Genomic DNA, 110,214 nt, shown 5'->3' on the forward strand with positions numbered 1-110,214 from the left:
TCCCTTAGGGATAATTTCCTCAATATATGAACACTCTTCCTAATATCTTGTTTGGGGAAATGTGAAAAAACAAACAAACCAAAACAAAATAAACCCACACCAAAAAACAGGATTTGGAGGGGTTGTTTGGTTTCATGAGTCTCCTAGCTCTCGTTGTGTTTTTATCTTGCTCAGCAGGACTGCCAGACCTTCCCCTTCATGTTCTGATACTTCTTCTTTGTGATCTGGATGCAAACAATAATTGCAGAAGCATTTGTATTTTTTAAAAACGTGTTACTGAACTTTTTCTTTTAGAATTGTCAGTAATGTCTGGGCTCAAATTTGAGAGCTGGCTGATGAATCTCATGCTTGAGTGAAATTATTCCTATTTTTTTGGCATCCAATACTTCTTCCTATTGCTTTCAACTATTTTCAGTCACGAAAATAAAATATTTGTGCTGATTCTGATAATCAGCTTGTTCTTGCACACTTTCTTAACTGTGATATTACTAAGATAATCTTGTTACCCTTTCAAACTCCACCAGAGGATGTCACAGTTAATGCCTTTGCAATAAATGGGGCAGTCTCTCCATGAGCCATGGAAGCATTCCCATATTGGCTTGCACTTAGTTTATGTTTTTCATGTTTTTTCTTCTGACAATCCTGATTGTTAACACTAGGAAAATGTGCTATGCAACAATCCAGGCTAATTACTATGTTTTAACACTCATTTTAAGTAAGACTAGTGCTGTTTAAAACCATGTCAGCAGGTCACACGCTGATGGGAATATAACTCACCTTTTTACCCTGTAATACTTGTATTACTGTCCACTTGAAGCCTTCTCTGTTGTGTCTTATATACCCCACCCTTGGTCCATCAACTGTTGTGACTGTAATAGTAAGAATGTTAATTATTTAGTGTGTTTTCCCTTGTCTTGTTTTCCCTTAACTTTGGGGTTCCTCTGCCACATCTTTCCAAATGTAAAACCTGAGAAAATAAATGGAATGTTTTTCTTTGTTTCAAAGCTTGTTTATTTTTGTTCTGCTGTAAGAGAGGGAAGTATATAATTCTGACACCTGAAAAGTCTGAGTTATTCACAGACCTGCAAGATAATACCTGCTATGGTTTTACTTTATGTGACCGAGGGAAAAAGTCTCTTCCTTCCAGCATATTCCCTGTATTTTTATAGGGGGCTCATTTTCTGAATGCAACTTCTGTTGGAATTCATGTCCCCAACAGTCATTTGCAGAGATGTGCCTGACCTCTCTGGCTCCTCAATTGCATTGAGGGGGTTGAGGTTGGTATATATGGAATGATCTTGGCCTCCTCAAGAACAATATAAGGATTACAACTGATTTTTTTTTTTTTTTTTTTCTTTCAGAAAGCCTTGGTGGTCCAAATTCAATTTTTGTCTTGAGATGAAACAGGCTAAGAAGACTCAGCCTCCATTTTCAAAGTGGGAAATGACTGGCATGAAGTATGTGGGCAAGAATCATGTGGCGATGGGCCTCACGCGATTCATGTCATGTCAATTCTTAAATTCTCATTGTCACTACATTAAAAAACAACCAACCTACCTTAATTAAACTTCAATGTTTTCCAAAACAGTGTGTTGCCATGTGAATCTGCTGTCCCAATGACAGTTACAGAGACCATCTATGTAACATGGCTGTGTGGAGACACCACAGTCCCTATGGACTGCCAGCCATGGAGCTAAAAATGGGATTAACCTGGGTGTGACATCTCATATACAGTGAAGTATATGTGGTTTGATGGAATGTTTGTGACCCCCCTTTATTTCTTACTACTCTGGATGTTTCACCTTCTGATACTGAGGTGTATCAGGGTATAAAAATAAGTCTCCTTTGTGCACTGGATATAAACAGAATCACTTTAAATATGCCATTTTGCTCTCACAGACCCAACAAAAAGTCCCTTAAGGTTTAAGTTTGACAAGTGTGTGAACTTTACTCAAGACCCATGGTGCTGACATCTCGGTATGATTAATAAACAAACATTCTCTTTACACATCAGCATGAGCCTCAAGAAGCAGAGTTTAGAAGATATGCCTTGAAATGTAGGCCAGATATTGAATATAATCATGAAAAGCATTTGATTTTCCCATAAAAGTAGCAGATACAAGGTCAGCAAGTGAAACACAAATATGCCTATTATTATCAGTGCTTCACTCAGGCTCCCAATACAAAGTTTTTGTTCAGAGGCTTATGACTCATCTATAAATATTTACCAAGGTGGCAAAACTAGCACCAGAGAGTTTCTACTAAAGAAGAGATTTTTCTAAACAAACATTTTATCAGAAAAATAGGTGTTCCATCTTGAAGTTTTGTGAAATGGTATAAGAAATTTCTGCTCTGCATTGGAGTATCCTAATGCAGAACATCCATAGAACTGCAAACAACAAATGAAGAAATGGACAGTTTTGCATTTATTTTTCTTTTATTTTTTTATTTCTTTTTTATTTTTTTATTTTCTTTTATTTTTTTAACCAAGCTTGGGTCAAAACAGACTTCAAAGAAGAAAATAACTAGCTTTCAAATACTTAAGAATAATTAAAGCATAATTCTACTGTATTTTCGGGAAAACTATACATGTTATAATAAATCTCAGAAGCTTTATTTCACTTGGAAATACATTTGAAAGAACTGCATGTTCTCAGAAGTGTAGTGACATTAGAAGTAGTTCATTAAAATGGTTCTAACTTTTTGAAGCCTGTTAGGTCAGCAGTATCTCTTCATGCGAGCTAAAATTGCAGACTGAAAAACTTGTAGATGTCTGATAGTAGAGAAGTTACTGTTGTTATAAGTCTTTTCTGATTATGATAGAGTGGAGAAGGTTGAGGCTGAAGCCAGTAACTATCTTTCCTCTCCATGTAATTTGAGAAAACATTAAAAGATGAGTGAGAAAAGGATTGTCTTAATTTTACAGCAGCTTCACAGCTCTCTGAGTTTAGCTTATTTATTTATTTATTTATCTTTAATAATCTGGTAAAATGTACTTCCATTGGTATAAAGCAGTGTGTAAAATACTGCCATTCAGAGGCAGCATACTCCTAGACTCAAGAAGTGGAATTTCCAAGGTGTGTCAGATGCTGTTTGGGACCATAATCCTGCCTCTCTGTGCTCTGCCTCCCATATGTCAGCTGCTCATGTTGTAGGACACTAATGAACACTAATAGATCTTAATGATAAGGAAGTTCTGCTCAAACCAAAGGTGTACACCGGGCAGCACCACTTCTCTCCACAGCAGGACAACAATCAGAATTTGATGTGCAAATGGCCACTGGCAGATGCTTGTTAAAGATAGATAATCTCTTTTCTCTTTTCTCTTTTTTTTTCTTTTTTCTTTTCTTTTATTTTCTTTTCTTTTCTTTTCTTTCTTTTCTTTTCTTTTCTTTTCTTTTCTTTTCTTTTCTTTTCTTTTCTTTTCTTTTCTTTTCTTTTCTTTTCTTTTCTTTTCTTTTCTTTTCTTTTTTTTCTTTTCTTTTCTTTTCTTTTCTTTCTTTTTTTCCTTTTCCTTTTCCTTTATTTTTTCTTTTTTTCTCTTTTTTCTCTTTTTTTTTCTTCTTTTTTTTTTTTTCCTTTTTTTCCTTTTAAGACCTTTTCTCGTGGTTTTTATTCCTTTAATTTTTTTCCACAGTCTTTGGTGGCTTTGTACTTTAGAAGACAAAATGTGAAAAGGAAATGAAGCTTTTAATTGCAGGGCTGCATGTCCACAATCCTCGCTTTTAAAGAACAGCACATGGCCAATGTCTCTGAATATCAAAACAATTTTATTTAGGTGTCTCTTTTTGGGAAGCTGTAAGAGCGTTAGCTGATTTACCATGATCTGTGAAATCGCTTCCAGGAGCTGCCTAAACTTTTAATTTATTTTTTTCTCCACCACTGTATATTTATTATTTAACTGCTGTGGAGCATTTGGTTGAATAGTAAAACTATTTTTGCATTCCAGCAGTGATATGTGGCCTCAGTCAGGGATCAAGGCCGGATGATATTTTTTGCAAGCTGTTTTGTTTTTGTTGAATTAATAGGAAAAAGATTATTCTGACCCAGCAAGTTTATAATCAAAGTCTACAACAGGATATAACAAGGGGCTGAGACAGATGAATAGGCAGTAAACATGTTTAGAGAAAGAGGAGGAGGAGGAAAAAAGCATATTTTCTCCATAAGAAATAGTAATTTCCACTCTTTACCTGTTTGGTCACTGTTTCTTCTGGGATATAGATTCCAGGAGAGATTATTTGCAAGTGAAGGAGTCCTCCATCCTTCAAACACCTGTACAGGTGACTAAATCCACACGTTTCCTTTAGAGGATTGAGGCTCCAGGGTTTTACAGCCTCCTGTTTGATTCTGTTTTTTTATTACCTTCTTGCCTAGTGTCATAGTGACAAAATGGCAATCAGACACTTTTGCTTTTATATTTACAGTAACTTTGAGTGATCATATGGGGACTCACACAGGAAAGCATAACTTACTTTGAACCTCCTACCCTTTCCTCGTGTATGGCTTAAAATAAGTATGCACAGTTATCAAAGTCTTGTCAGGACTTGTAACTTGTCTGCAATAACAAGGTTAACCAGCAATAGCAGTCTATGCTCTGTGGTTGCATGCCAGTAAAACACTGACAAATTGAAAACTGTAATGAGAATAAACACATTATGAATATACCAAGCACATTGACACTTTTACATTAGGAACTGCGGTCACGGTAAGTTGCCTTGTCCTAACCAACCCCTGCCTTTTGAAATAGGGCCCCATTTTAAACTTATCATGTGCTCTAAAACAGTGGCAATAAATGTGTCCCATGTGCCATAACCCTAGGTTTTCAAGACATGGTTTAAAATGATTTGCCTGCTTGGTGTATTCCTACTTCCCCCAGTAAACAAGATTGAAAGTTAATAACAAGAATGTTTTCATAAATGAAAACATAAATTGTCATGAAGCTGAATAGAGTTATAATTTATAGGCAATCAGAATTTTAAAGCAATAATTGTTCTACTATTTTTATTCTGCTTTATTTTAGTTGGTGGATTTAGTTTTGTTTTATTTTGTTGGGTTTTTGTTGTTGTTGTTTGGGGTGTGGGGTTTTTTTTTTTGGTGGTGGTGTTCATTTTGTTGTTGTTGTTGTTTTTCCCTGCAGATATGATTTGGCATGTGTTGATTAATAAAACATTCACTGAAAATCATTTTCCAGCAATGAATTCTCCTAAAATGAGCTCACTGTTGTTCTGCAAATCACGTAGAGGATTCTATGGACAGAAAAGTGCCACTTCCTGGTTTGGCATATAGCACGTACACATGCAATAAGGATGTGAAGGGGTGGGTTACTCCACCAGGACTGAGAACTACAGGTCTAGACTGAGAGCTGTGGGTCTAAATTTGGCCCTTTGCATATCAAAGTGGAGTGCAGGGGGTTGTTTGATTCCCCTCCGCCGCCGCGGCAGGCAGCCGGTGCGGTGGGCAGCCCTGGCAGGGAGCAGCGCAGCTTGCAGCAAGCAGGTGTGTCGCAGTCAGGAGCGAGCTGCGTTGGCAGTGCTGCACGGGGAAGTTCGTGCAGTGATTGCCAGCACTGGCTAGAGCAGTCATTATATTTCCGCTTTGCCTGAGCCTTCTCAACGTCTGTTTAATTTCCTCCTCCTTCCTACCCCTCCAACAGGTGAGGTTTGGCCAGTATCTGTAAGGGACATGTTGCACAGGAGAGGAATGGTAGGGTAGAAAGGATACTTTGGACCCTGGAGTAGTTCAGGTAGCCCAGGGCGATGTTGTCAGTGGTTAGAAACAAAAGTGAGTGCATTTGAGTCTCCCAAGCAGTTTGTGGAGGATCTGCTCTCAGCCAAGCCTTGGCATTCATGCAGGACCTGACAGGCTGCCTTGTGGGTGTCCTAGGCAGCCCAAGAAGTACAGCACTAGCCTTTGTTGTCACTCAGATTTGGGAAGTAGGATGTCAAAAATGCAAAGGCAGGGGGTGGGGCCATAGACCTATTATCCCTCCTTATCAGGCCATGGAGCAGCGCCAGTACCTGAGGGAACGGCTTGGAGTGTGATTGCTCACCTCCCATGAAGAGAGGGTGCATGCCTTGAGACTGTAGCTGGGTGGTTTTACTATCCTGCCAAAAATTCAGAAATTTCCCTCTTTGTATCAGGATGAAACAAGTGTTCTAAGGTGACTCTAGAGAAGCCAGCAACCTAGAGGTTATTAGGACACTCACCTGGAAGATAGAGACCCATGCTGCAAACCCTGATTTTGCTTCACTCAAATTGGACATTTGAGCCTGCCAGAGCTCATATACTACAGATATCCCCTTTCCATCATGCTAGTATTTTTTCAAGGGTGGGATTTTCCCCAATTCTCTTCACAAATCTCTCCTCCATCATGTGTGAATTGTTTAGGCATCAGAAGAAAGACCAAGCGGACGAGGTAAGAGACACCAGCCTGGATTAAGACAGTCTGAAGCTGCAGGCTCTTCATCAGGCAAAGTTTTGGCATCACCTCACTTCAGCAAAGTTTCCTCATGGGGAGCAACAGGTGACAGCAGAGGGAAAAGGACCACACCATTCCCCAAAAGTAGACCCAATCCCATGTTAGTCTTCATGGCAGGGATGATGGGTCACTTACGCTGAGAGTATGTGTATCTGCAAGGGTGAACAGGCAAGGCTGCCTGCCTCTATAAACTCCCTTTGAGGGCTGTAATCACATTGTCTAGTTTCAGCACCCTGCACTAGCTAATGCAGGTGCCTACATCCTCCTGTGAGCTATACAGAGAAATTAGGCTCTCAGATCAGTTGCCTGAACATAGGTGTGTAGCACTATTTGAGACAACCTCATGTCACCTAACTGGCAGCTGCTGCAGCAGAAGGGCACAGCTCTCCTGTACCACCTGTGTTATACCTGTCAGCCTTGGGCTAGTATCTTGCCTACCCTAAATTATTCCAAGCACTTGATGCTTAATTCTGAACAAAGTAATTGAATTTTGGACTCCTACTTTTAATTACCTTGAATTGCAACTGGTCTAGATGCCTGGAGTAAAACATGCTCGTAGAGGTGGTATGATGATCTACTCTTTCCCCGGAGTCTGAGCAGGTCAGCTGGGAGCAATAATCTTGCAATCTTGTCACCCTTGGGAAGAGCACAAACTTGGTTTGGAAAGCTTATGCAGTAGCTCCCATTATGTTGTACTCTGCTGGTGGAGGTCAGATGGCAGGACTTACATTTCCATCCAGTCTCTTCTCACTGTTCTGTTTTATTTTCTCATCTCTCCCTGGTGATAGATGACTAGGCTCATCTGTGATTCTGGGCTGAAGTTTATATTAATGCGATTTCAGATTTGGCTTCTTCAACGGAAAGAGGATATTTGCTCTTTGTCCAGTCAACAGCCTTAAATGCTTCCCATTTCAGTAATTTACAGATTCGGATGGCATTGAACTGGGTCTTGGAAAACACTGAGTAAAACAGATAAAAGTGTTGAAGTAACAGTATTAATTTATTCATTTTGCCTTCCCAAAGTGTCAAAGATAAAGACAACACTCCAGAATAATTTTCTTTTGAGTGAGCTGAGGTTTGAGCTCTTACCCCAGGAACAACTTTCTTAAGAAGACTGAATTAACAACCAATTCTGTCAGGTCATCTGCCATATTGATGTGTTTGGCACACATGTAATCTTTGTTGTAGCTAAATAAAACTTTTTCAGTGATTCTCTGCTTTTCTGCCCCGCTGCCTTTGGCTACTCCTAGTAGCCAAGCTCAGGGTAAACCTGTGCTGCAGATAGCAGCATCACATGGAGCCGTGCAATAATGCAGAGCTTCATGAAGTTTAATATACTCTGCCAAATAGACTTTGGCTGAACTATCCAATAGCCACCATCTCCTATTCAGTTTTATGTGATTTAGTCCAAAACCAACTGTCAGTCACAGTGGGGGTTGTGTTACTAAACTATCAGTGCACTGTCAAGCAAAAAATGTTTCAGGTGCGTGGCAAAGTGGTACCCACCCAGTGCTTTGCTATAATTACATGGATGTAACTAACGAGGGAAAAGGTGGTTTAAATCTTTTTCATCCAGTCTTTCACTACCCTCTTTCTCCAAACTGTAGTGCCGGTCACAAAAGGCCTGGAACACAGATTAAAATAATAGGTGTTAAAATTAAACATTTTAAAAGAATAAAGTCCAATAGTAAACTGAAATGAAAATTAAGCCCTTGTAAATGGTCCCTTTATTTGATATTTTCTTCCTAAAGTTTCAGATTATGTTAGCATTTTATAAAGATTTTTGGTAAGTATGGATGTGGGAAAGAAATACTGCCAAAGTTTATGCCACATACTGCTTCATAAAAATATGTGCGTATTCATGTCAGAAGGAGAAATATACTACCTGGCATTGAGGTAAAGAGTTTGCAGTAGATACAAGTGCTCTAATCTTGGTTCAAAATTTTTTTTTTATTTAAATATTGTTTTGTTCATGTTAGATTAGGTCTTAGAAGTTATGTCTGAGAACAAGACTGTAATGAATATGCAAAGAGTAAAACGACACTCTAAAGAAAAAGCTATTATTAGAACTCAGCAATAAATGATTTTCAAATGGCACTAACATTTTCAAAAGTTATATTTCTGTTCCAGAAAAGAATTAACAGCCATAATCTTAAACAGGGAAGCATCTTAGTTACTATATTGCATCATAGAAAAGTTCTCCATTCCTCTTTTGCTCTAAGCTGTGGTAGGCTTAGAAATGTCCTGCAATCTAGAAGGGTTCAGTAAATCTGGACTTATTTTCTGTCTTGAAAGATTTAAAGCATCTATCACTCTTCTAAAACCTCTCTAGAAAATGGTAGACCTCCTCCCACCACTAGTTTTCTGTAGCCAACAAAACCCCAGCTACCTACTGTGGTCCCAGCTACCTACCGTGTAGGAGGAGAAGCTCTAAAACATAAACAGGCTAGTACTACACCACGCCATCTGATAGCAATGAAGCCAAAAGAAAGAGATGGTTGGAACCGTGCTGGTAAAAAGTTGCTTCAACTCAAGCAGAGGAGAGAAAGTTGCCCAAGTAAGTGACATGGAGAAGCAGGTGAGAAAATGATGCTGAAGCTTCCTCAGCTGCAGGAATCAGAATGAGATTTCCTTGAATAAGTGTTTTGTAACTGCGCTCTCTAATCCAGGAAACTATGCTAGACTGAAAGCAGAAAGTTGCAACATTCAGGTTAAGGGCCAAAACCCCCTCTGAAACTACGCTTTCTCTCAGGGCACTGATAAGGGCAAACTGTTAATGATTTTTTCTGGTAACATCTGATTGCCTTGTGTTTTACAGACAACTGTTTAAGAAAGTATTTTAGCATTAAATGCATTTTGTGAAAGTAGCAGAACTACAATACAGCGCATTTTATGCAAATAACTTATCAACCAAAATGCCACTGCCATTTTACTGAAGGAGCTGTCCCTTGACCTTCCATTTCTTCTCTTTTGCATGACATTGAACACTGGCTTTTAAAGTTATCCCTGCAAAGAATTTAAACAGACATTGATTATGACCTAATCTGCTGATTCTCTTGTTCCCTGCTCCACTTGTATGAAATGCACACACTTTTTCATTTCTCTTATTTAGCAGTTTTTTTCAACAATCTGTTTAAACTAGGTAGAGACAATGTCAGCAAACAGCAGTGATATATAAGCAGGATAAATTCGTCTTCCAAAAATTTACACTTGGTCTTGTGTGTTCTCTCGTTATTAAGGTTAGCTCTCACTTTCTTTCTCTTTTTAAAATAAGCAGTATTGCATTTCTAGGTATCCTGACTATACAGTTGTAAGTTTAGGGTGTCAATTTTCACTTCTCACGCAAAATTTGATTGATTTATTCTCCATGAAGTCAAAATCATCTTCATAATGTTTAGTCCCTTCTGGCTGTGAAAAATCTATGAATTGAAAAAGTCATGACGCACTGCTCTATAATGCTTAACAGTAGCGTTTTCCTGATAAGACAATTAATAATTCTTGTCTTATTTATTTTAAATAAAATAAGCATTAAAATTGGTCTCCAAGAGCTACACAAGAGTAATACTTCTGTTGTAAGACATTCAGAAGGGTTATTTTTACTTGGATCATTTCAGGGTTCTGATTTATCTCACAGCCCAACATCTAGTTGTATCGGCACAACCAGGGGGAAGCAAACTGTGAAGTGGGGAGAGGGAAGAAGGTAACAGAAAGTTTCTTCACTGCCAACTCCTCTGTATCGTTTAATGACAACTTGCATTCCTCCCTAATATTTTTGCACCAAAACCCGTCTCCTCCAAAACAAGGGTCCTTTTTCATGAAATTACCATCTGGACTAACCAGGGTGGGTAGGTTAGAGCCTGGGCTCTACTTTCATTAAACTCTTTGCAGTCAGGACGCAGCCTCTACCGCAAGTGAAACGCGCTTTTTCACAGCTCTCCCCACACATCCACAGGGTCAGATAAAGTTTTCCTCTGGTTGCTGGGAATGAATCACGCGTTAACAAGCTCATCACAGTGTAATTCATTTTTTGTCTGTAACTTTTAGCCATAAGGACAAAGAGGAAAGAAAAGCCTTTGCTTTGCAATACAGTTCTCAGAGAAGCATAGTTTAATCTGAGTCGTCAGGTATTGGTCACCAAGACTAATTTTGATGTGGCCTCAGGGTTTCCACCTCTCAAAGGTACTGATTTAATCACTATTTGCCCTTCACAGACATTTGGAGGAGAAATTTTGCAGTAAAACTCGTAAGAATGGCTTAACCAACAACATGTATGACAACAGTGATGAGCATCAGAGAACAAGCCATCTGTGAAACAGTGGAAAATATCTGTTTCTGGATCCTGGGTTTTTTTGCACATAGTGGCACAAACAGCTGGCTGTTACACTGTCTTTTTTCCTGGTAGGCTGTTTCTTTTAAATTACACACATGACTTTGGGTACCTAAAGTACTTTTAGTACCACTGCTTATGGGAAGCACAGGAGAGATCTTTTCAGAAAAGAACAGCACAAAATTTATTCCCTGTAGAAGAAATAATAAAGTCGTTGGCATTTAGAGATCCTGTAGGATGACTTTAAATGAAGCTGCAAAACATTGGAGAAACTTTAATTTTATCAATTGCTGATGACACTTGAAACTACTTTCAGCAAACAGTGATTCACAGGAAGATGATGCTGTGTTTCTCCATGAAAATAATGTGTAAATATGTACACAGTTCATTATTTTTAAAATGCAGAGTATCAGTTAATTTTGACATTTAAATAGCTCCTCACAAATATGCAAAAATTCAAGCATTTGCTTAACTTCCTGCAAGTATTTCCAAGCCTACAGTTTTTCAGCATTTTAAAATCATCAGAGAGCCTAACAAATATTTTTTTTGAAAAACCAAGGACTTCCTTGTGTTGCACCACTACCACACTTTTCATTTAGAACCAAATAACAATTGAACTCAACTGTGAATATTTCTTTACTATTTGTATCACCCTCATTTTATTTGATTTCTTCCTTATGTAAGTGGAAATGAATGTTGGTAATGAAATGTTGCAATGGTATTACTGGCCACTGTAATGCTGAGAAATGCTGGTCTACCTCACCTAATCATTTTCCAAACCTAGTGGTTGTGATTCACCATGAAAATTATTCAAAGAGCATTTTCCCATAATAACTTTCACAAGCTAGCAATGTTATCACAGTAGCAACAAAACCAGCTCGATCTGTTCTGGTTCCTATTGCCATAGTATACACATATGATATATACAGATACACTGTCTGACATTTCCAGCATAGTGTGATATAAGTGGCTCAACCAGATTCATATTCTCCTGTGGCAGGTGAAGTACACTGTGCTAAATGATCTGCATTTACTACCAACTGACAACACCAGTGATGTGGGCATGGGGCATATAATGGAAAGAATATTATTCACTTCCTACATTCCCAAAAGACAGTGGAAAATACATATAAGGAACCTTAGTTCCTCAATGCATAGAGCAGGGATTTGGGAATGTGAGTTTAACACCAACAAAAATGTGTACAGCTGAAGTAATACAGAAGACTGGTTGAGATGAGAATACAGATGCAGTCTGGTCAAGGAAAAACCTGACTGTGACTGAGCTGTTACCAAGTTACATCACTATTCCTTACAAAACCAACAAGGTCTTCTCTGACATGTGCTGTTGCGAGCAGCTTTTTGATTCCTTCCAGACTAAGATTATGCCGTGTATCTTTTATAGTTGTTATAGTTCTTCAGCGGCCATGACTGAAGTTTGATGATCCTGAACACATATGTGTTTTGAATGATTTTGCAGCATGCATCTAAAAAAGCTTAACATGGTATATTAAAGTTACAGTACTAACGACCATTAATGTTTTTTCATTATCTTTTATTCTGGCATGCCTGAAACTACAGCTTGACCCATAGTCTACTGAGGTCAGGAAGGATCTTCCCTTGACATTAGAGGGCTTTGGATCAGTTGTGTCAGTTTCTCAAAACAAAGACCCTATCGTTTGAATTCATCAGCAGGTGGTTTCATCGGTAGCACTCAGGAAACTAGCTAAGTTTGCTGGGTCAGGGACAGCTTGTTACGAGTTCATAACTGTTCTTAACTGCACAGTGGAGACTTTGCTCAGATCATGGTTCTATGAATACAAAGAATAATAAGTGAAATTCAAACTCTGAAACTATGCAATTTATTTCCATTCCAGAGAACTAAAAGAATCCAGCAAGAATGGATTCTCAAGTACTGAGGTGACAAACGTTTCTAGAATACACTAGCATGCAAGCTTTTGCTGAGTAAACTACAAACTTCCATGCTATTGCAGAATGACTGTCAGTTCCTGCCTCACAAAATCTAAGTGTAACTTTTGTCAAAGTGTTAATCAAAGTACACCACCAAGAATAAGTCATTTCAAGAATACCATCAACGAACTCATTTGAACTCAGCCCAGCTGCTGCCTGCAGCTTCAAACAGATGCTACACTTATTCCAGGCACTCTCCGGTTCCTTGTTGTCCATCACACTTTTCTGGAAAATGGGGATAGCAACTGTTACAGCTACAGAGAAGTCTGCAGAAAGGTTGACATCAAAGATGTGTTTTTACTTTCTCAATGTGCTAATTTTCTTTTCACTTTCACAAACAGTGTCTGGTATATGTTTTGGCAGGCTTGTGCTTCTGGCTTGATTTACACCATTCATGCCAGTTAAGGAAATTTTTATCCCAAATTTTAGATCATCTGTGGTTAAGGGCCATGGACATTACAATGAAATAATGTTCTTGTTTTGTTTATTTACAAGATCTTATTTTCTATTGGACTTTTCTTAGTGAATGAAAATCTCTTTTCCCACAGATGAGCCATAGTAACTTCCAACAGGAAAGTAACTTTCTTCTAGTGGTTTTTAGTATGTCTTCACTTTAAAGAAATGTGTTATGAAAAAAGTTGCAAAACCTACTGTTGCTTGCAAATAAAAGATTGTTAAGTAAGTCTGAAGGTGGTATAAAATACTTTTGGGCTAAAGAAAGCATAAATCACACCAACTCACCGTAAAATTAGACTTTTTAAGGTACAGTACTGTGTAAATCCATAAAGCCAGCTACCACAGGCTCTCAGTTTTTTGAATGTTTAAATTAAGCGAATTCTGTCAAGGTATTTCTCACTATTAGGATAATATTGTATACAAAACAACTAGAGATGGGTAAACTCATTTTACCTCATTACAAACCCATTCAAAGACCATTTCTAATAATGAAATATTATTAGCTTCTTGCTCTTTTTAGGAGATGATCACATAGAATAATATCTAATGGTAAAATAAGGGAAGCAGAAGAGAAGAAAGCAGCATGGGAAAACAAATACAAACGTAGTGTGAATAATGGATTAAATGGTATGGACAGAAGATCTGAAAGGAATACTAGCAATACCTCTATCCACAGTCCAAAGAAATACCTGGCACATTAGGTAGCTGTGTGCTATTTCCTGGCTGCTAAGTTGTTGTACAGTCCTAATTCTTACTAAAAAAAGGTTTAAATTGCATCAAAGAAAAGTCTGCAAATTCGATTCAAGCTAGTTCTGCAAAACCTGTGGACCATAAGAATAATATAAAATGTTCACAGACATTAAGTTTGCTCAAGACTAATGATAATCCCTTGTGAAATGCAAACTGAAATTTGTTTGCCTACCAAACAAGGCCTTTTTCTTATCCCCCTTCCCATTCACAGATACAGGCATGTGTTGGCTTGTTATTGTAGTTTATGAATGTTGGCCTTTATTTCTGTGAAATTAGTGTTATCAACTTCATTTGACAAAACGTAAAATTACACGTAAAGCTGACAGACTTGGAAAAAGTAATAGAAATTAAAAGGAGATAAACATAGCTTTATGAAGCTGTGTTCTCTTAAATAGTTCTTTTACTGTGAAGGGCTACATAATTACACCAAGCCATATGTGCGTCTTTTTTTTCTTTAATATATATTCCTGGAACTGGACAAGTGCTAATAGCAATGCTCAGGAAAATGACATCTATCATCCAGAAAGTTCTCATCATAGCTTACTCTATCAGTTCAGTGATGAAAAGAAAAAAAAGCCATCTATAAATCAGTATCTCCAATTAATGTTTTAGCTGAACTTAAAATAATATTCTAAGGTCAGGTCATAAAAGTGTGGGATTAGGCAAAAGCCAATAAGGGTAGCTGTAACTTCTCCTTTACCTGGAGACTGACGTGATGAATTATACTGTTCATAGATAGCACAGGACAGGTGGAATTTGAAAAATACGTCCCATAACATAAATCATATGACCTAAACAAAACATTCCACAGGTTATGGGTTTTAGTATTCTGGAATCAAGATTTCTTATGCCAATTTGTAGATTTTTATGTTCTTCATTGGCCTTTTAATAACAATCAATTTGATCTTTCTATCTAATTGCTCTCATGTTAATAATTATGCAGGGTTAGGAAAGCTCTAATTCTTAACTATACATATGGGAGGATGTATGGTTATGACATCCCTTTAAAATCTTCGTGAGAAAGATGTGACCCAGGGCAGTGAGAAAACTCTCAGAAGAGCTGATGAGCTGCTCACAGTGCCAGGCTGAGGTAGCTGCCCTGTGCTAACTTGCTGTGCCATCCCTCAGAGCCAGAAACCCTCCCCAGAACCACTTGCCTGAGGTTGGCAGAGAAACTTCTAGCTCCTGTGCTTTTATGGGCTCCATTTTAACTATGTCAGCATGTGTCACAGTCTCTTGGTTACTTACTGTCTCAGTCAGGGAAGCTGCTTTTTGGAGGCTCTGTGGAGCTTGCAGGATTCCCTGAGAGTCACCAAGCAGGGTCTTGAAGCCCGCGTCTCTGTGTCACACATGAAATGAAAGGAGCATTTTTCCTATTAACTGTGACTCTGACAGTTCAACAATGGTGGAGACTAGCAAACATTTTATCTTGGGAAAGCTGGCTGAAGATCGCTGTCTTTCTGCTTATTCCAGCAGCTCTATGAGCCAGTACAATGGACACAAATGTTCTGTGGACAATCACTCTTTTTTTTTTTTTTTGGTTTTCAAAGCACTTCTTTAGACTCTGCTGTTTCAGTCACTGCTTTACTAAGCAGCCCCACAAACACTTGCACAAGCACGACGGGGGGGCAGAGACTGATACGGTCTTTAAATCATCTGCAGTATGAGAGAGGTAGGAACATGTCAGACTCGCTTTGTTTCTAGAGTCATATGTTGGAATAACAAGATCCTCTTGTTCTTGTTTAGCCACACTTGCATAGGGCAAGTTCAAAGTGGAGGGCGAAGGAGAAACTTTCTTCACCTTCTCCCTGCCTGCACGGGAAGCTGAAGTCCCTGGTAGGCAGCTTCTGCTCCCCCCTCACTCCCATGGCCAGTGGCACAGATGTACAGTGGGGAGACAGCAACTGCTTCAATTAAAATCTTGTCCACTGTGTAGATGACCATGTCCATTTTGGCTGACGATGGAAGGAAGGAGCTAAGGAGGAAGGAGGAACAAGAGGTCAAGCTTGACATAAATGTCAAAATAGTGGGTAATCACCTGCTTCAATCATTCTCCTGTTTGAAGACACAGGGTCTGGGGAACTGCTGTATCAGCTGTGCAGTGTATAGGGAACAATCTTTTACACCTCCAGTGCTGGAAAAGCAGATCTATTTTCAATTCGCCACATGAAGAATGGGGTTGCAAACATCCAGGTGTGCCTAGAAGTGGGTTGGTTTCTGTTTCCTTTCTGCACACTTCTCTTCCTGCCCTGTTCCTCTCAGCCCCTCCACACACCCGCCCCTCGTTACTAGTAACAAAAATAACAATAATAGTAATAAAAATTTCCCAAGTAAGCCATTTCAGCAGATTAAACTCCTTTTGACCAAGCCATTCTTGAGGTGTTATTTCCCCTTAGAGTTAATATTTGTCAGCATGGCTGCTACTAACTTACTATACAAATTACTCTACCTTCTTCGTACTCTTCTATTATTCAGCATAAAAAGTATTTCACTTAACAAATACCTTTTCTTTTCTCTGAATGGTCTTTTCTAAGCCAGGGCTAATTCTTCCCTTCTCCCCCCCCAGTGTCAGAAAGGCAAAGGGGAGCTTTCCCCTTGCTTGTGTAGTGTGGCTCCCACTCCCAGCATACCTGGGACAGCTGTAGGTGCTCACTCAATCCTGCGGCAGGTGGAACTGGTAGAGAGAACTTAAAATAAGGGATGGTGCAAGGATGGGGCTTGTGAGAACTCTGTCCTGCCTCTCCTCTCAGGCTGCTAGTGACAGTGCCATAATATGAGCCAAGTGCTTTACTTGAGGACAACTATTAGCTCTTCCCATCCAAGTAAGAGGGTTTTTTTTCTTTGCTACACTGCTGTTTTCCCCTCAGCCTTTCAGCTACAAAAGCTAACAACTTGCATCAACACTGCTGTTGCCTCTGGCTCTTGCCTAACTCACGGTGCACATCTGAGAGTGGGGTGCGCCGCGGGGGACGGCCAGCAACCAGCGGATACAGAGATAGGTGCGGGCGCAGGAAAGCCGAAACGGGGCAGGATGGTGACATCTCCTCGGGAAGGAGAGGAGCGGGAGCCGGAGGGGTCCCGCCGCTTGCCGTTCCCGGGGCGGACCACGAGATGGCTCCGTGCGGGCTGACCCGGCGCCCGCCGAAACCCCAGAGGGCAGCGCCGGGTGAGAAAACAAATCCGTGATTCTTGTTCTGTCACATTTTCAAGGCGCTTGCTCATCCCCGGGTCTGCTGTAGGACGGACACACCCCTCCAGCAGACCTGAACGCTGCGCTGGGGAAAAAGAAAGGCCGCCCAGGCTGGCCTGGGAAAATTTAGGCTTGAAATCAGACTGAACCACGCCTGGTACTCCGGGAGGTCATTAATGGACTCTGCGAGCCTCCCCTCGCCTCTGTGTTAGGCGCTGGAGCGGGCAGCTGGTTTTCCACTGCGAATGTGCTGGCAGCTCTGTTAGCAAAATCAATGGCTATTGGTGGGAAATGGGTGGGTCGACTAAGTAGGTAAAGGTGAGAGAGACATTGCAAAGACTTTCAGGGCTTTAAAAGTTGGAACAGAAGATTCTTTTTTTTTCCTTACTCCTTTGAGGCAGGCTATTTCCATGAAGAAAATTCTGCTCACATTACAAAAGGCGGATGTCAGGGGGGTTGACTGTCATTGAGGTTGAAATGAACTTTGTCACCCTGTTTAAATATTTAAGTCTCCTGATACAGGCAAATACATCACGAAGTGCTAAAAAATATATTTAAAAATACAGTTGCCTTTGAGATGAAGCATTCGTATTCCCACTGTATCAGTTCACTTTGCTCAAGCAACCCTAAAGTACAGAGTATGGCAAGAACCTGTGGACCAGAGAAGCAGCTCCACTATCACACTCTGCCTATTTGTGCATTTGAAGCAGTAATACTTCGTTTTAGACTAACAGTTTCAGTCACTCTGTTGATTAAAGTGATTTCCAAGAGGTTAAACATCATATTGATATGCATGTGTACCAGTTTTCTTTCTGCATCCAATCATACAAATGTCCTATTCTTTTAAATAGCTGTGTTTTTATTATAGTTTTGTACCATTTTGTATACTAGTGATATTTAGGTAATTTTTTTTTTTTACTTTCTTTTGGCAGTCTTACCTTTCAGTCTTTTCCAAATACAGGGTTTCCACTGTTACATTGCTACTTTGGTTGTATTGAAAGGACTAATTTATTAATAACTTAGAATTCATAAAATCGTCTTCAAAACTCACACATGAATGATCCTTGCTTTGGATGCAGCGTTAAGGAAGGTACTGTATGCACTTTAAAATAAATGGTCATTTTTTTAGATTGAGTTCAGCAAAATAATTGTTTGGAGAAACTGTAAAGTGGTTCAGGGCAGAAACCAGTTTTATGTCAGTGTATTTTGTCTGATGTGATCTCAAAGGGCAACAGCCTTCTGGACAACTGTGAGCATGGAAGTCTAAAGCTTGTGCAAGTGAGATCCCTCAGCCATAATTCAAAGTCTTATCTGAAGGACAATCTGTACACACCATATTGGCAGCAAAGACAGACTTTCCATTTAGGTTCATCCCTTCCCGTGAAGGTGGAAGGACTCATGATCATCACACTGTTTATATCTCTTGTAGGCCACACAAACGATTCTCTGAGTGGCTGAAACTGTGAGCTGGGGTGGAAAATGCTAGAAAGAGCTAATGGAGACCTCTCCTCATATACACTGGTGGAAATTATACCATGAAGATAATGCAGCCCAGTATGAACAGCAAACTTCCTTTTTGCTGATAGTTTCCAAACCTCCAACTCTGACACCATACTGGTTTGGTTGTGGTGGGTTTAACTGGTAACCCAAACATCTTCAATCCTCCAAATGCATGAAAGATGCTACAGAATCCCACAGCTGATGAGGAGCCAGTCATTTATACATCCTTACACATTGCTTTGTACATTTCTTGAAGGCAGAAAATATCTAAGACAGTTGGTTGATTCACAAACATTTTGAATAAATCCTTCCATATCTGAAGGAGGAGAGTGCTCAGGTGTTTCTGTCCTTACAGCAATAGGGCTATAGGGGCCTGATTCTGAAAAGTGTAGAGCATGTGTAGCACCTGATGAGATAAATGAGGGCTGAAGATTCTCTGGGGTATCGAAAAAATAATCACTCTGGTTTCCTTGTTACCATTCTTTTTTGAGCCTGTGACTCTATAAACCATACATAAAATACTGGCATTTATGTCCTTCAGCTGTATGACATCACTTGTCACTTAATGTAAATTTGTTCAGACTCTACAAAAGCCAAAGCAGAACCTGCGTCTGAAATCTGAGCTCCTACTTGTGAAAGAACATACTCTTACTGACTGACTCATATTTTTTTTGCTCTTATGTTCAAGCTAGTGAAAAATGAATATGAAACCAGGAATTAAGACACAAGTTAAAACCTGTGTAAGAGGTTTTAAGCAAAATTGTGTGAATCTATGTCCAGATCCCACCTGCTTTCAGTTACAGAAGCCGTCAATATATAAATAAGCACTTTCAATGTGCGCAGTGGGGTGGGGATTCATTCAGTGTCACACTGATGTGTTTGACCTGTGGTTGGCCTATAGACATGTGCACATGTGTGGGCAGTGTGGACACTACCTGCATGACAACGTGTATGCATGTCAACCATTTTAGGCCAGCAGTTTAAGCAGTCTAGCAATACGTTTGTGATATGTTTGCTAAAGCTTTATCCTTTGTGAATAAAGCAACTCATGTTTTTAGTCTGCCATTTACACTTGGAAAGATATTTGGACATCTATGTGTCCATACATTTTATGTCTGGCTTTGGTTTTGGGCTGTTTTATTGTGAAGTGTTGCTTTAGGCATACGCAGCGGGATGTGTGTTGTGGGGTATATGGTGGGATATACGTTGTGTTCGATGTGATGAGTCTGTGGTCCTCCTGTGCATACCGGACGTGAATTCCTTTCTAGCTATGTGCACCGGCTGCTGGCCAAGTTCTCTCCTGCCCTAACATGTTTGCACTGGAAGAGACACTTGGTTCACATCTGGAGAGTAGCTGATGCAAAGTGTCATGATCGCAAAGGACAAAACAATCCCATGCATAATTCAGACTAGTCATATATATGTATTGAAAAATGCAGGCTAAAATCTTGAATATGACCTTGTCTTCAAAAGGAAGCCAGTGGAGGAAATTAAGTGATGGTATGATGTCTTTTCAGCACAGAGGCTGCTCTGATCTAAATCAGCTTTCTTGAGATTAGCTGCCTCAAGCCTGGATACTTGAATAATACTTGTGAATTTTGGCCATCAAATATGTATGGATTACTATAACTAGAAATCGATCCCCTATTCACAGAGTGAAGAAAGCATTTCTGAAAACAAGGATGAGTTGAATGCAAGGATAGATGTTCAAAGGAAACCTGAGACTGGGCCCATCTGTAGTAATCTGAGAGGAAACATTCTGGGAAAGGGAGACATTGTTGTGTGGGTGATGGTGATGTCTTCAAAATATTTCCTCTTCTCATCAGTCTGATGAGGAATGTGGTATGTCTCTGCATGGATGATCTGATTAAAAGCATGGGAAACATTTGGGAGGGGATAGATGTGAGGAGCTCAGTAAAGAGGAAAAAGGGAAAAGAACTAGGAAAATATTATAGAAGGTCTTCAAATAGGAAAAGATGAAAGATATAAGTAAAAGTTAGACCAAATTATTTTGAGTTATGAATGGTTTGTTTGTTTTCCTGTATTTATTGGAACAAAAAGAAACTGAAATAGTGTGAATCCCATGTTGAGCTCAGGAATCCTTATATATAAGACAGCTGAAAACTGGGAAGGTATTTTCAAGTCCCAGCTTTGCAACATCAGTGTGAGACAGGCACAGGCAATATGAAAAATGGTTTTATTTTCAGCTTTGGTCACTGGTGTAGATAAGAATGACTGTATGTGCACATCTTTGTGTTTGTGTGGTGTGTATATAAGCAGAAAAGCACATAGTGAATTTACTGAATAGTGAAGTTTTCATAAAAGTTGCATCACCTGGCTTTGCACAGCAAATGCACATGTAAATAGGCAAACATAACAGAAAAATATTAAGTCCATTTAATATCTTGACTGAGAGTTAAAAGTGCAAAACCCCCCCTCAATTTGTTTTGCTTCGTTGTTGTTTAAATGTATCTACCAAAACAGTATACAGCATTATGCATTAAACATTGGATATCTAGGGGGGATTTATGACAAGTCTTGCTGTAGTTCAGTCGCAGAAACCACGACTATGGATTTCCCAACTTCTGTCTGTGAGTCTTGGTTAAAAGACTAATTTATTAGTTAAAACAATTCACACTGTCATAATATTTTATATTTAATTTTGATTTTAAAAAGGAAAAGGGGAAAGATTTGACAATTCAATCTGAAGAATGTATTTGTGTTAAGTTAAAGACCTAAAGTATTTAAACCAATGTTTGCACACTACTGAGAATACATTGCCTCCTTTTAGATAACAGTAATTCTGTCCTCAAAGACAAATAATAGAAGTGGGACCTGGGTACCGTCCAGTATAGTCATATGGAATCGACTATAAGACAAAATACCCCCTCCTGATTTGATCCTGAGATGGGGGAAATGCAGTCAGTTCATTTAGTCAGGGACCAGATGGATGTGGTGAGATTTTTTTGGAGATAAACAAGGTGAGCAGACATGCACATCTGTATCCATTTGACATACAAAGTGCTGGAACAAGTATAAAAAGTCCAAGACACCGTTCTTATTGTGAAAAAGAAAACCCAGAAGCAATGGAATTTGGTGTCAGGAAATCTCACTAAACAGTGTAGAACTGGCTTTGTCCACAAATTTGAGTTAGGGGTTTATCAGTGGAAGAGTCTGGTGGAGGGGGGAAAGCGTTTCACATCATGGACAGAGGAGATCCTGCACTGCTACATGACCTTGGCACCTTGGTGGCTTCACTTGGTCCTGTGAGCCCTGCCTGGTTAGCAATTTTGCCTTCTACCGGTAGAAGACCAGTTGCCATAACTGTGTTCCTCTCCTTAGGAAAACTGATTGTGGGCTTTATTTAACACTGTAGGTATACTGATAGCCAGAACACCTCATAGCACTTTATACAGAAGTGTAAGAAAGTGATGGAAATATTCCTTTTGACTTTGGCTACGTGATGTTTTATTTTTAAGAATAACATCGTGTTTTACCAACAAAATCAAAAAAGAAAAAGATACCAGGTTTTCACAAAATTAAGCTTCTTATGTTTGGGCAAGGAAAGATAGAAAATTTGATCCAGTCAAAGTTACTTCAAGCATAGATGAGATGTGTGTTTCAGTACTGACTGCAGTCAGTGCATGCAAATCCTGTGTCACAGGGAATAAGATGAGAATTAAGTAGGTCCATAGACCTCGTATGAAGGAGGTCACATCCCAGTTCAGCACAGTCCAGTCTTGACATCTCCAGGAAAGGTTCCCACTAAGGAGAACTAGGGGGCCTCCTCTAAGATCAGGATTTCTGCTGGATTTCTGGGTGCTGGGTGATCAGATGGTCTGTGTCCTGGCCCACATTCTTTCTTTCTTCTTTGATAAAGCATGGCAGCACCTCCATCTCTGCAACCTCCTTCTCCACCCATTCTGGCTGTGAGCTCTTAGAGGTGTTGCTGCTTGTCTTCCTCCCTCCCTCAAAGATGACAGCAAGTTTTAGGGTTTGTGTACAGGCAGGGGTTGTGCCTCCTCTTCTCACCCTCCTTCCTTATTTCCTTGCAATAATGCAGTCACTGGGTGATCCCAGTCAGCTGTGCCTTTCTACCCTCAAAGCTGCACCCATTCTATCTGTGGAAAAGTCAGGCTGCCAAAGGAGAGTTGCGTACCTCTTCTAGATCACCTCTTGGTCAGTCTGGTCTAAACATGTGCACGTGATACTTAATAAGCATGTGAGAGACATGAATTTGACAGGAATGCACAGTGAGGATAGATACATGCTCACATCTCAGCATGAGAGTATTTCCCTAGGCTCTGTAAGATTGTCCCTTTTCTGAAAGGTAAATAGATGCTTCTGAGCAGGGACCAGTCTTTAGCTGTTGCCTTCATTGCAGCCTCAGATTTTGTGAAAATTCAAATGCGAGAGATGTGTCATCTGTAGCAATAAGAGGGGAAGGTGGTTTTGGTGAGAATAGGGTTTCTCTTTATATTGACTATACCTGTTGAATCCAGATTTATGGTCGTTTGTCACTCTATGCTGTCTGCTTCTCTTGGCCAGGCTTTTTGCTTTGTTCACAAAACTTAAAAAATTGAAAAATATTAATTAAATGATATATTCACTCTCCAAGGAGATAAGATACAGTCTTTTTTACTTTGTTGGGAGCTTTACCTAAATAAAAGAACATCAAAGGGCATATTGGTTCTTTTGTTTATTTAGTTTTGTTATATGCTTTATAGCCTTTTCTGGTATTCAAAGACCTAAGCAACTTTACTGAAATCAATAAGAAACACTGATCCATCCCTCAGCCTTCCCCAGACATCTCCCTCATGGCAGCTCCAGAGCTTTAGCACTCCAGGTGGAGTGTGTCTGGCTCCAGGTAGAGTCTGTCAATATTTTTCATCTGATACAGTGTATGTATTTTTCATGTACACAAAAAGGCAGGTTCAGAATTACCAAACAACTCTGAGAATTTAATTTCATTTTATCAAGTTACTTGTCAAAAACAACAGAACAAAAGGTAACTTTCCTTAAACCCCTAAAAAGCCATTGGAAAACATGTTTTTCTTGTTGTTGTTCGTTTGTTTGTTTTTTAATTGCAATACTTTAAAATAAATAGTATCATTGTTTGGTTTGAAAATACTGTACATATTCAATTTCCTTTGAAATGTATTTTAAAGAATTAAAGAAACTCTCAAAATCACAATGAAATTTTTGTTTCAGGTTACACCAAGTATTTCATGCTGTTTAAAAAGTTGTTAAAAAGCCTTAGATTTGCTCAACATTTTTCATTTTATCTGAATGTCCTGTGAATGGAAGCATCAATAATCACACAGCTGTTTTTCTGTCACTTATAAGTTTGGATCTTACAGCCAATATTATTACTAGTTTTCCAGGAATTTAAGCATCCAGGCACATCTTTCTAAAAGACTCATAGCAGATTAAGTATATAGAAGGCAGAATGCAGATACCACACAAATCAAGCTTCCTTCAGTTTAGACAAGTCAAAAGAGAGAGAGTAATTCAATTAGAGGAATTCCTACTGCTATTCCCTTTCTTAGAATCATAGTATCATACAGTATTCAAGTTGGAAGGGACCCATAAGGAATATTGAATCCAACTCCCTGCTCTGTACAGGACTACCTAAAACTAAACAATATGACTAAGAGAATCGTCCAGATGCTCCTTGCACTCTGGGACTGACCACCCTCTCAGTGAAGAAGACTGCTTCTACACTTGTGGGTATTCTTTGGAGTATTCTTTGGGATGCAGATAGACTTTCGTGTGTGTGTGTGTGGACACCGCTTTTTATTCTGATCCTCCTACAATTTCCAGCACCATCTAGCTTTGGACTCTCCTGATCAATGCTAGATCAGGGTTGCCTCATTACTCTGCAATCTAGACTGAAAAAAGAAGCTTATTGTTCCACCATTTGGATGTCCACACTGACCTTACCTGTAAGGGACAGATACTCAGGATCGTTCTTTTTCAAATTAGCCTGGGAAAGAGATGCAAGCTGTATCATGAAGCCACGTCTAGATCATAGTGTCTGAAAAATCAATCTAGAATTTTCCAATGGTGTGATGGGTTAATCTTGGCTAGCAGCCAAATGCCCACTCATCTGTACTCCCCCTCCTCAGCAGGATGGGGTGGGGGAAATAAGAAAAAAAACAAGAATGAGAAAGTTTGTGGATTGATGTAAGGACTGGGAGATCACATGCCAATTACCATCACTGGAAAAACAGACTCAACTTGGGAAAATTGATTTAATTTATTGCCAGTTTAAATAGAGTTGGGTAGTGAGAAACAATAATACATACATAAAACAACATCTCCTCTTCCCAGGCTCAACTTCAGACCTCCACTCCGGACTCCTCTCATCGCCCTCCTGAGTGTCGCAGGGAGGATGGTAACTGTGGTTTACAGTCAATACACAGCAGTTTCTTTCTGCTGCTCCTTCCTCCGCACACTTTCCCCCTTCTCAAGTGTGGGTCCTCTCCAAAAGCTGTCATCCTTCGGGAAATAAAAAATCTGTTTGAATGTGGTCTTTCCATTGGCTGCAGTTATTTCATGAATATCCATCTGCTCTGGTGTGGTCCTCTCCTTGGGCTGCTGGGGAGTATCTGCTCTGGTACCTGAAAAACCTCTTCTTCTTCTTCTTCATCCTCTGACCTTGGTGTTTCCTCTGTTGTTTCTCACTCTTCCCCCCCCCCCCCCCCCCCACTTCTTTTCTGCCTGACCAGTATGTTTTGCCCTATTCCAAGAATGTTGTCACAGAGGCACCTCTGATGGGGCAGCCCCCAGCTTCTTCTCATAAAGATCACCCCTACAGCCCTCCTGCCACCAAAACCTTGCCAAATACAACCAACACAGTGGTACATATGTGGGTTCACCACCTCATTGCTTGCTGTTCCTTTCTTTTTTTCCCAGGAAGCTGTAGGGACACTGCAATGAAGACTGGTAGAGCTTGTGATGACTCCAGCAACATAGGGAGGGAGAATCAATGAGAGAGGCATTTGTTGTATGTGCCTGAGGCTTAAAAGGCAGCTCCCCAGATGTAGGAAAGTTATAAGATACCAAAATTAGCTCATACTGAAAAATGCTATTTCACTAATGGCAATAACAACTGTGCCACGTGTTCACTACAGAGATGCCCAAGGACACTCACCTGTAGTGTATTAAAAAGGAAGAGACCACAAATGTATTAGTGCTGGATAGATAAAATATTTAAAATGTTATAGCTAGATGGACTACAGAGATAGTAATCTGAGATGTATGCATACACTGTACATTTTTATACTAGAGTTGCAGCATAAATGACCCCATTAAATCCTGTTATTTTCCTAATCCATTAAATGCTTAATCTCATTGCAAGTGTTGGAAATAATTATACATTTATACACTTGTTTTTGCCACACATTTAATGTCAACAAGGAGTGTGCCTTTGACTAATCAGTTAAAACAGCTGGCAGAGAAAGTAGTAAATGAGCATCAAGAATGTGCTTTTCCTAGGAAGGGGACTGTCGGTGGTTTTTCTTTGGTCTGAGTTATCACTGATTCTACAAAGAAATGTTATATTATACACATAGAAAAGCTTTTGTAGGACAGACTCTACTCTGCATTAACAACCAGGACAAGGGCAAACAGTAAAAGTTTTTGTGGTTCTCAAGTTGCCTCAGGCTGCTGCTTTACTTGCCCTAACTGATTGCATTTTGCAGCTGTGAGTAGGTGGAAGGACTCTTCTCTTTTTCAATACTCTTCATCACTCTTACCCCTCAAATGTCTGCTGTACCAAGATGGGTAAAGAAAGCTATATAAAAGTCAGATGTGTGAATTTTGCTGGCTGACAATTATATCCCAGAAGAGGAAACTCTCATGAAGACCACTGCAAGGTGAATCTTGTCCTTTTGTGCTCCTGCATGAGCTGTAGCAGATAGAGTGAGTCTATTTAGGTCACCAAGTTTTTGTTTGATGGACAAATATTTTTAAGTTTATTGAGCTCAATTCTGTCATGCTCTTGTTCATCCTCCTTGGGAAACAACTCACTCCCCTCTTTAGAATCAGTTCATTTGCATGCTGGGACTTATGTTGGGCTTACTATTGCACCCAGCAGTGTTGCAGGACACTGGGGTGAAGTGGGTGCCCAGGAGAAGGGTGAGTCTCCCCCTCCCTGCCCCCAGCTGGGGGTATTACTGCTGCAGACCAGCACAGTGCCACTTGCAGGAGGGGGTCATGGAAGTTACACCTTAGGTGAGGACAGACACAAAATGAATAGATGTTGCACTGAGGGTATTTTCATCCCAACTTGCCACACTTCTGTGTGTGTTTACTACAGGTGTAGATGCAATTATTTGTCACTGAAGAGAAGTACTATACTTTGTCAGAAGAAAAGGAAAAAAAAGATGATGCTTTTGCTGTCACAGCTGTGGTCTGGACATAATGCAAGTATTAAAGCATCAGGTAAGAAAGGAAACATTTTAAAGGTTAAGGAATACTTCAGAATGGATAAGCTTGAAGTTATTTTTAACACAGGTGTTTCTGTAATGATGCTATACTGTATGAGGAAAATTCACAGTTCTCCAAGACATTCATGCTAGGTGTTACACCTTTGCAGAATGATGGCTTAGTAACTTTGGCTGTAAAGTAATAGGATTAGGAACACTTTCAAAATCTACTCCTACCAAAGATATTTCCCCTTTCACAGTCTGTGCTTTTTGCACAGGTGTTTATTTCTGTATTTACAGCCTTTCTTAAAAAGGGATGAACTATATTTGAAATTTTGGGAGGCTACGTGCCACTTCTCAAGTAACTCCACTGAAAATATTGAGTGAGAAATCAAGAGGATATACCTGTTGAAAATAATGTGTCCCAAGGTATGTTCATTAAGACAAAATAGATGCAAGACTTTAGTCCATCAGTTCCATCATATATAATGAAAACACAAAGAAAGATCCAAACCTTATCTAATGCCTAGAAATACTACAGTAATGGCCACATTAGTAATGCTGTTGACAAACACTGTCTTAGCTTTCAGGCTCAATATTGACAGTAGAATAGGAATAATAATGAGAAAAGTTGATGAGATTTTCCAGAAATATCAGTGGTGTTCTTATACCTTTGAGTAGGAAAGTTGTTCTCATTGAGAGAGCCTTTAGATAATCCCATCACATTTAGATTATGTTTCTAGAATACTGGGCAATATTTCAGATTTTCTTCCAGTAGCCCTTATCCTTCTGCCTATTTAAGTGGTGCATCTGAAAAGGGAAAAATCACATGAGTGACCCTTTCTAGAATTTATAACTTGTTGCAGACATTTTTCTTAAGGATCAGTGGTATGACAGTGTCACAGCTGGTGGGTACATAATCAAGGGTGTAATTCCATCAAAAGCTAATTGCACTGAAATCTAGAAAAATAGTTTGCTGAGTCACATTTGCTCCATGTGCACAAGTATCCATTGCCAGAACACAATAATGTAATAGAAGAATATGGAAGTGACACTGAAAATTTTTGAAAGACCCTGCTCAGGCCTTAATATTGTGAAATGCTTGAAAAACTTATTTGTATTCTTTGTACATGTAACTGTCTGATATTCAGCCAGAATACGCAAATAGAGGACTACTTTTGGATCTTGGGTCAATTAAATAATTCCTCCAAGCCTCCTGGCAAATTTAGCTGAATTACAATATATTATTCATAAAGTGGTCTGTGAAGGTTTTCTCCTATTTTAGGATATTTAAATGACAATTTAAAATAAGATAGAGTTTTAGAGACTTATGAGCAACTATCATGTATCATCTGGCATCATTTTAGGTCATATTTCTGAAGGGTATTTTTCCTGTGTATGCATATTTAGATCTGGAAAGGTGGAAGGCTTGTTTTTGAAACTTAAAATCTGTTATCAGTGCAAATCTAGAGATTGCATCAATCAGGACTTGTCAGCCTAAGTTACACAATTTTAAAAATTAGATCTGTGTATCCTTGTGCAAGTATAAGAGTCTGCAAACAAATTATGAAAGCCTAAATTGCATATGTGGGTAAAAAGCCCTTGACATCAGCCTATTCAAAGTGATTCCTCTCAGAAGCTTAACCAAGGCTATTAGAGGGACTAGGTGTCAGACCCAGTATTAAAATGGAAAATGGAAAAAGTATTTGATTGATTGGTTAATCTACTGAACAACACTGACTTGTGTTAATAAGGATAATATCCTACATGTGGCCTTAGAAAACCAAGTTTGTATCTCCAGCTCTGCCCTTCACCTACTGGATGACCTTGAACATTGAGCATTGCCCAGTGCTTGAGTTTTCCCATTAAAAATAAAAATAATATTTCTTCACCTTTATAAAACTCCATGAAAGCAGTTAATGAAAAGCATTTCGGAGGAGTCAGGTATTATTCTTACTACTGATCTGTTGTTGTGGCAATTCTTCTAGGTTATGAGAGAAGAAATTTCCTCTGCCAGCATGCAGCCAGGAGGAAACTTGCAGCTGCTGTAGCTACAGATAATCTGTAGCTACAGAATGGTTTGAGGTCAGATCAGCAATAGCTATAGATTTTCACAAGTCTTAAAAGCTGCCTCTGGATGACAGTAGTGGGAAAGACCATGAATATCCCAAGGAAAAGAAAAATGGTGACAAACTTTCCTTGTAATTGGTTTGCATCAGTCAGAATATCTATGACACACAAAGGTCAAGCAACTTATTTTAAAAAACCCTATGTGAATCTAAGATTAGCTTTGACATTTTCAAAACGTCAGAAAATTAGGGGAAGGCCTGCAGCCCTGAGGATTGCGGTCTCTTAGGCTGACTGAAGGAGAGACTATATTAAACATTTTGAGATCTGAATGATCCATTCTGTATTAGAGAAGATTTACAAGATCCTCAGAGTACACTTGAAACATCTGACTAAGAGAGAGTCTGTGGACTTTCTGCCTTCTTGGTAGGGATTCTCAAGGGCACTATTAAGGAATCAACTATTGTGATTGATGGAAAAATAAAGAAATTGAAGAAGAAATGAAGACAAACTATAATGTGGACTTTTTCCTGCAGTCCCATGATATCTTCAACATTAAGTGATTTTGGCAGATAATTTCTACTATGAAGCATGTGGATAGCCAGAAGGCTATTAAGAGAGAATGATGCTATAATATAAGCATGGAGGATTCTTATAAAGTGTATCTTTCTCTCATTCAAAGTACATGATGAAAAATGATGTGTCCAGAGTGCTAACAAATTATAACAAAGTATAAATTCTCCCTATATATACATAATACTAAACTGCCTTTATTATCATAAGCCACCATTCCCCCGCCCCCCCCCCCCCCCCCCCCGCAATGCATTTCCTATTTATAAAAATAATTTCAACTATATCTTTTAGCTAATCGTGGCTAGCTCCATACGCAAGCTGACAATATGCCTGAGGTGATAATATGTCTGGTCAGTTAGACCAGTGTGTGGTAGATGTAAAATGCTTAAATGGGAATGCAGAATTCTGATGGAGTAAGACCCCATGTTCTCTTTGTGCAGATGAAAATGATCTCATCATGTGCAAGATCATAGGGGATAAGACTCCTCCTTTCTTCTTGGTACAAATTAAATCTGATTGATGTAATGAATATACACATGCAGCTAGATGAAGTCACTCTCTCTCACCCGTGTATATAGCTTATAGAATTGTCTTATTAGTTTGTCTTTCCCTTTTCTACGAATTATCTGTGAATAGACTTATTTATTTATTTATTTATTTATTTATTTATTTATTTTTCTTAAGTAAAAATTGTGTGTGATTCATTAAGTCTTTCTGAAGAATGACTGTGAGCTTTCAGATTCCTACAGGGATGTGCTCAATGTGGTGTCACTGGTCACCTCAGCAGTATGGTGTTTCTCCCAGGCTCTGCCTGAACGATTGCAAGTATAATGTAAATATAAATCTTCTATTTCTATCTTAAGAGAGGTTCTTGTGCCTAAAACATCTGTTTTTTTCCATGCTACCATAGGTTTAATAGAAGGCTTTCCTTTTCCCTCTTAACTGTGTCGACTTTCTATGCTCTGACTATGATCATTATGAGAATATATCATACCCAAGAGCCTGTTCATTTTCCACTTTTTCATTTTGCCTAGGGAAAGACTGCAAGAGCAGTTTGCAGAGCTAGATGATGCGGACTGGCATTCTAAATGCCATTTTGCTAGTGCTTATTTTAAACCTTGTTCTTTCTGGGCCAAATCGGCCAGACTTCAGTCTGTAACCAGTTCCTTTCAAGGTGTATCTACTTGCATCTGTGCCAGTACCCTGAGCAGGAAGATTATGTGGTACTAGCTGCAGTAATGTCAATACTGTTGCCAATATTTTTATCTGCATTAATGCCAATGCTTTGGCCTTGTATCTAAAAAGCAAAAACCAAAACCCATTCCTTCCTTATGGCGGAGATGATGGCAGGCACAGTACAGAAATATTTTGAGTGCCATTTGATGAGTATGTTGGTACACATTTTTTTTCTGTCATCATTACAGGACATGTACTGAAGAAATACATGCATCAAAATTAATGAACAAATACCTAATTTGTGCTTGTTTGGAATTATATAGGGATAGTTCTGGATAGTAAATAAAGGCATGTCTAAGATCCTGTAGTTGCAGGTGAAGGAGGTATCTGGCTGAAGCCGAGTGACTGTTTCAGTGCTCCCTTTGTTTAAATCGACCTTGCCTGCTCTGTTCTGTGTATCTAGATTCCCAGTCAACTTCACACACAATGTTCAGAAGTACAAATCTCAGGGAGAAATGGAAAAGATTTATTCTATTTGCTTTCACAGAAGGAAGATATTAGCTTATGCAGAGTTGGGACAGGTTCCTATCGTGACAGAACAAAACTGGCTTTTCAGCTAGTGCCTTACCATGGCAATCTGCTTCAAAGGAACAACTGTCATTTTTGATAAGGATAGTGAGAATTACTGTCGTCTGGAGAGATCACTATGCCTCTGGGTTGTATAGTATATTACAACAGAAGGATTTATTCTTTAAGAGATGAATAATTATTCCACTACAGCATTTTGTCATTGCTGGTTTAGGAAAGATGTAGTTTGTACCCATCATGATTATAATGTAGGTCTTTAGCTAGCTCTTTCCAAATATAAACTGGTGAGATATATACATATATATATATATATATATATATATATATATATATATATTTATGTTTTTAAATAGCACAGAGTCAGGCTGGAAAAAGTAGCCAGTTAGTGGAAACCTTCATAAGGCAGGTGGATTTGGAGAATGTGTGTGCATGCCACATGCCTCCCCGCAGCCAGGATGCAAAGCAGAAGCTCACAATCTAGCAGAAGCTGCACGACCAAGCAAGTTATTATGGAGAGTTTCTCTGTGGCTGAGCCAGTACAAGCTGGGTGCTAAACTTGTTTCCGCTTGAAGTTGCTCTTTGCATACTTGTTAAGGCAGAATGTTCTACCTTTTCACCTCTGCAATACTGGGTGTGAAACATAGGCCTCTAGGTGTTTCCTGGCTGGCAAGAATTCAATGGTAATAAAATTACTAGTAGAATAAATGTTTCAGAGGCAGTTATCCTCTCTCACCTGTTTGTAATTTTTTATTAATTATTACAAATGTGTTTAAGTACACTACCTGATTTTAATCTGCTGTATTCCCAGGATTTACATATAAAGGTCTTTTTCCCACAGAATCATGAATAATCGCATATGTTAGGGTGTGGTGTAAAAATACTGAAGGTTGGTGATACACCTACTAGCAATCGTTCACTTTGTAGAAGGCTGATTCTCTAAGTAGTTTGCTTTTTATGGCCCTGATCCAAAATTCTGTTGAAATCAGACTCTTATTGAGTTAAAAAGCTACGAATCTGGTCCCAAATGTTCTTTTATGGGAAGTGTTTGTAGTGCCATTGTTAACAATATATGCAACACTGGGTGTGTGAACTGTATAAGTAGAAATTTTACTTTTCCCAAAGCTCTTGCTCACTTTTATGCATTCTTTGCTCAAGGAAACAGCAGGTGGCTTACAGGAATACTGGGGTTAATGAGTCTACTTAAGTGAGCAACTCTTTATCAGAGCAAGAGTGAAAAAATAATCACAAACTGGTCCTCAATATCAAAAAGTTCAGGACTTGCCAGATAGCACAGAGAACTATAAAGGATTAATATTATTGTATATTGAAAGAAAAGCTGACTGGCGTAGTGGTGGTGGGGGGGCGGGGGAGGAGGGGTTGTTGTTTCAAGTGCAGCAGAGCTAATGAGATCTAATGCTTTGTTTCTTAATCCCTGAACTGAATTAATCTCTTTCCCTTCCCATGTGACATCATCCCCAAGGGGCAGGAAGGCCGCAGGGCAAGGTGCAAGCTGCCCGGATGGCCAAATGGAGGGTGAGGGAGACAAACTGTGCCTCCCCTTAGCAGAGAGACTGAGCCTGTCTCTGCTCTCCTTCCACTTTCGATTCTCCCGAGTTATACAGAGGCATAGTTGTTATCTTCAGCATTTCAGGTTGGATTGAAATAGGCAAATGAATTCAGAAGTTATTTGAGAGAAGGATTGGAGGTCAGTATCCAGTGGAGTGCCTCAAGGGCCAATACTGGGGCCGGTATTATTCAATATATTAATCAATGATTTGGACAAGGGAATAGAGTGTACTATCAGCAAGTTTGCTGATGACACCAAGCTGGGAGGAGTGGCTGACGTGCCAGAAGGCTGTGCTGCCATCCAGCGAGACCTGGACAGGCTGGAGAGTTGGGTGGGGAAAAATTTAATGAAATAAAACAAGGGCAAGTGTAGAGTGTGCATCTGGGTAGGAACAACCCCAGGTTCCAGCATAAATTGGGGAAAGACCTATTAGAGAGCAGTGTAGGGGAAAGGAACCTAGGGGTCGTGGTGGACAGTGGGATGACCATGAGTCAGCACTGTGCCCCCGTGGCCAAGAAGGCCAATGGCATCCTGGGGTGGATTAGAAGGGAGGGTGTTAGTAGGTCAAGAGAGGTTCTCCTCCCCCTCTACTCTGCCCTGGTGAGACCACATCTGTAATATTGTGTCCAGTTCTGGGCCCCTCAGTTCCGGAAGGACAGGGAACTGCTGGAGAGAGTCCAGCGCAGGGCAACAAAGATGATGAAGGGAGTGGAGCACCTCCCTGATGAGGAAAGGCTGAGGGAGCTAGGTCTCTTTAGCTTGGAGAAGAGGGGACTGAGGGGTGACATTATTAATGTTTACAAATGTATAAAGGGTGAGTGTCCTGAGGATGGAGCCAGGCTCTTCTCGGTGACAACCAATGGTAGGACAAGGGACAATGGGTTTGAACTGGAACATGAGAGGTTCCACTTAAATTTGAGAAGAAACTTCTTCCCAGTGTGGGTAACAGAACACTGGAACAGGCTCCCCAGGGGGATTGTGGAGTCTCCTACTCTGGAGACATTCAAAACCCGCCTGGACACCTTCCTGTGTAGCCTCATCTAGGTGTTCCTGTTCCGGCAGGGGGATTGGATTAGATGATCTTTTGAGGTCACTTCCAGTCCCTAACATTCTGTGATTCTGTGAAAGATAATACAGAAGTGTAGACTCCCTTTCCTGACAACAACAACAACAAAATGCACCCTGAACTCCCCTTGAAGAGAGCTAAACTTGCAGTTCCCCATTCAGATTCCATAACACTCTGGCCCTCATGAGTTTTTGCACACTTTAATTTCAGAATAATTTAGCTCAGAAATAGTAAGTTTTAATAAGATGATAAACCATTTGTATTAGGAAGTGGATCACATGTGATTTGTCATTGCACCATCTTTGTGCCAATTAGCATGTTCCCTTTGCTGCCAAACTAAGAGGATCAAACTGGAGCATTTTATATTGTTTTATGTTTTGTTCTGCATTTTACTTTTTCTCTTCTATTTCTACATTACTTATTTGACAAAACACAAACAACAAAAATTGCAAGAAGTAAATTTTACACTGACTCTATAGTATTTGTGAAGGAAGTAATTTGTAACTAACCGAAGTCTTGACAGACTTTGAAAAGACTGAATTTTAAAGGCTGATGGATCTCAAGCTGCAGCTACACAGCTGGCCATCAGTGTTACCCGGAGAAATGTCAGGTAGAATTTCACAGCATAATGGCTACTCAAAAAACACCTAACACTCTTGTCTACAAGACAGATTTATAAATATGAACAGTTAGTGTTTGAAAGTTAAGGAAGTCACAAAGACTCAGGAACAAAGCAATCCAACAGAGGAATCTACTTCCCACTTTCAGACTCAAAAAAGTGATTTCTCTGAAGAAAAAGTCACATCAAATGCTTTTTTAGATAAAACATACTACAAATAAGAAAGATCCTACAGGAGAGGTTTTAAAGTGTCTTTCAAAATTAGCAAGCACAAAAAGCCCATAGGTCAAGAATCAAGTCATCTCCTATAATCCGTATTCACTCAGGTAGCATTTCAAACTCGAGCACCTTGAACTGACCTTCAAAAAGTCATTTCTTCACAAAATGTGTGTTAAGCTATTGTCACTATTCATCCACCTCTAAACACCTGGCATCAAGCAAAGTTCAAAGGAATCAAACAATGATCCCTTGAGGAAAAAAAAGTAACGGCAGCACCAGGGCCAGTCTGAATACTAGGAAATGGACAGTGAAGGCTCCCATGAAGCAAAGAGTATTGTGTGGTCAGCAATCCTGATAATTACTGAGTTTGAAATAAATTGTGTTATAAAAATTAATACACTTATTGTGCATATAGCATCTATAAATACAAGCATTTTCTTGCTGAGGAGACTTGCAGGGTGCTTGGAATTAACTAATATAAGAATTAGTAGAAATAGTATCCATAACAGTACCCCCTCCAATTTTATGCTTGAAAACAATTTCAATGATTTATGAAGTGGAAATGTACAATAAAGGTAACTTGTAAAAATTACTGACTCATAGAAGTGAACAGAGACCAATAATGATTTCTGAATTTTATTTCTTGTATCCTTGTCATGTGAATTGCTCTTTCTTCTTACTGAAGGCCATCTTGAAGAACAACAATATAAACCTCAAGTGACCTGAGTCTGGGGAAGCCTGACAGAATTAACTGAAAATCCCACAGGCTTTCTACTTTCTGCATATAATACAATGATGACAGTCCTGACCTTTCCCACAACATCCCATTTAAGTGTGGAGTGGTTATTACTAAAAACTTGATGGGATTCTAGTCACAGTAGTTGTCATGTAAGTAAAGTTTGAAAGCTTTGGGTTAATATGGAACAAGATGTTGAAGGTTGGGAGAGAAAATGAAAACAAAGAAAATTCACCATAGGTGCAATTTTATTTTCTCTGCAACTAAAAATCATCATACAGCTACTGAGAAATCAGATTCATGAACACATAAAGAATCCCAGATGATCTGTAGGGCAGAAATTAGTCTTTACTTGCTACGAGGTTGAGATAATTCTGACCTCCTGACTGGGCGGGCTCTGGAGGGTTTAGCCTTAAGGAGATAAATCAGTCAAAACCGGAACAATGTGTGGTATGCGCAGCTCTTGAAATGGGCATGAAGATTGCAATTTATCTTATTGACTTCCAAGCTACAGTAACTCGTGAGGGCTCAGGAATCTCACTTTACTACCATCGCAGCCATGAATTATGTTGCATTTAGAAGATGTTTGTGACACTTGTGGGCCTGTCTACCTGTGGACTTATGATCTATTGTAGAAGAAAGGGTCCTGTCTTGAGTAAGGGCCCTTTTATGCCCTACCACCACAAGAGAACTGACTTCTCTAGTGGAGATTTACTTGTTAGCACAAAGCTGGTGGAAGCCCTCTATTTCCCAACAGAAAGGGTGCACTGGGGATAATAGAGTTGTGTTAGGATGGTGGAACATAGTCAACATAGCTTATTGGGATGCTATGGCAGAGCAGAGCTTTGCTGGCAAACACCTTCATAAGCATCTGTGCCAAGAGTCAAATTAAAACAGCTAGTTGGCTGCTCTCAGTCTAGACCATTTTGGGGTCAATGGGTCTAAAGACCAGAGGCTCAAATGTTCTCACAGCCTCACTCTTAACAAGAAGATCTTGAGCTACAGAAGTCAGAATGTTAGAATGTTAAAACATGTTGCTCTTTGGCAGATCTGTCTTCCTCTAATGATACAGGACATGTTCTGGACAAGAACATCTAGGAGCCTCTGGAGACAAGTCCTCTAAAATCATCAGGAATTAACTTTAATTTTGCTTTTTATTCTCTCTGAAAAGTTGTTCACACCCTGTGGGAATTTGATGAGGTTTGTGCGCATAACCCTGGTTTGTTAATAGGATGGGCACTTCTAAGTTTTCATGGAAATCTGGTGCTTAGTTATATTTCTCAAGAGGGATTTAAAGGATAAATTTTTTCAGTGATACAAATGGTATTTTGATGCCTATATTCCCTGCTGAGTAATACATCTGGATTCCCTATCATTTATTGAGAAATTAATGGCTCTAAAGTATCAGAGTAGTAAATGTCAAAATAGATAAAGCTAAATGGAGACTAATCACTTTTATGGACATCAAATATCTTCAGATATAGAATATGCAGTAATGTAATCCCACAAAGTGTGGACTAGGTGATTTAGCTCAAACTGATCTGTGAAAAATTAAAAGCAATGTGTACAGAAAAAAGTAGCTAGGACTGGATTTTTGCATCGAGGTTTAAATGCAGAGTAAAGCTGCTGCATTCGACTAAGTTGCTGAAGACTTATTTGGGTGTAAGTGGAATCAGAGTCTGGCTCTAAGAGTGACTTAACCGTGACTCAACATGCTGAATTGTTGCTCCAAATAGTAGCTATCAAAGGCATCTTGCCTTTGCGTAAATGACTAATATAATTAGCTTATAACATCACCATAGGCATTGGCAAAAGTAATCATCATTACTATCCATTGTGTTCACAACATCTGAACCATTCATTTGGAAGTCTGTGAAACAGAAACTTACATCCATCTCAGGAGAACTTTGTTTTCTCTCTCCACACATTTTCTGCAGGGGCCTGTTTTCCATGCCTCCCCATCCTCCTGCCCATTCTTAAACTGCTTATAAAATGTAATTAGCATTGTTCCTGCTTGCTTCATCTTTATTTTTTTTTTTTTTTTAAGGAGTGAGGCGGAGATGGGAAAAAAAGTGTTTTTACAATAAAAAGACAAATACAAAATTCCTTTGTACACAAACCCTTGTCCTGCTTGGTTAGCTCAACTGAGCACATGTAGAAATAGGCTCACAAAATAGGTCCTATTTTGCTGTTAGTTTCATTCATACAATTCTGAAGTTATATGGGTGTAACCAAGGTCAGAATTTACTCCATTGTATGCTTAAAAAGAAAAAGAAAGTACTGGGAGAATGTAGTATTTCACTTTTCTAACAAAACGGATGTGCTTCCATAGCCATGAAAACGAGGACATGACTTGAATGGTTTACCATCACTATGATGCTAAGATAACTAATCAAAGACTGCATGCTGCTCTTTTCAAAGAAAAAAGAACGTAATGATCAATAGTATCATGGTAACACTGTTATTTTTATATGTAGTACTCTCTTTATATTATTAGATGTTTGTGAAATTGCAATGAAAAGCTTATTTCCTAATATACTCTCTTCTTTAATTAAAGAACTCTGCCTCTTTTCAACATGCTTAGCTGCTGTGGTTAAGAAAAGGTTTAATCCTTTTAGACAAAAAGACTTCTGTTTGTAGGCCACTCAAATGTTTAAGTCACATCTGATTTAAGACTAGATTGCTCAGCACCTTGTAGGATTAAACATAGTCACACCTTCATGTTTCTGGTTTTAGTAACACATAGTATAATAACTCCAGCAATAACTGAAATAGTGCTTCTTCAAATATCCAGGCAGGAATTAAGGTCTATCAACTCTACCAGTCTTGACAGTAGAACTACTGCCTTCCCATGGTTATCTACTGTCTACTGCTCTGGGTGGTGATCTTTTACTTTGCTGCGGTTAGTTTCAGGTCGTGGGCTCACAGAAAACTTGCTATGCCTTCACATAGATAACAAACAACAGATGTGATGAACTGACTCATCGATCAGTCTTTGTGTGTACGGTAAGCTGGGCATGTTTGGGATGTGCTGGGGTAGCTGTGCCTGCACAGTGTTGCCTGAGACATCCTGTCTTAGACTGCCTGCATACACACAGGTAAACCGCATGTGTGAAGCAGTTCCAGGTTGTCTCCTCTTGAACCTGCATTTAGAGTTGTGTAAGCTCCTATCTATTTGGAAAGACTTCCCAGTATCAGGTCTGGCTCCTTTCCCTCCTCTTTCCCCATCTCTTCAGGCCTTTCCGGAAAGGAAGATATGATGGTTTCTATGGGACAAGAAGACCCTCTCAGATTAGTTCTTTTCTCTGTTATTGCTTAATCACCCTCAGTAAACTCTTGAGAGTAAACTCTGAATGTAGCTTTCTGTCTTTCAGTAGTTAGAAAGTAAGCTTTATTTGTTTGAGGTCAAGAGATGTCCTTCTTTCCATTATTTATAGTACATATGTTTTGATTAGACAAGCAGCCACTGAGGTGATGCTTCTTTTATTAATAGTGCGAACAGTACAAACTTATTGGTTTATAAACCGCTATGATCTTTTTTTAAAAAGGCCATATAAAAAAGTCAAAAAAGTTTTGAAAGGTTTTTGGAAGTTAAGAAAAATTACAAACAGGTAGATGCCCACTGAAAAGCTCATTTATACAGAGCTATCAAAATCCCTCCATTCCTCCCTCCAAACACCTACCCTTTTGAAAGAGGCTGAGTTAAACTGTGTTCCTAGATTATAGACCCTTAAAAGACCTTAATTCCAAACTTGCAAAATATTCACAACTCACAATTTGAATAATCCTGAAAAGAGCTCAACAGTCCTTTAAACACCCTACAAAAATTTGAGGATTTAAAAAAGTGTGGTTTCTCTAGAAACATTATTGAAACAGAACTTCCCATACTATTGGTTTTGGCTTTGCATGCTTGTTTCCTTTAAATAATACAATGTTAAATAAAATATTATACAATAATTTGTCATATATCCCAGTCCATGGCTGTGGTCTGATGGTGGGAAGCCGGAAAAGCCAAGACTGAAGGTTCCCACCAGTTCTAGTCTTGCTCAGTGCTGAGAACTGCTGTAGCTCTGCTCATGGTCAGCACACCCCTCTCTTCCAAGACACCCAGCTGTCCATGCAGGTTGATGACAAGCAGCTGAATTTAAAGCAACCTGAGTTAATGTTATTGAGAGATTGGTTTAGTTCTCAGTTCAAGAGTCAGGGAGTGTCAGGTGTGAACAATATGCATGGAATAGGCACAATTTTTAATATAATTTTTTCTTGAGTTGAATTTTTGAATGCAAAATCTGATCCTACACATGAGCTCCAGTGTGGAAGTGTAATGCAATAGCATTTAAAAATAGCGGCTGCCAAAAAGGAAATTAACACAGAGGAAAACCATTTGGAGGTGTTTGGTGATGCTTTCCACCAGGCAGGATATGCAGTTTTTATATAGAGGAGGTTAGCATTTCCAAAGCACAGAGAGAGGTGAAGGATAATCTTTTGTAGCTTCAAGGCATGTGAGCTTTATGGATGCTGATTTGCAGTTGGAGAGCACAAGCAGAGCTATCTTTCAGTCAGGTTTTGCTTTACTCAGAGTTTTCTTTAAAGTGTCATGGCAGAAAATTGACAACATTAAGAACATACCTATTTATGTGCTTCTTTTTTAAAGAAGTAAATTAAAACCCCATTTCATATCAAGCTTTTTGCATCACCATACACTGTTTACAGCTCTGACAAACAATGCAGAGGTTTGAAACCTGCCCAAAACATGTTTAAAAGCTGTACTGCTGTAGATTAATGCATTTGTAACATATTTTACTTGGATTTATCTCTGCTCATATGGAATGATGTATTTTTCCTCAAGAACAATACAGATAAAAGCTGAAGATTACGGTTTGTGTTAGAGTGAGTAAACACAGATAAGGGTATTTCTTTTTGTGGAAGATGAAACAAGTAGAAGAAGAGCCTAAGAACAACAAAGTCGCTCTTTCACAGCAGGGGATATATTTGATGACCTACAGTAAATATTATAAATGCCTGAAAGTGCTTTTATATACAAGTATTGCTTTGTAGTAGGCACTTTGTAGCATTGTATTTGCTATTCTCTTCCAACATTAATAAATACCAGGCTAGACGAAAGTTATATAACCACAAGATTAGGAAGATGATGAAATGTTGTATTATCATTAGTTGCTGTCAAAGACACCCGTTGTCTGGGAGAGGCATACAAACTCCTTATTGATTTGTTTGCTACACTTATGTTTAGGGCTAATGTAAACAACTGTAATAGGTATGTTGGTTTGGGACACAAATGTTAATTACTGAGTATATGTTACAGTGGACTAGAACACTAGGGGCAACACAGTATTTCAGAACCCTCCCAGTTAAAAAATAGATGGGAGCTCAAACGTAAAGTGGGGCTCTGAACTGCAGAATGAGCTTCTATCTTTGTAGTCATTCAGGCAGTTAAGACTAGATGATCCTACCAGTAATTTAGAAATCTGGCAATGGTCTTGAAGTCTGTTTCTAGGGACCAGCTTGAAGTCATTTCACCTTTGGCTTGAACAAGGGGCAGTAAAAGCCAGCATTATCATTTGGGAGCTCTTGGAGAGTTTCCAAGCATCTTCCTTAGTGATGTAGAGTAGACTTCCAGATGCTTTTTTTGCGTCATGGAATATTGTCAATCAATGAAAAGGAGACAGAAAGGAGCCTCTTAGTGCCTCAGCCTGTAGGACATCCTATGTCTGAGCTCTGTGACAAAGCAACCTTACTTCTGAACGCACTGGAAAGATACTGCTCACTGCTAAGATACTTCCAGTGATCTAGAAAGAGGGAGCAAGGCAACATGTGCAGACTCATGAGGAGCTGAATGACTGGATGGACCAGAGCCTTAATAAAAAAAAAAATAAATCAGAATCACTAAGGATTTGAGGCACTGTGTTTTTAGGTTTCCCAGTTCTGATAGTCATAAACTCATGATCAGGGCTCCAGCGTGGTAGCTCTAGATACATGTTGAAATCTCGGCAAATGAACCCACTGGGGAATTTGGTCCTTTCTTTTTGCACGTGTATTTTAAAATGAAATCACTTGTGACCTTTCTTCTTGCATTACAGACTTTGCTGCTGTGCTTGTCATATCCAGACATGCTGCAGTATTTACTGTCTCAGTACCTTGGCTCCTGGAAAGAAGCTGGAGCTCAGCTTGCTTTCAGGCTCCTAGGAGATGACAGAGTTAGAAACAGGTTACAAACAGTGAAGAGAGGACAGGGTGGAACTGAGAAGAGTTGGGAATGACTGCCTGGCACTTGGAGCTATTTGAGTTGTGTTTCCTTTCAATATCCCGTTCTGCCCCTCTGCCTTCTGTAGCAGTGCCGGTGTGTTATGTGTTGCTTTTCTCTTTCTCTCCCCAAAACAGGAGGTGAAACAGCCCCACCAAGCAGCCTTTATTGATTATAGTGCTAAAAGGCAGCAGCATGCTGGGATGAGTAGAGCTGTGAACAAACGGGGAAGTGGCCAGGGGAATTTTCTCAGTGAGGGGAAACAGAACCGAGGTCTCAGTAGGAATGTTGGATGTCTCAGTGGAATGTGTCACTCCAGTAAGCCAGACCCTCCTGTGAGGGACCTTCACAGAAGTCTGGAAGTAACGCACTGTGAGATTTTGTAATGTAGGTGTGATCACATGTTGGCAGTGAACATAACAAAGATGTCACAAATTAATCTGCTTCTTAGTTTTGACTTCTAAAGTTAGCATTGAACAAGAGAACAGAATTTTATACTAGTTCTGTAGGACACATTGAAAAAAATGTAAGTAAATCTAAATTGTGGTTTAGTTGTCCCATTTTAAAAAATTATTTGCTTTATTCGCAGTATAAGAATAACCATGTATTTTACTGGTAGTCTGAAAAAAGCTTGCAATTTATTTTCTAAATTTTAATGAAAGCTAAATGGTCACCAGCCAAAAATCTTCATGTTAATAAAATTTAGTTTCTATTTTAAAAGATGTATTTCTTTTTGAAGTAGATCAGATCAGTGCACACAACTCTTTTTGCCAAAGATCTTTTAAAACCTTTCACTTGAAATTGTCCAGATTTTTTATCAAATAATTTGGAAAAACATATCTGGTTTGTTCTCACATCGAGCAAGGCTTTTCCTCTGTTTTCTCACTTCTCTGTTTTTCCTGTCCTTTTGATGAATCCTGACTCAAGTACTCCATTTAAAGTCTGTGAGCATCCCAGAGCGCGGGAAGCCTTCTGGGGCTGCCGATACGTAGCACAGTGCACAACCCTGCGGCTGCTCCCTTCTCCACCCACCCACGGTGCAGCGCAGCCTCCTGGACTTCTCCTGAGAAGTGTTGAGGCCCTGCCAGTTCTAGTCTGGGAGCTGGGTCTGTTTAGTACCTCTGAATACTAACTAGGTTGTTTTTACCCAACAGTAATATGTGACAAATTAAACAATATAAATTTTATCTTGATCTTAATTAAGGCAACAGCAATATTCCCATTAACTTCAGTGGGACCAGGATTATATAAAATATTATTTAAACATTTATAATAGCATTAGATAATGGGTTTAGAATAATTAAGAGTCTATTGAAGAAATTTAGCTTGATGGTGGAAAGGCGAATTATGTCAAATGAACGGGAACAGTCATTTGTGGAGGCCTATTGAGATCGTCTTGTTTATTGAGGGAAGAAATCGAAGCTTGTAGAATCTTCCAGGAGCAGAGGCTGAAGGTCTTTTTGGGGTTAAGAAAGAGGAGTGGGAATACTGAACAGATGTGTGAGGTGGGAACAGTGTTATTCACCATCACACAGACTCAGCAGCCAAGAGTATCCAAAAATTAATTTTTGATTGGTAAAATGAAATCCTAGATTCAGTGTAGGCTGTTTCAATTAGGTCTGTGAAGATTCACAAAATTAATGGGTCAAATAAGTAACTAATGATGTTAATGTATCAATCACTTTTCTAATAAAAGTCTCTGAAATGAGTCAGGGTAAAAAAAAATCTAATAATTAATTTGAAAACTGCTATGATGCTTCAATTGATTTGGTGCTAGGAAAAAAAAAATAAAATAATTAATAAGGACCAAAAACCAATATCACTTTTAGTCCTCCAAATGAAGAGGAAAATTAAACAGAGATGCGGTTGGAACATCATTTTTTATCCTTGTAAGAAGATTGGGAATGTCAACTATAGTAGAAACCTAGTCTTTATTTTAAAATAATTATACTTGCTCCATCTTTCCTCACTTCTACTCATGCGCACCATCCTTATTTCAGTATAAAGTCATGTCAACTCAAGGAAACAAGGGTCTCTGTGTCTGTGTGTTCTAGGTTTTCTCCTTAACCCAGAACCTTATCATTTTAAGCAGCACTTTTCTTAGTTTGATGCTATCATAAAATAACAATGAATTAATGTAAAAGCCATGAATGTATTTTTAAAAATTTTTTAAAGCATGCACATTTCAACACAAAATGAAGGTATTAGTCAAAGTGATCTCCTCTAGACTGCTCACTGAACAAGAGATGAAAGACAGGGAACATTGCTTGAAAGGATCTATTACTCATAAAAGTAGATTGTGTATGAATTCTTTAATTTTTAGATTAAATTATTGAGATCGTGTTTTGTTTTTTTTTTTTTTTTTTGAGTAAAATGCACTTGACAAATACACCGGTGGAGAAGCAAGAAGCATGAATTCATATACATAAAAATAAAAATTTCCATTAGGAAATTCTTTGATTGACCACACAGGGCTGCTGAGCTTGGCTTGATCAACTTCTGTATTATTGAACAAAGGTGTAATGAAATCATTATGAAGGATAGTCCTCTACTATCATTTGACCTTGTTTTGCCCTTTCCTTCTCACTTCCAATGTGAAAACCAATTAGCAAATAAGTAAGAAACAATCAAAACTCTCTTCAACAAAAATCAAGATTGAGCCACCTCTTCCTTGCAAAAAGAACTTGTCATTGCTATTTGGACATAATCCAGGCAGCTAATGGTCCCCCAAAACAACTGATAGAGCTAGAACTTCTTTAGCTTTGAATGAAAGGCAGAAGTTAATAGTACTTAAAATAAAAGGAAAATCAAAACAAATGCAAGCTAACTTAATATTTTTGAAAATGCAATTCTTAAGAAGAATGTGGACAACTCTGTTAGCTGCCATATCAAAACTGTAGCATGAAAGCTATCTCTTGGGAAGATGAGATGTAGGTATTAGTGTAGAAATACTAAGTAACTAGGAAGGATGAGAAGAGTGGAATGTTACTGATCAGATAAGTGAGAATTCAGACTGTGGTTGTTCAACATACTTCAGGGGATTTAAGCAACCCCCAAAAGCTTTTCAGCTAAGAAATGCTCTGTCCTTGCATTAGAAGGAGCTGTCATCTCTGTCTTAGCATGAGTTAAACTTACCATACCTCTCCCCTCTTCCTGGAAATGTCTGTTTTAATGAAACATGTACCAGTATTGGTGGTTGTATTCTTCACTAACTCAAAGTTTTCCTCATATTTATTCCAGGCCACTGCTACTGGGCATGATGTGACAAGCACGGTGGTTGCAAGGCTGTGGTGTACATAGAAGAGTGATTTTATTCAAACAAGAAGTTGTTGCCAGGTAGGCATTTTATTAGCACTCATGCAGAGTAACAACTTGCTGAAGTCTGCAATTTTTTCATCTTAAAAGTACACCTAAAACTAGATCCCCAAACAATGGACTTCCTTAGAAGAAATGTGATAAGCAAGCAGAGAAAAATAAAACCAAACAAAACCAAACAAAAAAAAACCCACAATATTTCACATAGTACATAAGAGTATGGTGTTTAGTATGTCAATTTTGTACTGTATATTTCTCATATATTTTCCTTATTCTCTTTGTTTGTGGGTGTACATGACTTCAAAAACTATATAGATACCTTGAAAGACCAGCCAGTGTTCTTGTAGAACCGCCGCTGCAGCCATGCTGGTTTGTGTTCCTTTACAGTCCTGTGCAGAGCAAATAGTGAAGAGTTTTCATTTTGTGTTGTGATGACATCAGTCAATGCTGCTACACAAACAGAGATGCTTTAGCATGATGATGCACTTCAGAAGCTGAATTTCTAGTTGTTAAGCAAATATGTTTGTGGTCATTTCATCTTCATTTAACACACCTGGGAATACATCAATGTCAAGAGAAAAAGTGATTTTCAGGCCTCAAAAACGATGCTGTAAACAATGCAGAGGAAAAAGGCTAAAAGCTGGGGAAAAAAAAAAGGCAAAAAAGCTTTAGAACTTTCTTTTTTTTTGCAGTTCAGTGAATTGGTTCTTTTTAATGGTTCTGTAAATTGTATCAAGTAAATACCCAGCTCCCACTACAATACTCAAAGTATACACTAAGCTTCTTTTGACAGCTTTGCAACCCATTCTGAGATGTAGCATGCCACAGCTATTTGGGTAGAAGATAGCCCATTTAATAAGACTACATCTGACATAGTCCGTATCAGAGTCCTTGACTGCTCTGCGGTCCTTGACTGCTCTGTCACCACCCTTGGGCACTGTGGGGTTTAACAGGCACGGTCACTGGCAATCCTCCCTCTGCAGCACATCTTCTTTTGATGGCTGAGTTGCAATGGGATGTCTGGAAGTCCAAGTACTCCCATATTTGACACAATTTGGCACCATTATATGGTCCTCTATGGATATGAGAAAATAGACAAAAGGTTACTCACGACTTACAACGTGTAAAATTGAAAGAAGACAGAAAAACCCTGTGGGAACAAAAGAGTGGTCTGTCTAACTCAAGACTCCATTTCCAGCAGTGGCAGAATACATTGTGCAAAGAAACAAAGGAGCCTGGCCTCTCTCCCCAGTCTGTCATATTCCCAAGTGAGTGTGATCATTGGAGTAGGGATTTCAGGGGATACATCCCTGCTTGATCCACTTTTGTATCTGCCAATGGATCTTTTGTCCTTGAACTTGCATACTGCTGATAAAACCTGCCTCCCATAACAACAGGTTCCAGAAATTTGCCACACCCTGTATAAGAAAGTATAATACTTCTTTCCACCTATTTTAAGCCCATTTTGTGCTATTTTCACTATGTACTCGCTGATGCAATACTGCAGGCCTTCATGAAGGGCAACTCTGTGCTGTGATCTACCACCTCTATGATTTTCTGAATGTCAGTATTATCCCTCTTAGCAGTATTCTTTCAAACTGGAATCCTAAACCTTTATCCTTTCTTTGTAAATTTATCAGTACACCCCCTCAGTCACTTTAGTTCCTCTTCTCTGTGGATTTTTTTTGTAAATCTAGTCTGTCTACATTTCTATTCTTTCTTACGATGCATAGACTAGAATGGCAAACATATTTAAAATATGGGTGGAGCAAGGTGTCCCTAGTGGCAAAATGATCTTTGTTTTGCTGCAACTATCTTTCCTAATGACACCCAATATTTTGTATCTGGTGTTGCAAACTTAACTCAGAATTTTGAAGAGCTGTTCTTGACGGCTCCAGTAGAGTTTCCATGAATGGAAATGATCTGTTCTGAGTATAGATCAAGTAAGCAAATGTAGGTTATTTTTCACTTGATACACTACTTCACAGTGATCCCCATGGAAGCTCACCTGCCCGTGAGTGTTGTGCACAGCCACTCAGTGTGGCTTTTGGAGTTCCTTACTATGAGTGTGGCATTTGACTACCTGAAAAAAGTCCCAGTATTATCACACACGCATTCTCCAGATCACTGACAAAGATGTTCACTAGTACTGGTTCTGTCACTGATCCCTAGGGGTTCCTGAGGTTTGTACCGGTGTACCTTCCACATGTTAAGCATTTAATGACAAAAGAGTTTTTATTTATATTTGTAATTTATAATGTTTTATTCAATGTTAAGTGTATTTAAGGTGCAATTCTATGGCTCCTTCAGACTTCAAATGTTTCTTCTTTCATATATTTTTATAATATTTACAAATATTTTGGCTTAGTGGTTAATCTCATGAAAGCATACTGTTGCTTCCTGTGCAAGGCTATCCACTTCTCTAGGTCCCAGTGCTAGCAAACAGACTAAAGACAGGCTTAAAATTTACAAACAAAATTTGACTTTTGTATAAATTGAAAATGCCAGACATCTGTCTTCCTCTGTCTCAGCCTGTGCATCATGCGACATTCCCCTGTCCTGACAGCAGAAGTTATATCAGAGAGAGACTCGTTTGATAGTGTCCCTTTTGCCTGGAGTTAGGAGAGCACCTTTCCAGTTTGTTACTTGCTGTCATTTATTCTGCAATTATATAAAATATACTCTTGGACCTGTTCTTCACTGGAAAGTGGCAGTCTGTGAATGACGTTCCCAGATCATACCTTAATCCAGTGATTTATGGAGGCAATATATCATCCAAGTAAGGTCCTTTAACCGTGTTTTTACTGACTAGATGATACCATGCAAAGAGAAGGAAATCTGAGTCACTGCTTTGTTGTGTAATAAAAGGTATGTCAGGAAGCAAGGCGCTCTTGAAACACTAAGCATGTTTGCCTCCAGGTATACTGGCATCTTTGCACCTTCTTTCACAAGCATGTTAGTGTGCTGAATAGGCCTCCATACCTGGTTGCTGAGGTCTTGGTCTCCTTGACAACTAAACTTTTCAAAGATTACATGAAAAATGTTTTCTTTAGCCCTCGAGCTCTTATAATGCTTTAAAATGTCAGAGAAAAGATCCTTTAGTCCCAAGAGTAAGGAAGAGGTGTTAATGGAGAGAGAACAGAATATTTAAAAACATGTTTACAGAATAATTCAGTACCACAGGACAGCCCAGTAGGAATGCCCTCAAAAACAGGGAGTTTGAATTTAAACTTATTAATAAAAATATACTGCTTCAGAACGGGTTGGATTTTTGGTGGCAAAATGAAACATTTCACCTCTGATTTACCACCGTGAATTCAGCTAAGGTTGATAACATGAATGCTATCTTAATAAGCTTTTTGTAAAATTCATATGTAACGTCTTTGAGCTTTGTACTTTTCTTGGCATGTTTTGTCAGGAATATGGGGTTTTGTTAGCTGGGAGTTGGAAGCCCTGACTGGGTCAGGGTTGAGGGTACATTTACCTTCATGATGTACTGATGTAGGTTTTTCTGAAATGATGGCCTAGCTGTAAGAAATGCCAGGCTCTGTGTTTCATAAGAAGCGAAACAGCCCCGTGCTCACTGTTTGGTGTGAGCATTCACATGCAAGGGCAGCTCTCCATGTAAGAGTGGGCCTTTTCCTTCAGACCAGTTTCTCACTTTGGGCTACAAATAAGACATTGCCAAATGTATAGAAGAGACAAGAGTAAAATCCCAGTGGAAGCGGAGCCACCAGTCTAGTTAGGAAGTAGACCTGGACAGGGATAGGCCCTGGCTAAAATTGACACTGTGGAGCAGTGTCTTCTGATGGATAGTGGAGCCTGCAGCACTACCCTGCATGTGTGTCCTACCTGAGCAGCAACATGGAGAAGAGCATGGCTTGCTTCTATGGCTCAGAGGCAGGGGAAATGAAAATGCAGTGAGTTTAAAAAGGAGGCTGCACCAAGGGACAAATGGACAGCACAACTTTGGACCTCTTTTCCAGCAGGGTTTGCACACTGCCATGGGAAGCTAGTGGTAACCTCTCTTTTGCAAGCAGTTGCCAGTACCTCAAATGGCCTTCACCTGAACCTGTATTTACAGAGGTAATTAAGGAGGAGGTGGTGAGGAAAACAGCTGATGGGAAATTTTTGCCTGGGGTTCAATATTTGCAGACTTGGGGGAAGAACCTGTTGTCTATAATCAACGGAAGATCTGTCTGTGGGAACAGTAACCTCATCTCACTCTTCCTTTTCCATACTGACTTGTCTACTGGTTTATCTCAGATTGTCATTATAACTTTGTATCTTCATTTTTGCTAGTCTTCAAATGCTGAGAGTTCTGAAAGAAACTGAGTTCTTTGTGGCTTTTTCAGATTAAGGGCCACGGTCCTAGATTAGGACATTTAGGAATGGGAAGGCAGGTGATGGATATATAGTACATGAATAATTGTGTATTTGCTCATCTTCAGCATATTCTCTTTTTGTTTTTGTTATTTGTTTGAATAAATCTTCTTTCTTCATTCAAAGTTTGTCTCGTTCTGCACATCTGATGCAAGCTGGAGTAATTTCATTGACAGTTACAGTCAAATGTCTGAAGGAGTACTACTGTAATTTTTGACTGGTACATTGACTACCTAACTCACCCAACTGCCATGATTCTGATTAATGGAGCACCACCCACTAGGTAAACAGTAAACCCTCATAGGTCCTATAGCAAAAGTTCTGTGATTGACTGATAGCAACTAATTCTGTTATCAGAGAAGAGTTTGATTTTCAGTCAAGGTGCCCTTTACTGATGATTCTTCATTTCACAAATCTTAATCTGACAAGGTACCTAGGCTTGGTTGATGGCAAACCTCAACCTATCCAGGAACTTTATAAATCTAGATTGAATTCTGGATTTCACTTGTCTAAACTATGCTATCCTATCTTCAGTTCAAGTGTGGCAATAGAATCAGCTGATGGCTCTCCATTCTGGTCATGCCTATGAATGTTGAGACCTGTATTTTGTGATTCACTATTGAAAGCCATAGTAAAATGTTTGAATTGGTACATACTGCATATTGCACTGTGATGTCCAGCAATTCTGGGTTCATCAACTGGTCTCTCCACAGAATTTGATTCAGTTCAGAATGTAGCAGTTGGATTTAGTTTGACAATCATATTTGAGAGACTTGGACTCTTTCATAACAAGCCACAACAAACTGAAAGCTTGCTGTGATCAATGATGCCCCACACTGGAGCTGCAAGCTGATGACAGATTTCCTGCCTGTGAAAAATTAAGAGTTTTTGTGATACCTTTGATAGGAGAGTGCAGATACTCTTCTCCACCTGTTAATCTCTGATCTGAAGCAGTGATTCCTTTAGCTCTAGAAGATATTTGTTGTCTGACCCAGAAGCTGGAGTTGCATGGGACTTCCTCAGTTTGCCAAGGAATTCCCACATTTTGACACCCTAAGTGGATGGCCATGACTTTGTCAAAAAAAGCTCTGGCCTCTTACAGCTTTTTGTAGGTGACTGAGCTCTGTTCTAACCACAGTTGAGAGCTAGTAGCCTCTGCATCTCATTAATAAACTATTTAAAGCTCTTGAACAAACGTGCCTTTTCAGGGAGGATATACTCATCTGACAAGATGCTGAGAGCAGATCTCTTTCTGTAGTTGGTACAGGAAAATCCTGTCCGATTCCTTGCCTTTCTAATGCTCTAGCAACATTCCGGCATTTTATTTACAACATTCAGAGGAAGATGTTAGACTAGGATGTAGCAGCATGTCTGGATGACACCCACATTTATTTTGGGAACCCAGGAACAACACAGTTAGCATGTTCAGCTTGTCCTCAAATGCCTCCACCATAATAACCTGTTTGCCAAGCTGGAAAAATGCAAATGTGATCAGACGGTTGTGGAATTTGTGGGCTATGAAGTTGCCCTTGGGCATGAACTGGGGAAGGTTCTTAGTGAGATCGCTGCTGTGATTGGCTGGGGTTCCCTGGGGTTTATGTAGAGGACATTGCGTCTGTGGTTCCGAGTCCTTTGACAAATTTCACACAGATTCAGCCAAAGTACAGAAATCTCAAGGCTATGAATCAGAGCCTGGATAGCAGTCTTTGTAGTCCCTCTGTTTAGAGCACACTTTTTGTTTAGATACTCTCAAAACTCAAACCTGTAAACAACCAGACTCAATGGATTTTGTCATTGATTGAATCACTTGCTTTTTCAGTGTTTTCCAGGTCCTCCTCTGTGCTGTAGAAGATCATGACAAAAATTGTGGTGGCGTTTCTAGAGAAAAATATAAATTGATATGTAGTAGCAGAGATGCTGTTGTAGAATATGTTCTCCTTGACGAGGAGATACAGAGTCTCAACTTTGACATTCTGGAGCATTGCATAAAAATGTCTGTAATATCTGAACTTTCAGATATCTGGGAGATAGCTGTCCAATATCTGGGAGATTCTGGGACAAGCAAGGAGTAGGGGGAAAATTAGGAATTGTGCTGTCTTCTGTTTTCTTCATTTCAACTCTTACTCCACTGTTTGCTTTGTGGAATATTTCCTTTACTTCATATTTCATTTGAAAGTCTGTGTGGGTTCAGAAGACATGAGTACACACACACACATACACGCACATTGCCAGTGTCTTGTCTCCTCAGCAGCACATAATTGGAAAACCTTGCCATTCACTATTTTTTAGGACTATCCCTTGTAAGCCCCCAGCTTCTTATATACTCCTTTCCCAGGATTTTCCATCTGTCCATGGACTATCAGACTGTGCATCTGGGAGCATGGGAAGATAATCCTTTTATTTTTTAATTTTCTATTTTGGTAGCTTTGATATTCTGAGTGGAGGAAGGTTGGGAACCCCTGAAGGAGGGAAAGCATTGCTCTGAATGTGGTTGTATTAGGAGTTGCTCATGCTTCACATCAATTTACATCTGGTTTAAAGTCCTCTGAAAGGGTTATGGGGTTTATCTGATAGAGACAGAGGGTAAAAGTCTTCTATGTCTGAATTGCTGATTGATTGCATACAGTAGTACAAGAAATAATTCTTATTATGACTCATAATTTACCTATGGGGTTTCCCGTGAGGCTTGACAATAGATTTATGTGGGTTGCTTGGCTTTCCTTTTTAGCTCTGGTTAGGAAGAGAAAAAAAAAATTCCCATCTATATTATTGTTTTCATAGAGGTATTTATGGTATAGAACTACTATTAAAACATGTTTGGAGTTTATAAAAACTGTCTGTTTTATATTGCTGTGACATGGAAAGCTATTACCCTTGTTCTGTGTATCCATCTTTCTCAATATATACTGTGCAGCAAGGGACCTTGCCCCAGCTACAGAAAACCTGTAAAACAAGGCATATTGCTGCTTATCTACAAGCTCTTAATGTCACAAAGAAATTCTCTGTCTGATTAGCACGCAGTATTAACTCCTTCACTGCTACTGACACTAGAAACTGAGCTGGCTGTAGCAATTAAGTAATTTTGGGACTCTAGTATTTTGCACCTCAGTAAAGGCATTGTTCTCCTTGGAATTCTCTTTCTTATTAATTGCTTGACACACCTTAAGCTTTTCATTAACTCAAACATCTTTGTTGCTTTTTGGTGAAGTGATAATAAAATTACAGATGAAGTGGTAGCAAAATGACTCAGCTAAAATGTGATTATTGTTTCTTCTATACCTCTAATTAATAACATTAATCTCTGAAATATAATAATATAATGTACTCTATTAGTAACTAGTGGATGGACATGGCTCCTTTTAATGTCATTGGGTGATCTACGAGGTGTCAAAGGGAGAATAATACCCACAAAAGATCACATCAAAAGCCTGGGAATATACTTGTGTTCTTTTCTTTTAGTCTGTCTTTTTCTCTAATTACCTCACTAATCGTTCACTGTAGATTAGATTATATCTTGTTGCCTTGTTGGAGGTACATTGGAGCTGCAATACTATAAAAACCTTCAGGAGACATTTCCTCTGAGTGTTCACTTTCACTGGGAAAGTGAACAGTGCTGTATATTTCTCTTCTGCTGCTGCCCAGCTTTGCTAAACAGCCCGTAGGAATAGCCAGCCTACTTTATGCCTTATTTTTAAATTTTGTTTAAGGAAAAAAGCTGAAGGAAAGTGTAACTGCTTTTTACACAATCTGTGTACTAAGAGGAAGAAGAAACAGAGATGTGTCTTCCTAACACCCCTCCCTCATAAAATTTCATGGTGAAGCTTCAGGGCAGCACCAGGCTTACTCTAAGGGCTGGCTTAGAGTTCTGGGCTTGGTTTGGTTCAGAGCAGGAAGAATGAATCAAAAAAGTGCACTCTGTCCTCTTCTCTCCCTCTGTCCCCCCTTATATCTTCTGAAGAGGGAAGTCGAGGAATTGATACTCAGTATGAGTGTGCTCCACTCTTTTTGTGGCTCTTTCTGGTTTTGCAACTCATATTGAAGGTGTGATTGGAGTTGGAAAATAAAGTCCCTTCCACTCAATTCTACCGAAGGCTTAAAACAATACATTGGAGATCTGACGTTTGCCTGAGCTTAATGTTTTGATTAAAACACAAGGACTCCTTAATGAAAGTCCTCAGGATCCTAGGCACTTACTTAGCTATAGATCTGGTTTACTGGTTTGGTTTTCAGTTAAAGAGATTGTAAGAAATTCAGCCTTTGTGAGGATTGCCTCTTTTGTTCATGTGTCTCAACAGACTCTGAGAAGGTGTTAACTGCTGGAAGAGATCCTTATCTTGTGTCAGAATTCTCCATAAAATACAACCCACAAAATTTCCTAAGGCTTTTTTATGTTAATAAAACCTGCAAGTTTTCAAAGGGAAGCTGAAATGGAAAAGGTAATTACTGGTGAAATTCAACAACTACAGAGAGAGATCTCTGGCAGGTGCATGCTCTGTCCACCTGAAATTACCAGCTTCTATCTTCAGAGGTCTGCTGAGTCAAAAGACTGTTTCTGAGCCTAATTACAAAAAATGCTCAAACTTGCCTGTGAAGTCATTGCACCTATATATAATAAGCAGAAAGACAATTAACCTTTCATAGTGTAAGCATGTTTCCATCCTTGATCTGAGACCATCCCACCAAATGCTTCCTGTTCCCATTAAACAGCAAGAGGCTCCGAGGCACAACAAGGTAATGCTGGCGAAGTGAGGGGAGTTTTCTGCCTCTCTGGTTTTCTTGTTCCAGCTCACATAGTGAGCCAGTGGTTCAAAACTGGAGTTGAACATGAGTTCCTTGACCCTTACCTGCTTGCTCTAAACAGTACACAGTGGATAGATGTCTCCATATGAATTTAAAGGGAAACAAAGTCAGGCAGTTTATTGTCTCTGCTCCCACACATCTGTATAGCAGACTTCGTAACTGGAAGGAGGCCAGTGAAGATATTTTTACTATAAAGTGACTATAACAAGAGCATTACTGTTTTCTCCTGTAGTTTACCTATAAATCACCTCTTCCCTTTGTCCTGTGAGTCAGCTGCACTGTGGGAATGTGTGGATAACATGAAAAGTTTACACAAGCATCCTGCATCCCATTCTAACTCCCCTGCCTCTGATCCTTTCATAATCTGCTTCTTCTCCAACATTATGTGCCCTGTCCTTGTCCCCCACCTGCTTCCTCTGCTGCTTTGCCCCTTGCCTGTGCTTTTCAATAGCTGTTCCATCTGTGACCCAAGTCATGGCCCTGTCTTTGACTACCTGTTTCTCCTGATTCTGTTTTTTTCAAGTCACACAGAATCACAGAATGTCAGGGATTGGAAGAGACATCAAAAGATCATCTAGTCCAGTCCTCCTGCTGGAGTAGGAACACCTAGATGAGGCTACACAGGAGGGTGTCCAGGCGGGTTTTGAATGTCTCCGGAGAAGGAGACTCCACAACCCTGCTGGGCAGCCTGTACCAGTGCTCTGTTGCCCTCCCTGGGAAGAATTTTCTTCTCAAATTTAAGTGGAACCTCTTGTGTTCCAGTTCGAACCCACTGTCCCTTGTCCTACCGTTGGTTGTCATTGAGACGAGCCTGGCTCCATCTTCGTGACACTCACCCTTTATATATTTGTAAACATTAATAAGGTCACCCCTCAGTCTCCTCTTCTCCAAGCTAAAGAGCCCCAGCTCCCTCAGCCTTTCCTCATAAGGGAGATGCTCCACTCCCTTCATCATCTTTGTTGCTCTGTGCTGGACTCTGTCCAGCAGTTTCCTGTCCTTCTTGAACTGAGGGGGCCAGAACTGGACACAATATTCCAGGTGTGGTCTCACCAGGGCAGAGTAGAGAGGAAGGAGAACCTCTCTTGACCTACTGACCACCCCTCTTCTAATCCACCCCAGGATGCCATTGGCCTTCCTGGCCACAAGGGCATAGTGCTGACTCATGGTCATCCTGCTGTCCACCAGGACCCCCAGGTCCCTTTCCCCTACTCCGCTCTCTAATAGGTCATTCCCCAACTTATACTGGAACCTGGGGTTGTTCCTACCCAGATGCACGCTCTACTCCTGCCCTTGTTATATTTCATTAAATTTTTCCCCGCCCAACTCTCCAGCCTGTCCAGGTCTCTCTGGATGGCAGCACAGCCTTCTGGCGTGTCAGCCACTCCTCCCAGCTTCAGATAAAATTTGTTTCCAGCCCTAATCATACTATAAAACAAGTCCTCAGATAACTGGCTCTTTCATGGGGATACAGATCATTTCAGTGCTTGATGGCTTTCTTGAAAGTATTGTGAATACTTACATAGTGTATGTGTGTGTCAGAGATTTGTTGAAGGGGAAATGAGCATTTTCTCCATCTTTAAAAAGTTCTTGTGCAATGCCTCATCTCCATTAGCTTCAATGGACACTGCACAAATCAATGGCAACAGATAATGAAGTCATGCTTTAATTTTGGCCTGGCAAAGATAACCATGATCACCTCCCTAGCTTGTAACAGTGGACAGAGCTGTGTAGAAGTATCCCATGGAGTGGTGCAGGGGAAATAGAGGACAGAGGAACCCTGCGATGCCTCCTGATTGCTGATGCATCCTTTTACAGCAAGTCACACCTCAATGGATCAGGGCCAGCAGCCCCATGGGAGGAGATGCAGGCTATGTCCACAGGGCAATGAAGAGGTTAAAGTGGTTCTTCAAGCTTGGGGTGTGACCCATGAAGTGTCATATTAACACATCTGATACCTGTACATTAGTATGAGCAAAACAAGTAAAAACCTGCTTTAGAGAAATTAAACTAAGCAGTTGAAGGAAACAGTCATTTTAATAAGGAGCTTCCATATAAAAAATTCCTGATACTTCATTATCTATTTATTCCTTTCAGTCACTCAATTTTATTTTATCCTTCATAATTAAAGAGGAGACAAAATCAAGTCTTTAAAAATGATCTGATGCCACGGTTTTATGTAAACAATATTGGTGGAATGTAGGACTGGCTGTCTGTGTTCCCAGTCTCTGATAATATTTTAGCTTTCTCTTTATTCAACTCAAAATATTTTAATGCTGTCTTAGAGATGCCTGTTAACAGTCATGAGGTGATAAAACAGTGGCTTTGCTCAGGTAGGTAACAAGCTTGTGTGCATATGTGAAAATGTTCCAGAACTATAAAAAATAACATATTGAAATAGGTGCAGAAGGTCACCACTTCATCAAAAGCTGTCCCATGGTGCTGGTGTGTTACTGGACATGTGGTCCCAATGATTTGAGCAGCACCAGGTAAAAGAGCCAGAAGGTAAAATAGAGCCCTCAGGAGAGAGGATCTAGTTTTCCACTCCTTTTACCATCTCTGGTCATCCCCACTACTGCAGTGGCACTATACCCACGTCAGGGCCTGAACCCTGACTGTAGATAATCATTCTCCAGGGGTCTAATGGTTAGCAGACTTGGAAAACAGGGGAAAGTTAATCCTGAAGCCTTTTTGAAGGTCCTATGTAGTTTCTGCTGAACCTGTCCTGTACTTGGAGCTGTAACTAGAGGCCAAATGGTGAGCTGGACTCTGGAGAGGCATACAGGGAGAGGCAGCAACAGGAGAGGATGACCAAGGAGAGACTTTGTGGAGTTTCACCCTCTCTGAACTGGGGTAATTATGAAGCTACATCAGTTTGCTGCAGCTGAGAATCTGGACCAGAAATACAAATCGGACATGAGGACCCAAACTTATAATACTTTTCTTCATGCATGAAGGAGCACCTGGCAATGGACTGGGTATGCAAAAGTCCTGGAAGCTGATGAGGATCCTGCTGTCACTCTGCTGCCTCCGAGGCACAGGGTACTTGGCCTTACATCACTCCAGCTGATTTGTTCAGGAAAAAGATTGTTCTATTTCACAAAGTTAATATTCATCAAATGTTAATGAAAATACATAACAAATAATTATGATAAACATACCATCTGATTAAGATGAAAGAGGATGACAATTCTTGTGAATTTTTAATCTGAAAAAATAAAGAACATTACATTAATAAGACTTAATTATATCATTAAATATTTACATTTACTTTCCATAGTAGATTTTATTTTTATTTAACATATTTTGTTTTTAAATATTGCTAACATTTTTATTACATTTGTTCATAAAACACATCAACAGATATGGTTTTGTAAGGCAAGAGGAATTTTAACATCATGTATTTATTATATTGATCACAATTTCAGTTTTATTTATCTTTGAAAAAAGCTAACAGAACCCTTTTAGAGTTATTATAATTCACAGTATCTTCATCCATAGATAAATATTTCATAGCAGTACTAATGCATCATACACAGAATATTTATTAATTAGAAAATATGAATTAATACTTGTACATTTCAATAATTTGCATTTAAAATTAATGCTACATTTTTCCAGGAAACCATGATTAACTTTAGGAATCTGACTTTAGCTGACCGAAGCCAGGCAATTTAAAGTGTGTGCTGCAAACTTAACTATCACCCCAGAACGTTGTGACCAACAAGGAAAGAGAACACTAAACAAGAGAGGGTGCCACATGTTGAGCACAAAAACGTAGCCTACAATGCTCGTGCATAGGCTGTCTCCAGAGAAAAGGAGATACAAAGGCAAAATTTCAGCACTGCCTTATTTTCCTTAACAAAGACAAGATACAGTTTTAGTCGGTAGATTTGACAATGTGTTTCTGTCATGTAGTCCTAGGGATAAAAGTGACTTGGGTATCTTTGTGTATGGAACAACCTTGGGAAGAAGACTCTGCTCAGGTTTTGGGGCAGGAGAGGCAGACGGGGAAGGAAGGCTGGACCAGGGGACAGGAGGAGGAGCAGGGCTGGGTGCTGAAGAAGTGTTTTGCTGGTGCTCAAAGAAGCCAATGATAAAGGATTCAAATTTGGGTTCTCCCATATTGTCACTATCTGTAAAATTATGCAAGCTATCATGAGACCTGCTCCACCAAGACACTTATTTAATATGTAAGCAAGGTATTTAGGTCAGGTGTTAGACTGTGACTTTACCTTCGCTTTAAAAGTGCTGTATCTGACAAAACTCCCTTTTCTGTGAAACCAAACTCTTTTTTTTTTTTTTTCAAACTAAACTACAGTTTTTCTTTTTGTGGATTTATTCAACTGAAGTTTCCAGAAAGTCAGCAACTTCCTGATTCGTTAATTAACTTTTACTAAAAGAAGAAATTTATGGCATCAAGAACAACTTCTCAGTAAGGTCTGTTAAATACAAATAACCTTCCTGGAACTGTTTGTCAGGCAGACATAGACATGACAGACCAACCAAAAACCTTCCTTTGAGGTATCAACCTGTTAGGTTAAACTCCAATGTTAGTATGCATTTTACTGTGTTGTTAAACAATAACAGATACAAACTTGTAATTTAAGGGATAGGCTGAGTGTTTTTTAACCTCAAAGGTGGCTCAGTTAATGCGGACTTTAGAAGTAATACCAGTGTTTCACAGTATAGATCATATTTTACTAAAAGATTTTAAAATGTTTTATAAAGCTTGCATTTTTAGAGTATTTACAGCCTACAGCTATCAAACACTGGACTGTATTTTCTGATAAAGCCACTGTCAGTCATGTGTGTGAATTTTTCTTTAATTTTTGCTTTTGCAATATGTTTATGGAATAAACTACATCAAGTTATTTGCAGTTAGCTGTAGCACAATATATTTATGTGTATGTGTGTGTATTGCTCTATGTGTGTGTGTCTGTGTGTGCATATACACGTATACAGATACATCACAGCACTATAATCTGTGTGTGCATATGTGTACTGGGCATTTATAGTTATTATATGCTCATGTACGTGAAAAACTACTAATAAAGTTTTGTGGTAACAATCCTGCATATGATGGTCAACATACTGCTCCCTCTCATAATTTCATGATTACAGTAATAAAAGAAAAAAAAAAAGGCTTACACAGCCAGGAAGCCAAAGAGAAAAACCTCAGGTTGGTTACCACTTCACTTTTGTAGTGACTATATGTTCACACATACAAGCACACACACATGCAGTTTCTGATAAAATGAGTTGTTTCTCAAAAGACAGAGAGAGAAAAAAGAGAGGACTGATGAAACCCTCAAGATGTTCTTGAAATTACACCTATACCTGTTGTCATTTTCAGGAAATCTACTTTGTTTAGTTGATAAACTTGTTTTGACTTTTCGGTGGAAACAGTTTGCTGGCACTACTTCCTTAACTGTAGGACAAATTCTGACCTCAGTTTCACATAACTCCCACTGCAGTCACTATAGGTTGGCTGTGTAAGGCAGGATAGAGCCTTTCTGTTTACAATTATACGAGCACTGAAAGGTATTTTGTTGTTATTACTGCTTGTATTGGTAGAATAGCATCCGAAGATCTCTATTTTAAGCAGCATTCAGACCACAGATACGGGTAGCCTAGAATTCTCAGAAATACTGAAGTGCATATACAGAAAAACAGAAGACGTGGAATCAACAAACGGGACTTAATTTTATTATAGCTGAACACACTGTATGGCATCTTGATTTTATACTGGTGTGCCAAAGTATTGACATGCAATGATTTTGGTGTAAATCACGTGCTTTGATGTAGAGAAAAGTTATGGAGCATTTTATATGAAGTAATAATATTAAGTAATTCTATTGAACTAATTACCAGTTAATCTGACATTTAATGAAATAAGTAACACTAAATGTGATGTGAGGGCAGTTTTTATGGACTTAAAATTTAATCAATTGTATGGGAGTCAAAGGTGGCATTTTTGCTGATGGTGGTGAATAGAGGATTTGCTAAAGAGTTTCTTGTCTTCGTCATTCTAGGTTGAATGATTGCTCCTAGGCAAGCTGGGAAAAGCTGCCTGTGTTCCTAATGATAAGAAGAAGCCATGAGATGGACAAAAAATATATCCATGCTATTTTTTTATTGCAGATACTTGCTATTTAAATATATGCCTCTTGCACAGGGTCCTGATTTGCAGTCCTACAACAGGTGCTGCAGTTTGGCTTTCCATTAGCCTGGAGTGCAGCCTCACACTTGATGCTTCAATTCATTGCCTGTTCACAGTGTCTACTTTTGCCTCTCAGTCTGATTTGAGTCAGGGGAGAGGCAAAAGTTCCCCAGACAATTCAGGTGCAGATTTAGGGCTGGTTCTTCTCAAAGGCAATATAGGTGCAACTGACTCAAGCTGCTTGGCTCTGCAAATGTTAACCCAAAGGCAGTATGGATCTATGACTCATATTAGGTCCACCTGATTTTGATCCAGAAGTAAAATAGTTTTCTTAAGGGCCAGCTGATCCAACCAGGACTTTCCTTCCATCCTTTCTTCTTGAAAATAGTTGGTATTTTTCTGCGGTATGTTATTTGTAGAATGTGATTCCAATGCCCTATCTTTGGTTGTTGTAATTTATTCAGAGCTTCCCTGGTCTGTGTTTATTTACCCTGAGTGTAAAATCAGAATGGCATGACTTAAATTTGGAAGAAAATGCACATAGTTAGTATAGTGTAGAAACATAAATAAACCACATGTAAAAGTAATTACTTGTGCCAGAGTCAAAGTCATACTATTCTGTTGTCATGTTCCATATTCACAGGTTGGTGAAATTAATCCCAATTATTCACATTAGATCCAGCATTGCTGTATAATGGGTAAAGAAGGAGGAGAATAAAACTGGAAAAAAAAATCAACAGGATTTCTGTGAAAAGAGAGATTAATTTTCAGTTAGTGTTACGTTACAGATCACTGGCACAGCAGTGTAGAGAAGATTGTATGAAAACTGTCTGCACAAGCCCAGCCCAACTCACTGCTAAAAGTTATTATTTTAGAAATTTTTTGAAAGAAAATTAATAACTTGCTTAGACATATCCTTTCTGATGTTTTCGGAACATTCTGTACCACAGATATGGCCAGGAACAAACTATGAGTTACATCATTTAGGACTATTCCCAAATCAGGTTGGATTGGGCTCTGAATTACATGAATTCCTTCAGCAAGAATACTAAGGCTTGATCTGACCAGAAGAACATACATTAATCATAGTGATAAGCCCCTTTCTGCAGCAAGTTTATAGATCTGGGTCCAACATTCCCAGGCCAATAGTACTGTTGTGAATGAAGTTCTTGTGTTGAATTTGGTCATGTAGAAGGTCATTCTTGTGCCATGCCATTGCTGCAGTAGACTCTAGGAGCTGCCAAGCAAGAGGAGATCATGCCTGTAGAGAATGAGATGCCAAGCTTCCCCAACTTTGGTTTAGAAATTATGATTAAAGAGAAGGAAAAAATACTGAGTACATGTGTTAATGGCTTCTATTTTAGTCCACTGGGGCCATTGCCAGCTGCCATTAAGTCAAAGTAGCCCTCAGGCTCTACTTGGTTTCATGATGAATAATTTAGGTTTTCCTGATGTAGAGCAAGGTTGTGTTGGTTTTGTATGATAGATTCTACATATCTTCACTGTAAGCACAGGAGTGTAAATATATGGTGGCACTTTTTGGTGCAATGGATCAACCTCCTGCGTCCTCCAACAACAACAGCAATAATCTTTATGAACCAGAGATTCTGCACAGCCTTGGAGATGTCTTCCTTCCAATATGGATACTCTTCAGTTTTTGTTGGAACCACTTACTTATTGCTAGTCAAAATCTTCTTCAGTACCCATTTATTTTAAGGAGTTAACTACAGGACTGGATATTTTATACCCACTGAAAAAGTAGCTCATATCTGAATAAATAACTGAAAATGGCTTCTCACTGTTCAGGAAGTACAATCAATTTGAAATTAGGATTATGGAAGCATCTGTGAAAATTCGAGTGTCATCTCAATTTGGGCTCATTCAGATCCTGTATTTTTTTTACTCCCCAAGCAGTGCATTTAGAATCTAATCCTAATTAACACACATAGTTTAATTATAGCCAACAAAATATTCTCCTAAAATTGTGTGTGCTGGCTAGGGGGTCGGGTAGGGAGGGAGGAGGCGAGGGGAAAACTAAACAAATGTTCACTGATTGTAAAAATCCTTGTTTTGTTAATGATATAAATCTTTAAAGTCTTTAAACATACACAGAAGTTTGCCTCTCGTGAATCAAAGTGTCATAAAAAGCATGAAACAAGCACAGCACTCCTATGCTCACTTTCTCCTTGCTCATTTCTTGGCAGTTTGAACCTAACAAAGAAACTCAGCACTGGAATTTATAACTTTCCTTTTGGATGGATTTCTCCATAACTTATCACATAAAATACACAATTCTGTGCAGGTAGAAACAAACAGATCATGGATGTCATGGATGGGAGTTGGGAAGATTTGAAGGTTGCGCAAAGCACTGGAAAAGCTGGGGTGGGTCTGCTGCTGCAAACTACATTGTGTGTCAGCAGAACTCCTTGGTACTACTGGATAATTTGGAAGTCTTATGAGATTTTCAGCACTTCTGACTTTTATTTCAGCAGGACAGGTCTTGAGAAAAATGTTTTAGGTTGTTTCAGAATGCTTTCATTCCTGGATCAGACCTCAGAGTGCAAAATATCCCAGTTTATAGTTACTGTATCTCTCTATGGGCACAGCTCAGTATCTCAGGGCCTCTTTGCTCACTGATTCTGGCCTTCTGGGGGAAGCAGATTTCTAGCCTGCAACAAGATCTCTTGTCTGTGCCCTTGAGTGTACCTGGACTCTGCTGTCTAGGTACCCTAGTTCCCCAGAGCTGCGTTTCATGTTCACCAGCACCACCATGATGCTTGCACAGTTCCTCAGATTTCTTACTCAGGCTGCAAGATTTTTTTTTCCCCAGGGATTTTGGGAAGAAGTTTTTTGGAATCATGTCACAGGGAATCAAGAAACATAGGCCTAATACTTTGTTGAAAACAAAACTGTACCTATTTATTAACTTTCTCTAGGCCATCCCACTCCTGCTTTGGTCTACTTTTGTTTGAGGCTCTGTTAATGTTTCAGGTCATGCAGAGTTCTCCATATCAGATCAATTCTGTAAAGATCTCAGTATATTGATGACAAATGTCCCCAAACTTTGATCAGAGGAGTACCACTTATACATTTAAAGTCTCTTGCTGTTTTATCGTTTGCACAGATCTTTCTGCTGCATATTCGGAGTGAAAATATTTTCTTTCATGAGGTTGTTCTAGTGGTCTTGTAATAATAAAAGCTGGTAGATCTAGATTTCTTCTTACTAATGTCTTTCCAAGAGGTGTCAAGATCAGCATTTTTTCTGTCCTGGCAGTAAACTAAAATAGAATTAAGCAGCCTTGGCTTGACAATGTCAGATATTTTTTCACTTCATAAAATGAAAAAGGAGATTAAAATAAAAAACGGACTTGATAACATCTTTTGAATATATCTTGTTCTCTCAAACATGACAATGGAAGCAATGCGTAACTGAGAATTTTTTTTCCTTTTTGGGTCAGACTATAATGTATCTCAAATTTGGCCCAGAAAATTAAATTAAAATAAGAAAGTGTTAGTGCAGAAATTGACCTTTTCCTCGACAGTTTCTCCTATGTGCTTTTGCATTATATCCACTGACTTGATCGAAAGCAAGTTTTCCTACTATGTTGGGAGCTCTGCTGAGGCAGTGGCAGACATAGAAGGCTGAGCTGAGATCTTTTTCACCTCATGTCACACATCCCATTGTCAGAACAGTTCTAACAGCAAACACTTTATTGCCAGTGCTGGTGGAAGAGGCAGAAAGAACAGTTCGATTTTCAGATCCCAAATGGATTTTAAAGTATAGAGGGTGACTAAAATCACCTTTTGTTTTCTGAGCTGAGCAAATGTGTTCCTAAAGTCACTTAGGCAGAATAAATATGGAGATTTAATTTTCAGATATAGGTTTTGATTTTAAATTTTAAATTTGATTTTGATCTTCTTTGACTATGTTTTTATGGATAGCACTTTCTTAATTTGAGGGTCAAGCACCAAAAGTTTTTATCCTAAGTGTTAATTTTATAATGCATCCAAAGAATAGGTGATACAGTAACAGTGATAGTTTGCTTCCCTTCTCCTTCTGTCCCCACAGTGAATTGTAACAGACTCTGTCAACAAGTTGGGATGGAGCTTGCAATACTATTTTCTGAGTTCCCCTCTGTTACTTGAAAAAGCATTTATGCTCATCATTTTTGTAGGTCCTGTATTGGAAGAGAGGTAGGAAGAGTGATACCTGAAAGGGCTCAGTCATTGCTTTCAAAAACAAATATAGCAGCTATGCCAGGCATTACTGCATGGAGAGGGAATGAAACTTCTTATAAATTACAGTATTTCTGCCTCATTTCCCTTGCCTCAGCATTCTGGGGTTGGACTGCTACTGGGGGTGACTTAAAGTGCTTTTAAATAAGTGCAGAGAGAGACCGATCATCTGCTGTTTTACCTGAATTAAGAATACTCCTAAAGGTGGAAACCAGTCCCATGCCCTCTAGATAAGTGTAAGTGGTGGCTACAACACATCTATACAGAGTAAGGTATGGGGGCAAATGCCACTTGTAATTCTGAAATGTCTAACCTTGAAAATTTCTATCAGCTCAGAGGTGAGCAGCCAGTTGATTTAGCAAGACAGATGAAAGTATGTGATCCCTGTCTTCTCATCTCTTTTTACAGAGATCTCAAAAACTTCAGGAGTGTGGTCTTCATTTTTAAAGCTTTACACATGGGATCTAACCAGCTTGGAAGGGGACTGTTCCATACTCCATAATCAGAGCTGATCAGCAGAAGAAAGGCAGAGATTCAGCAGCACCTGAGAATCGAGTCAAGGCTGGCATTTTCAGACAAACTCAAGAAAGGAATATGGATACAATGCTACAGCTTAGTTAATTGCCCATAGCAAGGGGCTGTGACTGAAGGACCTGAGACCATGAACATAACCCTAGCCTTGCTACTCTATGGCCAGAATAATTCTGGGGGCTGGTCTGCAACTGTGGCTTTCTCAAAGCTGTCTTAAGAACCGCATCTATTCCCTACAGACATCCCATAATGTGATGATTCCCTATGGTGCTTCATGACCTTGTTGATTCTTAAACTGGCCCTTAGCATTTGGCCTTAGATATTTCTGAGCTTTTCACAGTTAGTAACTGCTCAGAGAAAAAATAAAGTTGTAATTATTCTTAGCTCTCAACCATAAATGCAGTATTATACCCTCCCTAAGAATGACATGGACTAAAAATTGAGCTTGAAATTTTTTCTGTAGCAAAATTGTGGAAAACCAACAAAAATAATAAAATAAAGCGCACAGCTACACACATGAGCAGTTAAAACCATGTGAGACTTACATATTCAGAACTGTAAATGCTTTTAAAACATACTAAAACATAAGTGAGTTAAATTTATCACCTCCCATTTTAATTTAAAAGATGTAGGAGAACATGTATCTAAGGATTTTCTAAAAGAAGTAGTGACTTGAGCATGTTGGGGGTGGTGGTGCAATTGCTTGTAGTTTTATTCATTTAGGCATATCTTATCACTCCTCCTTTTCTTCCTTCTTGGAGGGCAATGAGAGAACCCAGATGCCAAGCTGTGGAACATGTTCTTCTGACACTAGCATCTGGCTCCTTGGCAGAATCCTCCAACTGTCATGCTGACAGCTTTCCTGTTGTGTCCTCGTGTATTTTTACATAAGAAAATTGCAGATGGGTTCTCTTCTCGAACTAATACGCTATTCTGTTGACCCTTATCATGCAGAAATGTGTTGGTTTTATCTGTTTGTGAATGAGACCTTGGCCAAATATACTTCAAAAAGGATACTTCTCTGTTCGTCTCTGAATTTGTCTGCAAGCTGTCTGGGAAGATGCCAGAATCCTATTACACACCCTTTTTGTGCCTTTAAGCAGTGAGTCCTTCATTCTCTCTGCTGCACAAATAGATTGCACTTTTTGCAGCAAGCACACTTGAAAAATACAAACATATTTATTTAATAGTTTCAGTGAAAAAAAAAAAGAAAAAAATCCTCCCTTGAAATGGGGAGAAATGCGGTTTGATTTGCTATGGATTTTTTTACTGGAGGTTTTTGTTTGTTTATTTTTTATTTGACATTACCTAGTATGCTGCTGCCTTGAAGGATTTTTTTTCCCCCAGAATTTTGCCAGAGACCTCTAATCCAGAAGGCTTTCTAATGTTACAAAAGTAGCACAGTAACTTCATTAAAAAAATAAAAAAATAAAACAAAGATTTCACTTATTAACGTCCTCCAAAACCTCTTGGTATTTTCTAAATGGAGTTTTCATAGTCCCGCATCACATTTAGACACATGCCTAATTTATGTGGATCATCATGAGTAGTCCCAGTGACTTTACAGTGAAGCACAATTGTGTTTCAATTTAAGGTTGTGCTCAGAAGGAGCCTGATAGGTTCTTGACTTTAGGCTTGACAAAGCCCATATCATCCAGATGACAATAGAAAATACTAAAAGTTCCTATGTTACTTCCTGTTGCTCTTCTTCCTCATATAGTCCTCTTCCTACTGATGTTATGTGTTTGTCTCTTACAAAAAAAAAAAAAAAGACACACCACCTCTCTCCTCTGCAAATCTCAGATCTCCTTTAAATACATAACTTTGCTAGAGTGAATGAGATCAAACAAAGATAAGAAAATTTGGCAAATACACAAATTAAGAATTATCTGGGGCCCCACTCAGTGGAGACTCCATTTCCATGAAAGTTGTCCATGGGGGCTCTTCAGGGCTCTTAAATGTTGGCACCCATTGAGAATATTTAGCTATGATTTGTGAGCCCACTCAGACTCTGACCTTCCAGCCATCTCCATCCTCTCCTCAGCTCAAAGAGTAGAAACCCAGAACTGCAGGATTCCCTGATGGCAATATGGAAGATTGCCAGCCCTGATGAAGCCAGGTGGATTTCACAGAGCATGCTCTCTGTGTCCACACCAGGGGAACATCCTCAGATGTAAGCTTAATGCTGTAAGCTTCTCCTAATTTATTCTCCTAGCAACAGATATTAAGATTTGATTGAGACTGGTTTCTTGTTTGGTGCTTTTGCAATAAATAAAGCCACAATGAGTAATTTTATTGTTCTCCCACCTTGGTTGTTCAGTTTGTGCGGCTATTCCAAGAAAACAAAAATCAAGTCAGCATTAAAGGAAGAAGAGGTAAGTTTCTGCAGGTTTCTTACTCTTATTATCACAAAAAAGAATCTTTATAAATTTCCAACAAACGCAAATACACAGAAGCAAACAGGTATGTGCATGACTATTATGGTAACTGATACAGTGTCCCATATCATTTTCTCATCTCAAACTTTGTCATAAATGAAATAAATGGCATTAGAACTATTCAGGAAAGATCATAAATATCAAGAATGAATTTCTGCATTAGGCATTAACTTTGATGGGGCCAGGATTTCACTCCAGTTTCCCAGCCATGCAGTGCAAGTTATTTCCTGCTGTTTTCTTGTTTCTCTTTCAAACATTCTGATTCACCATTGGGTTAATCATCTACTAAATACTGTCTCCAGGTGGTTTGTGTTTACTGTTGTTATCTCCATGGCCTCAAGGAACTATACCTTCCAAAGAACTGAGGGGAGCCCAAGCACTGATATTATGCAAGAAACAGAGACAGAAACAAAATACATCAGCAACTGTATCAGCATGCTTCCATTTATACCACGTTCTGATTTGAACATACCTGCTTTTTGAAGCACTTAGCATACACCGTGAAGTTTCTAGTTGCTCCAGATTGCGTAAGCAGGGAAAAATGGTATTTGTTAAATAGGCAGAGAGAATCAAGGAAAAAACCCATATCTTGAACTAATCAGTGGAGTACAATTAAGAGAAACTTAGTAGGTTAAGTTTTATATTTTGTATTTAGGTGAGTGCATACCTTTATACCACATTCACATCAAATTTGAATGAGGATTATCACACAAATGATTCTTTTGGGAATAGGGTTTGTTTCTTACTTCAGCCATGGATCCTGTAAGCAAACCACTTACTTTACCTTATCTACTTCCTGTACCATAGTGATAGTGTTTTCCTCTGTTACAGAGGATTTTGAAAGGTGGATTTATCAGTGGTTGTGAGATACTTAGCTACTACAATATAAAGACTGTAATCAAAGCTTGGGATTTTAGAAAGTCAAGTTTGGGTTGTAAAGGAAGCTTAGTTAGTTGATTGAGGAGCTGGATTCAGGGCTTAAGAATTTAAACACTGAGGATCATTATCAGATGTGGAATTATTTTAATTCAAAGGGGCAATAATGTTGTTAAAGATAAGTGGAAAAACTGGAGAGAAGAGTATAGAATTCCACAGATGAACAAAATATTTTCTGTTTGTAAACTCTGTAGTCTTTAAGAGGTTTGTTCATCTTCAAACTATCAGACACCATGGAAATCAAGTTAAATTGTTCTCAAGTCTTTCTGAATTAGCACAGCAAATAAATGGCTGAAGTTTGTTAATCATATAAAAAAAAACTGGGAAGAACTGTTTTTTTCTATACACTGACAGTGGAGCGTCAAGGAAGGAGGTAAGGTTAATGAAGGACTGGGTCAAGTATTGAATAAATATTTTGTATCACATTTCAGTAAAGATGATGACTAAAGATGACAATGATAGATCTCTATGCCTATCCACCACAACTGTTCTTTCTTTCCAAACTCAGTCACAAGTTCAAGCTCTTGCCCTACTTAAATACTTGCCATTTAATGCAGATCAGAAGGTGTTCCATCACTTAATTTTTTTTCATGTTTGTAAGTTTTTGTATTACAATAGACCCAGTTCTGTTTTTTTTGTTGGTTGATTGTTGTTGTTGTTTGTTTTTTTGTTGTTTTGGGTGTGTTTTTGTTTGTTTGGTTGGTTTTTTTTCTTTCTTAAGCAATGGTTCTAAGGCTTTCAAGTTTCCACATTTCTTTCTACAAGAGCAGCATGAAGTTTAGTGACATGAAGTTTTTTCATTACTCTGGTAAATATAACAAACTCAATGATACATTCCAAAAGCCTTCTGAACTTGAAGAGTTTTCAGAGCTGCATGGTTAGTTTGAACAATTTCAATCTACAACAACAAAAAGTATCTAAAAAAATTAGGATAGAGCAATAGAAATTATATCCAAGCAAAAAGCAAAAATTTGGTTTCTGTACTTCAGAATCAGAGAATTTGGACAGCATCCAGTCTTTGTACTGACAACATATACAAGCCTAGTACCAAGAAATTTTTAATATGCATATTTACAAGTCCTGTGCAAAGACTGAGAACAGCCAATATAGCATCTATACTTAAAAAAATGAAGCAAAAAGATGATCCGGGCAACTACAGACTTGTAAATAAGATTTCAGCAATATGCAGACTTAGGATGGATTTTAAAGGAAAGAACATGAAGAGAAGTTGAATGCAGGTTAATTACAACATTGGTTTCACAAAGGTAGAACATTTTAGATAAACCCAGTATCTTTTTAAATAAGCAATAGATACCTCAGACAATTACAGTGGATTGAATTTTATTCTGGAAGATAGTAATTATTTTTGCAGGAGAACTCTCCAAAGAATAAGCAACTTCCAAAAGGAGAGACCAGCACAAATGTTTTCGTGGTTGGTCTTGGAAATGATCCCATTTAATATATTGATTAGTGATACAGGAGATACAATTTTAAGTAGTACATGGTGGTTATGGTTGGACTCGATGATCTTAAGCGTCTCTGCCAACCAAAATTATTCTATGATTCTGTGTGTATCTGTGAGTTGTACAGGTAACAAAATGTGTAAGCTTCGCATTAACAAAGGGTTGGATCAGCAAGCAAGGAGAACCAGATTACTTTGTTGACAGAAGCGATGAGATGAGAATAAGCTTGACAGCATAGTTTGCAAGGAGAGTAATTTAAGGACCAGTACCTTGTTGTTTTTTTGTTTGTTTGTGTGTTTTGGGGTTTTTTTAGGTGGTTTTTTTTTTGTTGAGCATAGAATATGTCTACATCAGTTCAAGACAGTGGGAAAAAAGCATGGACATGCCAGTTTTCCTGGATGATGACTATCATTTGCCATGCAGAGCAATTTTGAAAGTGTATTGTAATTGTGAAGTCTATTATAATGATAAAATGCACTGTCATCTAAGACATTTTCATGTTAATTCTTGGTTTAAAGCATTGGCAAGGTGTCATTTAATTTCTATAAAATTCTGGTCACTTCATGAAAGATGACCTTAAAACAAAAGCAGAGAAAGACTACTCCATGCTTACAGGAATGGAGAATTAATCTTGTGAAGAGAGATTAGATGAGGTGGTTTGTTAAGCCTAGACAAACAAAGGTTTAGAGAGGATAGGATGTTTCTTCAGAAATATATTCAGGAGTAAGTGTTAAAGACAGTTATTTAAGTGGAAAGGTAACTGTGACACAAGAGCAATAGTTATAAAATTACCATGAAAAAGAGTGGATATTAGCAGAAGATTTCTAACTACTTTTGGAGGGCTTTTAAATTTATTTTTTCTTTTTTGTTTTTGTTTTGTTTGTTTGCTTTTGTTTTTATTTTTTTTCCCCCTCCATATAACAGTGATATAAAGAACTGAAATTACTTGAATATGGTAACATATAAAAGAAAAGAGCTTGTGTTCTTAAACAGTTGAATTTCTGAAACAGGAAAACTGCAATACAAGCTTTTTGGGTATCCAGGGTGGTGTTGTAGCCAAGGGAGTCTGACAAGAGCCTGAACTGCAGTTTGTGTACATCCTCCTCATACTACAGACATACTGTATTTCAGAATTTCTACTGGCCTCGCAAAGGGACCAGAAAGCAAGTTCCTTGCTTCCTCCCTTCCTAGGCAGAACTTGTCCCTCTTTTCTCTCCCCCAGCACAGTCAGTTTGGCAGCATTATATAGCCTTTCTTTTGCCTTTTTTGAAGTTTAGGTATGATTTGCTTGTTAGGTTCACCAAGGTGATTTATTAAGCCTCAGCAATCTGCTATTGGAGGGAGCCCCTCTCCCTCTCCCTCTCCCTCTCCCTCTCCCTCTCCCTCTCCCTCTCCCTCTCCCTCTCCCTCTCCCATAAACTGGTGTTTTGTTAGAGGATGCAAGGAAGCTTTTGGTGGCTCATGGAGCCTGGTGACACATGACACAATGGTTATGTGAAATCTTTCAAATATAGTTTGTCTGTGGGGTTGCGTCTGATAGTACTGGACTTCTACAAAATGATGGTGCTTCAGGTTTCATGTGCTTGCAAATGTCTGACCACTGCGATGCTGCAGGTGGGCTGGTACCAGTAGTGACCTGCTGGGTTGAAGTTTTCTTCAGAACTTTTGTATCAAGATATTGACAATATGCAGTTCTCTGAACAAGTTCAAAACAGCTACAATAATATAGGACATGTATTTTTGGAAAGAAAAGAAAAAGAGCTTTATGAAGTGTTTGTTACTTTATTGTAAACTTTCCCCTTCAGTTTTAAAGTGAAATTATACGATGTCTTAATCTTTTATCCTTTTATTTTTTTTTTTTCTTTTGGTAGTGAAAACCAAAACTAAACTGATTGGGGTTTCACACATGTTGGAAAAACCACTAAAGATATATGAAAATTTTTCATGGTATTTTTTTCTGTCTGATTTCCAACACAAGTTTTACCTGAAGACAGTTAGACTTTCACAACTCAGAACTGGCCGTTCTCAGAGTGAATCATTTGTAAATTAGTGGTTTTACAATGAATCTGAGAAAAGTCTAAGTTTCAAACTGAATTTTGACTTCTCACAGACTCAAAAGGAGATTGGTGAACTATGAGAAACAAATCTGCCACACAGATTCACTCATTCACATGTAGACTGAAACCAGTGGATTTTGCTTATCAATGGTATAAATTCATTATGCTCGGCAGAAATGTTTGAAATCTCGTATTCAAATTGTAAAATGACACAAAATCATATGGATGTTTTAGATGGACTGAAGCTCCATCCAGTTGCAACAATATTTAATGAATTGTTCATACCTATATGATTATTTTAAAGAAGACAAAATACATTTCTAGTCCCTTGCCGCTGTCACTGTGCCTCATAAATGCTATATCAACGTCTTGCAAGTGCCTTGCCTAATGAAGTCTGTTGGATACTTGCAACTCTTACTGGCTTCAGTAGTTACCTCGTAAGTGTTCCAGTATAGCTGTCTTCAAGTCTTGCACAATTTGAAGATTTTATTGGTTCTGGAAAATGATGGTTGTGTTTCTTAATTGATGGGGTTTTTTTGACATATAAAGCACACTAGATGCAGATAAAATATTTTTAAAGCTCTAGAAACCCCATATATTAAAATGAACCTGTATTGAGGATAACAGTACTGTGTTTTACATATATATGTGTGCGTGTGTGTGTCCACCTGTGGGTATGACTAGAGATAAGGAAATAAAACAATAAATATTTCAAAGGAGAAATCATTAATAACAAGTCAAATTGTTATGCAAAGATGAGGCTAATGAACACAGGTCTGTTTGGAGGGGAATTTTTTTCCCCCAGAAAAACAACTGAGATTTGAACACCTTAGGTCAATAATTCTCTACCCTCTTCACAACTTCACAAGTGTCTTAACCTGAGGCTATATCCTGGAAATACGTTATTGGGATGAAGTCTTTTTATTTTTTAATGGTGGATACATGGTAGAGACTACTGTGGTAAAGTTGAAAATGGCATTCATTTTAAGGTTTCCTCATATATGAAATATTAACCAGTATAAAAATCTCCCAAGAAATGGTTACATACCCAAATGCTGTAAAAAGTTTGGCTAAAGAAACCATAATGCACATTATTAATTATTAAAATGTATATATTATGTTACATATTTTAAGCACTATTTTTGCTTGAATAATAAAGTAGTGGTTGGATTTAAAAAACTCCACTCTTTTCTCTGCGTTTTGAATTAGGGCAGCCTTTAGTAACTTGTTTGTGGATGTAATTGAGAATAACATCAAAACAGACAGAGACTGAGATCCTTAAAACTTAAAGTTCAGGTGCTTCCCAACCCTGAAAGTTCATTAATTGTAGTGGGCACCTAACTTTGATTTACTGAATTTATAATGGTACCTAGATTTCATGCCATTAGCAAGTGTGCAAATGCAGCTTGCTTAGATCTTTATCTCCAAAAAGGTCAGGAAGCCAGACCAGACAGAACTACCTTGGGTTTGAGTGATGCCACTCAAATATTTCTTTCTGTCAGCATTTGTTTCAGCAGCTCTGTGCTTAGTTTATTGGCTTCTGTAAATCCTATTCCTAGGTGCCAAATTCTCTCTGCAAGGAAGACAAGCCAGGCTGCATAACTTTGTAACACAGTGTCTAAAAGTTAGGTATTGGAATATTTGCAACATTTAGCATTTGTCAAATGGCTTTGCAGATCTAGCTCCAGCTCTATATGAATTGAACTGTAAATATTCCTTTTTATTGCAGGTTGCCTGGGAAAAAAAAAAAAAAAATCAGTGCACACAGTCCTTTGAATCAAATCACTGCTAGGTATTGAAAACAGTGAGTTTCATGAAGTCAGAGATCAGTAACTTTAGGCCATCTTTTTTTCTCATGAGAGAAAATGAGTGCTTTTTTTAGTAATTGCAGGACACTACACTGACCTCAATGAAAGTGTTAATCAGCAATGTGATGGATACTTGAAACTAGACCTAATGAATTGTTTGGTAGCCCAAATAAATAATGGAAAATGAGAGGTGACACAATGTTACTAACAGCTTTCCACTCCAAGACATTCTCAGGAAGAAGAGTTGAGTGGATACAGCACCACACAGCCAGCCAGCCACCACAGCACCATCTAGGCAGTTCCTAAGGTAACTCACATTGTGTCACTGCATGTATATGTGGAACAAACATACTTCTCCTTGACACATTTGTGGAGATGTTTTTTAAACCTCAGGCTGTTCTCCTGCTTTCATTTACCCCACTTTACCCATAAGTCTCTGTTTCTGTAGAATTCTTCTTAACTAGAACTGCAACAGGGTAGGAGCAACCACAGTAATGCAGAGGCTGAGAAAGAACAAATAAACAGGTGGGGGACTGCAAAAGGCATTGAGGAAAGCAGAGTTGTGGAGTCTTAAAGTCAATGGTAAAGTGGCCAGACTTGCTGTTCACAACTGACAGCGCGCTTTAGAAAGAAGTTCTCTTGAGTGCAGCGTAGCTCTAGTTCAACAGAAGGGATTTAGCAACTCGGTAGACGCTATTCTGTCATGCTGATTTAGATTTAAGCTCACATTTAAGCTCAGCTTTCCTGGCTACTCACAGGTAGAATTCTCCTCACCCTCTAGACTGCTTCTCCAGATGGGGAAAGTCTGCAGTGGTACAGGACTGCCTTTGGTTTGAACCCTGCCTACAAAGGAAGAATTTATTTGACTGGCAGTAGGTCAGGATTGAGTTTGCTCACCCTTCAATTGTCTAAATTGATATGTTAACTCAGGCAGTTGGAGACTGTGCTCAGAAAGGATATACAAGTTGTACAGACTCATGGGATCCAAAAACTGAGCATATACACCACAGACTGGCATTCCTCCAAGGCAGAGAGTTGGCTAGGTTTTGATATTCAAGTGATAATAGCTGAATCACTATATCAGACAACCAAGCATTTTTACAGGAGGGTTTGGCAGAAAAAACGTAACTGTTAATCCATAATCTGGCTGTTGAGGAAAGGTGGATAGAAAACATGAATTGTGCAGCAATAAAAATCAGAGGATAGTTTTATGATCCTGAAGAGGTCTGACAGTGGAATGAGAGCATAGAGAATGCGGACGTCATCTGTGGGACTTGCATTTGTCTTGAGATCTCATCATATGCCATGTAGTAATAAAGGGGACTTTATTGCTTGACCTGATTTAACAAGAAGGTTCATGTCCAAAGGACAATCTGCTGCCCTCCCCACCCACATGCTCCCCTAACTTCCCTTGTCTCAACTATAGAAATTGTGCAACTGAAGAGGAAGAAACATCAGTAAACTATCTTCTTTTTTTTTTTTTTTTCTTAAATTTTGTTAGTTTTCTGCGAGATCAGTGAACTGAACTGAATCAGCACTGAATACAAGTGAAATATCACTAAGGTATGCTTTGGCAGGGGAAAGGAGAGAGGCAGTAACATGCAGTTAAATTAAATATCAGTGCTGAGGCAAAACTACATCCTTAGATCCTTGGAACCAATGGGACCAGATTAGCAGCTGGTTTAAAGCCATATAGCTTTACTGTTTTTAATAGATCTACTCAAGTTTATATCTGTTGCTCTAGATTGGTTTAGAGGTGTAAATTTGCAAGCTGTTAAGCAACTAGTTTCCTGTTTTCTTCCTGTTTTTCAGCATAAAGTTCTGATTTTTCTACTCTTTAGAAAAAAAAAAATGGAAAATCTTCTATAAATCCATTAAAAGCAGCTTGAAATCAAGCAAAAGAGCATCTTGCTGGCTAATTCTGTGGAGTTATTTTGAAATTGTCTCCAACCAAAGACAGTTCTGAAACTCTGGACCTTGTGTGCATGAGTGTTTATGCATATATGTCTATGTATATGCACTTGTGTTGCAAAAAAAATTTGTATCTTAGCAGCTCAGTGATTCTTTAATTAATCTTACAGTAAAATATTTATCAGAAAAGAAAATGAAGGGAGAATTCCATGATAGGAAGCGAGAGAGATATAATTTCAAAATGCTTAGAAAGCTACAGGCAACTTTTTTCTTTTTTTTTTTAAATAATGAAAGACATTATCTACTCTTGTTGTTGTTGAGGACTCTCCTGTCTGTTACAAGACCTTATGTCTTGTGACTACTGAAGTAAGATGCAGAGACAGGTAGAAATTTCTATGGGGTTTCCTTTCTGGGCCTAGAGAAGGGTTACTTTCAACTTTGTCATGTTCACTAGAATGTAGGGTTCAGGGATGTTAATCTCCACTACTTTTATCAGACAGCTTTATTAAGATCAATGTTTTTTGTTACCAAATCAGAAGTGACCTAGAGCAAACTTCTGAGCAGTTATTAACACAAGTCCACATTTACTGGAAGTACTGGGTGCCTTCACATGCACCGCAGTAGCTGGGAGTTACACAATATCTATATCATTTTTCACAGCTTTGTCATTAGCTGGTAATGATTTGATTATTTTGCAGATGAATCACAGTATAAATCTCTTTCACAAACACTACTTCCAAGTATTAATCAAAACCATTAAGGCAAAGCAGTCAGTGCAAATTAAAAAATTTGCATGTCTAAATTAAAAATTACAGTAATACATCATAAATAAATCTTTTAAATTCTCTATGGTCTGCACGAGCATCCCCTTTTTGTGCTTGTAATGAGCCCATGAATACAGCTTCTTTTTCCCCCCTATCTTTCTAATCAGGCTGTAATCAAATTTTATAGGTAGAATTCAGGCCTTTCCCTTTGAAGTCCATGTTGGATCATATTTGAGAAAGACATTATCTTTCTGTCTTCATCTTTCTGAAATCCAGCAAGAGTGAAAGACACAGACTCAAAGACAAGAGTGAAAGATGGAGTTCAAACCCATCACATATAATTTGCAGTGTCTTTGGTTATAGCAAACTAAATATTTGTAAATGGTGATATATTTTATGCAAATAACTTTGAACTATGAATAAAATGACTGAGTTGTGTTTTAGGTACTATTTCATTTTAGGACTCTTAACACCTTATTACTACCACAAAAAAAGATTAGAGGAACCCTCATTAATATAAGCTACTATTGAGATTTAGAACACACTCTTTTTCACTGTAAATAAATTCAGAAATGTTAAAGAACAGCTCAGCAACCTTGCATTTTTCAGCTAATTACTGTCCTTCACTTGGAAAGCAGTATTCAGGGTACAGAAATTTGCTAGCCCGTTTCTGCCTTTCTATTTACAAGTTGAGGAAGTTGGCCTGTAGTAAGAATTTTGTTTGTCCCCTTTCCCTAAGCTCTGGCAAAGGACATTCTTGTGAAAAATTTGTTGCAAAGCAGCAAATACAGATTTCAGAGTGTTTGTGAGTTGACACTCTTCAGAACAATGACCTCTGCATGAAGCTTGCTGTGACCAGTTCCAGTATCAGCTGTTTTTTTGTCTGTGATCTTTTGGCTTTACTGTCTCACTGCAGTCTGATGGCTGAAAAGCCATCTCCAAAAAGGGACCTTCGTACTAACTCTGGAATGACACGGAGAAGGAACCCTAGGATTCAAAAACCTTTCCCCTCCAGTGGTTTCCTTTCAAGACCACTGTTTTTTCTTTTCCTTGAGTGTGCACAGTAAAAAAGAGTAATCCTAGAAAAAAAAGAAAAAAAAAGTAAAAGCAGAGTAAAACTAATAAAAACTGCTTCTCAAATCTAACTAGATTTACACATATACTATACAAGACATAAAAAGAAAAAGCAGACCTCACATATCTTACGTTCCCCTGCCAATAATTCTCCATGTGAAGAAATGTGGGCCTAGTAGATTTGTCAATTGCTTGCTCTACTGTTTGGGTGGATGAGGACACAAAGACCTTTGAGATAATTAGTAGATTATCTTTCAGAAGTAACAGCACACACATCTAAGAATGTACTTCAGGACAAGTCTGAATATCTGCTCTATCCACTTTCTGCATGGTTGCTTTAAATGGTTCATTTGTTATTTCTTTTGTTACATTCCACTGTACATACACATAGAGTTCAACATTAGATTTTTGAATTAAGAGGGAACCCTGAAGTTTGCAGATGGAATTGCATTTCAGGAGGTTTTGTTTCATGGATAATTTTACTTAGCCTTCCAGACTACAGACAGATAAAGGTAATTCCTAACTCTTAACTTCTGCTTAGATTTAGGAACTGAAAATCAAGATCCGATATTTCAGGCTAGTGCTTTTAGATCTGGTGACACTGTGTCACTTCACTATTAGGTAATAATTAGTGGTTTGTAATTTGGCAATTCTATAATACTTCCCGTTTACACATTCAAAATGGCTTTCAAAACATTACATTTCAGGCAATGGTGTCCAGATATAATAATAAGAGTTTGCCTGTTTTACATAGGAAATTCAGACATGAGAACAGTTGACATCTTGTGTTTCAGCATATGAGGTACTTTAGAAAATCTGGGCTTAGAATCTGATGGCACTCATTGATCATTTGGACAAAACAAAACAACTTACCAAACAATGCCATGAATCTATTAGATGTGCGAGAAAATAAGTCACTTTCAGATTTGCAGCTCAATAATTAATAATCAAAATGAGAGAAACCTTTTGTATTTTGAAAAAAATGCACTGGATCTATTGCTTCAATTAAATTCAATAAGGATTTTTCATGTTTTTATAGGTGGAGGATCAGATTTTGCCTTTTTATGTCTGTAATTGAAATGTCACTAGCAATATATTCAACTTTTATTTTAGTTTTCTCTGGACTGATTTGGGATTGTAGCAAAAGAACCTTAGAGCTTAGAAAACATCACTTCCAAGATTATTTTGTTTCATCAAGACTTAAAGAATATAAAGCTTTCAACTTTTCCATTCTGAGAAGGAACAGGACTTGTATTGGGGAACTGTACTCTCTACTAGTCAATATATGTATGTAGTAATCATCACGTAGAAGTTCATATACATGATCCTTAGCTTCAGGTTTGCACTCACATATTTATTTAGTTTGCAGATTTCAATAAAGTTGTTGCCTGCAGATCTAAGGTCTTCAGGATTGTCTTCAGTGGTCTCCAGGTAGTCACAGTCTATCTACTTAGTAAACAAATTATAAATATGGGATTTGTTTCTTTAAATGGGGAAGGCGAGAAAAACTTCCCTGTCTTAGTGCCTTGTGGTTCTTCTTTACTACTCGCCTGTCCAAGTGGGTAATGACTTCATACTTGGCTTAATGCATCAGTTCTATAAGTGGAGAGAGGGGCTGCGTGCCAAGGGGTTAAGGTGTAGCTGGATAAGGGGATGGGTACTTTTATGTATAGAAAATGGTTTGTATACACAATAGTAAGAACTCCGTTTGAGAATAATGATACCATACGTACTTGGAAAGAAAAATGTCATGTTTCTGGTTTGAGTCTTCTAAGGTCCAGCTATTGAAAGGGAAATATAAACACGTAGTGTTGATTGTTTTGACATTATCATAAGCAGACATTTTATTTTATTCATTACCCAGAATCTTCACCTTCTAGTCTGACTCTTCCAGGTTTTCCATATTAAATTACAAACTTTGTTCACACTCTTCAGACAGAGGTTTGTGCTGCTAGAAATTACAAAAGTCATTTTATTCTTAATTAAAATCCAGGATCTTTTAGGAAATGCAGTACTGCTTGTAGTTAAAGAAGGAAGGAAGGAATTTACTCAGATACAACCTGGCACAATAGAGTGAGTGCAGAATTTGTGAAGGTCTTTAAACACTATTTCCTGTATCTAGATTGAGGAGCAACTGAGTTCCCTGTTGTCTCAACTGTCCAGACTGGGGACCTGGCAAGATTGCCATGCTGCAACTCACTTGCGATCCTACACATTCAAATCTCCTTCCTATGAAAATCCAAGTGCACAGTAGCATGCCAACAGCTAGGATTTGAAAAGTGCTACTGAATTTACAGGCATAGCAAAAAGTCCAGGGGATACTGAAAATCAAGAACAAACATACCCCTAAATCATTAGTACCTTCTACTCAACAAATTTTTTTAAATGAACATTTTAGTGGTCAGGTGGGAAAAGTCCTTTTATTTAACTCTTTAATAAACAGTATTTTAATGCCTGTGCTAAGCAGCAGTGAGGTATTTTCTAGAAAATCTGCTGAAATAGAAAGGCAGTGAGGATTCTCAGGTCAACCTGGCGATGCAAGTTGATGTTTTGTTTTTAACTATCCAATGAGATTGCTCAGATTAACAGGTCACTCAGACTTTTCCAGGCTCTCTTCATACTGGTGGGACAGGCAAATGCACCAGATAGGCTTTTTAAGTAACTGCACAGATAAAGTCTGGACAGTTTTACTATATATGACTTGCCAGCTCAAGCAGAGAGACTGACAGTGTGGAAACAGCTTGTCAGAGCTCAGGTCATGGTTAAAAACTGCTAATGTTAATGCTGACAGCCTGTAAAGTCCCTGCTATCCATGATACCTTTAAGTCAAGTTATAAAACACTCTACAGAGGACTATATCTGTTTCCTTCTCATTCACTGTTTTATCAATTTCTGTCATTACAGAAAATATTTAACTGATTTTGTGTACATCCCTTGCTTTAATCTGTGAGATTTGAGCTGAAGCCTGTCAGTGGTACCCAGCCCCACAACATCCAGCTCCTTTGTAAAGAGAAAGACGTGCTTGCAGATGGCCAAGAATGGCTATTGCCCATATAACATCCTGCTCCATGATGCTCCCTGGGCTGCATAATAATAGTCTCTGGTTTAGCTGAGATTTTCTACAAATGAGGTCGCAGAGAGGGGCTATGAGCTCAGTTGACACTATGATATAAGCATCGTTGCTCCAGTTCTGGTGAGAAATCACAGAACAGCAAGAGCTGTATTGTCTTCCAGCTGAGCTTCTTTTCACACGAAGTCCGCAGAAGGTAATTGTACTCAGAGACCTGGGTACTGAGGGCAAATCTGCTATGTAGGGTAGTCCCTCCTTGCTGTGAGACAAGCTTTATACCCTGCATAAAGTCCAACACTCTGTCTAGGAAATAAAACTTAAATTCAACTGTCTTTTTATCCTTTTAATCTGATAGCAAACCTTTGCTTTCTCTGTGTACTTATCTAATGCACTCTATTATCACTAAGTAGTCCTTTGCCACTAGAGAAGCAATATGGCAACTCCTTCCATACGTCGGATCCAAAAGCTATATATTAGAAAAAGCTGATAAGAGCAGTGGAAAAGATGCAACCTGGTGATACACCAGGCACAGATTTAGCTGGGTAATTAAGGAAGAATGGGAGCCTTTTTTACCATTTGTTCTACCAGAATTTGGGATGTTGCTTGCAAATTAATTTAATGTACTCTTGGCCAAGGAGAAGAAAGTACGGCATGGAAGTAAAGTTGTTTACTGTGGAAATCACACAGACTAAAAAATAGCAGGATACAAGTAAGAGTACAGGTAGAAATAGAATGCAACATAAATACAATTTATAGCAATGGAAATAAAAGAATCAGGGTATAAGATTTCAAGTCCAAGAATCCCTCTCAGTTATTCAGGGATTTTTCCCTGCCTAGCCAAATGCAGTAGTGTGAATACTGCAGAAAGAAAAAGCTCACGAGACAACTCCATGGTGTCAAAGTCATCTCACTATTAAAAAACCAGTGTATGTAAGAGCAAGGGTGGAGTTCAGACCATTTAAACCTGAATCAAACCTCTTCCTGAAACAGAACATACTAAAAAGAACAGAGTTATTCCTTTAAAAAGATGGCAAAATTACAAAATAGTTGATGTTGCAAGAGACTTCTACAGATCATTTAGCCTAGCCTCACCTACTCAAAGCAGTAAAATTTATCTGTTAAAAGCTGTGGAAAAAACTGTGTCATAAATGTTGGGTGACTAGTGTTTAGAGAGAAGGTCTAAAATATCATCAGTTGGTATATCTGCTTTGAAAAAAAGCTCTTTGAAAATACGTTACATATCAATAGCAGCCATCAGTGAAAACAAACTGGAACTTACTGCACTGTTCTTCTTGAAGCTTTACACCAATATCTTCTGCTGTAGTCAGCTTCAATTTGGTCTTACAGAATAATTAAGCAGACTCTTGTTTTCATCATGTCTGTTTGAAAAACATGGGTAGAAATTCTCTACTCTAGAAAATGTTTATCAATTTTTCTTTGGCCCAGTGTCCTTGTTTTCCAGAAGCATGAGACTATGCTTGTGGCATAGAAAAAGATGATACTGAAGTAATTGCTTATGCATGACAAGTTAAATGTTAATTATTAGACCATTGTCCCGTGTTGACTTTCTTATCTATCAAATGGCATATAAATTATAGAAGCTTGACAAGTAGCTTCCTATTTTGTTGAATTTTTAAAACTGTTTAAGTTTCAGAATACTTGGTAGCACATAGATATTTATATTTGAAAAGGCGCTTTTTTTCTCCTTTTTGATTTTGTCAGCATGCCTTGATTCTCTTCTTTACCAGTCTGACATGCTCTCTGTTATTCTAGATAGTGCTCATTTTTCACAGACTTCTAGTGCCTTTCTATCTAATCCTCTTCCCAAAAAGTTTGTAGTCCTCTTCCCAACTCTGAAACTTAGATAGATTTCATAAGATGCAACACAGCTCTTAGTACATTAACAGCAAAAGAAATTGCTAGGAATCTGACATGTAATGTAAACAGGAATGAATCTTGTATGAGCCCTACAAAGTTTGCTCTTTGATGAAATATGGTTTGTTATATGTTCTCTTATCATAACTAGATGCAACATTTGGACTGAAGGAGTCCAAAAGTTGTGGAGTAGGTTTTTAGTTTAAGATTTTTATTTTAATTGACAAGGCTGCTGTAGCATCAACCCTGTTTCCTGATGTAACAAATATCACCTTTATAGTATGAAAGTGTAGTACATGTAGTACCATTTCTGTGGCTGAAGTGAACTAATTCTGGGCTCCACTGTAGTGAGGCTACACTGATTTATACTGACTGAAAACTTGGCCCACCTTGTATATCAGTTCTTTGCACAACCAGACAAGGGGTTTTAGCCTTATGTTAGTAACTTTCCTATTCGTTTCAGTGTGAGCTTTGTCTGAGTAATCCTGACTGCAGGATTTTGCTCTCAGGCAGCAAAACCAACGGAATGCATGTAGCTGAAACAGATGAGTAATGTGTTCCTCATGAGGTGAAATACTGTGACACTAGGAGAATAGAGGGAAAATTTCCTGTATTTCTTTGGATATCTGTGAAGAAGCTTTACATGAAAACAAACGTGTGCCTGGTATAAGATAACATTCTCTATTGGGGCAAGTATGTACACTTATGTGCACTACTAGAGAATTTATCACAGTGAGCACAAATAAACTTGTCTAAGTTTGTGGTATCTGACAAGATAAAAGGAACAGTCAAAGTAACAATATGTGTAGGGCCAAATGTTCATGCAATTTATGTTTCTAATTTGATTCTATAAGACAGAATCTGGCACTGCAAAAAAGTTATTTGCTAAAGAGAAATGACATACTTCCTATGGAAGGTCTGCATGGTATCCTTACTATTTTACTCAATGCTTACTAGAAAGGATTTTTTGAAAAATTGTTTCAGTAGATTTCATATAGTAAGGTCTGTTGCTTTGTATTTAGATCACATTTGCTTTGTAGTTATGTTTTTCTTTCTTTTTCTTCTATTTCTTTTTTTTTTTCCTTTTTTTTTTCTTCTTTTTTTTCTTCTCTTTTTTCTTTTTATTCTTCCGTGGATTCTCAGCTGTAGGTGACATTGTTGTGATGGCTGCATTTTAAAGACCTCACCTGCTCTGTCATCTCTGAATTTGTGTTACACTTCATGGTATCAGCTCTAACGATCTTATTCTCTCGCTCTCTCTTTCCTTTGCACCTCTACTCACTTCCTGACACTTGACACAATAAAACACTTTTTCATTTAGAAACTCTCTTTAACCCCTTTAAACCAATAGCTTATTACTCAAATACTAAAGAAAAATAAATCAGTGGGCCACTACAACTTTGAAGATTCACGCTTTTGTTCATTGTAAGTTAATGTATTTGCAAACTGTGTTTGAAGACTGTCTAGGTATAAACAAGAGAGTTACCTGTGCATTTCTCTATTTAAAAATTCATAAATGAAACATGGGCTCCTTTAACTTATTTTTTCCATCAGTCTTTTATAATCAGGCTTCATTTCCTGGCAGTTAAGACAATAAAAGAAAACAACCACAGTGCTGAAGACAAACTTAACTCTTTCATGCAGATCTTTTCAACTAATACAAAACTTTAATGTTTATGACTTGGCATATTTTCTTGATTGTTAAAGCTTGATTTGCATACACATTAATTGTATTGTTGGGAAAAAACTAATTTAAGGAGTCCTTACCTTTATCTATATCTTGTAAACAGAGAAACACAAGCTATTCATCGTGAATTCTACCAAATAAGTGAGCAGCATATTTAAAATATATTGTTATTGTTCCAACATGTATCCAGTATCTATAAGAAAAATATATACGTTTATGACCATCCACAGAAGTTGCAGAAAAAAAATATCTTTACTTATTAATTTCATTTCATTTCATTTCATTTCATTTCATTTCATTTCATTTCATTTCATTTCATTTCATTTCATTTCATTTTTGTTTAAAACATCATTAGCAGCCAAGGTTGTTATTTTAAAACAGTTAAAAATTCTAAGTACTTAGTGAATATTTTGAATGATTAATATTTAGCCTATTCGTTATTCATGTGCTGTTCACTTTAGCTATTTGTGGTTCATTGTTGGTAGAAGAGCAAGAAGTCGGAAGTGAATTCACATAGATAGGTATTTTTGAATAGCAAAAGATTATTCAGTAAAGAATTCAGCATGTTGGTTTTGATTTTGTAGTTTGGAGTGGGCTTTTTTTCTGTTTTGTTGGTTTTGTTTTTGTTTTGAGAGGGGGCTTTATGTTCTTGTTGTACCCTATCTATATTATTTTCTGTTTCTTGAATCCACTCATTTCTGTATTTCTCACTGAGAAAGGAACATAAATATAGTGGAGAAAGTTAAATACAGACTTTACAAATATGGGTACAAAGAGATATGTAAAATGCTGTGTCTTCAGTGAACAGATGGACCAAGAAGTTGTGAATCTGGCTAGGAACTATGGTGAATGATATTTCATTAGCCCATATCAATTACAGATCTGTTGAACAAAATAAGACTCCAGACATTTTCTGCATTACTCTCTTATGTAGGTCAAATCACAGTTGCAAGAGCAAATGTTCACAAACAGCCACTGATCTGGGTGCCCCAGATTTTAAATGCCCAGTTGGAAGCATTTTGGTTTTGGTGGACTTGCAGACTATTTTTTTCTGAGATCCAAACCCAAGGATGTCTCAAAATCGAGCTTCAGAGCACAAAACTTCAGGTAGGAACAACCAGTTTTTAAAAGTTGTATTTCTGCATCATAGTCTCTCTCTGGTATCATATGGATGTTATGTCCTCAGGAAAGGTGATTCTTTCTTATTGTGCCAAAGACTCAGGACACACGGGCACGATTGTTTGCTCTGCCACAGACCTCTCTGTGACCTTCAATAGTTCACTTAACATGCCTTTGGCACTATTCCTCACCCATGCAATAATAACAGCTAGCTCCGTATTGTGCAAAATAAGTGTGGCAGTACTTCACATCAGTCAATTCCATTTTGAGAAAAAAACAGTTAGATACAAGAACTACGCATATCTATAATCTAGGGCAATATGGCCTGAATCTTGAGTGCTACTGTGATACAAGTAATTAACATTTTCTTCCTGGAATGAAGGCTGTCAACACATTTTTTAATAGATTCCATGAATTAAGTCATGGTTTCAAACAATTTGGTCTGAAGTTGTGTATTAAAACTGTGGTGAGGCATTAAAAAGATGATTTACCAACTGTCAAAAGCAAAATAAGACTTAAGAAGGTGAAGAGAGAGAGTGCTGTGTGACAGCCACCATAGATTTTCCAGACTGAATGCTCAGATGTCTCTTTACACATGGATCTGCTGTAAACCTTCGATTTCAGGTACAGAAGTCACACCTGCATCTGTAGCAAGAAACCTTAATTTCCCTGTCCGTCTTTTCTTATCACCTCTGTAAAAGATTCTAGCAAAAGATTCAGCCTGATGTTAGTGCTAATTGCCATTTTGTTACACGCATTGCAAATAGCAGTATTGAAATTGTATCTTTTGAAAAATTTAGTGCCTTAAACCTAAAGCCTTTTGGTGATCAAAACTCCTCTGGTTTCAGCTTCCTCTTAGGTAAACAATTAAACTCCACTTTCAACTGTAATCTGAAATGTATCACTTTCTAATTTTTTCGTAGAATTAACTCCCACTGCCTGTTTGGTGAATCATTAACATTGATGTATGAAGCTGTCAGACTGTAGTATTGGAGGGTAAGGGAAAGGAATATGTTGTCCCTCACGTAGAATGAGGGAATTTATCCCTGCTTCTATTTGGAGCTTGGTACAGCCTCCTGCGAGCACTACTGTAGCTTCAACAAGTAAGTAGACATTCTCCTGCGTGAAAATCAGGAATGCCTCCCATGGGCATTAGCAGTGCCTGTAAGGTAGGAGATGTACTCAGCTATAACTACTAAATGCTACTGAAGGAAATACTCACTTTTCAAAGCTACAGGAAATCAGTCTATCGAAGTGATAATTTCCTTTAACTCTTTTTGTGACTACTGTTCATCTTTGTCTGCTGATAAGTAAGTGACAGAGCACCACAGTAGCCTTTTAATTTGAGGCATGGAAGGCTGAAAGTAATTCAAAAGGCTATATTTTTGTTGCATAAATAGACTGTCTGAACCAGATACAAGCTTCTGATGTAATACTGTTTGTCTTCAAGTACCTTCAACAGAGTAAATCTGCTTTTGTTTTGACATTTTGCTGTCAAATTTCACGAATGCATAATTACAGATATATTATAGAAATATGAGTGCTAAAGTCAGGTCTGCTTTCCAGTCATAGATAGATAATTCCATGAATAACAGATCCATTATCACCCTTGCTACTGACAGCATCAATAACAAAATCATCATATCAACAAAGGAAACAAATGGTGCTAATATGTATAAAGGGAATATTGTATTGACCAAGTATACAGCTAGCCATATAGACAAATATACTACTCTACCTATATTACCTTTTATTTTCTAATGTTTGGAGTGAAACAGGGAATTGCTGTGTAGCAATGATGAAAGCCGCAGACCTTCTTACTTGTTTTTACAGTATGTCTGTGTGTCAGATTATTGACGGGAAAACACCAGAATAATTAAGTTCTGGTTTGCAAGGTCCGTTGTACACTTGATATTTGCCCTCTCATGTTAAAGAGCTTTCTCTTCACATAGAATGTTTATTTGTTGCAAATCTTATGGCATTTTAGTGCAAGATAACTAAACCAAGTTAGCAAATAGCTTTACTGAGATGTAGGCTAGACAGACTCACTGCAAAGTACAAAAGGGTATATGCTCATCATAGAACAACTAATAGATGCCTGAGGCCTCCTAGGTTATTCCACACTACTTTGTTGGGTACTGGGGTCAGTTCTTTGCTTACCTGAGTGTCCTGTATTGCTCTGAGAATGTTCTAACCCGTCTAGCAATTTCATATCAAAATAGAAAAGTACTTCTTTTCCACTTCTAGTTTCAGTATCTTCCTTTTATTCCTAAATCTTTCAAATACACTATTTTTACTCCACAGTCACTTGGGGTGTAAAGACCTTTTTTATTCCTATGTAGATAACAGACTGAAATCAAATCAAGAGGAGATACTTTTTCACATGTTGTATATTTAAAATGTGAAACTTCTTGGCACGAAACATTGTGGATGTTAAAATACCACAGGAATTCAAAAGGCAAGTGGACAAATGCATGAAATAAGATTCCACTGAGTTTTTTTTAGCATCAAGATGTACTTGAGCTGTGAGGGGAAGTAGTACTACAGGTTTGTCTTGTTCTTATACTCTTTGCAGAATATTGGCACCTGGACTTGTCAGAAACAAGGTGTTTGTCCTGATACAAATGTTCTTAACTGTGCAAGTATCCAGCAAAGACTTCATGAACCGAGATTACAAAAGATAATTTGGATCTTCAGGGTGACTAGGGGAAAGAACAATGCCTTAGTGCTACTGACATCATAGCAGAAATTCCATTTCTCAAGTAAAAAAAAAAAATTGACCTTCTAGAAATCCTCTGTGAAGAACTTTTCTAGAACCTCCACATGAACTGTAAGCTAGTACTGATTAATCAAGCCTTGCAGTATCATGGATCACCACCTTTATGTATCTGTGAAAGACAAGGAACGGATATTAAAAAATGTCTGTGTTGGATCAGTGATTACAGCATAATTACATAACCCTAACTACACAAACACTTTCATAACTACCTATGTGTGGACCTACATCTGTCTCTCTACCACATTTCATGATGTAGGAGGAAAGTATCTTCTTCAGAACTGTGCTCATTGTCACTAAAAAAATGTGATAATTTGTCTGCCTGCACCAACCTAAGCACCAGACTAGCTACTGATAAGCTGCAAAATATTTTTTGAGAGGTTTCCATCTGATTCTTCATGCTGAGGGGAACTCGTATGCAGATTTCTGTTGCTACCACTCCAAGAGGAACTCAGCACAGTTCTAGGAAATAGACTTTTGACATCCTGAAGATCTGAGACTGATTACCTTCAGCACTAGTCAGATCTTGCTGGCTGAGACTGAAAGCAATATACCATGCAGTACGTGTACTTGAAGAAAATAATGTAGAAGAAGGAGGAATGATGTGTTTTCAGCCATCTTGTAAACCCTAAGTGCCCTGAGATACAGGCCGTCATTTGACTACAGATTTGCTAGTGGTGATTTATTTGTTCAGGGAGACTGTGACATTCACTGGTGTTCTCTCCATGCTACTTAGCAGCTCTTTGAAAATGGTGCTAACACAGAGGAAGTAAAAAGAATGATGGGAAATATCTATCCTAATCCTAAGTCACTGTCATGGTTTAACTCGAGCTAGCAATATAACCACAATAGCCGCTTGCTCACTCCCTGCCTCTTTCCCACCCCTGAATAGAAGAGACCATCGAAAGGGAAGGGAGAAACTTGTGGACTGAGATAACTACAGTTAAATAAAATAACAAAATAACACTAATATACTGCTACTACTACTAATATATATATAGAATGGAAGTAGAATATAAAATAAAATATATTAAATGCAGTTCCTCAGGAACTCCATCCACACTGAGCAGCCAGTCCCAGGAAGCAGCACCCTGGTCCTGAGAGAGAAGAGAGAAAAAGGCAGAAAGGCTCAGAGGCCTCTGCAAAATGGCAGGATGGCAAAAAGCCAAACTAAATAAACTCTGAACAGAACTCCCCCAAACACGTGTCCGTCCTGGCTCTGAAAACACCCTTGCTAGAAGATCCCAACTCTCCTTAAACATGAAACATGATGCTAATAGCATAGAATATTCTCATTGGTTAGTCTGGATGTCAGACAAGGTCTGCACCATCTATGCCCCCCTTCCTCGATGCCTCACACCTGTGGGCAAAGCTCAGACGGCTTGGCTCCCAGACTGGAGCAATTAAAACATTAACTGTGTCCCAGGTTCTTATCTTCCTGTTCTCAAACTAAATTCGAAAAACAACCCTGCTAGCTATGAAAAAGAAATATTTCTAACTGCATGAAGTAAAATTGACTCCTTTTCAGTCAAACCAGTACAGCTATGCAATTGCATTGCTTTCTGAAGGGAATTCCGAGTACTGTACATAGAAACTGCCAGGGTCTGTGGAGCAGCAGGGAGCATGGCAGCAGAGGAGGGCACCTTCCTTGGGTTTCTTAACTACAGTACACAGGACTTTTAAAAAGTATTGCTGTGCTCTAGCTGAAATTATAAGCAGTAACTTTGCTATCAGTGAAACACTATAGCACAGTGAACCTGCATAACCTACTGGGAGTGTCATGAGAAGACAAGACAAATCTCAATTTTTTTACACTAATGCAGCAAATCCTGTTATGTATTATCTCCATATCATTTGGCATGCATTGCTCATGGAGATGGTCTCGTCTCAAAGAGACATGAGGGAAGACTGACTCCTTTTGGTTGCTGGAAAAAAAAGATGTAAACTGGATCTGTGACCTACAGTAGTTAGTGTGTTCCCTAATGACATTCGAGTAGTGATTCCTGTAGGATCCTAACAGTGAATGGGTCCATTGCCTGTTCTTCTTTCCCAGTAAAATAAGTGGTATTTTCTTAAACCGGGGAAAGTTCTACTCAAGCAATTATACATTGTTGTACTTCAATGAAATAGTATTACCCGTAGATTTAATCATGTATGTATATACAGTCCATGACAGATGTGTGTGTATGTAGGTACTATGTGTGCACGCCAGTTGTAAACATCTGTCTAAATGAGTGTGTTGACAATGAATTACTCAGGTAGACTTGACTTTTTTTAGTGTGAATTAACAGCTTCTTGACTTGTTACTATATCAACTGCTAATCAGTTCCTGAGTGTAGTTCAAGGTGTTGGCATTCATTACAAAGTTTTCTATGGTGGTTTGGATCTTTATCTGCCTCAAAGGCAGAATCTTCAGGCAAAAAATTATTCAGTTTATACAAAACAGATGAGAGCAGGGAAGGGAAAGGTGGGCTGCAAGGTCCAGGAATTGGGGTTAAAGACATCACATCATCAAGATTCGGCTCCAGTAATGTGAGCGGTGTTTTGTTTTAAGTTGGGAAGGTTACTTTAACCATCAGGACCAAAGGCAAGATTGACATTAGAATAAAGATAGAGAAATCAGAACTGTCAGCTTCAGGAGATCACTGAACTCCAGTTGAAGGTGGACATAATGTCCCTCCTTTGATTCTGAAAAAAACCCCAAAACATATAATTGTAGGTGTGGTAACAAAGACTTGTAGTAAATATTACCAAGCTCGTGATAATAAGTTGAAAGGGTGACAAATACAATTCTTATGCTCATGAATGGTGAAAAAGCTGATCCAGGGAAATAAATAGTTTTCCTTTAATAGTATTAATTATTTCGCTTTAGAACTAGAAGACAAATACATGGAAGCCAAGAGAAGACGTGATATAAGGTACCATCATCATTCATGCTGGATGAGAATATCCAGTTTTTATTGGATAACAGACTTCTAACAAGAAGATATAGCATAATATAGCTCTCTTGAAGTTTTCCAACTAATTCCACATATAAACCCTTAAAGTAATTCAATTTTGGAAAGTCTTTAACACTTTGACCAATGAGATTTTAAAACCTTGATCGTATTTTAGTTAATAAAATAAAGTTTGTTTCAGAAACAGGTGATAAAGCATATATTTTGTAAGCAAAGTTCAGTTTATTTTTTCTAACCTACTCCTTACCTTGCTACTAATGTGTTAAATCCACCTAGATGCAGATATGAAGACTCATACAATTCACACATAAAATATTGGGCTACGTTGTCTTTACCAAAAACTAGATATGGCACCAATAAATTGGTTACCTGATAGCAAAATGCTAGAAGAGGGAAGAAATTTTATTCTAGAGAATTCAGCTGAGATAACTGCTAGGTAGAGGGAAAAAAACCTGTTGGGATCATCTGTCTGTTTCAAGAAAGCAACAGCCTAATGTCTCATGTACTTTGAGAGTGAAAGAGCTGTAAAAGCCTTGCCTGAACTATATTTTGTTTCCATCTTTTTTCTTCCTCTTGACTTTCAGGAAAGAAAATATTTCCTTTTTTAGGCTTGATCTGCCTACGCTTAGGAAAACCATCCTTTTAGGGTTTTATTAGCAATTGCATTTCTTTGATTTGTGGAAAAGCTACACTATATTTTGTTTAGTATGCTGCCAGATTTCTTTGTTTGGCAGAGTTTTGTTTTTCATGAGTTGCTCATTTGCAAGAGTTCAGCATGTACAGAAGAACTGATAGCTACTGTATCCACGTTAATATTCTACACTAGAGAAAACTATCGTTCTCTACAGAAGGTCTGAAAAAAAACAGTGGCGTGTTGTCACAGCTGGAGTGGTTGACAGTTTCTGCATGGAGCAGTGTGGAGTTGTCCATGTGCCACACTTTCCTTACTGTAGGGTTGTATAGATGATGGGTTCTTCCTTTCACTAGTAGTGGTAGAAAAGTGTTAACAGCTATTTTTGAGTCTGGCATAACTTTTCATAGGAGTGTTCCATGAACTATCAGTGGAAAGCTGCTCTTTGTTGCTCTTCAGCATCTTTTTATCTTCTGCTTGTATATTTTTTATCAGAGGTATAACAATAGACCAGGTCTGAATTTTATGATATTTATGAAAAGCATGAAGGACAAATGAGACTGCATAAAGGGGATTTTTTTTTTTTTTTTTTTTTTTTGTAGTAAGATTTAGCCACAAAGTATTAAGATTTTAATCTATGTGTGAAACTAAGAGACTAATGTTTATCCCAGATAGGATGTGTGACCTATGCATTTTCCTTTAAACAAAAAAACACAAACAAGACTGCTCCATCTTGAAATCAGAAATATTCTGATTTTAATTAATTCATTATTCTGTGAATGACAAATGATGTAAATATATGTTTTGCAAGCATGTACACCATACTATGTTACATATGTAAAGTTTTCAGTGGGTAAAGGAATAAGGAAACTTTGTATACTGTTCTCTATACCTCTTACTTTGCTCTTTACACCCCATGGAAAGAGAAGATATTTTCTCTTTACATTTGCACAATGCCTGTGGGTACTCCCAAAAGATGAATATGTCTAGATTACTAGTCTTAATATCTGGATTTCTGTGGTTGCCTCTATATTGTTTTATAAAATAACCCCACAGCCAACCCGTTGATGTCAAGCTGCCTGGCTACCTACCTCCCCATGGTCTTGGCTGTCCTTCCCCTCAGTCTTCTGTGGTCCTGAGGGACATTTTCAGAGCCATGTGGCTCAGGTGCTGTGGGGAAGCCCTATCTTCACCATTTGCCTGGCCAGACCCCAGCCTGAGTCTGCCACTACCTGCTCCACAGAGTGAGGTGGGTTACTTCGTGGCCCAGTACCCCTGAATTTATACACTACCACATAAAAATGCCTACACTGTAAATTTATTCAGCTGTTGGTATTGTCACCCTGTGTGCTGGGCAGGATGACCTCCACCCATACTGCCAGGAATCTCTCCTGAGAGTCCACGGAGACAGCCTGGAAGTGTGACTGACCACAGCCTTCACGCAAAACCAGAGATGTGCTAAGAGAGAAGGGCAGTTATTTATAGTTGGGATACAGTGCCACACAGTCCCTGCTCATTACCTTGTCCCATATCATCCAACCTATTTCTGTATTTCTCCTTATTATAAAGCTCCTGGTTGCCATGCTGGCACAATTTTCCACAGCTTATCTCCTCACTTTGTGCCCCTGCAGGTACCTTGCATTCAAATTCCACAGAAAAGCTTTGTGAAAGTTTTCCATCTCTCCCAGCCCTGCTGAGGACCCTTGTGGGCTCTGCTATTCTAACGCAAAGCTGTAAAGCTTTCTTCAAGAGGGTGTTTGGGTAGGGAGTGATGGAGGGTGACTGTGGGATATGCTGGTTGTCCCATCTCCAGTGGGAAAGGCCATCATGTTCCATCAAGGATTCAGGCAGGCTAAGCCTGTGAGGCAGGTACTTGTTATGCTGTTTTATTGTTTGTTGCCAGATACAGGTATAGACAGCTCTTTGGAAACTGGATAAGGCTAATAGCCTAGGGGTCTGGATTCATGTTCTCTCCCTCCTTCCCACATTTTCCTGATAATCAGAAGAACTGGTAGATAATGGTGAGAGGCAAACAGTATTCCTTATGGCAAACAGCCTGAAGGATCACAAGTGGGATACAACTCAAGGGCTACCTGAGATTTCTCAGGGGTGCTAGAAATGCTTGTGGAATAATCAGCATGTCTGAAGGAACTCGTGCCTAGGTCAAGCAGCATAAGCACAGACAGACTCGCTTCACCTTGGGGCTCTTTCACTTTGCTTATGTCTGAGGATGATCATGGCTCTCAAGAGAAAGCCGAAAGGTCTCATAAGTACAGTCAGTGGTTGTGTTACACTTCTGCTCTGCGCAGCTGGTGTTGAGCACATTGGGCTCATCCTTGTAGATTTACTTCCTCATTAGTGATCAAGAAAAAACTTAGAAATGTGGACATGAGTAAACAGCAACCAAACAGACATTGGAAAGTCTTTTAGAAGGTACAAATGGTACTTTCTAGGTGTTCTGTCAAATTTGTAGCTTCTTACCAAACCACAGTACTACTAAACCAGCAACAGTTCCGTGCTACCATCTCACTGGTATCAAGGCATGCCATGAGAATATACATAAGACTTACCAGTAGGTCCAGACATCTTTTTCTGTTTGTATAACCATTTGATTTTTTATTTAGTTCACTACAAATCATAATCAGTCACAGAATATTTATGCAGCAATGAACAAAAAGGTATATTCAGTACTTCAAACTGATTCATGCATGATAGGATCCATTTGTTTCATGCTCTAAAAAATCCATATTAATAACTAAAAACTGTTTCCATTTTTAGATTTTTCGTTACATAAGACTTTTTTTCTCTTTAAATATTGTTTGAAATCTACCTTCCTTTACAAATGCCAATCAAACTCCTTTCTTTAAAAAAGCAGAACAACTGCTGCTGGAAAATTGTTTCATCAAAAGTAATTAAGGTAACATGGCAGAAAACTCCAAATGTGAAACTGAAGGGGTAAGAACGTGAGTAAAATATGGCTATCCACCAGCCTATTCAACGTATAGCAAACTTTTGAAAGATAAGGTTAACTTTAATTCAGTATACATAATAAGTTTTTAGTGCCCAGTAAACCTAGAAGAGTTTGGAGTTTTCCAAGGAAAATATGGAAAAAACTTGAGATTTCTAAAAGGATTCAGATTAACTTTACTGTATGTTCCCATTTTATTCAAATCATGTATCCTTCTACTCTATTTTATCCCCAGTGGAAGGAAATACAACCCAGGAAATTTCTTCTAAACTGCTCCATATTGCCAACCACAAGTGTTAAAAATAACAAGTCAGGCTTTTAAATAATGGGATCAGCTAAAAAATGGCATGACTTTTTTAAAAAGCAATACATCGGTTTCTGTGTAAGTATTCATGTATATTCTTTTAGACTAATCTTCCAGTATTTGAGATTTCATCATTCCCATGCTCTTTTTTTTTTTCTCCCACAAACTAAGAGGGCTAAATATTGTGAAACTTACAATAAAATTGCAAATATTGGCGATGTCATGTCTCCCCTAGGCTCCAGTTAATTAAAATTCAAACTAGCGATAACATAAAATAAACTCCCAGGGCAGCAGCAAACCTTGTTTTTCTGCTGTGTTACCACATGGGGTAAATAGTGGGTGGGCATGTAGGAGGGTGCACAATAGAGTACAACATAAACACAAGCTCATTTCATTTGAGGAAAAAAGCCCTAAACTGATCTGTATTTAGTGAGCCTTGAACAATGAGTATGGCCTAAGGACTAGAGCAGCACTAGTTATAACTCTTGCCTGCTGCAAAACATATTGCAGGGCAAATGGAAAAAGTAGTTTCAGAGTTTTATTTATTTAGTCAATCACTAAAGGCAGACAACTGCTAGAGGATCTTATGGTGGTTCCATCAAAGGGAGACAGGCTGAATCTGATCAAGGCATTTTTCCCTCCAAATCCAAGGATTCATAGGTATGTTTTATTCTGAACATTCAAGCTGGTCCCTATGTATGCATAAGAGACTGTGAAAAATCTGTGATCTCTAGTTAAAAATCGATGGTAAACTTTCAGCTGTAGGCATGAGAGTATAAACAAGTCACTATTTCAGCCTAGAAGTAGTCTAAAAACTTATATAAAAAAGAAAACCTATTCCCTTTCCCATCAAAATTATGTGGTTTTGCTATAGTAGATTCACAAAAGCCAAATCTGAGCAGAGGCAGAGGTTTCTGTAGATTTTCCCAAGCCTGTGTTTGCTTGTGTGGAATTACTTTACCGCTCAGCAACAGGCACATGAAATGAAATCAGTCATTGCTGCTGTCTGTAGCCATGTGTTTGGATATGTTGTAGTGATTCTTAGCAGGATAGAAAATATCACAGAACTTTAGAAGAAATAGTTATACCTGATTAAATTATTTAAAACCTCTAGAGTTACATCTCTTTTTATGGCATTAAATTGACTTACCTGTTAACTTAGGGATTGTTCAAAATACTACTAAAATTTTATTATACTTAAGCTATAGAGGCATCTAGAATGGCACAGTGAATTATGAAGCAGCACAGAGACATACTGTTTCTCATTAAAAAGCCTTTACCACAATTAGATAGATCTCAGAAGCATTCTTTGTATCTGTATTGCTGTTCAAATGCCATTTTTACTATTTAAATGTTTTGAGAGCTGGTTTTAATTTCTATTACCTTTTCACAGTCATTTCTTCTGGGCTAAGGGACTACTGAGAGGAGAGCAAAGCAGACAGCAATAGGACAAGCCTATCTTGGCTTGAAAGGTTACTGAGTTCTCCAGAAATAATCTTTGCTATTTCCACTGTCCAGACCACACTTTTAAAGGGGAAAGTCTTATTCCTGTTCCTCAGAAATGTAATGGGAGGACTTAGTCCCTTTTGGTCATGTTTGGACTGGCTGGGAAAAACCTTAAAGAAAGCAGAAATGTTCGTTTGAAAATACCCTACAAAGAGATTTTTGCTGGCCAGCAATTTACTTGATATTAACAGGTGATATGCTTAGTATACACAGTTACTGGCAAAAATTAAAGACTGATTCCATAGACTTGTGTGCAGGTCTGTCCCCTCACCTGTCAAGTACAGGTGCTTTTTCTGTTCCTGTCTTAAAGTTTACTTTTTCTCAGAATTTTCATTAAGATTTTGTGAAAAGACTTGCCTTCCCTCAAAAAATTCCAAAAACCTGAATATTTATGAAAAATTAAACTGTATATTCTGAGTAATGACCATTTTTATGATGGCTACATATATTTCCTTAGGCTTTTCAGGTTATCATTCCAGCCAGAAAAGTATTTGATAAAATTCATGCAGAGGGAGCCTGCTTTTATTTATTTTCTTGTTAGTGCATTTAGTTTTTAGTCTGGTCCCACAGATTTTAATTCTCTCTTGCATAAGGCAGTCAAGATCCCCCTTGCTCACGTGATCCGGAGTTTCAACAACAGAGCCAGTCTTAGGTATTTCCCACAATCCTCAATTCTGGGTTAAAATCCTCAAATCAGCTTTTAATATTGCCCAAAATACAGGGGATAATATGTATAACATAATTTATTTCATACTTAAGGAAATGGATGTCTTTTTAGTTTATTTGTTTTTCAGTGTTAGTCCTGGATACTTGCTTATTTGCACATATATACACAAATATCTACACTCTGAAGTAGGCATATGTAAAGATCTGATTTGCATGCATATATCATATATTTGTATGTATGAGGTATTCATGTCTAAAATAGAAAATCTGGCTTAAGGTTTTTTTCCAGCCTGAGAATAAAAAAAATATTTATTTCTCAGACAATTAGCATAGAATCTTACAATGACTTTTGACTTAGATGTCATTGATTTGGCTTAGGAAGTATTTCATTAGAAGGTGTCAGTTAAGAAGGATACTTTACTCCCAAATTCTCCCTTGCAGATAATAAAATCCCTGGATGTCCAACTACAGGTGAATAACAGTACTTTTTCAGTCTATATGAGAATAGTCTTGTGTGTGTGTAAGATTAAATGTGTCCAGCTAAGTCTAAAGGGGAGAGAAGTAAAATGGTTAAATGGTTAATGGTTAAATGTCAAAGTGTAACCTCATATGAAAGATTACACTTCAGCACATTTACAAAACATGGTTATAATCACTCAAAAATAAATACACCTATGGCACTTAAGAAATAAATATTTATTAGCACTATTTAGTAGGGAGAACATTGTATGCATTTGGGAAATAAGCTGTTTTTGTCGGTGAATGTACAGAGATATTAGGAAAGAAAAAAGAATGCTTGATGACTTATTCCCAAACAGCAGCTTGAAAAAATTCCTAAAGTTAGTTTACCTGATTCTGTTGTTGTTGTTAAACTGCAAGTTTATTTTAAGACATTTTCCTCTGAAGTTATTGAAGCACATCTTTGACCTTTACTCAAAACTAACGGATTTTGATGTTGTAGTTGCAGGTGTCTAAATGTGTTCTCTTTGTCTTTAGTGAAATTTAGTTGTTGGTGGAAAGCCGGCTCTATTGACAGGCACATTGTTTCACTTCAGATTTGGATTTCTTAGTGTTTTCTTTCCAAGCGCACAGTAACTTAATGTGTACAAAATATAAATAGTAAGCCAAGTTGCACAAATTCAAAACCATGTATTTGCTGTCTATTATTAGTATGTTTCCTTTCTGTTAACACAGGAAATCTCACACAAACAAGTGCACTGATAACTGTGATAAACAAGTTGGTGTAGTCCTTATTTTTTTAGTGTTCACAGACTTGAGGACTGCAAAATATATCTCTATTAAAATAAATAAAAGAAAAAAAGTAGAAATGGCATGTTCTACTTAAATGACAATAAAAAAGTGCACTGCATCCTTGCATGTTCAGAACCAAGCTTGTAAAACAGTAAGTGGTGTCTTTTTTGGTACTGGAACTTGAATTAACAAAACCAGGAGTCAGCTCCAAGCCTTGGTTTTTGGAATCAGACTGCAGATACTCATTAAGCAAAAGAACCTCATGTGCAACATACTGAGTTTGTACCGACTGACCATCAGCTGCCAAAGTTGGGATTTCCCTCGCTCTCCCACACAATGTGTGGGTACTTTTAGTCACGCATTTGTTGCGACCCATTCCAAGAAGAAAACTATGAGAATTGCCTTCCCAAGTGTAATGGCTATATGAAGTACACCTTCAAGCAATCCACACCTATGGCACACTTTGTACCTTGCCTCTTTTTGTCTATTGCCTCTAAGTTCAACTCCCCCCAAGGATAGTGTGAGAGACTTTCATTTTCTCATACTGTCTGGTGTTGGTTAATTATTATGTTCATATTGGCAGTTCTTTTTTTTTAGCTGGGAGAATATTGATATAGATGAGATCAACTTCAATTCATGAGATGTTCCTTAGTTTTTGCCCTTATTTTGTATTCCCTACTATTTTCAAGTATTTAGGAGTATAATAAAAACTGTTATGGAAGTTCCTGTATATGCCAAGACTAAGAGTATTGCTGAAAGAAGCTTTGCCTCAGCCTTCCTGCCCCCTCCCTTTATTTCATAAGGTATTCAACTACTGTTAAAGTAAGAGGAAGTATCATCAAATTTTAGATCCTTGTAGTGAGAACATTAGGGATAGTATCAAAAAAATTATTAGTCTACCCTCAAGCAGAAAGTTCTGTGAAGCTCAGAATAAAAATATAGGTCAGACGGTGCAGCAAAGATAAGGGAAGTTAGCTAAACAGTTCAATTCATAGGAAATTTTTTAACCAACTTTGTTTTTACCAAAAGGTGACAATTCATGAGAACAAACTACAAAGCAGTCTGCTTAGACACTTTCTTGATTCAAAATTTTTAAAGGATAAAATACTGAAACATCCCAAATTTACATTTTAGAGTAAAAAGTTAACTTTTATGGTTTTTTTTTTTTTTTTTTTTTTTTTTTTTTTTTTTTCTTAAATGAGAAGACTAAGCAAAATATTTTTACTAATATGAAAGGTTTTTGGTGTTTCAGGTAATGAAAACATTAATGAACCAACTTTTTTTTTTTCTTTTTCCTGGATTAGGATAGGAACATTTCTCAAAATTGAAAAAAGGTCTGTGAGTTAGGTGTGCCAGTTTCTCTGCAAAACCCAGTAAAAAATATACACCCCACTCTAAAAAGACCCCATTTTTATAGCTGGGACAAAATGAGATCGTGTGTTAGGAAGTTTGTGAGCATCTCTCTAGATTTCAGAATTTGTGTATAAAATTTACAGGAAACAGCCTTTCTTAGGTATATGTACCTAAAGCCCTTGAATTGGTTCTTATTGCATGTTCGCTAGAAACATATTGTTCCCTTTCACATGCATTTCAAACATTGCTTTAGAAATTCTCTTTGTTAATGTCAGCATTCTCTTTACTCTTTCTACTGTCTCTCATTTTCCAGTTACAATAACGAGATGCTTGGCTTAGCCGTGACAGTCCAAAAATGTTCGTTTATGCCACAGCATCTCGAAGATTTTCTTTGAATCACTATTTTATATTACAGTTTCAGAGAGGACATGAGATTTTCCCTGGATTTAAATCTTTAGTAGAGTTCCACAAGCTTACGCACAGCAAAAAGTGAGACAGGGCCTTAGAACACTGTAATATCACCCAATGTATACGGTTACAGCAGAAATATGATGCAAGCTCTCTGAGTTTTAACTTTTTTTTTTTAGTGATCAATGCATATTATAAACATACATATGGATTATTTTAGGCTTTTGTATTATCTCTTACATAGCCTAGTGAGGTCTGCAAATGGAACAAGGCTGATGCTTACCTGCTATGTAAAACATTGCAAAACACAGATACATCCCAGGACAGAGGTGAGCTATGCACATTGCAGAACCCTTGCAAGACTGTCCGTTTACGAGATACATGTCCTGAACTCACTGAACTTGAAGCTTAAACTGAGGGCAAAAATGGAAGATAGGCAGTAAGATAAAGGAAGATTTTTTTCTATTTTACATCTTAGAAGATGAGTCATAGAAAGATTAAATATCTTGCCCAAGGTTATAAGGACACTTACAGCTCTAACCTAAGCTGATCAACCCTCAGTTATTATTTTACCCTTCTGTAATACACATTATTAACCTAGTATGAAAGAAGATATTTTTCCCACATTTGACAAAAAAAAAAATCCTTTCACTTTTTTTTTTTTAATGTGTTTAACATGACCCCTTCAGAAACACCAGAAATCCAGATCTCATCAAATAAACTGGATCTGATAGAAGAAGCATCTGCTTACACAAAAGCCCTTGAACCTGCCAAAAGCAGAATATAGGCCTTAATATGGGCAGTTTCCTGGCTCTTACCAGTAAACTCTGTCTGAATGGAAAGATCTAGAAACTTGCTGTTATGAATCCCCATTACATCCATAGACCTTCTAGACAAGTTCAGTTGATATAATTATGCTGTGACCTTTGGCTGCTGGTGGAGAGCAACATGCTTAGTAAATGGAGCATTAAGTAAATGGAGCTGTGGGAGATAGCACGTGGTGAGTCCATGGAGATACCTGGGCCCATGATGCAGAGAAAGATGTCTGGGGATCATGTGAGAAAAGACAGGGTTTGTATGTTGTTTGGTGGAAGAAAGTCTTTCAGTGTATCATATATATGAAAATAGAAAATATATACTGTATATATCTGTATAAAATATGGGGAGGGAGGAAATTGGACAAGAGAATCAGATGTAGGCTATATTAATTTTGATTTCTGTTACCTGTGCAAATGCCATATCAGTTTGCTTAATATGCTTATGCTAACAAAATATGACCAGGAAATAATGAAATAATTTTGGCAAAAAATGAAAAGATCACAGTCTTACTCCATAATTTTGGATCCCTATGCAATAACAAGCCAAATAGGTTTTACAGACTATGGTAAGACATATATGCCTCAAACGGCAGTTCATGTCAGTAACAGAGTTGTGAAATGCTGTTGGATATGTGAACTTTTCACCTAAATTTAAAGCCTCTTTTCCAAGTTTTGTGTGCATTGTTTCCCTGTTCTTCTTGAGACACTCCTCCTGGTGCCCTAGTTAGCTTGCCAGAGCTTGCAAAGAACGAGGATGTGGGAATAATGAATTATTCTATTCATTTATTATTCTTGATGAATAGTAAATTATTCTAATAACATTTACTATTCTATTCATTTATTACTGGAGAATAATTAGCCGGGAATGGCTTCTAAGAAGATTTTCCAAAATTAGACTTTAATGGTTTTACTGTGTTTATCTTCACCTGTATGAAAATATCTTTGTAGATCTTCCCGCTTAACTGTTCCCACCTCCTCCCCCACTCAGACATGTATCTGTTTCCCAAAGCCACTGTACTGTTAAAAAAAATGTTAATCTCCTCTCCCAAAGACCAGCCTCTTCCTTCACAGAGCTGAACTCCCATTTCAGACAGATTCTGGTCAAATGCATCTTGTCTGTGCTAATGAGAAGCGTATGTGAGTGGGGGAAAGACCTGAATGAAGATCAAAGAATAGGTGTGTCTGTGATGAGAATAGAGGTTATAGGTAAATGAAAGGAGGTGATTATGGAAAGATACATGTGTGAGTACAGAAGAGATGCAATGTCTGCACAGGCAGTATATCCAGCTGAAATTTCAAAATTAATGGGATTACAGGCTTTCACTTTGCCTCCATGCAGAGGACTCGATGTGGCTGTCTTGACTTTGACGAGTGTTAACTTGCTATTACTAAATTTCACTTAGCCTTTTGGATTCTAGACTTCCTTTCTTCATCTGTCCTGGTATTTCAAGTCCCTCAATTTGAAGAAAAAGATGTACCCATGGTAAATCTCCAGATGGCATTTCTCCTGGTCAAGGCAGGATGAGCTGAAGTGTGTTTTGCTGTTTTGCTTTACAACTGTTTTGGAGGAGAGCTGGTTTCTGCATGCTGCTACCTACCCAGACTGAATATTCCTCTACCTCTAAATCATTTGCATTTGTGACTGAATTGTATGCTCATCCAGAACCAGTTTCATCTTCCCTAGGTTCCTTTCCTTCCTTTTATGGAAAGAAGCAACTTTCCCTCCCTCTCTTCTTTGTAGAAAGAATATAGATTCTATGAAAGATTTAACATATGCAGTTCACTGTGAATATCGCACCAAATAATACATATGAAAACCTAATGTTACCTTACATCCAGACAGTCATCTTTTCCAAACTCTTTTCACTTAACAGTGTAATTATTTTTAGTGTAAGTAGTATTAGTATAAGTACTATACGTGAGGCTGACTGCCTAGTGCATGACCACTTGCTTATTTAAATTGTACCTATCTTGGGATGCCACTCACTTCCCAGCCTGTTTGGTCCAAGAATATCCATTACTCCTTTTAATTCTGTGTCTCAAAGGTACAACTTCAGTGTAAAATCTTGCAGCAGCTACAAATATCCTTCCTTGTGATCTTAAACTTTGGAGTCCAAGTGGGCTAAGCCCAGAAGAGCTACAGCACTAGCTTATACCTGCTCCTTCTAATCCCATATCCTGTCCCTGACAGGGACCAGTAGAAGGCACCCAGGGATACAGATGAGAAACTAGTCAAGGTATAGAATATTTCTTCTCCTGATCTGTCTTCCCAGATCATTGCATATAGTAGCTTAATCAAATATTGAACTATTACATTCATTATCCTAACATTCCTGTAGGTGCACTCTTTAAGAACCTATACAGCTTTAAAAAACTTCCTCCAGGTCCTGCCCTAAGACAATAATGAAGTTTCACCTCCCTTGGCTTTGCCAGTATCTCCGGATTTTCTCAGCTTCCTCTCAAGAAGAATACTTTCTTCTTGTAATTCTGTGAAAGTATGTTCCTGATTCAGTCTATCAGGAAACATCTGAGGAAAAAACGCTCTTGCTGGATCTCAGGACGGCAGGAGTTTTCATGAATGTCAACAGGAGAAAAAAGATTCTTATAATAAAAGGAAATTTGCAGAATCATATTTGTGGCCAGGGTCTGGTCCATGTCTTTTTAACAATACTGAAGAAGTAATTTAGAAGGAAAAATAGATAACTTAAAATCATGATGTTATTTTTCCTAGGCAAAAAGCTGTTTTCCAAAGGGATCCCGTATTCCCCACTTGAGAACACTGACTCATTCATTTATTGGAACTGTAGAGATAGCAAAATAAAAATATTAAGAATAAAATAAAAATCTCCTGGGATATGTACTTACTTTATCTTTCTCTGCAACGATTGGTTTAGGTGTGATATCTGCCAAACATAAGATAGAATGTGTAGCATGAAACACAAGGAGGAGAACATTGTCTGCAGTGGCAGATCTTGTCAGTGGGAGAATTTCTCTGCCCCAGTACTTATATTACAAAACTTACTTATTTGCACGTACATCCTCTACATTTTTAGAGTTGCTTTAGGCTGTGAAGAGAAAAAAATATGTTAACAAGTCAAAGGTTGCAATGCTTCCGACCCTTTGTCTGGGCAGGTTCATAAAGATGGTGAGAGATGTGCAGATTTGATTTGTTTGGCATGTAAAATGGTCTTGAGATGATAAGTGAAAGGAATCCTTTATGCAGTCCTGTCACTGTCAAGCAGAACCAGTTGGGGCAAGGTGTCTTTTTTTGACATTGCAAACGAAAAAAAAAAATAAAAGAGATTGAAAATAGATTGCACTTATCTAATATCACTAATGAAACCACAGTGATGTCAGTTCTGATCAAGCTGTAATCGGAGTTGCCGATTGTGTGATAACAGGCTTCCTTTTTACGTGTTTTCTACATGTTTGCAGTGGAAAAGGCCATAAATGATTAACTGTGGGTGAGTGGAAATAGTGAAGAAAAAAATAACTTTGCTACAACAACAACAAATGAGAGAAGGAGAGGACTTCAGCGTGAATGCAGAGGGGAGGAGGGGGAGAAGAGTATTCTGAGTATTATTAAATACGTGAAAGAAGACTCATTTACTTTATAAGAAGTGGATCACTCACACAGACACATTCACAACTTTGTGGTCATTGAAATTTGCGTAAGTGCTATTAATCAGCTCCCCACAGATTATCATAGCTATTTCTTTGGAAACAACACTTGAATTTAAACTTAGTGCTAAAAGGGAAAGCAGTAAAAACATGACTCAAACAATAAGAAAAACCGCAAGATTTCTTAAATCCCTTTGGATCAGATTCTGCTGCTTTTACTCACAGTAAGTGAGTAGAACCTTACTCAATAAAAGCTCCTTCATGAAGCCAGTGGGGTCAGGAGAAAAAGTGTTCAATGATGATAAACCAAACAAAATATCTTCCTCAAACCTACCTCACACTCTCAGGATTCTGTAAAAAGTTATTGCACAGTATCCTGTCTGCTGGACACAGCATAAGGGATTACCCAAAGGAAGATTTACTTAGGGTGGATAAATCAGTCACAGCCCTTCCCATCAGCAGCAGCGGTATAGTTCATGCACTGTGTCACCCAACTCAATTGCAACTGCATTTCTGTGTCCCTGCTCCCATTCACAGCATGGCTGGATCTGTCTCTGTCATTGTGATCAAGGTGGTAGATGGGTAACAAATTATGAACCTGGAATTGAAACACAGCTTTCAGAAAATATACTCAAATATAGCAGAAGAAAGGATAAGCAGGATGTCTTTTTGTAACTTACTGGTGAATGTTGTCAGTAACGTAGTCAATAATTGATTCTATCAGACTTTCTCTAGTTGGATGCTACTGCTGCTCAGGAAAAGAGAAAATCACCTCAGCAGACTAGTTAAAAACCATGCTTATCTGGCTAAACACCGGTCTTAGACACTTTAAAACAAAATACACTCATTACTTTATGTATAAAAAACCAATAACCATTCCCTCTTCCAGTACAGGTAGGTTCTTGCAGTCAAAAAGTGTTCTGAAGGGAGCAGGTAGGAAGTTGTTGATAGTAATCTATTGAACCATTCTGCTTTTTCTCCTCTACATTTTTGTTTATTCTTCCTCCTTCTCATGGCAGGGATGGAGGTCAACACCTGTATAGAACAGACAGAATGTTACCTGTATTATTTTATAACAGAGTTACTTCTTTCACAGTTTGTGTGGAAGTCTTCACAGGTGTGTTTCTGGATACATTTTGGGCAACTGAGAAGCCGAAGCAGTATTTGCCCAGAAGTAGATGAAAGGATAGTTTTTGATCTGTTATTATCACTATAAGTTATTTGGTTAACATTGTTATGCTACATTGTTTGGATAGCATTCCTTTAAATAGAGAAAAGATTTTATCCTTATGGCTCCAAGGCTGATTGATAATGATGATATCTAGCAAAATTTTCTGAATAAATTTAGGTATGTGTGAGCCATATCCTCTGTGAGAGTGGATGGAGGGAGGGATGGATGGATGGATGAATGGATGGATGGATGGATGGATGAACGGATGGATGGATGGATGGATGTGAGATAACACTTGTTACAATCAAGGGGTAGATCTCTACCCAGTTTCCCCTGTGCTTTCTGTAGTTTAACTCAGCCTTGTTTATTGTATTTTTGTATCCTCTAGAAGCCATCAGTTAGACAAGTTAACTGCAGTACATGGCTTCTTTTCAACAGGAGCAGATTTGTTCTTGTTACGTCACACAGCTGAGTTTCAAAAAAATAATGGACACTGAAATGTCCACACTCCCTTTGCTTCTCTGCAACTATTTAGGCAGCTGAGGTTCCTGTAAGTCAATGAAAGGGAGACAGTCATGGTCATATCCAGAATGAAAACACTTTCATTGCAGATCATAATTAAGGAGAAGACATAGACTGTAATCTTTAGACTTTGAGAGGAATACATAAGTGTGTATATGTATACACAACTATATAAGTATATGTACACATATAAACATTTTTACATTAGTACATTTTTAATGTTCTTTTATGATCATTGTTTTAAAAGGGTAAGATTTCACAAAATGGAAAATTCTAGGTATTTATTATTACATTCTGCACCAGAACAGTGAGATAATTAAATTCATATTACTTACATACTTTTTTTTTTCCCAAAAAAAGAAAATATAGTAATATTTTAAAGTGCTTAAGGACTGAGTAACAGTAAACTCTCCATTAAACATTTGAACATGATAATGGAACTCTGAAGTTGTTAAAAAAAAAACCAAACTAGCTTAATTTGAAAGTCATCATTACATCTTTATAGACTTATTAGTATATTTAACATATGTACAAGTAAAATGCTGGCATTATTTTTTTTTCTGATTTTAATGATGAGCAGTTTTCAACCCAGCCCACTCTGTATCTTGCTTTCTTTAATTACTAATGGTAATTATTATTGTTCTCCTGTATTTGGAGTGATAGTATTCAAATACACATAAGGACGAATGTGCCCATGTGCTGTGCATGTACAGAATGGAAAGATTGACAGTTCCTGTCTTAGCTGTGGGATTCTTCATCTAAGGTCACCTCATCTCTGTTTTCTCTCTCAGTAGGGGATTTTGAGGTGTTATTAAGGAAAGGGCATTTATGTGGAAAAATTGTGTTGATTTCTCCTGTCATGTGAACGAGAAGATTTTAAGCCTTGCTGTATCCAATTTCCAGGTGACAAAAGCAGCTGTGGAGATGCACCGGTGTGATGAGGGAAAAGTGGCAAACAAATGACTGGCAAAAAAACTAGTTAAATGGATGCATAATCTGACCCCAGGCCAGGCTGGGAAGCACAAAATGAATTAAGTGGGAAATTTTGGATTAGGAAGAAATGGAAGCTTGGCACTTTCTCATGCTCCTCAGAATATGGGAAAGAATGTGTTTGCTGCTCTGAAGTTGCCCAGAGAAGGGAAAAGATGTTGGTAGGGAGTTGGAGACCCTTGGGGACTTTGCAGCCACTGAGAGGCAGGAATAGCAGAAGCAACTCCTCTTGTTTCAAGGGGCCTTCCAGACAGGAATATCTAATTTGTGTTGGTCATAACTAGGATGCTAATTTGATAAGGCACAATATTTTATTGCTGGGACATAACAGGCCACTGGGCAGAGAAAGTTGAAAAGTGTCTTAGGAAGTGCCATGATTTGGGAAATCTATGGGGGTTTTTTGTGTTTTTGTTTGTTTGGTTTGGTTTGTGTTTGTGTTTGTGTTTGCATTTGTGTTTGTTTTGCTTTGTTTTGTTTCAAGACAGTTTTACCAATGAGTTTTTGATTTTGGTATTACTATTGAGGAATAGCTCAGAAGTTATAGCAAAAAGATTGTTTTCAATTTGTTAAACATTAATAATAGTACAGTATATTAAGTCGAGATAGAAGTATTCTTATCTATAAAAAAATCAGTCTTTAGTTTTAAAAAAATCCAGATTTTTTACTCAAAAATGTTGGTTGTCATCGATTCATGTATTTGAGATTCTTTATTAAAATTTATAACACTTAATCTGTCATTAGCTAGTTTGTTAACTAGCAAACCTACTGTTTAGTTCTTCTTGCTTGGTTGGTGTTGGTTTTTTTTTCTGTATGTTGTGTTAGTAACTAGTGTTTTAAACCTAAGAAGGACTTTCAGATACAGTTTTTAAGCAGAGTTTTTGTGTGTTTTCAAAATCCACATTTCCCTACTTTTCTGCCAGTTAGTCTTGCTAGCTTCTGGGTGGCTTTTTGTGTTTTTTTTTGTTTGTTTGTGTGTTTTTTCTCTCTGTCTTTTTATTTGCATTTTTTAAAAATTTAATCAGATCTTCTTTTATTCTTGATGTGTTATGATCCTTATTAAAACACATATTGAGGTAAATTAATATAGAGACTATCTGGGGCATCAATTTGATCTGGGTCTTTCAAGACTGAAAACAATACTCTACTGTAAAATTCATTAACACTTTCAGAAAAAGTTATGTTGATAAAGCTTATGTTTATGATGATTTTGTGTTTCACTATGCTCTGCAAGGAAGAGGATTCTCTCTCCATTTAGATACCTCTTTGTAATCGTAATGGAGATTTGTTCTTGGAATATATGCTTCATATTTTATTTATAGCAAGTCCTGATAACAGCAGAACAATTCCCTCTGGGTTTCCATATTTCTGCCATTATGATTGAGTCAGATATGTTAATCTGTACAAAATCAAGTGGTTTGCTTGGGTTTTACAGAGGTTTTCCCTTATTGTTAGGTATTTAGAACACACAAAGTTGCATTTTTCAGTTTATACAAGAAAGTTTTTAACTAACTGATAGCTCAAGAAAACAAGTTTGTTTGACGAAGTAATAATCTAGAGGATTTTATGATTTTAGGCTTCTTGTCAAGATGAAGAGAACATTTTCTCTGTAGTTCTAAAGATCAACCCTTTCAGAGATGCCTTTTCAGTGATTCTTTTGTTTCATTCTCACTGGAAAGCGTGTTGATTTATAAGCATCTTGAATCTGAAAAACTGACTGTTTTCATAACATGTTTGTGTATTTGTAGTTTATTGTCATATTGACAGGGTTAAAGTATACATTGTTATGCTTGAGTTTTATAGGATGAACATTCTGTTCTTTTTGATTAGTTTTACTTTTACAGCAAGCTAATAAAATTATACCTCATAAAACATCTACAGTGGAGACATATATTAATATCCTACTTTTATTGCCTTAGTCATGTGGCAACTAAAAGATGTGGCAAAGATCATCTAGTAAGTATTGGTGGAGTCAGTCTGCTGTTGTCAAAACAGTGTTCCTAGTGGTGATAGTGAGATCAATTACAAAACGGTGCTTTATCTCCTCCTTCTCTTGAGAGAAAAATGATTGAAATAAACCAGCAGATTTTAACAGATTTTGAAATAAAACAGTGAGTGAAAGTGATTGCTAAAAATGTTGAAAACCACTGACTGTCATTCAAAACCAACTTTGTTAAAAGGCTTTTACATATCTCATACATTTTTGGAAGCTAATAGAAGGGTTGTTTACTGTAGATAAAACCCACAAAGAGTAAGAAATAAGAAGCAGGCATGATTCTAAGCTTAGCTTAGTTTGTTAATTCTTGGTGAATACCAAGGAATCAGAAAGTTATTTCAGATTTGTATTATTGCAAGCTATCCACCCATTATAGTGGTAAAAATAAATTGTGTCTTATACATCATTCCTATCACTGCTGCCACTGTTCTTATAGGATAAATCAGGAGAACAGCAACAGGTATGGGCACTAGGTCATGGAGGTATGTGTTACACTCTGGTGCCTCTTACAGAAAGGAAAATAAGTTGCATCAACTTTAGGCTGAAAGATTTTGCATAAAACAAGGTAACAGAATTATCTAAACGCCCGATATTCTTTTAAAAATGGTTAAAGTCATAAAGTAGAATATTAGTGCTAAAATTCATTTAAAGCTATGTTAGCAATACTAAGAAAATAAC

General features: G+C 38.1%; 2 long non-coding RNA genes across 4 annotated transcripts; one reads left to right on the forward strand and one right to left on the reverse strand.

Moving 5' to 3' along the window:
* Positions 1-3,592: 3,592 nt before the first annotated feature.
* On the reverse strand, positions 3,593-16,937 carry LOC110360107 (uncharacterized). Of its 3 annotated transcripts, XR_010470111.1 has the most exons (4): positions 16,610-16,929; positions 15,228-15,318; positions 7,985-8,102; positions 3,593-7,437 (listed from the first exon to the last, which is right to left on the reverse strand). It is a non-coding gene; the product is annotated as an uncharacterized LOC110360107 (long non-coding RNA). The 3 variants fall into 3 exon arrangements; XR_010470110.1 differs by having other exon boundaries at positions 3,593-8,102; positions 15,228-15,954; positions 16,610-16,937; XR_010470109.1 differs by having other exon boundaries at positions 3,593-8,102; positions 16,610-16,932.
* On the forward strand, positions 8,940-67,763 carry LOC110360106 (uncharacterized). Its single transcript, XR_010470112.1, has 3 exons — positions 8,940-9,035; positions 45,215-45,310; positions 65,277-67,763. It is a non-coding gene; the product is annotated as an uncharacterized LOC110360106 (long non-coding RNA).
* Positions 67,764-110,214: the final 42,451 nt, after the last annotated feature.

Source organism: Columba livia, chromosome 2 (genome assembly GCF_036013475.1).
Source record: "Columba livia isolate bColLiv1 breed racing homer chromosome 2, bColLiv1.pat.W.v2, whole genome shotgun sequence".
NCBI classification, from domain to species: Eukaryota; Metazoa; Chordata; class Aves; order Columbiformes; family Columbidae; genus Columba; species Columba livia.